General features: G+C 24.1%; 5 protein-coding genes and 2 long non-coding RNA genes across 15 annotated transcripts in view; 3 read left to right on the top strand and 4 right to left on the bottom strand.

The window, feature by feature from the left end:
• The window catches only part of LOC127284064 (protogenin B-like), a 12,488-nt gene extending 9,496 nt beyond the window's left edge, over positions 1–2,992 (top strand). For both annotated transcript variants that reach the window (XM_051309349.1, XM_051309350.1), the window contains exons 15-19: positions 106–239; positions 984–1,346; positions 2,121–2,386; positions 2,488–2,595; positions 2,772–2,992. In XM_051309349.1, coding sequence (XP_051165306.1) covers positions 106–239; positions 984–1,346; positions 2,121–2,386; positions 2,488–2,595; positions 2,772–2,969 — 1,069 coding nt within the window. In that variant the 3' untranslated portion in view covers positions 2,970–2,992. The remainder of the gene's footprint in view (positions 1–105; positions 240–983; positions 1,347–2,120; positions 2,387–2,487; positions 2,596–2,771) is intronic.
• An 8,374-nt stretch (positions 2,993–11,366) lies between these two features.
• Positions 11,367–16,201, bottom strand: LOC127284068 (sterol-4-alpha-carboxylate 3-dehydrogenase, decarboxylating). The gene is made up of 7 exons (XM_051309354.1): positions 15,802–16,201; positions 15,501–15,674; positions 14,161–14,363; positions 13,920–14,073; positions 13,559–13,827; positions 13,139–13,357; positions 11,367–12,915 (listed from the first exon to the last, which is right to left on the bottom strand). Exons 1-7 carry the CDS (start codon positions 15,848–15,850, stop codon positions 12,862–12,864), a joined length of 1,122 nt encoding a protein of 373 aa, XP_051165311.1. The 5' UTR covers positions 15,851–16,201; the 3' UTR covers positions 11,367–12,861.
• A 596-nt stretch (positions 16,202–16,797) lies between these two features.
• LOC127284076 (uncharacterized) lies at positions 16,798–94,667 on the bottom strand. Its single transcript, XR_007843430.1, has 2 exons — positions 94,205–94,667; positions 16,798–17,561 (listed from the first exon to the last, which is right to left on the bottom strand). It is a non-coding gene; the product is annotated as an uncharacterized LOC127284076 (long non-coding RNA).
• LOC127284073 (activin receptor type-2B) lies at positions 18,249–33,869 on the top strand. Its single transcript, XM_051309366.1, has 9 exons — positions 18,249–18,665; positions 20,501–20,691; positions 21,106–21,268; positions 21,398–21,537; positions 21,992–22,371; positions 23,597–23,783; positions 23,965–24,102; positions 24,628–24,759; positions 26,021–33,869. The coding sequence occupies exons 1-9, from the start codon at positions 18,617–18,619 to the stop codon at positions 26,201–26,203; spliced, it is 1,563 nt and encodes a 520-aa protein (XP_051165323.1). The 5' UTR covers positions 18,249–18,616; the 3' UTR covers positions 26,204–33,869.
• Positions 37,980–39,489, top strand: LOC127284075 (uncharacterized). The gene is made up of 2 exons (XR_007843429.1): positions 37,980–38,163; positions 38,873–39,489. It is a non-coding gene; the product is annotated as an uncharacterized LOC127284075 (long non-coding RNA).
• LOC127284070 (uncharacterized) lies at positions 40,240–90,573 on the bottom strand. Of its 6 annotated transcripts, none has more exons than XM_051309359.1 (10): positions 90,373–90,573; positions 78,631–78,673; positions 57,569–57,716; positions 55,419–55,632; positions 54,807–54,899; positions 52,856–53,093; positions 52,423–52,724; positions 49,105–50,327; positions 44,585–46,663; positions 40,240–42,001 (listed from the first exon to the last, which is right to left on the bottom strand). In XM_051309359.1, exons 1-10 carry the CDS (start codon positions 90,376–90,378, stop codon positions 41,830–41,832), a joined length of 4,518 nt encoding a protein of 1,505 aa, XP_051165316.1. In that variant the 5' UTR covers positions 90,379–90,573; the 3' UTR covers positions 40,240–41,829. The 6 variants fall into 6 exon arrangements, with proteins under 6 accessions (XP_051165316.1, XP_051165313.1, XP_051165314.1 ...); XM_051309356.1 differs by lacking the exons at positions 78,631–78,673; positions 90,373–90,573 and adding exons at positions 70,342–70,770; positions 75,662–75,922; XM_051309357.1 differs by lacking the exons at positions 78,631–78,673; positions 90,373–90,573 and adding exons at positions 70,342–70,880; positions 75,662–75,922 and having other exon boundaries at positions 55,419–55,626.
• Positions 94,668–98,462: 3,795 nt separating the features above from the next.
• Positions 98,463–122,777, bottom strand: LOC127284071 (angiotensin-converting enzyme-like). 3 transcript variants are annotated; one of them, XM_051309363.1, is made up of 13 exons: positions 122,435–122,777; positions 110,054–110,245; positions 108,452–108,604; positions 108,291–108,363; positions 104,822–104,962; positions 103,828–104,007; positions 103,484–103,578; positions 103,209–103,360; positions 102,927–103,057; positions 102,079–102,331; positions 101,887–101,976; positions 101,668–101,766; positions 98,463–101,461 (listed from the first exon to the last, which is right to left on the bottom strand). In XM_051309363.1, exons 2-13 carry the CDS (start codon positions 110,234–110,236, stop codon positions 100,918–100,920), a joined length of 2,094 nt encoding a protein of 697 aa, XP_051165320.1. In that variant the 5' UTR covers positions 110,237–110,245; positions 122,435–122,777; the 3' UTR covers positions 98,463–100,917. The 3 variants fall into 3 exon arrangements, with proteins under 3 accessions (XP_051165320.1, XP_051165319.1, XP_051165321.1); XM_051309362.1 differs by having other exon boundaries at positions 103,828–104,010; positions 122,435–122,776; XM_051309364.1 differs by lacking the exons at positions 110,054–110,245; positions 122,435–122,777 and having other exon boundaries at positions 103,828–104,010; positions 108,291–108,377; positions 108,452–108,595.
• Positions 122,778–129,508: the final 6,731 nt, after the last annotated feature.

Here is a 129,508-nt window from a genome sequence, read left to right on the forward strand (position 1 = left end):
CAATTATTAATTATTATTATTATGTTAATTAAATAATTTAATTAATTATTATGATTATAATGAAATGTAAAATTTTATTTTAATTAAAGTACATTTATATTTCAGTAATGACACTACTGCTCTTATTGTGGATCTCAAGCCATATACATTGTACCAATTTAAAATCAGAGTTGTGCTAAACGATCCCGAGCAAACTAGTGAATTTAGTCAAGCGATTGAGTGCTACACAGGCGAAGATAGTAAGTAAATTTAATTATAAATAATTTAATAATAAATTACTATTGTAAAAAAATTTATTGCAAACATAATAGGAATAGAATTTCTCAAACGGATCACCTAAAATTATAAACTAATTTTCAATTTATATTAAATCGCTTTTTTTTACTTCTACTGCGATTATATATACTGCGATCTAAAAATATTAAACAAAAAAAAAAAAAATTTTTTCTTGTTAAAGTTATTAACAATTGAAATAATTATTTATTTTAAATAAAAAGTTTATACTTCAGATACACTTGATCAATTTAAATACAAAAGAATAGGCTTTTATCATCTTTAATTTGGAATTTCAAAATTTATTTAAAACTAAATTTTGTTTTAAAGTTTACGTAGGATATGAACAAATTTTTTGGGGTCCCAAATTTTTTTCAACACTTTATGAATGAACAAAAAACTATTTAAAATAAAAAATTTTTTAAACAAAAATCTCAAGAAAAAAATGGTTTTATTTAAAACAGATAAAAATTTCAATAAGAAAATTTTTTTTTTTTTAGTTTAATATTTTCAAAAACTTAATTTTATCGCAATAGAAAAAAAAAAAGATTTAACATTGAAAATTAATTACTTTTTGAAAATTTTATCTGATCCATTTGAAAAATTCCATCACAATAATAAATTATGATTTTTGTTTTGAACGTTAGAAACATAATTTTATCGAATATTGAGAAATGAGAAAGAACAATTTTTTTTTTCTCTCCTTTCAGTTCCTGGAAAAGTTGAGGACGTACATTGGTTCCTCGGGAATAGTACATTAGTGCGAATCGCATGGAAAGAGCCAAGAAAAATAAATGGTTTAGTGCGAAATTATTATGTTGTTTACACCATGGATTTATCGAAATCAGATACATGGGAAAATTTAACAGTACCTGGCAATAAGACACAAACAAATTTAACGGGCTTACTATCAGGTCGACGTTATTTTGTAATGGTGCAGGCAGCTACAAAAGCCGGCAAAGGCAAATTGTCGGATCCAATTATTATTGTTGCAGGCAGCAGTTCCTCTAAAATTCCTTCATCCTCCGATGGACATAGACCGTCGTCAAAAACAAGATCTGATCAAAATCTCGGTGAGAGACATATTTTATTTCAAATATTATTTATAGAGACAGAAACTTTAGTTTTAATATTTTTCTAAATATTTTATTTATAAAAAATTTGTATTTCAGGGGATACAATCAAAATTGACGCTTAATTTTATTTAATTTCAATAAATTTTAGATTGGCAATTATATTTTTAATGGCAATAAAAATTCAGACTATTTTGAAAATTTTTTTAGATTTGAATGCATGAGAAACGTTATATTAGTTTCTAAAAAAAAAAAATTAAGATTTTTAAAAATAAATAAATTCTCTGGTAATTAATATCAATGAAATTTCTGAAAATTATAGTTTTTTATTGAAAAGGTTTTTATAAATTATTATAATTAATTGGATCTCTATTTTTCTTTCGATATTTATTTTCTTTTTTTTTTTTAAATTTTAAGACCGTAATTTAATATTTTAGCAAGTTAAATACTGAATAACAATATAAAACTAAAAATTTACAATTTCAAACAAATACTATAAAAAAACAGAATGTTTTAAATTATTTGATAATTTTTTTTTGTAAATGCAAAAATATATTTTCCATGATTACTTTTTTCTACTTTTTATTTACTAATTAAGAAGTGCGATGTCTGTTAATTTTATTCCTAAATTTTATAATGCTGACAAACTATTACATTTTTACTGTAAATATTAAATATATTGATAAATTTATCTAATAATATAATAATAATTATACATTAATTTAATAATTTAAAATAATTAATGTTTATAATAATTATTTCTTTTATATTTAGGAGTAATTTTGGGACTTAGTATAAGCATAGTTTGTATTGGACTTTGCTTATTTAGTATGTACTGCAGAAAAAAATGGGAAACCTCAAGGTCCTTAAGAGAAACGCCTCAACCGTTGAAAAATCGCGGTTTGGTAAGAAATGGTAATGGCTGTTGTATTGATCGTTCATCGATTCCTGTTAATCAACATGTGTCACATTTTATGGGAAATGAAATTGAACTCTCTGTTCTTTGTCCCCCGACAACAACTCCTCATTTGGATACAAAGGCAAGAAATTTTAATCCATAAAAAATTGTTTTTTTCTTTTTATTCGCAAATTTTAGTTATATTTTTCTTTAAATTTTCCATTTTTTTTTTTTTAATTATAGGGTTCTCATCCTAATGGAGTGATTGAATTAGGTGCAAAGGAACCTTTACTTCACTCGTGGCATACAAATGGCGATAGTAAAGATCTTCATATAACAGAAAATCCACAGGTATTTATAAAAAAATTAAAATTAAAATAGGATGAATTTTAATTCTATTCTATTTCTCGTATAATTGTTTTTGTTTTTATTTATTTCACGAGTGCGTATATTATAATACAATTTTTTTTTTGCTAATTTAAAAAAAAAACAAGATTAATTTGTGAAATAATTTTCTTTTTTCTCAGTACAAAGCAAAAGGTGGTAGTGCCTCGAGCAAACAGCAAGAACAAGGCTTGAACGATACACAATTATCGATGGTCAATTGTACTTTACGTAGCAGTGCTAACAGTTTAAACAATAATCTAGGAGGATTTGGAAGTGAAGCTTCTTCCGTGAAGATAAGGTCCAATAATTCCTTTCCAATTCTCGAGCCGAATGGATGATGCGAGGATTATGGAAACGAAAATTCATCGAGGTTAGAAAAAATGGCAGTTTCTCATGGTAAGATCAGAAATCTGTGATGCTCTAAATGCAAAAACAAAAACAAAACAAAAAAAAAAAACCTCTTTTGGTACAAGTCTGGCTCTTGCTCTCCAAGATAAATTTATAGCTCTTAGTATAGAAAATAGAAAAAAAACCCGTTTCTATAGTTTCATGTAGAAAAAAATCATTAAGCATTCAAATTTCAGAAAAAAAAAATGAAATTCGGTGCCTAACTCTCTAAAGGGACGGCATTGATCGTGTAAATAATATATTTTATGTTCATAGCCTTTCTTTAATTTTTCAACACAATTTACAGGAAATAATTATTTCTTTCTATTTATAATAATCATTTTTATATAATATTTCCCCCCCCCCATGTTTTAGTTTAGGCGCAATTGTCCCATTTTTTTTCAAATATTTGCTCACAATTTATAATTTCGGATATTTCAGTTATTATTTTTTTTTTTCTAAGTAATATAGCGGAATCAAATTTTAGGAGAGGTCATGTACATAATTTATTCACGAATAATCCCGTTCCGTGTTTACACACAACAAAAATGAAAATAAAAGAAAAACAAATTAAATTAGCTCATTCCTGCTTTAGGAAGAAAGAAAAAAAATACATGTAATGTTCTTAGATGCGTTGTTGAATTCGCAGTAGGTTTAAAAATCTTATAAATATCGATTTTCATCTGTCAGATCAGCAGTCATTCCAATTTTAGACAAAAAAAAAAGAAAATGGATTTTTTTCTCAATTTCCACCAATTGAAGGAAAAATTTGTTTATGATGGACCACGGTTTTGAGATGGATTAACTTTTTTTTGAAAAGTAGAATCAAAAGATAATATTAATTATTGAAATTGTACAAAAAAAAAAAAAAAAAAAAAAAAGGAAAAGAGTACTCGAAACAAAATATCAAATCAAAGAGCAAATAAAAACAAACTTTTTTCTATAAGATATTAAGAAAATTCAGGAGATAAAAGATAAAAATTAATATTGTTAATTAACATTTAATCACTCATCATAATGATATAAAATTTATTAACTTACCATTTAGAAGAAATTCGGGATTTTAAATTTGTTTTTCAATTTTTCAATATTTATCTTATACAATTTTATTTTTTTTTTTTGTAATTTTTATTATTCTTTGTATCTATTTTTTCATTGTTTTTTTATACTTTATATTTTTTTGCACTTTTTATTATTTTTTGTACTTTCTTATTTATTGTATTTTATATTAGCGCTTTAAAGTTTGTCCTTTAAATTTTCTTATACTTACTATTTTTGTGCTTTTTTATTTTTAATTTCTATTTTTATTGTTTAATTACATTGTCAACATTTTTTTTAGTTTAATCAATTTCTTTGTTATTTTAATTTTATTTTTTTTTTTAATTTTTATGTACATTTTTATATTGTTTTTTAAGAAAAATTTTGTTTTATATAATTTTTAGTAAACATTTTTTTTATAGTAATTTTACAATGTTTTTATGACAAGTTTTTTTTAACAAATTTTTATTTCGGTGAAGTTTATAACGTTTAAGATCGACGAAAAAAAAATATTTTTCTTTGTAAATTATTACAATTTTTCATCTCAAAATTTGTGGATAAAAAATTAATTTTTTTTTCAATTATATATTTCACCGATATAAATTTTGAAGATAAAAAAAAATCATCAAGTTTTTTTTATAAATATAAAGTAAATAATAGTTTTTTAAATATTTTTTTTTTAGTTTTTATTAATAATAATAACAATTATTGTTTCAATAATTTTAATCACTGTTTTTTTTAATAATAATTATTATTATTATTCTGTTACCTATTTAATTCCAGTATTTTAATTTTAAATATTCTTCGTTTAGAGAGTGAATTTTTTTTTTAATATTAAAAACTGAAAGAAAATTAATAAAAGTTTTTAAAAAAAAAATTGATTTCAATTACGTTAAAATAAATTTTATTATTTGTTTAATCCATCGAAAGCCGTGGTTTATAAAAAGCATTAATTGGTCTACTAATAGTTGATTATTCATAGTACCTAAGGCAAAATGAAAGAAAAAGAAAAAAATAGAAAAAAATCGGAAAAAATCCAGATAGACATAACAGACTGGTGCATGTTACCATGACAGAGAAAACTCAACTCAGTACCTGATAGACTAAGTTTATATCGTTTAGAGTGAAACGTAGGTATGTCAGTGTTGTTACTGTACCTCCCTTTTAAACTGTTATTTATTACTTGACACATTCAGTAACATACAAATATTATTATTTATTACACACATATATACACAAAATTCAATTATTATTAGCAATAATTTAATGACTGCAAAGCACACAATGAAGACATTATTCAATTTTCATTTTACAGATTATAGATTTTTTTTTCTCTTCTATATACTTTATTATTATTTTTTTTTTCTTTATATTTATATATATATGAAAATAATAATTATTATTTATAGATTTCATTTACAATTTAATTGACAGTTTTGTTCAATTCTCAGATCAATATTTATATGATATTTTGTTTTCATAGATGTTTTATTCTTTTATACATTGACATTTTTTTCTCCATTATGTGTCGATATTATATCAGGAAAATTCGTTATTCTGGTTTTAAAAGTCACGTTTACCAGAAAATTGTTTCATATATATATATATTTGTATATATATGTATTTATGATTTCATCTTGGAATGAATATTTCATTAAATATCGAAAATTTATTTATTTTTTTAATTCTATAATTAATTTTTAATTTTTTGTAATTAATTCAATGTCTGATTTAATTTCATTTATTTTTTTTTTTTTTTAACTAAATTTTCAGTCTATAAAATTTTTATTTCAATTCTAAAATAATCGATGTAAAATTAAATATATTCCAATGAAATTTATTGAAAGAAAAATTCAAAGATAATTTTCAATTTAAGATGAAATCGAAAATCATAATTAGTTTCCGTAATATTTGCAGACCAAAAAAAGAAAACAAAAACAAACTTTGGGGATATTTTTAAATTCATAAAAAATATAAATGAATTTTTGAATATCCTCTTTCTTCTCCTTTTTTTTACACAAAATGTACACAATAAGTCTAAAGTGTGTGTGATTCGTTTTTCGTTATTTTAAAAAAAAAAGAACAAAACAAAGAATTTCTCTTAATTGCCTATTTTCTAATCGAAATTCCTGGATTTTTATAATTTTTAATAAAATTTAATTTTAAATCATTAGTAAAAAATAAAGGGATGTCTGTTTTAAAAATAGCTTTGAGCACTGCATTAAATATTTTATGCACTTTTGGTAGAGCAGGAGAAAATTATGCGATTATTTTTATCATTTTATTATGAGAGTGAAGCTGTTGGTATCTTTATTTTTTATTATTTTTATTAGTACTATTATTATTAATTATTAATTATTAATTATTATTATTTAGAATTTTTAAAAAATGTATTTTGATAAGCAAATCTTTTTTTGCACGTAAAAAAAGAAAAAAAAATATGTTACAATGGTTAGTTAACGCGTTAATTTTACAGTTTATTGCTTAGTGAATTAATTGCAGATTAATTATTGTATATCTCGTTTTAAGGGAATTTTCTTTCAAGTTTTTTAAGGTTTAATAATTATATATTTATAAGATTCTTTCTACCGGTAATGAAATTCCAGTATACCTAATAATCTCATGAAAAAAAAAGTCTGATTTGAAAAACAATGGGTGATAAAAACAACGGTTGACAGAAAAAATGAAAAACATTTTTTTTTTTTTTTCAATAATACTAATTAATTTTTTTTTTTTAAACATATAAACTAATTGATAATATTGAGTTTATGTGCACTGCCGTTATTACATCTTCTTGTGAAAGCCAAACAGAAAAGACTGCATATTCAGACTTCGATTGTTTTTTTTTTTTACTTTTCATATTCTTAATAATACTATTGCAACAGAAGACTAATAGAAAACAAAAGCCTCGAATTTTATAAAAGACTCTCTCTCTTTTTTTTTTTTAAAAAAAAGAGGGATCTCGAAATTTTCGAGATTCAAACCGTGAAACATAAAATAATCGTAATAGATTTGTTAAAATAAATAATAATTAAAAAAAAATAGTTAGTCATTGCTCCTGAAGAAGTGAAACGCGTGCAAAAATTTACGCTTATAGACAACTTTATATAATTATCCATAATTGCATAATTTCAATATTTATATAGACGTTCCATTGTTCAAATCACTAAATCTCAAATTTTTTTTCCCCCCCTTCGTATTTTCCAATTTATTTTTTCTACATTTTTAAAATATTTTTTTCCCAATAGTTTAGGATTTTGTATTTGAGAAGCAAAAAAGAAAATATATTTTTATTTCTATTTTTGTTTCTCGATACCACTTCAGCATTATTATAAACTTTGTGAATTTCCAATGTAATAACACAGATGTGATAAGTTTCTTTTGTAGTTTTTTTTTTTTTTTTTTTTTTTTTTTAGTGAATATTGTTTTAATATTAAATACAAAATTTAGGGTCGCCGTGCTTAGGACTCTTATAATATTAATAATAATGAAGATAAACCATTAAAAAAAGAAAAAAAAAATTCCAAGTACAAAAAAATTCTCAATTGTTGTAAAATTGATCACAAATTTCTATCGATTGTCAAAAAATATTTATACCATAATCAAATTTATAGAATTCACATTTAGAAAAATGTATCGAGTGAGTTTGTATTTTAATTAATAGTTTTAAGAATAAAAAAAAAATTAATTCTAGTTCCTGATTAATTTAAATTTAGAAATAATAAAAAAAAAATTATAAATTGAAATGAGAAAAGACTAAATGAAACAAAGGAAATAAGTAAGATAAGAAAAAAATGTGAATTGAAAATAGAACGTAATAATTTGAAAAAAAGACAAATTTTGTTCCGTTTAGTGAACATTTTATTAATCTCTGAATTTTTTTTTTAATTATTTTGTGAATTTCAGATAAATTTGCAAATAACGAATACATCATACATTCTCTCGAATCAAATTCGATCTGAAATATCATTCCAATTTTTAAATTTATATTTTTATAGATATATATATATTTTTCTATTAGTATTAAAAAAAAAAATTTTAATTCATCAATTTAATATAGTAGGTGAAGAGAATTAATTAAATATTAAGATTCAATAAAGTGTAACTATATAAAAATTTCATATAATTTCTGAAAACAATTTTTAAATGCAAACATAGTTTTAGGATTATAAAAAAATCTTTTTTATCCAACATAAATTAATTTCAAAAATTTATTTACAATGTTTTAAAAAAGGTTAAAAAATTTAATAACTTTATTAATAATATTGAATTTTTTTAATTTTTCAATGTCAATGACAGGAATTTTTTAATTTTATTTATATGTATTTTTTCTTGAAAATTATTTAAAAAAAAAAAAATTCTTTTTAATATTCGAAAAGAATAAAATTGTTGTGATTCAAACATAAAATATTGTTCCTGCTTTAAAAGACTTGTCGACGATCGATAGATTTTTAAAATCAATTCAAAAAAAAAAAAATCTCTGAGAATTTTCTTATTCTCAATATTTCGCCGTTTGCGAAACAAAAAATTGTACAAAAAATACAAAAAAAAAAAAAAACATTTCACAGAGTAAGGGGTTTATTTTCATCAAATTAGGTATTCTTAATTAGTATTCAGATCTGATTTCTCATTTGTTTCTATATTCTTATTTTTCTTAAATTAACACTTTGTAATTTTGAAAAATATTTCAGTAACGGAATTTATTTATTTTAAATAAATAAATATAAAATTAAATACTAATTTCTTTTTTTTGTAGTGTGAAAAAAATTTTTTTTTTTACCTTATGTCAATTACAAAGTGTTAATTTTCAAAAAATTTTATTTCTACTTTATTGAATTCAATTTTAATGTTAATATTCATTAAGTTATTTGTACGTAAAAATTTAGGTTACAAAATGTTATTAATATTATCGATTATGAATATTGTACATTTATTCGATTTAATTTCAATTAATGTATTTAATTTTATTTCAAATTCGAGAAATTTATCAAGGTTTGGCAAACAAAAAAAAAAAAAAAAAGTTGAAAAAAAACAAATGTAATAACACGAAAATTGTAAAAAAAAAGATATTTGAAATTATTGTAAAAAAAAGAATTTGGAAGTTGAATATTTCAAAGTTAAAAATTTTATTTTATTAAAAAGAATAACTTTCGAGTGGAAAAAAAGAGAAAATAATAATTGCTCCTTGATGAATTTGTCAAATTTCCTTTTTATTTTATAAATATAGTATATATATATATATATATATAGAATAAGATACATTATAACAAAATAAGAACTTAGAACCAGAGAATTAAAAATCGAATACAAAGTATTTCCGAAGGAACAAAGTAGAAATAGATAGCAACTTAGAATTAAGAGTTAATTAAACACTGAATATGATTATTAATTTTGTTAAAAAAAAAAAAAATCAGCCTTTGATCACGGCTGATCAGGTTTTTTTTTTTTTTTAATTTCCGTTTCTTCACGAAATTCCATAGACGCCTGTCACAGAAAAAAAATTCCAGAAAGTGAAAATAATAATTTCTGAATTAAAATTACGATTTTCTTTTTCCAAATATAAAAATTCTATTTTTCTTATCTTTTAAATGTAAAAATATTTCTTTTAAATGTTAAAAATGAAAATTTTTTAAAGAATTATTAATTAATTTTCAAATTGAATAAAAATTTTTTCAACCTATAGAAACAATATTTTTCCTTCTAAAATACGGATTTTTATTTATTTATTTTTTTTTTTTTCCTTTCAATTTTTCCATCAAAAATTGTTTTTAAATTCCATTTAAAATATTTCTTTTTTGGTGGAAAAAAAAGAATTCAATTCTCTATATTAGAAGGAAAAATATCGTTTCTTCATAATTTCAACAAAATAAAAAAAGAAAAATTTATTATCATTGAAAATCGTAAAAATTTAGAGATTATTGAAACTTTCCAAAAAAAAAGAAATAAAATCGTGTTTGACACGATAGACCAGTAAAGTATTAATTCTGTTGTACGGCGACTCTAGTCGAATGCAAATACCTCCATAAAAATCATTTTTGATAGTGATTTTTATTACTTAACTTTAACTTAACCGCAGTACCTATACTAGACATTATTATTTAGATTTACACCATTTACCTCACAGGATATGTTTTTCACAGCATTATCCAGAATTTAGATTTATTATTTTTAATTTACGGTATGGAATTCAATATGAAGAAAATAGAAAATGTAAAAGAAAAAAAAAAAAAAAAAAAAAAAGTGTCACGGGGAAATTAGTTTTTAAATAATTGGTATTAATGTCGTTATAACCGTAGAAAATATTATTGACCAGCTGAACGTTTATAATTTATTTTTCATAAAATTCCTTATACATTAATATGTATTGTACACATAGTTGATTAGTTGTATATGTAATATGATTATAATACCATTTCTAAGGTGCAGTTAATTTGTACATATATTATTCACAAAAAAAAAAAAAAAAAAAAAAAATCTGTAAATAGAATAATATATTTATGTTTATATAAATATATGATAATAATTATGAAAGGAATATATATGTATATTTATATAATCATATTTATATTACTTATAAAAAAAAAAAAAAAAAAAAAAAAAATACCTACTGAGAATATTAAAAGTATATATTTTAATATATTACGATACAATTAAATACATGAAATTATAATCTTATTGTTTGAAGTATTAAAAATTAAAGCGATACACGAAATGTTTAATAATATTGTTGATCTTTCTGAAACACAGCATCTTGTTGTAATGAGGATTGAATAAAATTAAGGCTGCATAGTAATTTTGTTTCATTGTGTTTTATTTATCGAACACTTTCATTAATTTTAAAAAGTCAAATATTTTCACAAAAATATAAATAAAAAAAAAAAAATGTATCAGTTTCCAATTATTGTAGAATATTAATCAAAATTTATACCGAAAAATTTAATTCAATATTTATTTATTATTTCAATGGTTAATTTTTAATATATATTTTTTGCTAAATTTTATTTTAAAAATTGTTTTACCTTTATTTTTTTTTCAAATTCAAAATTTCGTAAATTTTTTAAATTTCCAAAAATTTTTCTCCATTTTTGGGCAATTGTATGTCAGAGGATATAAAAGGTCCTATCAAATAAGTGTAAACAAAGAAAAAAAAATTTTTATAACTTTTGTACTCAGGTAACTTTTTTTTTTTTTATTATTTATAAATGAATATCGTACAAGCTCTAGAGTAAATTTTTTTCGACAATCGCTACTGTCGAAAAATAACAATATATGTAAAGATAAAATGTTATTCTATACATAGCCTTTTATTATATGGTTGATTTTTTTTTTATTCATTCTCATTATTATATGAGAAAATATTATACTTTATTTTTTGTTATAAAACAATTCGTATATAAATGCCATCGTATTATAAATTTGCATACGCACAATAGTGCTAAAATTAATTGAACTTTTCAAATACAATTTTAACAATTTTACCTTGTTTAAATATTATAATATTAAAGTTCAATATTATGATAACAATAGATATATAGTTGGTTATCTGAGAAGTTGGTTCTGATTTTCATTAAATTTATCTTGCGATCTTTCGTTTCTATTCATTGTGGAATGTATCATATAATTTAAATAAAAAAAAGCTGGTAAAAATCGTTTTATTACCACTAATTTCAATTTCATTATGCAATTTTCGTTTTTAATAAACGATTTTTTTTTTTGTGTTGAAATGAAAAATATCGAAGACTTTGAATATTAAAGAGTATATAATATATAATATTGTATTTAATTATTGAGACTAATTATACAGGTATATGACTCTTGTATAATTATTAACGAGCCATTAAACTTCATCTTAATAAAAATTTATCCACGACAATCTTTGACTAAAAGTTAATTTAAGAAAAGATAGTAAAAATTAATTATATATTTAATTTTTAAAATATAGAAAAACAATTTTTCTATTTTCTTTTCTTTTGAAATATTTTGTTTATTATTTGTAATTTAATAAATTTTTTTTATTTATTCCGTTTTAAAAATAGAACAATTTTATTTTCTTTTGAAACATTTTGTTTATTTTTACTGTAATTTAATAATTTCTTTAAAAAAAAAAAAAAAAAAAAAATGGAATGAACAGTCAATTTAAAAGTTAGTTCAACTTCATATTTTCTTATTTTCAAGTTAAAACGCAATTTAAAATTTTTAAAAAGTGTGAAAAAAAACTATTCCAGTCACGTAAATCTAAAAATGTTTCTCAATCGTAGAAATTTTTAATTTTTTTTTGAAATTCGAAGTATCAAAAATAAAATTGTACACACTTTTATTAATTTTTAAAAATTATAAATTGCTTTTTTTTCACATAAAAATAAGAAAATAGTTGTACTAAGTTTTGATTTGACTTTTTCTATCTCATTCCTTATCTTCATTAGCAAATTTTAGTCTCGAGACTGTCAGGGAAATATTTTTAATATTGTATAATATCTAAAAAAAAAAACCTTTGGGTTTGACTAGTGCCATTTGTTTTCAAAGGTTCCGGAGCATATATATGTATATTATAAATTAAGTACATTATTTACTATTTTATCACAAACGTTTCTAATAGGCCATAAACGTTAAATATCTTTGTTTTCTGACTGTCCGCGAAGCGAAACGTCGTACCTTCCAGGTATCAAAAGTTTGTGTGTTTTTTTTTTTTTTGTCGTTTGTTATTATGCAAATTTTCAGGCACAACGTGAAAATGCTTTCTTCTGCATCTTTGGACGCCAAAAAAAAGGGGAAATGACTCATGGTTTAACTTTGTTTCATTCCATTTTACAAGACTATGGAGTGAGGAAAAATATTCATTGCAATAAAATCGTCAATTACCTGAAAACAAATAAATATTAATAAATAATAATTTAAATAATTAAATTAAATAATAAATTAATTAATAAATTTTTTGAACTTTGTGTTTAGGAAAAAAATATATGAAAAATAATAAAATAACTTGCTTTAATTTTCACAATTTTAATTTTAGGTAAAATTCGATTTTTATATTGAATTTTTTTTTTTTTTTAAACGATTGGAATAAAAATCAATATCGACTCACTTCCTTGAGAGCATCTTTTGACAATTTGGGATAAAGATATTTGAATCCAGTGTCGGCTGAGAGTTTTCCGGGATTCAAATACAAGTGTTTGTTGTAAAGAAGTTCCTGGTCGATATAAGGTGACAAAGGACTATTTTCAATGCCATCTGCTTTACATATTTCAGCCCAAGGACCCATGTGTTTGTCATTTATTTCCTCAACAACGGAATTCATGTCCGACTGAAATTTTTTTTAGAAATTTTCTTTACGTACGTAAAATTATTATTAATATTATTATATTTGCCGTAAAATTATTTTAATTTAATAGAAAAAAAAGTTATTTTTTCCATATTAAAATAATTTAAATTTTGTTTTTTTTTTAGAAAATTAAATTCTTTATTTTGAGAACATATTTTGAAAAAAAAAAAACAGTTTTCTCACTTTCGCCAAAGTTGACAAGGCAATACCCCAATAATCGTGATTTATATTGAAAATTTCCGATATAATGGCACTAATTGTTCCCTGTGTGGAATTACCATCATCGACAAGATTATAAATTTGACCAATAGCCTCAGTTTTATTAGCAACATGCCAAATGGCACGTGCCACATCTTTCACATGAACAGTATTCATATGAAGATCTGGTCCCCAAAGTAATTTCATCATTTCTCCTAAATGTTTATAAACTGCTCCAATAATTAATCGAGGAGCTAAAGAAAAAATTATTCACTTTATCATATTTTTTTTTTGTTTTATTTTCAAAAAATTAAAAGTTTATTAAAAATTTTTTTTTTTTTTGTACCTAAACTATTTCTATCGCCGGGTCCATAGACAATAGCGGGCCTTAAAAATGTGCATTTTAAATTTGAAATATTTTTTATCTCCGATTCAACTTGCAATTTATATTTTGCCGTAAATGTCCACGGATCTGTGGCATCATCTTCCTTATGTGGAATCTAAAAATAAAAAAAAGATTTTTCAAAATTAATTTCTTTCAAATAAAGTAAATAATTATTTGTAAAAAAAATAAATAAATAATAAACCTTTTCGAATGAATTCACATTCCCAGACGAAATTTCAATAAAACGATCAACACCAATATTTGCAGCTTGTTGAGCACAATTCATACTTAATTTGTAAATTCCTTCTCTATAAATAGGATCTGTTTGTCCACTTTTCGTTTCACCAGCACAATTAAACACATAATCAATGTGAATGTCCGCGGCGAATGCACTTTGGCAAGAAACTGAATTGAATGCATAATTATATATTTTTTAATTCAATTTTACTGATAATTTTATATTATTATTATTATTATTATTTTCTTTTTTATTAAATAAGTGGTCACTAAAATTTTACGAATAAAATTCAAAGCTTTTTGAGGGTTTTTTTAAAAAAAAAAAAAAATTTCCAGATTTTTTTAAATTGATATTTTATCCACATAATTTTAAATTTGTATTAAAATTATTGTTTTTCTGAAAAAATCAAAATTTTTGCCAAAAATTTCGAATACAAAAATTTTGGAAAAGATTTTAAAGATTGGGAATTATTAATAATAATTTTTGGGAAAATGTTATTCAGCAAAATTAAGGAGAAGAATTTTTTAACTTTATCAAAATTGTAATTTGAAAATTTTAGAATTCGAATTTTTTTAAGTTAGAAAATTTGTTTTTCCAAAAATTTTTAGTTTTTCATTTTTTTTTTTTTTTTTCAAGAAACGTTTAAAGTTCCAGCTAAAAATGAGAAATTAAAAGAATAAAAAAAATAAATAAGTTATACTTAAATATTTAATATTAAAGAAAGTGAGACACCAATAAAATTTTAAACCACCGAAATTTAAGTTGTCATCAGACTCAAAAAATTTTATTAAATGTTATTATTTGAGGTCTAAAATTATTCTACATTATTAAATTATTTTGTAATTAATTAATTTACATATAACTATATAATTGATTAAAAAAATAAATTTAAATATTAACTGCGATAAAAATTGATCATAATTCAAATTAGCTTTTATTTCTTTTTCTTTTAGCAAAATTGAATTTTTAAAATCGATATTTTTAAAAATAAAATTCGTTTTTTTTATTAAATTTGATAATTCTTAATTTAAAGAAAATTTATTTTTTACTTACGTAACTTCTATAAAAATGTATAAAAGAAAAAATTTAATAGAAATTTTAAACTATAATTATATCCAAAAAGAAATGTTTTGATTTTTGAAACGTAAAAATAATTTTTTTAGTAAAATTTATCAATTTATACGTTTTTAAAATATTCTAGTTACGATAGTTTTGACATAAAATAATAATTTTTTATAAAACATAATTAAACAAATAAATAGAAAAAAAATTTTGATAAAATAATAAATATGACAATAATTTACCTGGATTAATAAGATTTGAACTTTTAAATTCAACTAGCGGATGTTCGAATAATTTTTTATGTTTTCCATTGAGCCATGCAGTTTGTGGAGGAACTTTATCAACGACCCTCAAGAACGAGACCAATTCATTATCAAGCAAATATTCAACAAGATTACGTCCTATGAACCCGCAACCTAATTATTATAAAATAACAATGTTTTTCTTTAAAATCAATTGTTATTCTATTTAATAATATAAATACTAATTTTTGACACTTTGATAAAAAAAAAAATTTTTTTTTTTTTTTTTTTTTGAGGTTACCTCCCAAAATAATTGCTGCCGGTTTTGCATCACCTTCTCGTAATGCCATTATTATTATTCACATTTAATGTTGTTTTCTTTCTAATTTATTTATAAATTTGAGAATAATTTTAATGTTTGAACAACGTCTAATAATCGCATTCCAACACTGACAGAAAATTTTTTTATATATATCAAAAAAAGTTCTGAGTATATTAATACCGACGAAGCTTTTTATCTACACAGTGATAACTGCGATAAATTTTAACTGCGCGGAGAAAGTCGTTGTTTCACTTATTTAATTTATTACAAAAACGTTTTCTCTTTGAACTCAATTCGTGCAAGAAATTATAATTATGTCATAGATGAATTCGATATTTAGGTGTACCTATATATCATTTTTGATTATTATCAAAAATCTATTATAACCTGAAAGCAATAATTTTTTTTTTCTCTCGAAAATCATTGAATTTTCTCATACTATTTCATTTTTTCTAATTCAACTATAGATTCAATTATTCTTACAAATGAGATTTAGTTTACTTGGTTTTATTTATAGGTAACATATATAATTATTTTATTGATTATTTTTGCGATACTGAGAAAGAAGCAGAAAAAATAAAAAATTCACCTACAATTGCTTCTCTGTAATTATGCTTATTCTTGTATTATTTTTTACTATCGTTAAATTAAATACAAAATAAAAAGAATTATTTAAAATATCTAAAAGCTAAATAATATGAATAAAAAAAAAAAAGTTTGAATTTGTAAAAGAATTGAATTTTCCCTCCAAGAGTGTTTCGATTACTCACCACCAGATGGCTGTAAAATTGTTTTAAAAAATTTAATATTTATTTTAATTTACTTATTTTTTTTTATTGTAACATAGAACTATAAACTATTTTATTTTATAAATTAATTTATTTTTTAATAATTTATATAAATATTTAATATTTGAGGTAAAAAAAAATATGTGTCCTGACGCGGTGAAAGGGACCTTATGATTAAATAAATCGATTTTTATTTTTTTATACCAATCGATAGTTTTTGAGTTGCTTTTTCATTTCCAACAATTAAAATTTGTCTCCTTCAAATACTTATTGTGTTATATAGCTTTAAACATAAGTACTTTTCCGCGTATTCTCGGGCGCCTCGTGGCTACTGCAAAACCACTACCACTGCTCACCACTACGACGCTACCCTCGTATATCGGTGAGCGTGTTTCCTTCGTGCATCTTCGGCTCTACCATTTCTTGTCTCTCCCCACTAGTTCTAAGCTCTGATGTATACATTGCGCTGGGCCCGGAAAATGGATTTATCTCATATTAAAGCCAGTAAAATTGCAATAAACAATTTATTAGATTTTCATTATTTTAATAATGTATAATAATAATAATAATAATTTATATTTTAAATTCAAGACATATAACTTATTTATACAGCAAAAGTAATGTTATTTTTACTGTTGTAAGAAAAGTAAAAATTGAAAATTTCTCTGTTGATAAAATAAATAATAAAAATTAATTTTATTTGATAACAACGATTTTCAGAGAATTAATAAATAATTATTAAAAAAATGTTTAAACATTGTCAAAAAGGGGTTTCGTAAATTTCTTCTCATCTTTAAAGGATAAAGTATTTCGAGTTGGCATTTGGAGGAATAATAGAGGAATATTATTTTTGCAATAATATTGTGAGGAAATTATTTTATTAAAGATTTAAAGTGGAGTAATTTGGGGTAAGTTAGTTCAGCAGCGGCCACTAGCTAGAATTGGCGCCACCTTCTGGGCCACTGACACATAGATTCAATGTCTGTCCCCACTTCTGTCAAAAATCCAACTTTTATAACCACAAAATTACTTTTAAAAATGGAGATGCTTCTTAATCAGCTCGCCCTCATCTAATTAATCCGACAAATCCGAACAAGATATTTCAAGTTATTTACGTATTATTTTGTCAATCAAAATTAATCAATTAACTTTAATATAAACTGAATCCATTTGCCGGGCCCAGGGCAATGTTTACATCAGAGCTTAGAAAGAGTAGGGAGGTACAAGATATGGTAGAGCCGAAGATGCACGAAGGTAGCATGCTCACAGACATATGAGTGTAGCGTTGTAGTGGTGAGCAGTGGTGCTGATTTGCAGTTGTACGTCCCCACTACTCAAATGTCTATTTTCGTGCTACACTTCGAGCGCCTCTCCTGTGAAATTTGCTTTGGAACCGTAAGGTCCCTTTCACCGCGTCAGGACACATATATATAAAATCTGAAATTTGCGCTTTAATGTAACATCCAATTGGCAAATACTTTCGCCAATCAAAATGCAAGAATTTCCCTTTGAGCTAATCACGTTTGACGATTCCATTAGAACCAACCAATCGCACACCAAAAAATCACCATTGTCGTAGGACTTTATTGCACAAAATTTATTTTCGTAAGCAATGAAAATTATTGTGTACGAAAGGTTTATCTATATTATTGTTTTGTGATTCGTGCGTGTCTGGCGTGTATTTTTATAATGATCACACAAGAATGTTCAATTTCCATCTAATTTTCGCTGAAATACAACGGGATAATGTTTCAAAACAATTGAAAAGTGTAATAATAGTGTGACAATTATTGTCATTTAATGATATTTTCATTGATGTGGTGATTTTAGTTATGTGTGTGAAAAGAAAAATGAAGAAGATGAAGTGAATACGTTTTTCGGAGTTCAACGGGCATTAGTGTGTATATAGAAAAAGAGGGAGGAGAATGTGTCGGTGGATGAAACTACAATTTGCTTAATAGCTAATAGACTCAAAATTACTGGTATGATTCTGTGATCCATTCACGATGTCCGCGTATGTGACGATACTGCCATATCTCTTCCTAGGATTATTAGGTAATTGGATTCAGTCTGCTTCTTATCCGTTATTCTCTATACTTTTTTTTTACACACACACACAAACACATTGAACTGTGACAATGTTTCTAAATTTAAGCTTTTCTCATCTCCCCGCTTCATCAAAAATAAATTACTTATTTCTTAGATATTTTTTTTTCTCTCTCTCCCTCCCCCCCTCACCTTCTTAAAGAATAATTTTTGATAACGTACAACTAGAATTTTAAATGTTCAATTTATTAATAATTTATTTACATTTTTTGAAATTCGAGTCATTTTTCGAAAAGTAGAAATGTTTTTATTTTTTTTTTTTTTTTTTGGGAGAAAAAGAAAAGAATTCCGATTTAGACGACAAATCTATTTTTATCACTGTTTTAATTGATATAGATTTTTAAAATAAGTTTTTCTGATGTTTTTATTTATAGATTTGTAACTTTGCACCACTATTTGTAAATGGTATAAATACTTTTATTTAAATTTTGGTAAAGAATTTTTAAAAAGTTTTAAATTTAAAAAATGTAATATGAAATTTAAAAAAAAAATATATATTTTTTTTTTTGAAAGGTAGGTAGTTGATGAAAAAAAAGTCATGTTAGATGTTGTCGAAATTTTTTTCAAATAACAATTGCAACATGCTTAATAATTCGAGATAAAGTGTCTATCTTTGGCATTATCTGTTTTTTTTTTTTTTTTTTCTTATAAAAAGACAAGTGCATTATTGTGATTGAGAAATCAAATTCTGTTATTTAGAAATAACAATCATTCTTATATATATATATATATATGACGATATTTGAGATTTCTTCTGATTTCTGATGTAGATACTTATCACATTCCTTTTATTGTGTATATAATAAATTAACATTAATTTTCAATTTTTGCAAAATTTACCAATTTTTTTTTTTAATTTTCATAGAATTTGAAAAATTTTTGTAATTTATTTATTTAATTAATATTTTATTAAGTGAGGAAAAAAATATTTTTTAAGTTCGATTTCATATATAATGTGTAAAATTAACGAATGTATCAAGGATACTGTTATGATCTTGTTAATTATATGAATGCATTAAACTTTTTCATGGAATTGTTTTGCATCACTAAAAAGATCAAGTTTTCTTCTCTCTCTTTTTTTTTTTTTTATTGCAATTCAGTTTGAATAAATTTTTCAAAATAGATAATATTCTTATGATAATATGAAAATTATTAATTTAAAGAAATTATAAATCATTTTTTGAAAAGTAGAAAATTCTTTACTTTTAATTTTTTTACAAAAAAAAAAATTGGAAATTCTGAACACGTTCACAATACTGAAGTAAGCAAAATTTATGATCAACAATTGGAAATTAATTTTTATTTAAACATGAAAAATTATAAAATTAATTACCAAAAAAAAAATATATTTTTTTATAATTTGTTGATTAATAATAAATAATAATTGCAAAAGAATAAAAGAAAAAGAAATTAAAATTGAATTTTGGAATTTATAAATGAGTCAAAAGTTTTGAACGTTCAAATAAAAGGAAATTTTTTTTTCAATCTAGAAAATTATTAAAAAATTATGATGGCATTGTAAAATAAAATAGTAAATTAAATAACTTCTTTTTAAATATTTAAAACAATATTTTTTAATAAAATTCGTATTTAAAAAAGGTTGCAAAAAAAAAAAAAAATTCGTTCATATGAACGTTCATAACTTTTGGCTCATATTTATAAAATATTATCGAAAAATAGAAATCGAACTTGAACTTGGAATTTTATTTTAAATTTTGTTCATTGATAATCCTTTCTAGAAAAATGTTAATAATATATATATTTTTTTTTATCACCATTGATAGGTATGACTTTAGGACACGACATCAAGGGTACTTCATATTGTGAATTTTATAATGGCACAGCTTGCCCTGAATCACAGCCAGGATGCATCGAAAGAGAAGAGTGCAGTCCAAGCGAACCAGATAAACGAAATCATTGTTACGTTGTCTGGAAATATGATAAAGAGACGAAAAAGTCGACTGCTGTCCTAAAGGTTTGTTCACTATTTAAATTTTACCGTAAATTATATATTCTACATATATGATTCAAATTAATAAAATCAATGAACGAGAAATTTATCAAATAAATTACCAACTAATTATTGATATGCGATTCTAAATTTTTAAAATATAATTTGAATTTATTGCCTTTTTAATATTTGTTTTCCATTTTTTAAAATTGAAATTTTATTAATAAAAAAGAAATTCTCTTTGTATTAATTTATTACCTATTTCTCTATTTTGAAAATTAAAATCCTTTTTTTTTTTTTTTTTTTTTTTTGATTTGAATTAAATGAAAAAATTTTATAATTTAATAAAAATTGTTTAAATGAAAATGGATCAATTTTTTTACATTTTTAGAAACAATGATAGTTTTTTAAAAATATAGAATTTTTTTCTGCTTCTAGGGATGTTTTTTAGATAATAGAGATTGTTACGACAAGCCACAATGCGTGGAAAAAACGTCAGATGTAAAAAAGAAAATGCTTTTCTGCTGCTGCGATGGCAACATGTGCAACCAAAATTTTACTTGGGATCCACAGCCTACAGAGCCTCCTCCCCCAGTGCAAGGTAATAAAAGTTTATTTAAAAAAAAAAATGATTTATTTCATTCTCAATTAAAAATAATTAGAATATAATTTATGTAATAAATTAATGAAGAAAAATAGTAAATAATTTCTAATGTTTCATTGTGTTTAGAATACGAGCCGGTATCGACTTTCGATGAGCAAGTAATAATACTAATGATAGCGGTGTCAATTCCCTCGCTCTTTGTGGTAGCTGGACTGCCTATTATGTACTGGTATTATCGTCGAAGAAAACTCGGATATTTCAATGAGGTAAATATGTTTTTTATATTTATTTATTTGAAAAAAAAAGAAATTCATTATTCAAGCAACATTATAAAAAATACAAAGCAGAAAGTTATTTTATAGTAAAATTGCAAAGTTTTAAAATTGTTTAAGGAGATTATTTTTTTAAATGCATTACAAAAGTTTCAAGAGAAATTTTTTTTTCCCAGCCGAATTTAAATTTTTAAATAATTAACTCTCAAAAAAAACATTTCAAATCATTCTTAACTATTTTCATTTCAAAGCTGAATTTTTAGTCCCCTTCATTTCAAATCAATCGGTTTGAAAAATTTTTTTAATAAAAAGAAAATTTAACTTTTTGAATTTTAATTAATTATTTAATTGTATTTTTTTGTGGAATTTAAATACATATTTATTTTTAATTTAAAAAAAAAAAAAAATTTTGAGGATTGTTTATAATTTACTTTCTTTTTTTTTTAAGGTTCCAACTCTGGAACCATTGCCATTGCCGCAACCATCGCCGAGTTTGGGTTTGCGGCCAATTCAACTTCTTGAAATTAAGGCACGAGGTCGATTTGGAGCGGTGTGGAAGGCTCAGCTCAAAAGTGATGTTGTTGCAGTAAAAGTGTTTCCTGTACAAGACAAACAATCATGGCAAACTGAACAAGAAATTTTTAAACTCGCTCACATGGATCACGAGGATATTCTTCATTTTATTGGCATTGAAAAACGAGGCGACAATTTGCAAACTGAATTTTGGCTCATTACTTCTTATCACGATAAGGGTTCACTTTGCGATTATTTAAAAGCGAATGTCGTCACGTGGCCTGAAATGTGTAGAATTGCTGAATCTATGGCTCGGTAAATTCATTTAATATTTATTTAGTGCAATTAAATTTTTTTTTGTTTTTATAACTGAAGGGTAGAATGACAAAAGGGGTCAAGCGCCAATTCACTGTTTTTACAGGAAGTAAAAAAAACATTATTAAAAATTTTGCAGGTCATTTAAAAAAAAAACTGAGAAAACCGTTTCGATATATTAGTATGTTTTAATAAATAAACAACAATTTGTTGAAATAAACCTACATATTAACGATAATATTAAAAAAAACTGTGGTGCCTTGAGGTTATATCAACTGCGCACATTTTCTTTAAGCATTAATTATAAAAAAAATATACAGTTTAAAGAAAAACTGGAAAATTAGTTTCTTTCTATGGAATCGACGAAATGAATAGAAAAAAAAATTCCTTTAAAAAATTGTTTGTTTTCAAGAAAATTACGAATTAATTGCTTGCTTTGGAATTGAGCAATACTTTCATCTTTAAATTCAATTGTTCACTTAGTATAACCATAAAAATATTTAAAAATTAATAACAAAATGATTTTAAAATTGTTTAAAATTAAAAATACATTATTATTATTATTAATTTTATTAATTAAAATATTATTAAAATAAAATTAAAATAAAATATTAAAATAAAACCTAAAAAAATAATATTTTTTTTTATTTTGATAATATTATTGACTCACCACTTTCTTTTGTGTTTCAATCAGGTTGCAATAAAGTAAATTTGAGGCTATTTTATTAATTTAATTTTTATTAAAAACTGATTTAAATACGCAATAAAAAAGGAAATCCTTCTACAGAAATGTGTAAATGAATTTTCTTGATTTTTTTTATGCAAAAACCTCATTTTCGATAAATTGGCGCTTGACCCCTTTTGTCATTCTACCCTTCAACTTTGAAACGATATTAAACAAAATGATTATCATTTTAATACTAGAATTAAACAATATATATTTTCCTTAGTGCTGCATTTTTTGTTTTACATTTAAAATACAGTGACTAATTTAAAATTATGTGATAAAATCTCAATTTAAAAAACGTTAATATTTTTTTTTTTTAAACTGGGAAAAAATTTTTTAATTTTATTCGTATATTTTAGTGGCCACCCTGATTTTATTAACGTAAACAAAATAGGGAAACAATTGAAAATTTTGTCCATCGAACATACATAGTAGTTAGGTTTTCCAAATTTTTTTGTGATTGAAATATAATTTATAATTTTTTTTTTTTTTTTTTAGTGGTTTGATGCATCTTCACGAGGAGATTCCGGCTAATAAAGCGGACGGATATAAACCCGCTGTTGCTCACAGAGATTTTAAGTCTAAAAACGTTCTTCTCAAGGCTGATATGAGCGCGTGCATAGCAGATTTTGGATTAGCGTTAATATTTCATCCTGGAAAACCGTGCGGAGATACGCATGGACAGGTAAATTATTAAATTATTTTTCTCAAAATAGATATTGTACTTTTTGTCTTTTATTGTTCTATTATTCATATATTTTCTCTGTTTATTTCTGCTTTTTATTTTAAATGGTTAATTGTTAATTGTTCTGGTTTAAATTATTGTAAAAGTTTATTTAAATATTTTATTCATTTTTCAATTTCAGGTTGGCACTCGGAGATACATGGCTCCTGAGGTTTTGGAGGGAGCAATTAATTTTACTAGGGATTCATTTCTTCGAATTGATATGTATGCGTGTGGCTTGGTCCTTTGGGAATTAGCCTCTCGTTGTACAGTACAAGATGTAAGTTAGAAAAACAAATTATTGCTCTTCTTTTATCTTTATTTATTAATCAAGACTTCACAGTGTTTCTCCTATTTTTCTTCTATTTTAAAAAATTTCCCCTTTTTTTCATTTATTTCCTCTATTTTATGTTGAAACTCGAATAATGGGATATTTAATAAAAATCCAAGCCTCGGATTGCACGACTTTTTATAATGAATGCGATTATTTTGACTTATTTTTATAACATATGTGACTTTTTTGTTGTAATTAAGCCTGTTAATTAGATTATTATTTTATTCAAGAGCATTACAATAATTTTTTAATTTTACATATATTTAGAATATAACTCCAAATTATTTTAAAAACATTATTTTAAATAAAAATATTATAAGAATATTTTTATTTAATATTAAAGAAAATTCGCTAAAGAAAATTAAAAGAAATTATTTATTAATTGAAGAAAAATTGATTGTTAAAAAATATTTCGTTAAACGATAAATTCATTTTGGATTTTCAATAAAAAATTTTTTTTTTTTTATTTAGGGACCAATTGGAGAATATAGGTTACCATTTGAGGAGGAAGTTGGACTTCATCCCACTCTTGAAGATATGCAGGAAAGTGTTGTGCATAAAAAAGAAAGGCCTCTTATTTTAGAAACATGGCGAAAACATCCGGTAAGTAATAATATGACAAATTTATTAATTTTATTATTTTACTAAATTATCTAGATTTTTTTAAAAATAGAAATATCAATTCATAACAAGTATTGTGTAGTATAAAATTAACTAAATTAGAAATTTCTATACATATTTCACACACTTTTTTAAATTAACAAAATTAACATTGGAACTAGGTTAGAAAAAAAAATCAATATCTAAATTTAAAATTATTCTAATTCTAATCAATCATCAATTATTGAATCAATTCAAAATTCAGTTTAACCAAATTTGAATTTATTCGAATTTTAATTCGTCCAAATTTCAATTAAATTTAAATTTCCAATGATCAAAATTTCAATCAATTCTAATTTTTATTGATCAATACAAATTTATATTATGTAATTGAAATTTCATAATCAAATGTAAATTCAATCGATCGAAACTTGAAATTCATGAAATTTCAATTTGACCAAATTTTAATTGACTTAAATTTCAAATTATCCAAATTTTTATTGATTTAAATTTAAAATTGTGCGAATTTCCATTTTGTACTAATTTTAATTGATTTATTTTACAAATTATCCAAATTTCAATTAGTTCCAAATTTTAATTGATTTTAGTATTAAAATATCTAAATTTTAATTCATCCAAATTTTTGATTTATTTGTTTAAAATTTTTTTCGAATTACGATTTCTAATCATTTTTAAATGATGTATGTTTCAAATTATATAAATTTTTATTTATTCAAATTTTAAATGACTTAAGTTTAAAATTACTCTAATGTTGATTTATCCAAATTTTAATTGATTTAAGTTTTAAATTTGTTTGAATTTTAATTTATCTAAATTTTAATTGATTTTCAAATTATCTGAGTTTTAATTGGCACTCCGTTTTAATTTATCCAAATTTTAATTGATTTATGTTTCAATTTATTTAAATATTAATTAAATTCTTGTGAAAAAAGTGAAATATAGTAGGAAAATGTATTTTTCTAACTTTAAATTATTAAATTTCTAATATAATCTTTTTGTCTTTCATTTTAAAAATTCAAAACCACCTATAATTTATTGTTAGGGAATATTTTTTTGATGTCAGATAAATTGAAAATTGTATTTTTTTTTTTTTTGTGGTAACCGTGTAAGTTGATTAATTTTCAAATATAGATGAGAAAATAAAAGTCAAATGAATAAATATTATTTGGAGATTATTAAATATTAAATATATATTATTTTGAGAAGTAAAATTTGTGTTTTCATTTTTTTTTTTTTTTCTCAGGGTCTATTATCAATTTGTGACACAATGGAAGAATGTTGGGATCATGATGCTGAGGCGCGTCTTTCTGCGTCATGTGTGATGGAGAGAGTAGCTACATTAAGCAGGTTACTTGTCTTAAATTCATCAACATTAATCAGAGTTGATAACAACGATTCAATCATCACAAAGGAATCCAGTATGTAGTTAATCCCTGTATATTGTAGTTTAGTTGAATTGCACAACCACGCTTTTTGTGGATCATAATTTTCAAAAAAGGAAAAAAAAAAAGAAAAACAATATCAATGGGGAAAAGTCGATATTTTTGGCGATTGAAATTACACTTTTTTCTCAATGATGATGATGATGATGATGATGATAAAAAAAATATGTGATAATGGGTTTTGCTTTTTTTTTTTAAGAGAAAATTTTGAAATGTAATTTTAATATTTGATTTTTGATCCTGAATTATAGATTAAATTTTTTTTTTTTAATTAATTCTCGCCTTATAGATGAATTGTTATAATACTCTAGTGTTCTCGGAGGCCAGAATAGAATTTATCTTCTATGTTTGAATAATTTAAGAATTTAACAGTTTTAGTCTGTTAACTCTTGCCATTTGTAATTTCTTTTTTTTCTTTTCAATAACAATCTATTCAATTTTGTGACGTTTGTCTTTTTTGAGTGCTAACATTAGTTTTTTAGAATTTTTTTTTTTTTTTGTTTTTTACAAAAAAGAAATTATTTTCTTTTGATGGAAAAAATAATTTTGTACATATAGTTATATATACATATATATTTATTTTAATTCTGATAAAACTTTCAAAAATATTTTATATAATCAATTTTGCAAGAAAGTTTTACATCTAATTTTTTTTTACATATTTATTTTAATTTTTTTCATTTTTTTTTTAATGTTAATGATTGTTGATAAATTTATTGAAATGAATTTTTGTATTTTTTATGGAAAAATTGTATAAAAAGAAATTTTTTTAATTTTTCAACGAAATTTGAATTTTTTTTTTTTTTTTTTCAATGAAAAATGATAAAATAAATTAATTATCCGTAGCGAGTACGTAATTAGAATAATATCGATAAGTTTTGAGAGTGAATATATTATATATATAATATTTATAATTTAATCCGTTGGGAAATAATTAAAATCATGTTCCCCATTGATTGTTATAAACACGTATCATTTGGAGAAGGAATTTTTTTCTAATAGAAAAAAGTAATTCTGGCCAAAGAAATTTTCTCGTTTTTTTTTTTTTTTTTTTTTTTTTTTTTTCTTTTGAAAATTTCTGTGTGTAATGAAATCGAAGAACCCTGTTACAAATGTACCTGGTAGATGCAATCGCGTTTAGCCGATTGTATGCCATGAGGAATTTATCAGATGAATGATGTAAGCAAATGGAAATAAAAAAACAAAGAAATTGAAAGAAAAAAATGAAAAAAAAAAATTTTTTTTCTCTTTCTCGCATCAATTTCCTAGCTTACAAAATGATTCTCTTGAGATTCCGCAGGCAAATCATCTAGATTTCGCAGAATTGTTATTCGTAAACACTGCACAACCAGAGACAAATGATAAAGAAATCTATTTACCTAAATTAATATAATATTAATAAATAATACGTAACATACGTTTCAAGTAATCATTACGCGAGGCCCTAGATACGTAATTATTAATTTTTTTTTTTTTTATATATGAAGACAAAAGTAACTCGATTTAACAGAGAGCAATAATGTCTCCAAGCCATGAATATAATGTAAACGCGACTGCCTAACAAATTTTGTAAATGTGAATAATACGTAATCTCTCTAGGACTGTTAAAGCGCCGCCGAATGAAATTCATTTTTATTTTCATAAACACGGCATCAACTTTTATTTTTTTTTTTATAAAAAATTTTGTACAGTAGAACCAAAAAAAAAAAATTGTTTTAATTGAAATTTTTTTCATTTAACAATTTTCTGCAAAAATAAATAAAAAAAAATAAAGAAGATTTTTTTTTTTTTCGTTTAAAACCAAATGTTTTGTTTCACTTTTTAAAATGTTAAGTAAATTACATTTTTTTTTTAGACTGAAAAGTATGATTCAAAGACAAAAACAAAATGCGAATGTCACCCAGTTTCAATGAGTCTTCCGGATTAAAAAATACGTTTTTTTGTTTTTCTTAAAAAAAAAAAAATTTCAATTAGGTAATTCTTCAAGGAATGAAAGAGTAAAAATAGAATATACTATATATGAAATCAAGTGAAAAGAGGGGGGGGAAGTTAAAAATTGTTACTCTTTTTTATTATAATGAAATACAAAAAAATTCGAAACGAAGTTTAATACAAATTTTTAACTATTTAAACTAGAAAATATCATTTTTAATAAAAAGCACATTAAATTAATAATAATTAAAAATATTTAATTGATTATTATTAAATGATTAATTTTTGTGTGATGCTGGGTTTCGACAGTGCCAAATAAAGAAAAAAAAAATAAAAGAGAACAAAAATACAAATTATAAAAACGTCATACGACAAGCGCTTCTCCATTTTCTGTATATTCATTATTAATACATATAAGAAAATAATTCATAATATATATGAAAAATCGAGTGTACCTAATAATCTTTGAAATAACGTCACAAATAATTGAATATAATTTAAATATCGAATTTTGTGTACACAAAATTTTTTTAGGGCCCTGACATATCGGACAGCAGACAAATACCATTATCACGAATGTTTTAATCTTTGACAAGTAGTTTCATCGCTATATCAATATATATTTATAATAAAACTCGAAATCTATCGAATCAACGTTTTTAATTTGATGATTTATAGAAAATAAAAAGGAAAAATTTAAGTTAAAAAAAAAATTTCTATTTAAATTTCGATAATTAGTTTTTTTTTTCTATTAAAATAAAATTTAAAAAAAACCAGCTTTCTTATTGTAAATATACTTGAATTAGGTTATATTTGTTAAAAAAAAATTTAGAATTTATTTTTGAAAATATATATAAAAATAAATTAGGAAAAAATTTTTTTTTTAAATTAATTAGAATATTTGTGATATATCATTTGGAAATAATAAAGTAATGTTGATATTAGGAAAAAGAAAAAGAAATAATTTTTATATAATTGTAATATGTATAAAAAAAGAGAGAGAGAGAAAAAAAAGAAAGTTAAAATTTTTAGCATTGATGGTGTGATTATTATATTGATATCAATGTCTGTACAAAAATATTCAGAAAGCTGTTTAGAAAAATAATTGATCGTTATATTGTTGAAATAAATATATTATAATCAAATTGGCAACGATGATTCGATTTTATATTCGAGTGTGCTGTAAATACATTTCGCTTTAGCAATTTTTGCCGAATATCGCGCGAGTAATAAAGAATGATGATTTTCTGAGATGAGAAGGAAAAAAAAGTGACATTTTTAGAGAGAGAGAGAGAGAGAGAGAGAGAGAGAGAGAAAGAAAGAGAGGGAAAAAAAATAATAAGAGGCGACGTACCCTGAGGACAAAAACAATCTGTCTGCTTTCTGGTACTGTTGTTGTTACTCTAGATATGTAAGTTATTTTTAAATGATTTGTTTGATAGTTATTTTTATGGGGAGTTTCCCAGAAAGAAAGAAAAAAAACTATATACAATTGTATCTATTAAGTTTCAAATTTCAATTGTACCATCGGGACATTTCACTTGAATTTCAAAAATTGTCTCGAAATTTCCTCCTTTCGACTGGCAAAGAAATTATAATTTTTTTTTTTTTTTTTTTTTTTAAATACAAATTAAAATAATTTATAAAAGAAAAAAAAGTGTTAATTGAAAATATTCTATATATAATAAAAAATAAAATTTTGTAACAAAATATAGAAAATTTGAGATTGTATTTAATTTTCAAGTGAAAATGCCCCTCCTGCATTATTATAAGACTTTGATCGGATAATCGATTGTCCGCACCTAGTCGACTAATAAATTGACTGTACATATTAAGATATACCTGATCTAGAAACTGTAAGACTATTGAGACGCAAGAAACTTTGATTATTTATCACCCGAATTATTAGAATTTTTTAGGGTGAAGTCCCTCCGCCCCCTTAATATCTCCTCTCCAGTGATAAACCAACGCAATAATTAAATTATTGTCCGATGGAAATTTCTGTTTATTAATAATAAACATTTTATCATTTTTTTTTTTTTTTTACAAAATGAAAATTTCGTTTCTAGAGAGTGTTATATTTGATCTATTTTTGTAAAATAAAATTTCCATTTCAATGTTTGAAAAAATTATAGAAAAAACATTTTTTTTTTAAGTAACATATAACCTCAAAACTGAAAAATAGAGAGATTGAGTTACAATTATTTGTTTTTGAATTTTGTATATTCAATTTTAAAAAAGTGTCAATTAAAAAAAAAAAATACAAGAAAATTTTTTAGATATATTTATATTTCTTGTGTTTTAAAAGATCGAATGTACTCTTGAAAAAAAAAATGCTTTGGATCTCACTTTGTGCTTTTGAATTAATTTCATCGCGATTAAGATAATAACAAATATATGTGCCATTAAATGAGTTTTTTTTAATGAATTTTTGGAGTAACCTTTCCAAATTAAATGAAACATTTTTTTTCAATTTATTAACCTTTAAACTGATTTAGCGGTCTGACAGACCGCTATTAAAACTTTCATCGCTTATAACTTTTTTTTAAAGCGTTCTAAATTATGTAAAAATAAAAAAATTAAAACGAAACAATATAGAAATTGACTTTTTAATCATAAAAAATAAAAAATATATACAACAATTGACTTTACAAAATTTAAAATCAATAAAATAACATAAAAAAGGAATAGCGGTCTGACAGACCGGTGAAATCAGTTAGTGTGATTTTTCGGCACGTATCAGTTTAAAGGTTAATATAAAGGTCAAAAATAATCACTTTTTAAGTAAAAACAATTGTTTATTTAAAAAATACAACAATAATGAAAAAAATTAACTTTTTTTCTGCACCTCCAAATAAATTGGTTTAAAGATCAAAATTTTCTTTATTTTTTAAGCTTTAATACCGCACAAGAAAAATGAGGTGATTCAAAATAGTTAATTAACAATTTATTAAACAATGTTTTCTTTTTTGTATTTTATTTACTATTGAGCAGAAGCTCATGCGTTGTAGAAAACATATTGTGTGAAAAGTGAGGTTATGTTGTCATTGAACGAAACTTAAACAGGTTAAGGCATGAGCAGAATAGGAACGTAACCGGAATCGTAATCGCAAACGCAACCGGAAGAATGAGTTAGAGAAGGACAGACATATTGTTTGTCCTTCTCTAACACATTTTTCCGGTTGCGTTTACGATTACGATTCCGGTTACCTTTCTATTCTGCTCATGCCTTTATCACATTGAATGGTTTTTAACATGGAGTAGTATAAGGAGACCGAACGACCATGTTGAATCTGCGTTAAAAGTGGACCAAATTTTGGTAACCGTTTAGATGCCGTTTAGTGTCATGAAACTACGTAATGGAACACTAGCGCTACTGATTGTGTTAAACTCAGCTGGACAGTCTGCCATTGTAAAAGTTATAAAAATAAGTATCACTGTAAAAAAAATTTCTGTAAAATCACAGGCTGCGTATGCGAGGAAAAAAACCTATGCCGTATGTGTCACTTTTACATGCTATAGTAACTTGACATTGAGGTTATGTGAATTCACAAGCGATTGTAAAATTACAAAGAGGGGTAAATTTTAAAAACTCTCTATCTGAATGTAATGTGATTAAACTGCCGCGTAAACTCAACTAATTGTAAATCGAGTCACTTTGGTAACAAGCGTTATACAAAATAAATTAATATAAATTATAGTATAGTTATAAGTGTTAACGAAATCATTTATAAAAGATTCCAGTATTCCAATATTAAAGAAATTTAATGATAAATGTATTTTTCTAAGGGCATATGTAAATTTATACACATGAAAAATTGCTTTTTTGAGTAAATTCACAAAAAACCTGATATTTACATTTTCAAAATGTAAATTGTACAAAAAATGTAATTTTACACCCGTCTGTAAAATGAAATACATACTGTATGCGAGGAAAAAAAATCATAGCCCAGCAGAGTGAATTTACAATCGGGTTGAAATTTCACAGTGCTATGTAAAATCGCTCTTCATAATACTGTGAATTTACAGAATCTTGTGTTTCTAACCTCAAAATGATAAATATTGTCATGTTGAGTGCAGTGAAATTACATAATCATGTAAAATAATTTTTACAGAATCGTGTAATTATACTGTTCGAACATTTAAATTCAGAACTATTTTTTACAGTGATTTTTGGATTATGTTCAACGTACTTCTAATTTTTCCCACTGTTTACATATACTTCCCTCGAGAGCGCTTGTGTTTCTTTACGTATTTTCATGACACTAAGCGGTTACCAAAATTTGGTCCACTTTCAATGTACGTCGTTCGGTCTCCTTATACTACACTCCATGGTTTTTAATTACCTACTTTGCAGTAAAAAATCATAAAAAATATTTTTGAAGGATGAAAAATCTCAGGGCGCACTCACACCTTTTGGCTGCCTGCCTGCCTGCAGGAGTTGTCATGGCAACGTGAAGGAGTAACAGAGATATTAAATTCAAATTTGAATTTTCTCTCTCTGTTACTTCTACACGTTGCCATGACAACTCCTGCAGGCAGGCAGGCAGCCAAAAGGTGTGAGTGCGCCCTCATTTTTCACACATGTTTTTTTAATACTACGCTAGTGTAATCAGCTTCTGCTCAATAACGAGAGCGACAACTTCCGAACGTCGCGCGCAACTATAGCAGACGTTTCATAATAAATAAAATACAAAAAAAGAAAACAAACATTGTTTAATAAATTGTGAGTTAACTATTTCGAATCTCCTCATTTTTCTTGTGCTATATTAAAGCTTGAAAAATAAGGAAAATTTTAATCTTTAAACCAATTTATTTGGTGGTGCAGAAAAAAAGTCAATTTTTATTTCATTAATTTTATTGTTGTATTTTTTAAATAAACAATTGTTTTTACTTAAAAAGTGATTATTTTGGACCTTTATATTAATAAATATTATTAAAAAAAATGTTTCATTTAATTTGGAAAGGTTATACTCCGAAAAGTGATTAAAAAAAACTCATGGAATGACACATATACGTTAATTTTTGTTATTAACAAAGAAAAAATTTTTTTTTAAATTTTGAATAAAAAATATTTAAAAAATGAAATTGATTTCAATACGTAAAATACGAAAAAACAATGATTTTTATAAAGAAGTAATTTTTTCACGTTATGATAAAATGTAAATTAAAAATATATTCTGAAAATTTCCTGAAGATAGAATATTAACCCATATAGTGTGCACATTTATTAAATCACGTTTGCAGATTATTTATAGATAATTATTTATATAAGCTTGGACTTCTTCGAAGATTTTTTGGAAAATATACATATATTTAATATCTATAGATTTTATCTAATCGGATGCATACAATTTTTTTTTCTAAAAAAAAATGAATTTCTCCTTTTTAGCGCTATATATATGATTGTATTTTAGTGCAAAAACAAAGTAGAATAAGCGGATATCGTTGCATCTGTATCACGACTCTCAATTTCACAAGAAAGGGACGAATAATCGTAAAATAATGATAAAAATAATAATAATAATAATAATTTAATAATAAATTAAAACAAATTAACATAAGAAATAATTAACTTATGTGAATCACATGTGTATGAGAGAGAGAGATACCTTCACATATATATCTGTGCATTATTCGCCTACATCGTGTAAGCACAATATAATCATTGTATTATTACATTGTAATATTTTTTGCATTAAAGATTTTTTAAAACTATGTTCTTTACATTGTTCTTTTTTGAAAGCTTATAAAATTGTAATTTATTGCTTCCTAATAACATTTTTTTTAGTATTTTTTAAAATAATCGCGTTAATTGAGGTCCCCGATTCTATAAGGGGCACTACGCTTGAGGCAGCCGCCTTGCGACCTGTCAGTTGGTCTACAAATGGAGTAAAATAAAATTAAAAATTAAAATTTTTTAAAAACGCTATCCTGTAGGAAATAAAAATCCGCATCTTTTTTTCCTTTGCGATTTTTTTATAAAACAAATATTAAAATTAATAGAGGCAAAAAAGTAGAAAAATTTTTTACGATAATTTAATGGACTTTTAAAACATAACTCGTCGTAATTTCGCCAAATATTGATGGATTTCTTTGAAATTTTGTGCATTTTATTCAATTTATACTACCCAGATAGCACGGAAACTTGCAGCAAGCTTGCGGCAAGTTAACCGTGCAAGCTTGCCTGAGCTAGCGAAATGTCCCACCCAGGGCAAGCTTGCCGTGAAATCTTGCTGTAAGCTTTCCAGGAAAGCTTGCTGCAATCTTGCCATGAAAGATTGCTACAAGATTGCTGCAAGCATACTAAGAATGATTGCGGCAAGGTTGCCGTGAAAGATTGCTGTAAGCTTGCTACGTAAAGTTGCAGGAGAATTTCAACAAGCTTCTGGAAAGGTTGCTGCAAGCTTGCTGCAATTTTTAAAAAATACATTTTAAATTAAAAAAAATTTATTTGTTTTTTTTAAATTTTGAAAATCCTTGTGACGTTTATTATTATTAATTATGTCCTGTTTATTTTCATTTGGAAACTTAACGAGAAAATTTTCGAAACAAATTTGAGGGGACTGGGAATTGAACCCGGGTTCGACAGACACTAACCAAAGACCCTAACCGAGAACCTACTCGACCAACTATCAGAGAATAAAAAAATCTTGCTCTTAACCCTCGACTGTTTTTATGAGTTGAAAAACGAGGGTTAAGAGCAAGATTTTTTTATTCTCTGATAGTTGGTCGAGTAGGTTCTCGGTTAGGGTCTGTCGAACCCGGGTTCAATTCCCAGTACCCTCAAATTTGTTTCGAAAATTTTCTCTTTAAGTTTCCAAATGAAAATAAACAGGACATAATTAATAATAATAAACGTCACAAGGATTTTCAAATTTAAAAAAAAAACAAATAAATTTTTTTTAATTTAAAATGTATTTTTTAAAAATTGCAGCAAGCTTGCAGCAACCTTTCCAGAAGCTTGTTGAAATTCTCCTGCAACTTTACGTAGCAAGCTTACAGCAATCTTTCACGGCAACCTTGCCGCAATCATTCTTAGTATGCTTGCAGCAATCTTGTAGCAATCTTTCATGGCAAGATTGCAGCAACCTTTCCTGGAAATCTTACAGCAAGCTTTCACGGCAAGTTTGCCCTGGGTGGGACATTTCGCTAGCTCAGACAAGCTTGCACGGTTAACTTGCCGCAAGCTTGCTGCAAATTTCCGTGCTATCTGGATATTAATGACGACAATCATAAACAAATTCAAAAAAATTGTTATTATTTTATATTAAATAACAATGAAGTTTTAATTTTGAAAATATGTGTTTTTCAATCTTCTAATGAAAAAGTTATCGAGGGAATTTTCATTCTGGAAAAACTTCTCGCGACAAAGTTTTTCCTTAAATGCAGAGATGGGTAAGTAACATACTTCATGTATGTTACCTAAGTTTGCTACGTATGTTACATGTGTATACAACTTGTCCAGTTTGCTACACAACGTTTGTTACATTTCATGACGTAGGCACTCGTAATGGTCAGAAGAAAATATAACCTCAATCTAGTTGGTTCCCGCTATGTGTTTAGTCTTTGAATTTTTGTTTGATTCGTTTGATTATTGCTTTGTAAAGACATATAAAAACACTTATTAGCTTAATAAAAATTATTAAACTGAAGTGCAATAAATTATTATTTAAAGAATATTTCATCTCTTTATATTTACCAGTAGATCTATTTATCTGAGTTGCCTAAGACATTATTATAATTTATCTGTTATGATAATGAAGCGAGTCCGAGTTGACATTCGAAAAGTGAGGTTATATTTATAATATGGTTTGCGACAATTTGTTACGTATACTACACATTTTAGGTCATACCTACATTCGAGCATGCAAAAATAATTATTTATTTGTTATAAAAAATATATTTTTTGTATTCTATTTTTGTTAATAAACAAACATATGTCCAATATACTTATTAAGAACTATATTTATATTTGAAATCAGTATTTATACATTTTGAAAAAGGAAAAATAATAAGGGCGAATTGTTTAATAAGAACGCCCCTGAAGAAACTAAGTCGTTAGGTGTCATGGCTGCTGCTGAAGGAAAAGGAAAAATATTTTTTCACTATTTTCCTTATAACTTCTTTATATCTTAGAGAATTAATTCCAAACTTTTGGAAAAACTTCCTTAATATTTAAGGAAAAACTTTGTCGCGAGAAGTTTTTCCAGAATGAAAATTCCCTCGATAACTTTTTCATTAGAAGATTGAAAAACACATATTTTCAAAATTAAAACTTCATTGTTATTTAATATAAAATAATAACAATTTTTTTTGAATTTGTTTGTCTTTTTTTGTTGTTTGTCTTTAAAATGTTATGTTTTAATAGTTCATTAAATTATCGTAAAAAATTTTTCTACTTATTTGCCTCTATTAATTTTAATATTTGTTTTATAAAAAAAATAGCAAAAGAAAAAAAGGTGAGGATTTTTATACTAGGATAGAGTTTTTAAAAAATTTTAAATTTTATTTTGTTCCAATTTTGTAACACGTGACTGGTCGCAAGGCGGCTGCCTCAAGGCACTCTCACACCTTTTTGGCTGCCTGCAGGTTACCATGACAACGCATGAGAGTGAGTACGACAGAAAATTTAAAAATTTGAATATTCAAATTTTCTGTCTCACTCACACTCGTGCGTTGCCATGGTAACCTGCAGGCAGGCAGGCAGCCAAAAAGGTGTGAGAGTGCCTTCAAGCGTAGAGCCCCTTATAGAATTGGGGTCCTCAATTGTTTTATCTCAAACAAATTTTTAAACTTAAAATTATTGTCTCATTTTATAAAATCTGTTTCATTATTAATTTTTTTTCCAATTATTGGTCTTTCAATTAAAAGAAAATAAATAATAATCACTATTTTTTTTAATGCTCATTTTAGAACCAAAAAATGAAGCTTTAGTTTTGATATATTAATCCCGCAAATTCGTTTTGTATACTTTAACCTAAAATTTCTACGATGCTTAAAGTTCATAACGTTTATAATAAATAATTTTTGAAGAAATATCTTTTTGATAACGAAAAATCAGAAATAACAAATTATTTTAGTAGGCTGCTCAAAAGTGAAATGTGCGTTTATAGTTATACTGGGTCCGCAGTGAGTATGAGTCTCGACAAAATGTCATCAAACAGGAAGGACAGCATTTATGCAATTGGGTGCGTATTAAATATTCATATATATTTTTCTTGTTCTAAAAATAAATATATCAATGTATGTTTGGTCTCTAAATTTGACTGTTCAAATGAACGAATATTATATTCGTTTTTTAAAAAAATTCTCAGAAACCAGTTGTCATGAAAAGTTATATGATTGTTAAATAATAAAATAAAGAAAAAATTTGATATTGAAGAATTCTAGTCAATAATTCGATAACAGAGAATAGGCTTCGACGCGTAGAAGCGCGCCGCGCGCTGCAGTGGTAACTGTTTCACCGCTTGCACGTCGCTTTTCAAATTCGCGTAATTTACTCATTTTTTAAAAGTACTAAGATTTTTTTTTTTAATTAAAGTTGAGAAAGTGTAGATTTATGTGGTTTTTGAAATTTTTTCCTAAACATATGAGAAATAGTTTAAATATTCATTTGTTTATTAAATAAACAATTTTATTTGCATAAACAATACAAATTAATTGAAATTTCTATTGCATTTCAAAGAGACATAATTTTTTTATATGCTCACCAAATTTTATTAAATTTCATTAACAAGCAACAGAGTAATTGCAAATTTAGTGGAAAGGTAACAAAATATTCAATTGTTTCAAAATTTTTACGTCCGTTTTCTTGGTTATTTGGATAATGATTTTTACGAGGTCTTAGTTACGATTATTATCGAGTATCGATTACTATAAAATATCGATATGTACTAAATATCTATATCGACTAATACATAACCTACAAGTGTCACGTTTTTATTTAAACCTGTTTAAAATCATTTTATAACAATGTAATCTTATAAATAATAGAAACCCTCTTTATGAGGTAAGTTTTACAAAATATTTTCATCACATTAAGGTATCACATCGGCACTAATCGGAGTCAAGAGTTTGTAGCTCGCATTACTACTTCCCACATTATACTTTCGCCCTTAACTCCCAATACTCTCTGCCCATACTGTACCTACTTCTACAAATACACTCGTACACGTATACCCCACACTAGCAGCGATTGGAAGGAGTAGGAGGTTTGACAACGTCGCTATAAGTCTCGCTTTGACTACTGTGGACTACTGTCTCTCTCTAACTAATGTTACCATCCTGCGATGTTGCCACATCAAAGTGGCGGGTGTGCTATATATTGCAAATGACGTCATGAAATAGAATTTTTAATTTATAATTATAATTACAAATAAACGGCACGGTAAATTATAAATTTCTTTGTATATTTTAGTTTCAAATTTATTCGTGAATTCAACATTAGTTTTTGAAAAAAATTTATAGAAAACTTCTGATGATATTTATGAAAATGTACTTCTCCCCCATACATTAGTCCCGTCTCTCATGCAAAATAAGCAACTTTGATTGCTAATATCTCTGGTTTCGTACGGCGAAAATTCTTCATATTTTGCAAATTTGTCAAGAATGATAATAAGAACATATGGTAAAATTTTCAAGAAAATTTATAGAAAACGGTTTTACCGATGTGATACCTTAAGGAATCACTCTTGCTGACGAAATCTAATTATTTGCAGGTGTTTCTCTTTTTTATACCTTGTGCGCCATAAACCATGTATTTTCCAAAAAAAAAATTTTCCACATTATTATTCCAAAATTGTGAGGTATCGAAACGTTGTCAACCAATTTTATAACATCAATAAAGACCGTAACTAAGGCCTCGTAAAAATCATTATCCAAAATATTCAATTGTTAATAAATAATTAAAAAATTAATTTTTTTAAAAACACATTTCAGGAATGTTTTTAATTCGGCTTTCTGCAATAGATTATGAAAAAAAAATATTTTAAATTTGAAAAGTCAGTTTTAAGTGGCCCAGTTGGGAAATTTTCACCCAGCAACAAGGTTCCAATGGCAGCCAATAATAATTGTTTACGTTGGCTTTTGCAGCCGAAGACGTAAACGTGTGATTTATCAAAATGTTGATATATTGTTAAATAAATAAAATAAAAGGCATAAAAATTGTTAGAAAATCCTACACACTCCTAACCCCATATTTTCTAACTATTTTCAAGTGTTTTATGATAATTATTTCAACTGAATCTATTCAGTATTATACTAGAAAAGTTACGGACAAATTAACATTACAGACCTCTAACAGTCACATAACTTTAATGTGTAAATAACATTCTAAGGGCGCACTCACACCTCTGGCTGCCTGCACAGGCAGCCTCCCACCACGCAGAAAACGTACAAGAGTAAGAGAGACAGAAAATTCAAATTTAAATCTACTGACTCTTTGATTGGCTCTCACTGGCTGCCTGTGCAGGCAGCCAGAGGTGTGAGTGCGCCCTAAAAAAAAAAATTTGCTTATTTGAAATAGTCGTTTAGTTTCAATTGTTGCGAGCAAAATTCAAACAATAAAATAATATTTCCAACGAAACGGAATCGACTGCTTTTGTTTCATAAAAATTACAAAAACATGGATAATTTTTGGGGTTACATTCACTTTTAGTGAAAATATAATAAATGAAAGATGTTAAAATATAATATTGTTATTAAAAATAAGAAAGTGAAAACATAATATTAAGAATATTTGAAACTTTCATGTTTCTTTAAAAAAATAATTCTGTATTAAAAAAATTTAAAAATGATATTTTTACTATAATTTATTGCCTAACGTGTAGCCACTGATGTTCAGCGATTAGGTCTTTTAACTTACACTTATTTAAAAAATTAAATAATTACTTTATATTCAAAATTTATTTTAAGGTAAAATTTCTAAATTTTTTTTTTAACCAGACAAAATTTTAAATTATTTATTTAATTCTAGTTTTTTTTTTTAATTCTGAATTAATGATTTGTTAAGTAAAAAGCGTTTTTGTGAGTATAATTACCTTGGTTAACAGTAATCTAATTAATATAAAAAATAACTCCACTTAAATATAGGTATTGACGTTTTATTTGTGTAAACATATACATTATATTATTTATTATTTACGCATTAATAAATGTCATCCAAGGCAGATGTGTATCCAGCGATATTTTTTTTTACGAGTGATATATATGAATATATATATATATATTTCCCCAATATACGCAGATCAACATTTCAAGCAATTTGTCGAGAGAACAGAAAATTCCTTTAATGATCATAACAATTTTTTTTTTTTGTAATTTTAAAATGTATATTTTCGATAAAGTTATTGTTCGTGAATATTGAAAAAAAGAAATAATTTTTGTTTTTCACTTAAACGTATAAAAATTATTCGACATTGAATAGAACATTTAAAAAAGCGTTGTAAAATAATTTAAAAATATTAATAATTCAAAAAATCAATTTCAAAACATCACAAATTTGCTTCTCAGAATTATGAGTTTACAACAAATAAAAGAAGAAAGAAAAACATTCAAATATAAATTTCCTCTATTTTTTTTCGTTTTTTTTTTTTTTTGTTTTTGTTTTTTAAGAAAAATCCAAGTTAAAATAAAAAGAAACTTGGACAAAAAAATATCTCGTGAAATAGCAAATAAAATCGATGTAAAGCCAATGATACATCAAAATAGAAAATAATCTTCTCCCGAGACCTGTGCGAAATGAATAAAATATAAAAATTGCCTTTTTCATTTTTTTTTTTGTTTTTGTTTTAAAAAACGTTTGATAAATCTTTGTAACAAAAATTCTTTTTCGTCTCGCACATCCGCATTAATCTTAATAAACTTACGAACCTATTTGCTATGATCACAGTTACATTTATAGTGTTATGATATATCTGTTATTTTACTCGACGTCACTTCTTTTTATCTTTTTCTTCTTCTTCTTCATTATTATTATTATTATAATCGCAATCATTTAAACCAGCGTCGCTACAATTATACTGTATAGAATTTTATGTACATCTCTGGGATATTATAAATAATGTATGTTCAAACTTATTAAATACATTTCTGGTTCGAGAGCCTATGACTAGCAGTATCTCTATATAATTCTTACGACATTAATTATTAATAATCAATAATAATACTACTGCAGTTTTCAATATTATATAAACGAAGCGTTCAATCTCTTTCGAAAATTTTTTTAACATTAAAAAGGTAACTAAGTTGACTGTCTTATTTGTTTAATGGAAAAAAAAAACAAAAAAAAAACAATACTCGATTCTCTCTCATACACTATACATGCATACTTTTTCTCTTTGCTTGTGGTTTTTTTTCTCCTCTCGCACTTTCTTTTGTTTTAAATTTTACATATTTTTTCAATTTAAAAAAATGTTAAAATTGAAAAATTAACAAATAAAATTGAGTGTCTCATTTAAAAAGCGTGAAACATTTCAAGAATCCAAACTCAAGGGAGTTTATAAATATATATAAGAGAAAACTCGATTAATTTTGGATTCTATAAAATGCGTGATTAAATTTCCTTTTTAATTTGAGAAAATTTGCTCTTTTGTATTATATTAAATAATTTTTTTTTTTTTGTTTAGTAATCGAATTTGTGTTGATTAATCGTCGAAAGGCGATGTCAAGCTAAGGGTTAGGTTTGTATTGCGTGAACACACGCTCTTGGTACTAAACCCTTTCTTTCGCCCCTTGCGCACAACAACCATTTGTTGTCAACTTCCAAAATGACTTTCAATTTCTCGCCTTCGCTGAATGCAAGATGTCCATCATCCGATGAATATCTGTGAGTTAACGTTCGCACCAATCTGAAAAAATTATTATTTCATTTAAATATATATATATATACTTATTATAAAATTTTATAATAATCTAAAATAATTTGCAAATTTATAGAAAAAAAATTTCCATTTTTTCCAAAAAGAAAAATCGCAATAAACTATCAATTTTTTTTTATTTGCAGAATAATATAGCCTACATAAATCTTTTATAATTTTAGCTAATTTGAGGCTTTTAAATAGCCTTAAATTAAATTTTGAAAAATCTACCCTTAACTCCAAGAACCTCGTCCTTTAAATATTTAAATTACTTTTTTAAAATTTTTCCTTTCCTTTTTAAAATTTTTTTCTATATCATTTCTTTACAATTTAAGCTCAACTGAAACTTTCAAATATTCTCAAATTGAATTTCAAAAACTGTCCTTAACTCTAAAAACCTTAACCTCAAAAATCAGCCTCATTACATTTAAGTTTATAAATGTAAACATGTTTTACAATTTCATCCGCCATATTGGCTCCACCATTTTGAATTTTTAACAAGTTTTACATCAAAATCGTGATCTGTGACCTGATTTTTAAAAGTTGATGTAAGATTCGTGATCATCGACCCCAAAAATCCCCGAGTAACAAGTTTCAAGCAAATCTGATAATTTTTAAAAAATTTTGGTCGCCATATTGGATCCGCCATTTTGAATTTTTAAAATCTGACTTTATATTCGTAATCAGCGACCCCAAAAACCCCCGAGTAGCAAGTTTCAAGCGAATCTGATCAAATTTTAATAAAAATGTCCGCCATATTGGATCCGCCATCTTGAATTTTGAAAATTTTTAAAATCTGACTTCAGATTCGTAATCAGCGACCCCAAAAACATAAGAGTGACATTTTAAAAAAAAGTAGACCTCAATCCGATTATTAGAACGGAAGATATAGCAGTTTAAAATTTTTTGTTATTATTGCAAATCTCGTAAACTAACAAATATTTTAAGCTGAAATTTACGTTAAAGATTAGTCTTACTATATATAACAAAATTCCAAAGTTTCATTGCAATCGGTTAACCTACTCAGAAAAAGTCAAAATCTCACCTGGAATCGCACATATATATATATATATATGTTGTGCTCAAAGTCCAGAGTGCGGGCAAACTGCGGAATGCCCAGACACTCCGCAGTTTGCCCAAGCCATTTTGGGTAAAGCTGAATATATCGAGCTTTGCCCAAGCGTTGGCGGGCAAACTGCGGAGTGCCCAAACCGCTTTGGGCAATGTACCAAATAAGAAAATATAAATTTAAATAAAAACAAAGTATTTCTAAAATTCCAAAAATAATACCTTACATCTTTTATTAAAAACTTGTCAACTGCTTGTACAGACTAACTACAAAACTGTCGTTAATTCAAAAGAATGTCGAATATTAATTACATGCCATTCTTCTATTCAAAACATTTAGACAAATGGCAGATCTTTTACATTTGATAAATTGTACATAAGAATGAAACAGATTTTACATTCAAAGAAATAAATTTAAAAATACCAATAATTTTTAGTTTCCATTCGAAAATTGTTCTTTATTAGTATTAATGTTCAAAATAAACTGAAAATTTAAATTTTTTAAAACTTATATTATATTCATAATAATAATTAAAATAAAATAATAATAATAATAATTAATACAACTTGAAATAAAACAAAATTTACTTCGTTTCGGAAATTTTCTTATTTGGGACATGAAATGTAAAGGATCTGCATTTTGATAGAAAATTTACCGTTTTACTGAAAAAAAAATTTACTTCCTTAACGGCATGTGGGAAAAACCCACGTGACCTAGTATGGGAAAATGTGTTTTGCAATATTCCAACTTTCTCTAAAATGAAAAATAATTTTAGGCTAAAATTTTGAGGGTTGATAGATTTGGGTACAATGCACCGCGCTGTTCTCCTGAAAAAACTTAATTTTGCATTAAATTATTTAAAACCTAATTTTAAAAAGTGACATTTTTAAACGAAAATGACAAAAAGATGGCGGCGCATACACAGACGTTGCTTGAGTGTGTCAGTTCTCCAGTAAACAGCGCCAATTCGAGCGAGTGGCCGCTGAATGAACTATGATTAAATACATTATTTTACTATTTATTACTTTATTTTTATTATTTTTACGTAAATGAGGAGAACAGCCCTATGCTTTGCACCCTCCTTTATCAAGTCTTGAATATTTTAACCCGAAATCATTATTTATTTCAGAGAAAGTTGGAATCCTCAAAAAAACGTCTATTTCCCACATGGCCTTAAGACAATATTCAAAAAGAAGACTTATATTTTTCAATTTTTAAATTAATAATAAATAAGAATATTCAAAATTTTAATTATTATTGTACATTGACAAAACACTTATTTTGTTCCATTTTTTTTTTATGTTTTTCATTTCATTTTGTGTAGAAATAGCAAAAGTCGAAAAGTTTATTTAATTTTTTTTAATAACTTTGTTATTATAATTAAAAAACAAATCAATCATAGAAAATTTTTAAGCTCACAGTTTTTTGCACAAACTGCGTCAATTATTAAAATTACTGAAATTAATAAAGAATATTATTATTATAGTGGAGAAAAATCGACTTACTTTGGCGTTTGTTTAGCCGGAGTATTTCTAGTGATAACAGCAGACGTTGGTCTCGGTAATGATGTGGACGCAGCTCGTCTATGAGGCGAAATCATTGCCTTATCCTTGGTCATTCCATAAGTTTTATAAGGTAGAGAACTCGGCCTCGTTAAATGTGTTTTTCCAATATTCACCATTTCTTGATCGACGCGACTCGTTCTTTTCGTCACGTCCTTAGCTCCCCGTGAATCGGGCTTCTTCGGTAATGTCTTTGGCACCTGTGTTGGCGTCTTCTTCAATGCCGGTATCCCCGTGACGGGTGATTTTGTATTTTTTCCTTGTGCATTTGTTAAATTCAATGTTCTTATCGGCGACGTTAAGAGGCGGGGAATTTTTGATTTTCCAATATTACACGTTGGTGTCCTATTGGGTGATGATGGTGGTGGTACAATTTGTTCCTTACTCTCATCTTTACCCAATACCATTTCCCATTTTTCTTGTAATTTACGAAATTTCACATCGGCAGGAATTACCTCGTCCTCATCATCAATGACACGCGTCTCTGGACTTCGCAATCGTGATATTGATTTAGCGGAAGCTCTATTTAATGGTGAATGCTCCAAACTATCGGTGTACTCCTCTGAGTCCTCTGATCCTATCCTATCAAAATGAAATTTCGAACTCAATGGTAAATGACTCCATCGTTTTTTTGCTGCTTTTTCAATTTCTGCTTTTTGATCACGACATTTATCATCGAATCCATAATTAATACACGAGCGTGGTCTCGCTTTTCTTGGACTCTCTGGATTTGTTTCATTGCGAAATACACTTTTTCTACTGCCAAAACTATTGTGTAACTGACGATATTGATAGAGTAAATCAAGTTGAAATGGACAGAAGGCCAATGGTTGTAGAATATCAAGTAATGCGTCAATCACTTCCCTCGATTGACCACAGGAAAGTGCTCGCACAAAGAGACTATTGTTATTATAATGTTTTCTGAGAATTGATTCTCTTGTGCATAAATAAGCAAACCACGCGTCCAATGCACGAAGATTTAATAATCCAAAAACAAAAGCATTAAATTTGAGCATTCCCTCAGTTATTAAATCTTCGCTATTAATTTTTTGCACAAGTTCATTTAATGTTTTTGTAAGAGGTCCTTGCTGTGATGATGCCTCAACAACTTGCCATACACTATTTGCCATTGGTCCAAATGTTGAATTCAATTGTGGTTTAAGATCATCGGACATAATTGCATAAAGTGGTGGGCAAAGATTTTGTAATGAAATTTGTGAACATTCATTACTGTCATTGTAACCCTGTCGACTGCGTACTGGCTCTGCGTGCCAATATTTTAATAGTACATCAACAGCTTTTTTCACTGGCCACATTAATTGTTTCTTTTCATTCAAATCAAAACATCTTGCATCAGTCTCATCTTTTGTTTCATCAATCATTGTTTCTTTCACATCGAGATTATTGTCCGTTAAATAATTTCTTTCACCAGTTGCAAAACTTACAGTTTTTTTCTGCGATTCACCCATATCAATTGTTTTCAAAATATCCTTATTCATTCGCAATGCTAAAAATTTACGAACATACGATCGTAATTTCACATCTGTATCACTATTTTCATCGCCATCACTACTTTGCGATGAGAATCCACTGCGTTTTAAAAATTCTTCCAATTGTTTAACATCCTCCTCACTACTGTCCATTGATGATCGATCATCAATACGATCGACCATTTCCTTAAGTCTCTCAATTTGAAATCTCTCCTCAATCTCGTCTACATCCTTATCTGAATCGTCTATTCTATCATTTCGCAAAAGATGAAGATCATTATTTATATAATAGGGCTCGGGCATTGACATCCGTTTATTTGTTTCTAAACATTTGTCCTCAACCTCCTCGACATCACCCATTTCAAACATACTACATCTTTTTGTTACTTTATTCTTTCGTAAAATACTTCTTGGCAATGGTGGTCGCGGTGGAACTTTACCGGTATAATCACTTGAATCCTTTTCACCCTGCGGCAATGATTTCGATCTCTTTGGAAGGGTTGGACCCGCCACTCCCTTTTGAATTCCATATCTGAAAAAAAAGAAAACAAAATCTGAAAATAAAGCTACAGATACGAAAAAAAAATCCCTTATGAAAATATAGTGATAGGCCTCGGATCGACTTTAAGGCGCAAAAAAAGTTCCTTTAGTCGATTTACATTTCAAAAAAAGTCGATTTTTTTTATTTTAATTAAGGCCATGTGGGAAATATCCACGTGACCTCCATGCAAAACCAAGTTTTCTCTAAAATGGTAAAGAATTTTTGGTTGAAATTTGTAAAATATGATAGAGAATCACATGGCCTTAAATTTAATTAGTTAGGGTCAGTTGGGGTAAATGGGGACAAAATCACTATTTTTCACAAATTACGTAAGTTTCTTCCTTTAAGGCCATGTCCCCATTTACCCCAACTGACCCTAAATAAGTATTTTACTTAAAATAATAATTAATGTTATTAGATATTAAATCCATTTGATTAATTTCTTAATAAGAATAATTCTATAGAAATATTATCAAGAAAATTTATTTCCAATATTTCAGAAATGAAAGACTTATATTTTAAAAAATTTTAATTAAATAAGACAAATTTATTTAACAAAAATTCTGACAACAATGTTCAATTTTAGAGTTTTTATTTGTAACTTTTTAAAAAAATTGAATTCTTAAATGAAAGTATTAAAATTATTAAAAATAATTAAACTTTTTAAAGTAATTGAATTTTCAAAGAATTACAATTCAGATTTTCGAATTTAATTGAACTTCAAGTAATTTTTAATTAAATTTTTTTTTTTTGTGATTTCTATTGATGAAGAACTTACATATTAGAAATTACAGACAAAAATTGAATTTAAAAAATTTTTAATTAAAAAATGCTTTCAAATAATTGAATTTTTGCAGAATATTATAAAAATCATTTAAAATCATTAAATTCTTAAGAGGAATTACAGTTGACACTTTTATGAAATAATTAAGTTTTCGAAGGTTTTAAATTAAAATTTTTGAAAATAATTGAATTCAAGTGATTTTGAATATTGAAATTTTTTGGTGATTTCTGTTGCTGAAGTATTTATTAAAAATTAAAGACAAAAATTGAATTTAAAAATTTTTTAATTGAAAATTAAAAAATTGCTTTCAAATAATTGAATTTTTGAAGAATATTGTAAAAATCATTAAAAATAATTGCATCTCGGAAGAGTTATAATTGAAATTATTAAATTTCAAAAACTTGTTGGTATGAAAAATTTTAAGAATAATTAAATTTTAAAATGTTTTGAATTGAAATTTTATTAAATTTTTTTAAAAAAATTTTTAAATTGTTGAATTTGATAAAAATTTTAATTGGAAAATACTTTAAGATAATTTAATTTGTAAAATTAGTAAAAATAATTAATTTACAGAAAATTTTTAAGTTAAAAATTTAGTAAATAATTGAAATAAAAAAGATTTGCATTGTATACATAAAAAAAGACGTATTTTGTTAAAAATTTTGTACAAAAAAATGAACGGTTTTTCAAGGCGTAACTAAATTTACGCGTCGTTTTTCCGATTTTCAAGGTCCAGTGAAATTTTAACCTTTCCAAATTTATACCAATTTTTTCTGGCATTATTCAGAGTTTAAAATTATTCCAAATTATGGAAATTTAAAAAAAAATTTTTTTCAATTTTAGAATAAATCTACAATTTAATAAATCTAGAATTTAAATCTACACGATTGATTGTTCAGAACTACAAAAAAGTATTCAAAAAATTATCGATGAAAAATAATAGAAATTGGGAAAGAAGTTGAATTTTAAATTTAATGTATTAACAGTAAAATTTAAAAACCAATAAAAATTTAAGTTATTTATAGAGGTGTCAATTTTTTTTTTTTTTTTTTTTTTGGAAAATATGTTTGAGACCTAAAACCATATTTTATGATAAAAAATTAAAAAAATAATTTTTTTTACCATTTTACAATTTTTTAAAAAACATTTAACTGGTTAATTTAACCCTTAATTGAAAAATGCTTTCCGATAATTGGATTTTCGAAGAATATTTTAAAAATCATTAAAAATAATTTTTTAAAATTTTAAATTAAAAATTTTGGTAATTTTATTTCGTAATTTTTTTTTTTTACTTTTAAACAATTATTTAATTTCATGGAATTTTTAACTAAAAAATAGTTTAAGATAATCGAATTTGTGAGAAATTTCATAAAAATTATTGAAAATAATGAATTTAGAGAAGAATTTTAGTTAAAAAGTTGTTAAATAATTGAAATTAAAAAAAAAAAAAAAAAAGATCTGATGAAGATCTGAATTGTATTACTAAAATATCGTATTTTGTTCTAAAAAAAATTGTCAAAAGTATAAAAACCAGTCGGAAAAAGTCGTATAATTTAAGACCTGCTCTTTTGATCATCGACGATTTTATAAATTCCTTTAAATATTATTATCATTGTCATCATAAATGAAGAAATAGAATTAATCTCACCTGTTTGTAATTTCCTGACTTGTTTCTGAGCTCGCACTATCGTATCGATAGAGATAAAGTGGATTAGCAGCGCTATTGAATGTCTGTTGATTTGTTGACGAATCCGTGAGTAGAGTCGACGATCCTCTATATCCTGATGATGGTTGAGTTGCTGTACTACTTGTTGACGATGCATTATTCACAATTTCACTAATGACACGTCGTCTCGACTTCATTGGCGGTGATAGGCAAAAAAGTGGTTTTCTCACCTCCTCACCAAGTTTGATATGTTGTGGAACTTCCGGTACATCGTGTAAAATTCTCTTATAATCATTGGGCAAAAGAAAAGTAAGTGATTCCCAATCTTTAACATGTGAAAATCCCCTTTGTTTCAATGCATCAATATCATTACACGAGAATGGTCTATTTGATTTAGTCGATTTCTTCCATGTTTTTTCCTTATTGAAATTTTGTGGTTTCAATGCGATATTCTCAAATTTTTCATTCGAACTGTTGAGAAATGAAAGATCCGGAAGTGTATAATTTGGATAGACAACGTAGACGGATTTTTTGTCAACGTGCATTTCTTGAATTGTATTTGTGGCTTTCACCTCGGGAATTGGATAGACAAGTGATGTTTGAACAGCATTATCCTCAACTTCAGTGATTGCTTGAATTCCCATTGTCCTTGAATATCGTTTCTCTTGTGTTGTAGCGTCACACCATGCATTTTTTGGACGTCTTTCAACTTCCGAATGACTGTCGAGTGCTGATGTTGATTTTGTTGTACTATCTGTTAAATCTCCATTTGAAATATTTGACAATTCTTTGCGAATTGAATTCTGATGCTTTGGAATGTCACTTAAATTATTATCTGTTTGCGTCTCGGAACCGCTGTAATGCTCTGTTTTAACCCAATTAATGGTGAAATCATTTTCCGTCAATTCTTGACGATCGGAATTATTAATATTTTGTCGATGAATTTGTGTATTTGTACCACTGTCACTGTTACTCGTTGGCCAACCATTTTCACTGACAGAATCCGATTGATCGAGAGTTAAACTCATTCCCTCGGCGCTCATGCTCTTTTGTTTCATAAATAATTTCACTAAGCTCATATTGTGTAGCTTTTTTGATGATGAAACATTGCCAACACTATCTGAACTCTCCTCGGTCACTGAACGACTCATTACGGATCCGGAACTTTGTAGAGCGCCTGTGTGGTTGCTCGTTGCTGAGTCCACCTGGAATTGGGAGAAATAAATTTTTAAAAAATTATTTTAACAAAAATATTTTCAAATAAAATGGAAAATTGTTATTTTTTTTTTTTTTTAAGGACACCTAATTATGCAGACAGTTTGATGGTAGAGATTGAGAAATAACATCACAGTAAAATATGTTTTTCTACTTGAAAAAAATAAAGAAACACGTAATTTCCAACATTTTCATAACAATTTTTTGTATAATTTTTTATGAATATTTTAAAATTTTAGTAAAAACTATAGTTTTTCTCAATTTTTTTTTTCTTAAAAATCTCATAACTTTGATAATTTTCAAGCTATTTAGTTGGTTCTAAGTTTATTTTTTAAAAAATTTTTTTCTAGAAAATATGAAAATCAACAAAAATGTTGAATAACGATAATAATTGAATTTTTGTAAAAAACTAAATATTTTTTTTTCTTAAAAAGACCAACATTTTTTCTCTACAAATTTTCAGGATTTTCTATTTACCTACTACTTATGATAAAAAATGTCATTTGGTATTTTTTTTTTTTTTTTTTTTTTTTGTAAGAAGGAGAAAATTATTTCCTTTTTTTTTAAAAAAAAAACCTCATAATTTTTTTTTTGCAATTTTTAATATTTCTATTTGTTTATGAAGCAAAATTTTTCCAATTTTTAACACTTTTTTCTAAATTATAGCAAAAAAAAAAAAAATTTCTTTCAATAATATTAATCAATTGTTTCAATTCAAATAATTTTTATCAACTTGTTCTAAAATTAAAATATTTAAAACACATTTTAGGTAAAAATTTATCTTATTTCCCATAGATAAATTATCATATTTTTAAAAATGGGACTGAATTTTTTTTTTAACCATTTAAATTTAAAATTTTGACAAAATTCTGAATTCATAAATAATTTGCATATATCAGACTCGAAATATTTTTTTAAAATAAAGTAACTTTCATATTTTTTGATATATTATCTAAATTAAATTTCTTGATAAAATTATATGCAATTATTCTTATTTAAAAATTATTAAAAATTATTAATGTGCCTGAAGTTCTGAACGTTGAAATGAACGAAATAATTTGTTTGTCCATAAATTTTATAAATAATTACTACAGTAATGAAAAATAAAAAACTACATTCAATATTTTTTAACAATTTTTTTTTTTTTGTTCATTTGAACGTTCAGAACTTTTGGCTCATATTAGAAATTGTGTTAAATGATTTTTCGATTAAGTATAAATTTTGTATAGTATGAAAAATTGGTTATAAATGAAAATTCTATCAAATAATAATTCAAATAAATGAAAATTCATCTAAAATAAAATTCTATGCAATTAAATTCTACCTAATAAAAATTTATTAAAATGGCTATTATCTTAAAGGAAAAATTCGAGAAAATAAAAATTCGAACAAATAAAACTACTGTGAAATGTATTTTCAGTTTTATAAAAATTCTCTAAAATAGAAAATCAGTTTAATGTAAATTCTCAAAACTAATAATTCGAATAAATAAAATAAAAATTCTTTAGCTAAAAATTTTGTTAAATAAAAAATTCGTATAAAAAGAAAATCTGTCAAAATTTTGAAAATTCATCTAAAAAAAGTAATTATATTTCTAATCAAAAACTTTAAAATAAAAAATTTAATTAATTATTTTCTATGGGAAATTTGAGAGGCTGATAGTAAAAATGATTTAAAATAACATTGGGAGCAAAAGTGGGATAAGTGACTTGGGAGAAAAAACGGGTTAAAATGATTCGTGTAATTTATTGATAAATTCATTATATTATCAATTAAAAAATATTAATTATAATAAAATATGCATTTTTTCCTATTGTTAATATTTTTTAATCGTTAATATAATGAATTTATCAATAAATTACACGAATCATTTTAACCCGTTTTTGCTCCCAAGTCACTTATCCCACTTTTGCTCCCAATGTTATTTTAAACCATTTTTACTATCAGCCCCTCATTTATGAGGCTCGAAAATGATGTCTAATAAAATTTTATTAAATAAAACTTCTAACAATTAATTTTTAAAACTTATTCACGCATTCCAATTTGAGATTCATTAAGTCAGGGACATAATGAAATTTAACTTACGGAAAAATTAAGAGGTACATTGATTTGTTGAAGTTCATGGGTCCTGGATAAATCCGGTAGACTCTGGCTCCGTTTAGCGTTGCTCAGAAGAATGTTACCAGCGCCTTGTAAGAAATTTGGAATAGTATTATTATTTCCAGATGGATGTCGTGTCATGGCTTTATTGATGGACGAATGTTTCAGATTACTCCAGGTTGTATAAATTTTTGAATCGGAACATGCCATAGATAAATTTAAGATATTTTTTAAATCCAACGTTTTATCATTATAAGTCACTGGTGCTTCGTACACTTTTTGCTTGTCTGAAAATAGAAGCATGAAAGCTATTTGCGGTGTTTTTTTTCTCCTTTTTTTTGGTGGCAAAAGCAGAGGTGCAGATACATAAATATTTTTTTGTATTAATTGCAAAAAAAAAAAAAAAGAATTAACTTACCATGACCATCAAAATCTTGAGAACCATCCGAGTACATGGTGATACTGCCCTCGAATGCAATTGTATAGTTGTTCTTGTTATTTGTCTGACACGTGAGTAACATATCCTCGCAATCCAATGAATCGACACTATAACTTCCACCCGGTGGTAGGACTGGAGTTTCTTTCACCGGGGAAAACAACAACGAGGACTTGCAGATCGATATTGTGTCTGTTGTCGAGCATGCTGATTCTTCTCCCTTTTTTTTTTTTTTTGGAAAAATTTGAATTTTTTTTTAATCTATTTTTTAAAAAAAAATTCTTTATTTACATAATTTTTAAAAAGAATTTTAATAAAAGGATTAGAAAAAATTTTGAAATCATTTTTAAATGTTTTTTATTTACTTCAAAAAATCTCCAAATATTAAAAATAATTTTATTATTTTGAAACAAAAATTATTTGATAAATCTGTATTTTATAAACAAATAAAAATTTATAAAATAAAATATATAATTATACATATAATGATTAAAAAAATATATATAATAATAATAATTATTATATATTATAAGTATAAAATAAATTTATAATATTTACAAATAAATAAATCAGAGATGTAATAAAATTTTTAATAATAGATGTTTTTTTGATAAAATTTGTGATGCATTCTTTTTGAAAAGTAAATTGAAAAGTAAAATTTTAAAAACATTAAATTTTAGTTCGCGCTTAATTTAATAGTAATCATAAATGATTTGAAAAAAAGTAGTAAGGAAAATATTTCTGAATATAAAAGAAGAAAAATAAATATAAAATATGCAAATTTTAACAGTGATTGAAATTATTTTGAATAAACATTCAAAAAAATATTTCGATATTCTCTTCGTTTCTATTATTGTATCATTTATATACTATAAAATGATTTATTTATTACTTTTATTATGATTAATATTAATATTATTTTTATTATTATTATTATTATTAATTTATAACAACCAAATAATCTTAATATTATTTTAATTTTTTACACCTCAAGTATAATTTTAGTTAATTTATTAAAAGTTACAAAAATAGTAATCGAATTAATTAAAAACATGCAAATTTTGCGTAAGCTGATGCCATGCATTACATATCAAAACTATCAAACTCATTAATTTTTTTAAGATCGTTCAATTATGATAGTTTCTAACAAAATTTATTGTTAGCAGAGTAACCGTAAAATTTTTTAAATATATTACAAGGTTTTTTAATGGATTTTTTTTTACGGTTTGGAAAAAAAATTTCCCTAAAATATTCTTACAACAAATTTTTAGAATTAAGAAAAAAATTATTTTATTGAAAAAAAAAACCATTTTAAATAAAAAAATATATAAATTTCAAAAAAAATTTGCTTTAACAAATTCAACAAATTATTTAAAAAGAAAAATTTATTTACACTATTAATTTACTAATAATTAAATTAAATGTAATTGAATCTACAACATAATCTAGATATGAAAATAATTGCATATTTGAAATAATCGAATTTTAAAAATAATTCTTGAATTTAAAGAATAAATTGTTAAAAAAAAATTTTTTTTTTTATAATTCTTTTTAAAATATTTTGAATTAAAAAAAAATTTAATCAAGAATCTTGTTTATTTCATCACTAGCTTTTAATTTAAAAAAAAAAAAAACCGGAAATTTTTTCAATTGTCAGCATTAAATTTTGTCAAGAAATTCTCTTAGGTGAACAACCTTATGCAAAATAATTTCATATAGCTTCGCGAAATTGGAGATTGACATCTGAGAAAAATTCATGCAAGTGAGAGAGAGAGAATTTTTCCGCAAATTCATCATCGGATAAAATGTTGGTTATTTATATTTGGATAATATTATTATTTTATTTTTAATTTATGAGAATTAATTATTATCATTAACAAAAGCAAATAAAGCTTTTATTTTTGACAATTTTTGAGAGCAGTCGATTTCATACCTGGCTGGTATGAGGACTAATTGAGGAACCAATGTCAAGTTTTTCCATCACGGAGCCAGAAATACTGGCGTACCGTTCCCTTTGGTAGTTAAACTGTTTTAAAAATATTAAGATGCTGTCAATCAAAAATAATAATTGACAATTTTTTTTTTTTTGTTTGTTTCGTTTTGTGACAAAAAAAGAGTCTGATTGTTTTGAATTTTTTTTTTTCATGCAAATAAAACTTCAAAACTACATAACAAAAATACACATTCTATAAAATATGTCCAGAAAATTTTTATCATTTTTTCTCTCTCATATAATATGTATATATATACAATTATTTCGTGCGAAACAATTTTTCCGGGAAAAATAAAAAAAATTTTGATAATTTCTACTGGGTGGTAAAAATTAATTTTTCATTTTCATTAAATAAATAAAATTTTTATTAGAATTTTACTTGAAATTCGTCAAAAAAAAAAATGTAATTTTAATTTATTTTTAGAGGGAAAGGAAGTTTATGTATGCAAATGATTGAAAATGGTAATTGTTTCTAAATTGTGTAAAAGTTCTCTAATGGAAAATAAAAAAAAAAAAAAAAAAAAAATTATGAAAGGTAGAGGAAAATTCTACCTCTGAATGTTGAACTGGATCTGTGCACATAACTGGGAGAGCAGTGAGGAGAGTGTGAATATCAGCGGTACGAAAGCTCTCCATGTCGACTTCTGCCAAATTGGCATCCAAGTTTCGTGCAAGGTCGTCATAATAACCCAAATCATCGCGAGTGTAGGATGCAGAGAGCGAGGAAAGAACACTATGATGAACATGTAGTCCTCCATCTCTGTAACTTAGAAAAGACGATTCACTGATTATTGAAACTAAAAACTGATTTTTTTTTTTCGTTGAATTTAATATAGAAAATTAAATTGTATTTCATAGTTTTTTTTTCTTTTTTTTTTTAATTTGAAACAAGATATCGAGTTCACAGTTAAAAGACAAAAGTATATATATATATTTTTTTAAATAAAATACAAATACAATTAAATTTCCTAAAAAAAAGTATTTTTTCTACAATTTAAAAAAAATAGATTTTTTTTAATTTCTATTTTAAAGAACTGGAGACGGAAATTTGAGCATAGAAGAATAAATTTCAAAAATTTTCTGTAAAAGATTAAAATTATAAAATATTAATTAATAAAAATTATTGCAATTATGTGCCTGAATTTATACGTTTAAAATAAACGAAATCATTTTTTTTTTATTTATAAACTTTTTTTTAAAAAAATTATTACAGCAAGTGAAAAATAAAAAAAGTACATTAAATATTCATTAATAATTATTAATATTTTTTTTTATACAAAAACCAATATAATACAAAAATTTGAACTTAAAAAAGTAGTAAACAAATTTTTTGTTCATTTGAACGTTCAGAACTTGTAGAATATTTATAAAAGCATTAAAAAGTATAATTTAGGTTCCTAAGAAGTATAATTCAATGTAAGTATAATATTCGTCTAATACTCGAGTATTTTCATAAATATTTTATTTATAAAAATTTTTTTTTAAATAAATAGAATTTATCATTTGGTTAAATTTCAAATAAAAATTATAATAATACCAATTTTTCTCAATAAAAAATTTAAAAAACATCACCTTTAACGTTTCTTCACAAAATTTTGTTTTAAATATATCTAAAAAGAAATTATTAATTTAATAATTGTTTAATTTACTGTTTTACTTTACTTTAACATCATAATTTTTATTAATTTATAGATTGAAAAAAATATTTCATTTATTTGAACGTTCAGTACTTTTGGCTCATGTTTTTTTTTAATTGTTTACCTGAATTAAAGATTTAATTATTTTTAATTATAAAAAATTGTATTTCTTATAGGTTATAAAACTTGAGTTTTAGAGAATATTTAATTAAAAATTTTTTTTAATAACTTAATTATCGAAGAATTTAATTAAATTTATTGAAAATAACTAAATTTGCGCTTAATTTTAATAAAAAAAAAATTTTTTTTTAATATTTAAATTTTAGAAAATTAAAATTTATTTTTGTTCTAAAATTACAGACAATTTTATTAGAAAATTTTATGAGCCAAAAGTTTTGAATGTTCGAATGAACGAAATTTTTTTTTTGAAATTCCTTTAAGTACGAATTTTATTACAAAATATTGTTTTAAATATTTAAAAAGAAGTTATTTATTTTAATAATTGTTTAATTTACTGTTTTATTTTACATTGACATCATAATTTTTAATCATTTATAGATTGAAAAAAATATTTCGTTCAAAACTTTTGGCTCATAAAATTTTTATATTTTTGTAGAGAATTTTTTGGTTATTTTTGTTTTTAATAATTTGCATAGACTTTCCATAAAAATGTTATGAATAAATGAATAAATAAAAATTTTTAATGCAGATTTTTAAAATAATTGATTTTTTTGTTGCTTCAAATGATTTTCTGAACTCTGTATTCTTTTTCTTAAATAGATTTTTAATGAAAATTTGAAAATTTTAGAATATTTTTTTGGTTTTAATAATTCATCATTTTCAATTTATTAGCTTAAGTAAAAATTTGTCGGATGTAGGAAAAAAAAGAGAAAATAAAACAAAGAAGGAAAATTAAATTTTAAAAAACAGGATTAAAGAACAAATTGTTTTTAAAATAAAATTTAAATAATTTATTCAAAATTTTAAACAATTATCACTGAGGAATTTTGAATTTAAAGAAGAAAATTTTTAATGAATGAATAAAAAAAAAATGTTGTTACTCACCTGTCTATGAACCATTGATACTCGGAATTGTCTTGCACGAATTCAGAACCAATAAGATCCTGTGCAATTGGATCTGTGGCTGGGTTGGAATTACAATCGGAGCCTGGTGTCTGCGGATCCTCCATTGTCGTGGTTCCCTTGCCAGCACCTGAAAATTAAATTTTTTTTATAATTCAGTAACTAAAGAAATTCATTCACCAAAACTCGTAAGGTAAATATTTATTTTATTTATTTTATTTATTTATTATTTGTTATTATTTACATTTTTTTTATTTATTATTATTTTTTTTCTTAAAAATTAATATTGGAAAATATTTTTTATGAACAAAAAATATTTCATACCTATAAGAAATTTGTATTTTGTAAAACAATGCAATTTTATTATATAAATATTACAAAAAAAAAAAAAATTTTATTTATTTTCAAACAGTAAATATCTGATAAATCAGAAAAATATTTTTTAATAATTTTTCTTTATAACTAGAATCTCGTATGGAAATATTTATTTAAATTTTGTATTACAAAATCTTATAGTGTTAAGAAAGAATTTTATTCTAATCTGAATAATTGTTTCCATGCAAATTAAAATCAATTAATAATAAACATTGTTAAAAATAGACATGTCACTTAATTTTTCGCCATTTAATCTTATTTTTAAACTATAAATTAATAATAAACAATTTCTTGTAAATGAAAAGTAAACCACTATTTATTAATTGAAAAAAAAAATAAATACATTCTTATTACGAGAAAAATATCAAATTTACTTTTGTTTAACTTCGTAAAACTGGTTTTATGAAAAGTAAAAAAAAAATTAATATTTCTAAAACTTCCGAGTTAGAATAACTAATTCAGCAAAGACTCTTTTTTGTCAACAAATAAGTTAGCAAGTTTATGTGGAATTACTTTCTCCCATGAAAATATATCTGGTTTCTCTTAAACTTTCATTATTACTTTGAAAAATAATTGGAAAAAAAGTCATTTTCTTAATATTAAATCACATTTTCTTTTCACAAATATCAATACATTAAGATACTTTTAACGACCTGGTTTAATTAACTATAATAATAGATTTAAAATTCCAAGAATTCCATTCGATCGTCATATGTCTCATTGTAAAAAAAAAAACAATGAGTTTTAAAGAATTAGTAAATAAAATGAATATATCAATGACAGTTTAATTTAAAAGACAAAAAAATAAATGAAAACATTCTCAAATTATAACAATATAATAATAAATAATAAAATTGAGATGACACATGAGAAAAAAATAAGACGATAAATATATTATAAATGTACCTATATGTCGACAGAGAAAACTAACCTTACATGGTGAAGGAATCATTGATTTGCTGCGCGTTTTGATAATCCTGTTGGCGAATAAACGACATTTGTTTATAATCGAGGACCGAGACACTCCGAAATTACGCGATATCTATTCAGAATGTATAAAGACACACCCTGCTAGATGATCTAACGAAATTTTTCTTCTGTCAACCCAAGTGTGTTCTTTCTCTTCACCTCTCACCTACACATTTTACCTTCCTACACCTATTTGCAACACTATAGTTGCGCCAAGAATATATATAATATATACATGCATTTACTGCACTATAGTGTCGTTTGACAGTCACATGAATCAGTATCACATGATACTGAAAAAAACCATAATAAAAAAAAAAAAAAATAAGAGTGGGATTGAAGTTCGTAAACATTACCATTGTTACCAACCTATAATTGTCGCCCAATTGATTTGAGACAAATACTTTAAAAGAAAAATCAAATTTTTTTCAAACTAAATAAAAAAAATTTTCCTTTTCAAAAAAATATTTTTTTTTCTGTTTTGGAATCTAGTTTTTGTAAAATTATTGCTTTTTTTATTTTCAAAAATTATTAAATTGCCCGCGTCGATATTAGTAGATTGGCAACCTTGGATTGATACACTATGGCGGACCATCAGTGGAAAATGTTGGAGAAAGAAGAATTTTCGTTTTTTTTTTTTTTTTTTTTTTTTTTATAACTAAACGATGGGTAATTATTGACTGTTTTTTTATTATTTATAAAAAAAATACTTTTTTTAATCGAAAACCTATAAAGACAAGAAAGATTTTCAATTGTTTCGTGTTTCATATAGTTTTATATACATTCCGTGTTAGACAAAATCAACCGCACAAACATTTTGCGGTTTTTTTTATACTATTTATATCGGATTGTTTACAAATTATAAAAAACAATAATACATTAAAGACATATTTTTCATTGTTTGAAAATAGGATTTATTGAAATAACTTTCCATATGTGGTCTACTTTTGCGGTATGAGAAAATTTTAAGGTTATGTTTTACTTTTTTTATTTTTATCAAAAATTATAATTTAAATTAATAATTATTTTTATTTTGCTTGCTATAAAATATTGAAATATTTTTAAATAATTATTTTTTATTAAAAAAAAAAAAAATGTTTTCTATATTATTATAACATCTTGCATTTATTCTTTGTATTCTTTACGCACACAGAGGATGTAAAATTATTTTATCATAAATATAGATAATTTTATTTTTACTTTATATATTCTACATAGATTAAATCATGAGGAAATTTAAATAGATTATAAATAATTTATTTAAAGAAAGACTTTTTTTCGTTTCCCAGCTAATTGTGTATAAAAAAATAACAAAAATGACTTTGAAATCAAATTCGATTTGAAGAATTCCAGATAATTTCTCAATTCCTTAATTGGCGAATAGTCGCGACTACCTCTAAAGCTTATTCTATAAAGAAACTGAAAATATTTCCATTTATGTCGTTTTGTAAATGAAAGTATATACTCATGCAATGTCTAATTTTAGTAAAATCAATCTCATTATGAAATCACTGATTTTCTCGTGAGACAAGATTATAATCAGGAAATGTAAACTCTTGTGAAATGTATATATAATTATATGAAATAGTTGTATTAAATTTCCTTTTATTGATTGAAATCGAATTGAAAAAACGAAACGGCTTTTTTTTCATAGTTGGATTCAAGTGCAGTTATAAAAGTTAATTCTATAAATATAAAGAACATCTGCCTTGAAGAACAACAATATTATGCAGATAATGAAAAATAAAAGGGATGTTTTTGTTTGAACACTCAACTCACATGTTTACGTTTACAATTTTCAATTTTGTGGTCTTTATAAAGACAAATTTTTTTTTTTTTAGGGTTCCGTACTCGGTTCGGAACCCTATATATTAATATCGGTTTTTTTGAAATGGAGACCTCAAATTTGGTACACTTATGTATTTTTACGTGGAAATTACAGGAAAAATATAGCGAACTTGATTGGGATTGATTTAAATACCGTTAACTTACCAAATAAATTTCTATAAATTTCCATAAATTACCAAAATAAAATTTTTAATTGTCGTTCGCGCTATATATATTTTTGTAAATTACCAAAATTAAAATTTTTAATTGCGATTTATGCTTTGGGTCATTCAATTTTATTTCACCCATAGTTGTTGCGGCCTATTTTTAGAAAAATTTGGTATTTTGTATTAATGACTTTTAATATCCGTACAATTCATTTTTGACAATTATTTTATGAAAATTTTTTTAATTTACGTTGAAATTTAGTTTTTAAGTTGAGTTGAACGGATAAAATAGGTTAGTTTGACAGCTTTGGAAATTTTATAAAAAGAACAAAAATAATTCAGTCAGTAAATTTTTTTTCATTGATATTTGTTGAAAATAGTCTAATTTATCAATGTTAATTGATAATTGTGTAAAAAAGGCCAAAATACTACGTGAAAATTAATATTCAAACTTAACTGTAAAATGTCAAAATTTGTCACATTTTATTTATATTTTCCCAGAAAGTTTATAAATATTATAAAATTTATTACTATCTAACAATAAGTACTTTCCATGTACTCTCACATGATATGTTGGCTTTTTATTTTTATAATATAGAAATATGAGAAATTTTACCTTCAATGTTGAACTTTTCAGGATTTTATCTGATTTTATCTGATATCTTCGCAAGCGATTAATGAAAAAATCCCATTTTGGTTTTAAAATTTAAGTTAAATCATCTTTTTTTTCATCCTATCAAAATTTGGTGATGGAGAACAAGCTACTTTTTATTTTTATTCACTTTAAAAGATCCACCTTAAAATACGAATTTAAAGGTTAAAAAACAAGTAATTTTATAAAACTGAAGTTGGTTTTCTCAATATAGATTTATTTGTATGAATTTTATTTATAAAAATACTTGTTTTTTAACCTTCAAATGCGTATTTTACGGTGAATTTTTTAAAGTGAATAATAATAAAAAGTAGCTCGTTCTCCATCACCAAATTTTGATAAGATGAATAAAGAAGATTTAACTTAAATTTTAAAACCAAAATGGGATTTTTTCATTAATCGCTTCCGAAGATATAAGTGTTCAAAATCAGATAAAATCCTGAAAAGTTCAACATTCAAGGTAAAATTTCTCATATTTCTATATTATAAAAATAAAAAGCCAACATATCATGTGAAAGTACATGAAAAGTACTTATTGTTAGGTAGTAATAAATTTTACAATATTTATAAACTTTCTTTGAAAATATAAATAAAATGTGACAAATTTTGATATTTTACAGGTAAGTTTGAATATTAATTTTCACGTAGTATTTTGGCCTTTTTTACACAATTATCAATTAACATTGATAAATTAGACTATTTTCAACAAATATCAATGAAAAAAAATTTACTGACTGAATTATTTTTGTTCTTTTTATAAAATTTCCAAAGCTGTCAAACTAACCTATTTTCCGTTCAACTCAACTTAAAAACTAAATTTCAACGTAAATTAAAAAAAATTTCATAAAATAATTGTCAAAAATGAATTGTACGGATATTAAAAGTCATTAATACAAAATACCAAATTTTTCTAAAAATAGGCCGCAACGACTATAGGTGAAATAAAATGGATAGACCCTTTACATATTTTTATGAATTTTAGACAAAATTTCTATAAATTACCGTATAAAATTCCATAAATTTCCATAAATTACCGAAATAAAATTTTTAATTGTCGTTCCCGCTATATATATTTTTGCAAATTACCGCGGAAATTTCCGTAAATTAACAAAATTAAAATTTTTAATTGTGATTTATGCTTTACATATTTTTATGAATTTTAGACAAAATTTCTATAAATTACCGCATAAATTTCCATAAATTATCTCGAAAATTTACGTAAATTACCGAAATACAAAATTTTAATTGTCGTTCGCGCTATATATATTTTTGTAAATTACCTCAAAAATTTCCATAAACATTTTAAATCAAATTTCAACTATATTATAGAATTCAAAAAGCAAAGAATTTTTTTTTTAATTTGTTTAAAAAAATTATAAAAAATTTTTCCGGCCCACCATGGATATTTATTTCTTGATACTTTATCTTCAAAAATATGTATTGATATTTATCATTTCGGTAAAAAAATATTTTTAAAGTTTCAGACACCAAATCGTGTGCTACACTGAAAAAAAAATTTATTTGATTCAAATACCGGTGTATTTGGTTATTATCAAATAAATATTTGATTCAAATAAGAAATATTTGATTCAAGTAAATATTTATTTGATAATAACCAAATACACCGGTATTTGAATCAAATAAATTTTTTTTTCAGTGTACGCGGAGAATCACCCATAAAGGAATTTAAATTTATATATTTTGACATATTTTTACGTGTAGATTACAAAAAAAAAAAATATAGCTAGCATAATTGAAGTTGATTATCATATAGCGTTGTCAAGGAAAAACCATGAATTTTTACGAAAAATGCCTAAAAATAACTATGTACCCCCCCCCCTCCTAGCAGCCACATCTTTTGACATAGAGAGCTCAAATTTGGTACACTTATGTATTTTTACTTGAAAATTACAGGGAAAAATATAGCGAACTTGATTTGAATCGATTTACATATAGCGTTGTCAAGGAAAAATCAAAAATGTTGAAAAAAATGGTTTTATCAGTATTCAACCCAGACAGTTCATATTTGCGGTGTATATTGTTGCGTGAAAATTACAGGGAAAAAGATGTGAGCACGATTGGTGTTAATGATTAATTTTTATCAAATTTTTAAAGAAAAATGATAATTTTAGGGGGAAAAAAATGGATTTTTCGACCAAAAACTAAGAAAATTTTATCTAAATTAATTCAAATTTATATATTTTGACGTGTAAATTACAAAAAAAAATATAGCGAGGACGATTAGAGTTGTAATGGTCCTGGTGCTCTCAGGAAAGAACTGATAATAATAGAAAAAATCATTAATTTTCTCACAAAAACGAAGAAAATTTTATCTAAAGGGCTTAAAATTTATTCATTTTTACGCATTTTTGTGTGTATATTATGTAGAAATAATTTAAAAAAACATGATAAGAAGTTGTTTTAATTATAAGTTTTTTTCGAAAAAGAAAAGTTTTTTGCGAAAAAAGTGGATACTTTTCCCATAAGTTTTTTTATTCGTTTCTCTATTCTATTTATTTTTTTCTAATTTTTTTTCTTCCTCCTATTCTTCCTTTTTTAATTCGATATTCTTTTTACATTTTTTTTTTTAAAGAAAATGTTTATTTTAATTGAAAATAAAATCGGATAAGTGCGAGTCACACTTGCATTGAAATCGAAGGTTCCGTATACTCGAAGCAATAACTTATTTGGTATAAAAACAAATGTTTAAAAAATATGTGTTGTATGAATAATATAATAATATAAGTGATACAACACATATTTTTTAAACATTTGTTTTTATACCAAATAAGTTCACTTCGAGTAAGGAATCCTCGATTTCAGTGCGAGTGTAACTCGTACTATTGTCCGATTTTTTTATATAATCAGAAAAAAAAATGTTTGTTAACCTTTTAGTGTAAATCTTTTTTGTTTTTTATTTTTAGACTACGTAGAACCTGTTAGAAAATCACTTGGAGACACTCCAACAGGTAGCTTTGATCCAAAAACCTTTTGTTGAACTTTTCTCTCCCATTTTTTTTTCTATTTTATTATTTTTGCTTTTAAATGTTATAAATTATTTTTTTCCTTATTTATAAAAAGTCCAATGTTTTTACAATTTTACTTTATATTTGACGTTTATGATCAACGAGAAAAAATAATAAATATTTTTCACGCGAAAAAAAATTTTTTTGATTATATTTTCGAGCAAAAATTTTGCTGCCAAAAATTAAAATCGTAAAATATTTTTTTTTTCTATATCGTTAATCATAAACGTTGTGAACTTCATTATAATGTTTATATTTGTATAAATTTTGTATTTGAATTTATAAATCAGTGGAAGAAATATTACTTTTTTTTGGGGGGGGGGGGGGAAATAAGTTACATTATTATAAATTCTATACAATGAACTTTTTCAGAGTGCCATTCCTCATTTCCGCGAAGAATGAGGAAAGAAATAAAAAATATTATATAATTGAGGAGGATGAGAGATAACTTCGGTCATCGAGGACGTGCAAATTATCCAGCAATTGGAGAATTTCTTTACATTTTATATACGCCTATGAAATTTCATCTGAGAAATTGTCTAGGACTACGTATTTAATATATATATAGAAGAACCAGTTATGTGCACCGGTTCTGGTTTTATGGATTACGAGGTCTCTTTGCTAAAAAGACATTATGAGGATTCTTTTCAATATAGTATACAAGTTGGAGGAAATGAATTCATCAAAACAAAGGTAATTGAAAATTATTGTATACTCATTTTGTGATTTTACTATTTATTACTATTACGTATTTTTAATTCAATGAAATTGTTTTCTTTGGATAAATTTTCAAAAAATAAAAAATGATTTACCATTTTTATTTTGATTTCAATGATTGTATGAAATATATTTTTTTTAAAATATCATTTGGATTCTAAAAAAATGCAGGGTGATGAAAAAAAGAAAATCTTAATTTTTGAGCATATTAGAATTTGCATTTTTTTTTTTTTAATATACAATTTCGTTTTCCAAACGAGAAATTCGAAAAAATCATTTATAGTGTTACAAAAAATTGTTGGTTTCTAATTTTTAGAATAGAAATTTAAATATATTTTTCTGACACAAAGAAATATAGATCATTCTCTAAATTTTGTTGTGAATGAATAATAAATAAATTTTAACATAAATAATTTTCAATAATTTTTTTTAATAAAAAAGTCCCAAAATTTATGGTTTTTTTCGTTTATTGGGTAAAATATGCAAAATTGAAAAAAAAAATGCATAAGATATAAAAAATATATTTTAATAAGATCTATAACTTTTGTCTGAATTTTTTTTTCAATTTTGCATATTTTACCCAATAAACGAAAAAAACCATAAATTTTGGGACTTTTTTTTATGGTTTTCACCATAAAAATCAAATTTTCGGGTATATTATTCACTATGATTTTCGTAATCAGCGCATCAAAATACATACATAAAAGTACGTGGTGTCACAAAAAATTTGAATTATTTTTAAAAAATTCAAAATTCAAAAATTTTTGAAAAATTACGAAAATATTGTAAAAATTGTTTGCCCATTATCGGGCTAGGCTTAAAAGTTTCATAAAAAGAAGTAGTTTTTTCGGAAAATTTTGAAAACAATCGATTAGTATACGTCAAATGAGAGAAATTACTTTTTATCATTAAAACTCAAAAATTTGATAATAAGGTTTAAAAAAAATTTTCGATTTTTTTCTTTGAAAAATTGAGTTCAAAACACACATTTTTAAAAAAAAAACTTTAAAAATTAATGCATTTTTAAGGAAGTTATGAGCATTCAAAAATTAAAAATCATGAAAATTCTCCAATTTTCAAAATTCCATAACTCGAAAACGGTTTTCTAAAAAAATTTGAAAAGATTCGTGGAAGCTAGTCTCAATTATAGTACTATAAAAGAAATAATCTCAAAAAAAAATCGGAAATGCAATTGCAAATGGACTTTCACTTTGGCGTGGAATACATCATAAATATATTTTTAAATAAAAATTTTTATCATTTTCCGTCTTTAAAAAAAAAAAGAAAAAAAAATTGTTTTCTGATCTTCATCATAAACGTTGTAAACTTCAGCATCGTCAAAATCAAATAATAATAATAATAATAATAATAATAATAATAATACATATTGTTTTAAATTTACCAATTTATGTCCAAATTATTTTTTAAATTAAATTATTTTTATTGCTCGATTAAAAATATATAACTTTAATATCGCGGTTTTGATATCGCGAAGCGCAAAATTGGGTACAAAGTTTTTTTTCTAATTAAAAATATTGTTCAGAAACTGTTTTTTTTTTTTAAATAAATCTTTCCTTATTTTAGGAAATTCAATGAAAGTAGAGAATTGAAGTTAAAATTTAGACAAATAGATAAAAATAATTGTAAAAAACGATCCATAATAAACAAAAAATCTCTAAATCAATGTAATTAAATTCAGAACATAATTGAATATGAAAACAATTGAATTAAACAAAATAAAAATTAACGTTTACCTAAAATTGTATTTTTACCAATAGATAATTAATTTCTAAAGAATAATTTATAACTTTTCTAAACAATATTAAAATTTTATTATTGAATTTTTTAAATTGAGCTCCCGCCGGCAATAACTCGATCTGCGCTTGAAGAGAGAATTTCAGTCAAGCCGTCGAAAAATGAGAAAATATAAAATTCGAAAATTTAAATTTTGAAACGTACTACCATGTAGAGTATAAAAATGCCCAACTTTTTTGTCTGTGAAAGTTTTTTGTAGGACTTGTATTTTTAATAATAATGGACAAAAACTAAATTTTTTTCCATTCTCAATTTCATTGAAATTTAAAACTTAAATCGTCCTATCTTGCACAAATCTTCATGAAATCAATTAAAAATTGACATACTTACATAAAAATGAGGAAAAAATTGAGGTTTTGCACAAAGATTTTTTATAATATTCTTTACCTTCTATTAAAATCTTACGAAGGTGTTTTGCTTCGTTTTGGAGATATTAATTTTCAAAATTTTTTATTTAAAAAGGTTAATTAAAAGACTTGAAGTTAACTGACCAATTTCAAATCGCTACATTTTAATATATTTTTATAAAAAATGGAGCAGTTTGAATTTGGTTAGTTAACTTCAAGTCTTTTAATTAACCTTTTTAAATAAAAAATTTTGAAAATTAATATCTCCAAAACGAAGCAAAACACCTTCGTAAGATTTTAATAGAAGGTAAAGAATATTATAAAAAATCTTTGTGCAAAACCTCAATTTTTTCGGAGCACCGACAAAAAAGTTATAAGTAAATAAAAATCTTGAGAATATTTAAATAAAATTTTTTTTAAAATCGTATATCATCCAAAAATAATAAATTTTTGCAATAATTCTTTCGTTCCTATGTGCGAAATAAAGTGATTTATGGTTTTGGTGAGTTCCAACATCTAATTTTTAATAGTTTTTTAATAATAGCGTTTTTAAAAAAATTGAAAAATTTAAGGTTACAAAATCACATTGTGAACCTCCTACTTTTGATATTTAATATTTTTAAAGGGAATAAAATTTTTACCATAATATTATGGTTAATGAACTCAGGGAATCATCGAGTTTCACATATATTAAAACTAGATTTTTTTAAAATTTGGTCGCAACTACTATTAGACGAAAGTCAGTGGACTGACCCTAAATGAAATATTTTATTTTACAATGTTTATTTATATTTTACAATAAAATAATTTTTCTGAATAAATTATTTTATAATGTAAATATTTCATTAGTGTTAATATCAAATTTTATAAAAAATTTTTTTTTTTGTAAATAAATAGAGATACTGTCAAAGTGAAAATTGTTGTGTTTTAAGTCAGATTAAATTTACATATTTATATATACAAATATATACATATATATATATCGGATTATAATATCAGAAATGATTGCAAGAATGTGAAATCCGTTGGGATATATAGAATTTCTTGCATTTGAGAATGAATGAATTGACGAGATTTTTATATAGTACTGAGATGTTTAGAATGAATATTATTCATATCAGACCCTTATGATTACCATTCAAGATATAATGCTTTATAAATAAATGCAAGATGCTTTGTTATATACATATATATGTTATGCAGACAATGGCGCAACCACACAATGTTCTTGATGTCTAATAGTTAAATGTGTCACGCGCGTGGCGCCTACAGCCGATTCTATACTTTATTTACATTCCAGATGACTTTTGCTAACACAACATGTTCACTTCAATTTTTTTCCAGTCGTCGTTAACGACGAGTGTGGGCCAGAAATAGCAAAACTCTCTTCGTATATAGAGAAGGGACTGAACAACGACCGCATTTATTTCAATGAGAGAGTTTACTTAAAGCGAAATCTTTAGTATTTAGTAAAATAAAATTTTTTAATTTTTAAGAAGATATTTCTGAAAAGACTTTTTGATAGAACATAAATTTGGCGAAACTAATTCGAAATTTGTTTGTTTTTAAATTAAATTAATTTCCAAATTTTCCGGTCAAAATATATCTTAAGAGTATGTGGGAACCACCCACATGACCTAGTATGGAAAAATGTGTTTTGGTAGTATACATTTCACTCTAAAATGAGAAAAGATTTTTGTCTGCAATTTTGAGGGATGATAGATTTGGGTACAAGGAATCTCGCTGTTCTCCGAAAAATACATAATTTTGCGTTAAATTATTAAAAAATGAAGTTTAAAAATTGGCATTTTTAAACGAAAATGAAAACAAAGATGGCGGCGCATACACAGACGTTGCTTGAGTGTGTCAGTTCTCCAGTAAACAGCGCCAATTCGAGCAAGTGGCCGCTGAAGGAACTACGATTAAATACATTATTTTACTATTTATTACTTTATTTTTATTAATTTTACGTTAAATTATGGTAAATGAGTAGAACAGCGAGATTCCTTGTACAAAACAAAATCATTTCTCAAAAATTTTAACCCAAAATCATTTTTTATTTCAGAGTAAGTTTCAAACCACAAAAAAACTTCCTTTGCCCACATACCCTTAATTGGCATTGTTGAAATATTTTTTTTAAAAATAAAAAATTGTAATTTTCTTGCAAAAATAAATTCATTTCTCAATGGATATAAAAATATTTGTAAAATATTCTTTATGAAATATATTCAAACAAGAATTTTCTAATGAAATATTTTATTTATTTAATTATTTAAAAAATATACTATATCTTATAATAAGAAAAGGAAAATAATTATTTTTCTCATTAATAATTTTTGCATTTTATTTTATGCAATTTGATTTATTTTTATGTAATACATATGAGAATATGTATAAGATATATATAAATCAGAAGTTCGTTCAAAACCAAAAGGTGTGAACTATGAATAAATATATAATTAATAATTTTTGCAAATTATTTTGTAAAATTATTTTTATTGTATATAATAATATTTTTGAAATATTTCACACAATGCCAAAGTTACGCCAACTCTGGCGCCAATACTGGGTGCCAGTATTGCGCCATTAGTAAATTTTTGATTGGGTAGTCAAGCAACCGATTATTTGAATTAGAAAACTGAATTATTTATTAAAAAAAAAAAAAAAAAAAAAAAAATGAATTGTGCGGATATGAAAAATAATTATTAGGAATTATAAGATTTTTCTAAAAATAGACCTCAACTTTAGAATGTAATGGAAATAAATTTTTTTTCTCATATTTTTAAAATGATATATATCATTTAGAAGAAATCCCATATGACATATTTAAGTGACATTTATTGTTCGAAATTGATCTTACGTTTTAGAAAACAGCATTTGCATTTGTCATTGGACTTCCGGCATTGTCGTCGATCTCGACGCTTTCGTTTATTGCAACATGGCTGATGTGGCGGTCGTGTTTGAGTTTGTAAAGGGGGACTAACTCGCCCCACAGAGAACTCTGCTATCTTCATGATGACGCAAAGTAGAAGCACTAGCATCATTTGAAAATCCTTCACTATTAAAAGCCCTTTTTTTTCCTTCACTAAAGCATAGTTGTACTCTTCAAACTAATGCTTTATTTCACTTTTTTGTTGTCACTCGTCTTTGGAAAGTTTTATTATTTTTACTCTTTTCACATTAAAGTTTGAAAACACTTCGATATTTTTTTAGATTTAAAAAAAAAAATATAAACTTCAATACACTGTGATAAATGTTTGAAAAAATGGATGATCCAGTCTCCTCATGACTATAAAGTATTCTACATTATATTTCATAAATGTGATCGCACACTGCGACGATGTGACGTCACTCAATTAAACTCATAAACGCACTTGAACAAAGACCCTAATTACATATCTGCGGAATTAAGAATTGTTGCATAGAAAGGGGTTTCGAGTTTCTGTCTACTTTTTGTATGAGTCAGAAAAAAATTTTACTTTTCTCAGCTTTTTTTCGAAATTCACAGTTATTTCTGCTCAGGTTGCAACTATATTTTATTTCAAAACAAAATATAGATTTTATTTGTCCGATGGTAAAAAAAAACGATTGTTTTCAAATATAATGTAGTTTTTAAAATAATGAGTGTAAAATATTCTGTTGTTGGAAACAGATCCTTATGGAATTCGTTGTCATTAAGGCCAGGTCCAAGTGAGGCAGCGCCATCTACATTAAAACTAAAATTTTGGAAAATTTTCAACAGCCTTTTCTTGAAAACAAGAAGGTAAAATGCTTTTTCCTTTATGGATAATTGATTATTGGCAATATATACACCAGCTAAAACTTTTTTTGAGTTAAAATAATAAATAAAATTTCATGTCAATAAATTAAATATGAGCACTTTTTTCACAAAAACTGTAACAGTACTTTCTCAGAAATTACAATCAAAAATGCAATTTCCATTTGGAAAATTAATAAACGCTAAAAAATACACCACCTAAGATTTACCAATCACGAAAATAACGAAAAAAAAGTATTTTATCATAACACATTTTACTCATTATGACAGCCGTTTGGCAGGTTATATATGTTACCAGACGTTTCACGGTTTTGCTAAAAGGAGGAGATTGGCGCTGTTGCTAACCACCTGAAATACATAATCTACCAAAGGGCTGTCACAATCAGTAAAGCAGTATCAATATGTTAAATATTTAATAAAATTTTTTTTTGTTATTTTCGTGATTGGTAAATCTTAGGTCGTGTATTTTTTAGCGTTTATTAATTTTCCAAATGGAAATTGCATTTTTTAATGGAATTTCTGAGAAAGTACTGTTACAGTTTTTGTGAAAAAAGTGCTCATATTTAATTTATTGACATGAAATTTTATTTATTATTTTAAACTCAAAAAAAGTTTTAGCTGGTGTATATATTGCCAATAATCAATTATCCATAAAGGAAAAAGCATTTTACCGCTTCTTGTTTTCAAGAAAAGGCTGTTGAAAATTTTCCAAAATTTTAGTATCAATGTAGATGGCGCTGCCTCACTTGGACCTGGCCTTAAATTTGAATTTTAAATATTTCGTTAAATGCGTCTAAATTTTCTATTTGAATATAGGATCACAAAAATGTTTCCTTTCCTGAATATTAATGTTTGCAAATTAAAAATAAAAATTATTTTTTTGTACGTTTTTGTTGCGGAGACAATAAACTTGTCTTTTTTTTCTATAGAGAGAAAGTGAATTCTTAAAAAAAAAAATTCGATTTTTTACCAGAAAGAGATATTTGTTTTCAGAAATGTTTTTTTTTCGAATTCCATATATTTCGAAGCATATTTCTATCTTGCTTCGAATTCTTTTATTTTCATACAATACAAATTCTATATATGACTCAAACGATGTAAACAGTGCTTCGACCTATATTAGTTATCGAAAAAAAAAATTCCCAGAATCACGCAAAGATTAAATCTATATACATTACGCATAGAAATTTATTGTTTTCTCGATTATTTATAGAACAGTTCAGTAAATATTCCATGTTAGAAAATTTGAAATAAAAACTAAATATCAACTAAATTCAGTAATTATAAAAAAAGTAAATTTTAAAATGTTATTAAATTCCGTCATTGAGGTTAGAAATATAAAGTAAATAAAATTGTCAATTAAGGGTACTTGTAACATAACCTCAAAATAATTCATTTTAAAAACTCTACAACTGCAGGCCACGGATTACACGACTTTTTCGATTTTTACACCGACTTTTTTTTCAAAAATACGACTTTTTTCGACTTATTTTAATAAAATGTGACATTTTCGACTTTTAAAAAATTTTTTTTTTACAAAATTTTAAAACAAAATACGTTTTTTTTAAAAATACAATGCAAATCTTCTTCATAGATCTTCTTTATTTCAATTATTTAACAAATTGTTAACTAAAATTTTTCACTAAATTAATTATTTTTAATGATTTTAATGAAATTCTTCACAAATTCAATGATCTTAAACTACTTTTGAATAAAAAATTTTTATGAAATTTAATAATTGTTTATAATTTTAAAAAAATTAGCAAATAAAATTACCAAAAATTCAAAATCACTTGAAATTAAACTATTTGCAAAAATTTTAATTATTTTTAATAATTTTTTATAATATTCTTTGAAAATTAAATTATCTGAAAGCATTTTGCAATTAAAAAAAATTTTCAAGTTCAATTTTTGTGTGTAATTTCTATAATAAATTCTTCAGTTATTTTCAAAAATTTTAATAGAAATTCAATTATTTTCAAAATTTTTAATTCAAAATCAATTAAAATTCAATTATTTTCCAAAATTAATTGAAATTTAATTATTTTCAAAAATTTCAAATTTAAAAGCTTCTAAAATTCAATTATTTTCCAATATTTCGATTGAAATTACATTATTTTGAAAATTTTTAATTTAAAATCAACTAAAATTCATTTATTTTCAAAAATTTCAATTTAAAATCAACTAAAATTCAATTATTTTCAAAAATTTCAATTGAAATTTAATTATTTTCAAAAATTTAAATTTAAAAGCTTCTAAAATTTAATCATTTCTAAAAATGTCCATTTAAATTTTTTTTGAAATTTAATAATTTGAATTATTATTCTCGTGAAATCAAAATTATTTTTAATGATTTTTATAATATTCTTCGAAAATTCAACTATCTAAAACCATTTTTTACTTAAAAAGTTTTCAAATTATTGTATTTTTGTCTCCAGTTTCTAATAAATTGTTTAGTAACAGAAATCATGAAAAATTTTAATTTAAAAATCACTTCATGTTCAATTAATTTCTAAAATCTAAATTGTAAATCTTCGAATATTCAATTACTTTTTGAAAATGTTATTTATAAAATTATTTGATAAATTATTTTTAGTTAACTGTAAAATTTAATTATTGTCTGAAAATTAACCAAATCTTTTGAAATTCAATCATTTCTAATAATTTCAACTTTAACTCTTCCAAAATTATTATTATTTAAAAAAAATTTTTAATAAAAAATCTATAAAACTTGATTAAGTTTTTGGCTGAAATTATTTTGATCATCAAAACTAAAAAAACTATGACAAAATTTGTAATTCGAATAAATTGCTTAAATCAGATTTCAAAAAATTATAAAAATGTAACTTCAAGAATTTTTTTGGTAATTTGTTCTACTTAAATAAAATTTTGAAAATATTTGTCTTACAATTAGTTCAATTGTGAAATATTGTAAATAAATTTTCTTGATAATATTTTTATAGAATTATTCTCATTACAGAAATTATAAAATGCATTTAATTAACATTAGTTATTTAAAGTAAAATATTCATTAACGAATTCAATTTTGTTAAAATAAAAAAAATCGACTTTTTCGAATTGTTTTTGGAATATAAATCGACTGAAACGAATTTTTTTGTGCCTTAAAGTCGATCCGAGGCCTGAAACTAAATCTTTCAAAATTTGATAAAATTATTTTTATTTATTAAGTTTTATTTGTTGTTAAAAAACAACTTTTTAGTTTTGAGGTTATGTTATGTTAATTTTTTTTTGCACAAAAATATATTCAACAACATTATTTGCCCATTTATTAGAATTTTATTATTAAATTATTAAAATTAGGACAAAAAAGAGCATTAATTATAAAAAAAAAATAATAATATAGGTACATTTAATAATTTTAATACTTAATTTTTTTGAATATGTAATTTCATTATTTTTATTAATAATAATTTAATTTATTATTAATAGTAATTTTATATTATTAATAAATAAATAATTTATTAGTCATATATAAGATTAATCATGATAAGGTGAAGAATAGAAAAAAAAGTGAAGTAAGTTAGAATCGACAAAAATAAACAATTAACATTTATATAATTATAAAAACAAAGCAATTATTAGTGTCATTGCAATTATAGACATTTATAGGTGACATTAAATGTGTGTTGGGACATTTTCAAATAAATATTATTATCATTTTTGCAGTGGATTTGAAAAAATATTTTTTTTTTTGTTGTTTTAGAAACTTACAAAAGAAGAATCATCGACCGGAAATTGTATTTTGATAAATTCAAATATTTACATTAATTATTATACATTAAATTTACAAAAATAAAAAGAAAAAATCACATAATAAACGATAATGAGTTTTAGTGCAAAGGGCAAACTCAACGTTACTGGCTCTGTGTCTTTAATATGTTCTCTTGTAATAATAGCAGTTACGTCAATCGAACGCATCCAAGCGTTAAAATTGCACCAAACTGATGAACCAATTGTGAGTAGCAGTTAATCGAGAACAGAGAGAAAGAGAGAGAGAGAGAGAGAGGCAAAACTTCATTCGTTATGTTATATTCTCTTATAATTGAAAATCCAGAGAGCTATATATTCAAAATTTATCGTTTCTCAATTCCGTATACTCATCAACAGGTCTCTAATTCACAATTTCCTAAATAGAAAATCTTTCTCATTAAGCAGCAGAAACTCTCTTTGAATTAAAATTCTCGTTTTGCATTTTTTTTTATTCATTCGTAATTGAATCCTCAATAAAAAAATTTCCAAAGAAAAATTAAAAGTAAAAATTATTTAGTATTTTGTAAATCATTCGGCAAAAACTACATTTTTAAATTTTATAAAATTGTAAAATATGTAGTTTTTGCAATGATCGAATAAATTTTTTTTTTTTTTTTTTAATGTTAAATACTTTTAAACTGAAACTTTGCGGTTTTTCACATATTGTTTTGATCAAATCCATTCACTATGTAGAAAATTGATCACTTCACGGTTAATTGGTTTTTTTTTTTGTTGTGGAGAGAAACTGAGGGATTTTTTTTTTTTTTTTTTTAAATCACCACCGATGATGCGAATATTATTAATCGATAATTATTTTCTATTTGTTTATAATACGAGCGCGAGTTGAAGATTTTGATATAGCCTAAAAGAAAGGAAGGCGTAAGTCAAACTGCCATGATCTCGGTAAAGTCTGCGCGGGAGACTTTGCACACGTCCCAACACGACGCGGAGTTTAATCTCTATTAATAAATGCCCACATCCCTCAGAAGCCAGAATAGAGCCAGAAAACTTTTAAACTCAACTCACTCTCTCATTGAAATCTATGCGTGCTTATACTGTTGTATATGTTGAGTTTTGATCCAGTGGGATGAGAGAAAACAGTCCCTTCTCTGTATATATATATATATATATATATACATTTATATATTGCAATTTGCATCCAAAGCGTTTTGAGGAATTTCACAAAATATTCCCCTTTCAAAGTTCTTGGCATTCATATATGAAACTTCAGAAACTTCTTAATTAGTTTCTGTATTTTTTTTTATAATTATTATTAACCCCTTGACAGTCGATGACCCATATATGTCCAAAAAAAGTCGTGCCACCTTTGTGATTTTGGACGCATATATGTCCACATTGGAAAAAAAATACTAAACATAATTCGATTTGAGTTTCAATGAATTTCGGGGTCGCTGAATCCGATTTTGAGGTGAGATTTAAAAAATTCAAAATGGCGGACCCAATATGGTAGAAAATTTTTAAATTGATTCGATTCGTTCAAAATTCGGTACTTTGGGTCGCTGAATCCAAATCTGACCTCAAATTTGGATTCAGCGACCCCGAAAACCCCTGAGTACTGAATTTTGAACGAATCGAATCAATTTTAAAATTTTCTACCATATTGGGTTGCCATATCTGCCGTCCCAACAAGAGTAGCAGTAACTACATTTTGGTTAAGTCACTTATTGGTGGCAGTGGCAGTGGCAAGTAGGTGACTCATCCTAAATGCAGATACGGTTATTCTTGTTGGGGCGGCAGATATTGGGTCCGCCATTTTGAATTTTTAAAATCTGATATCAAATTTGGATTCAGCGACCCAAAAATTCCCCCGAGTACCAAATTTTCAACGAATCGAATCAACTTTACATTTTTTCCGCCATATTTGGTCCGCCATTTTGAATTTTTTAAATCTGACCTTAAATTTGGATTCAGCGACCCCAAAAACTTTTAATACGATGATATGATATTGTTTTGGAAATTTTTTTTTTTACCCTTTTGGGCCCACAAACGATTTTTCTACTAGACTGCGAATAATAATAATTATTATTATTAATTATTATAATTATTTTTTTCTTTTGAATTAGATATTCAACATTTATTTCTTATTAATTATAAAATAAATTTATGTGACGCGCTATAAAGAAAGGAACCTAAGATGCAAAAAATGATAGGTTATTATTATATTTTGAAATTTTTCAATAAAAATAAACAAAAAGAATCAATTCTCAATAAACATTATTATCATCATTACATATATATAAAAAATATTTAATAAAAAATTATTTTAATTTTACATAAATAAAATAACAAACTTTTAGTGAAACTATTGTTAACATAACCTCTATAATTCGTTTACTTCTAAGATCCCTTTCTTAAGAGAGCATTACATATAAAATTATGTATATGGACGATTCCACGTGAAATTTACCTATATGACATTTTAAATTCGGTAAATATATATGTGACACGCTCTGAAAAAAGGGACCTTAGAAGCAAAAAATTATAGGTTATGTTTTGAATTTTTGAAGTGAAAATACACAAAGAAAATCAATTTTCAATATAAATTATTGATATTTAAGTCTTCATTACATTCAAAATATTTAACAAAAACTGATTTTAAGTTTACAAAAGTAAAAAGAAACTTTTAATAATGATAAAACTACAATAAACATAACCTATAATTTGTTTGCTTCTATGTTCCCTTTGTTCAGAGAGCGTCACATATTTTTTTTTCGATCTTTATAGAAAAAAAAAGTTTACATTTTCATTTTTTTCACAAATTTTTGAGTTATGAATTTATAAAAATCTGATTTTTTCGAGTTTTTAAAAAATACACCTAATTTTAATGACATTTAACTCTAAAATGTATTGAATTTATAGGAATTATGCCCAACATACAAAAAAGTTTCACTTTTTCATCGACTTTCAAAATATGTTAACGAAAAAAAAATAATTTTGAAATTTTTTTTTTTAGAAAAAATTACGATTTTTTATAAACAAATTAAATTTTTTTAAATTTGGGCGCGATTTTTTTTTTTATTTTTACACACTTAAAAATAATAAGATAATTTTGTAACAAGTTTTGGAGTGGGTCTGATAATCCTTTTGTTTATATAATTTGTTTAAAAAAAAAAATTTTGTTTTGTTTTTTTTTTTTGATTTTTCAAAATAAAATGTATTTTAATTTGCTTTTCTATGACTTTACTAAAAGATGCTTGCGCGTGCCCAAAACACTTTTTATTTTGAAAAATAAAAAAAAAACGAAAAAAAGTAAAAAATTTTTTTTTAAACAAATTATATAAACAGAAGGGTCATCAGGGTCCACTCCAAAACTTATTACAAAATTTTCTTATTATTTTCATGTGTGTAAAAAAAAAATCGCCCCTAAATTTAAAAAAAATTTAATTTGTTTATAAAAAATCGTACTTTTTTCTCTAAAAAAAAATTTCAAAATTATTTTTTTTCGTTAACATTATTTTGAAAGTTGATGAAAAACTGAAACTTTTTTGTAGCTTGTAAATTTCACATGGAATCGCCCATATATAGTATAATTTTATTATAAAAATAATTATTTTTATTATAAATATTTTCAAGTCTTACCGGTGCGATCTCCGTTGGTACGGATTATTTCTGCTGCCAGTACCTAAAACAAATTTTCATTAAAAATTTTTTATTAAAAAAAGAGATACATATTTCAAAAAAGTAGAAACAATTTTTCTTAAAAATTTCTTTAAAAATCGTTAAATATAAAAACATATTTTTAGTATCATATTTTTTGAGGAAAAAAAAATTCAATTTTTTTGAATTTGAATATGAAAATTAAAATTAAAATTAAATTAAACAAATTTTCTGAAAACTTTAAATATTCCATTAGTAGACATTTTTAAATTTCAAATATATAAATATTTAAAGAGGTGTTTTTAAAAAATTTTTTGTTTTCATAAATTAAAAAAAAAATTAACTCATAAGAAACGAAAATTTAAAGTTAGAATCAATTTTCATTGATATAAAAAATTCGATGTTAACTAAATGTAATAAAATTGTATTAAATAATAAAATAAATTATTATAATTATTATATTATTAATTTAATATATTTTTTATTATTCTTATTATTATAAATAAATATTTAATTGAGTGAATTAATTAAATATATAAAAAATTTCTTGAAGCAATTATAATTAAACAGAATTAGAAAAAAAATTCTTTTATTATTGTATTGAATGACTAAACATTAAAAAATATTATTGAAAAATATATTTCATTATAGTATATAGAGATAATTATTTGACTTTTAAAAACATAAAAAAAGACAGATGGTAAAAAGAAATTATATATCTAAAAATAAAATTATGGTTTCCTATGAAAAGTGAGATAAATATAAGATTATTTTTTTTTTGGTTCTATACATATGGGAAAGTATAACAAAGAGATGCGCGTGAGAAGGCTAATTTTTTTTTTTTGGGAAACTTTATATGAAGGTTTAGAAAAAATATTGTTGTCAGAAGAAGAGAAGTCTGTGTTGAATCATTTACTATAGGTTTTCAGACAATAAAACCAAGCAGGAGTGCATCTATTTGAGGGTCAAAATACAGAGGGAGTGATGCGTTTAAAATAACAACTCACATATATGTAAAAAGATCTCTCGCTGGATCGAGGGAAAAGAAAGAACCCTTTAACACAACTATATACATATATTTTGTTTTAGTTGAACTTACGTGTTGTATCTACTTAGAAAAGCCCAACCATTCAAAATAAATAAAATTCCATTGGAATTGAAGTAAAAGAAAAACAAAGTTACATTAAGCCCCTCTATTTTTGGGTGTTTTTTTTCATTTTTCTTTATGGAAAATAATTTTTTTTTTTTGAATTTTCGGTCTGGAGTTCTTTTTTGAATTTTCCATATGCAAAAACGCGATTGCAAAATTGAAAATAGGAAAGTAATATAATGACACTTGCGACTTTGTGCTCCCCTGCATATTTCTGCCATCTGACGGGAACTGGACGTAATAACCCTGTAATTATATTATTTTCCTATTTCCAATTTTGTAATCGCGTTTTTGCATGAAACAGAAAAATCTTTTGGATTTAGAAAAATTTATATTATAAAAATTCTTGGTACTTTGGCCTATTTTATAAAAAGTGTCAATGTTTCGAGAAAAAGTGTTTTAAAATCAATGTTTATCGTTTTCACGTTCAGTGCCGTTTTTATAGAACGATAATTAAAAAACTCTCCTTTTTGCCAAAAAATTTCAAAAACCGTTAAACACTCTTAAAAACCATTTTTCAGTTTTGAGGTTATGTTATGATGGTAATTCTAATATTAATTATATTTATTAAATATATTATATATTGATGTTGCAAAAATTAAATTCAATTTAACTTAAGGAGGTTCAATCCATTAACATAACCACAGAACAAAAAAATTATTTTTAACAACAAATAAAACTATAAATAAAAAAATTAATTTTATCAAATTTTGAAAGATTCAGTTGTACAATTTTCAAAATAAATTATTTTGCGCAAAAATTTGTTGTTAATTAATAACTATTTCACTTTTTATATTGTAGGTATATATATATATATGTGTCCTGACGCGGTGAAAGGGACCTTACGGTTCCAAAGCAAATTTTACAGGAGAGGCGCTCGAAGTGTAGCACGAAAATAGACATTTGAGTAGTGGGGACGTACAACTGCAAATCAGCACCACTGCTCACCACTACAACGCTACACTCATATGTCTGTGAGCATGCTACCTTCGTGCATCTTCGGCTCTACCATATCTTGTACCTCCCTACTCTTTCTAAGCTCTGATGTAAACATTGCCCTGGGCCCGGCAAATGGATTCAGTTTATATTAAAGTTAATTGATTAATTTTGATTGACAAAATAATACGTAAATAACTTGAAATATCTTGTTCGGATTTGTCGGATTAATTAGATGAGGGCGAGCTTATTAAGAAGCATCTCCATTTTTAAAAGTAATTTTGTGGTTATAAAAGTTGGATTTTTGACAGAAGTGGGGACAGACATTGAATCTATGTGTGAGTGGCCCAGAAGGTGGCGCCAATTCTAGCTAGTGGCCGCTGCTGAACTAACCTACCCCAAATTACTCCACTTTAAATCTTTAATAAAATAAATAAAATAAAAATAAAACCCTTCCTCTATTATTCCTCCAAATGCCAACTCGAAATACTTTATCCTTTAAAGATGAGAAGAAATTTACGAAACCCCTTTTTGACAATGTTTAAACATTTTTTTAATAATTATTTATTAATTCTCTGAAAATCGTTGTTATCAAATAAAATTAATTTTTATTATTTATTTTATCAACAGAGAAATTTTCAATTTTTACTTTTCTTACAACAGTAAAAATAACATTACTTTTGATGTATAAATAAGTTATATGTCTTGAATTTAAAATATAAATTATTATTATTATTATACATTATTAAAATAATGAAAATCTAATAAATTGTTTATTGCAATTTTACTGGCTTTAATATGAGATAAATCCATTTTCCGGGCCCAGCGCAATGTATACATCAGAGCTTAGAACTAGTGGGGAGAGACAAGAAATGGTAGAGCCGAAGATGCACGAAGGAAACACGCTCACCGATATACGAGGGTAGCGTCGTAGTGGTGAGCAGTGGTAGTGGTTTTGCAGTAGCCACGAGGCGCCCGAGAATACGCGGAAAAGTACTTATGTTTAAAGCTATATAACACAATAAGTATTTGAAGGAGACAAATTTTAATTGTTGGAAATGAAAAAGCAACTCAAAAACTATCGATTGGTATAAAAAAATAAAAATCGATTTATTTAATCATAAGGTCCCTTTCACCGCGTCAGGACACATATTTTTTTTGTTTAAAGTTAGTGAACAATTGTAATTTTTATGGAATTCTTACAAACAATAGCTCATTTTGCTCATTGAAAAATTTTCTACAATTCTGTTTGTTGAATTTTATTAAAAATATTTAGTTCAAAATAAAGAAATAAAAAATTTTATTTTTTATATTTTTTAAATACACCCATTATTTAACAAAAACACAAAATCAGAATTGTAGAGAATTTTTTAAAGAGAAAAATGAGCGATTGTTTATAAAAATTGGATAAAAATAAGAATTGTTCACTATAACTTTAAAAAAAAAATAGAAAATGTTCATTATAATTGAGGGGCTGATAGTAAAAATGGTTTAAAATAACATTGGGAGCAAAAGTGGGATAAGTGACTTGGGAGCAAAAACGGGTTAAAATGATTCGTGTAATTTATTGATAAATTCATTATATTATCGATTAAAAAATATTAATTATAATAAAATAAGCATTTTTTCCTACACGGAGAAAAATAAATAGTAATAATTGTAACATTTTCGATCAAAAATTACTACTTTCAAATAGTAATTTTGGACCTGCTCAAGAAATAGTAACTTTTGTTTCTTTTTAAAGAAATTTTACTTTTTTCAAAAAAGAATAATTCATCTCAAGGAATATAATTTTTATTAAAAGCTGAGTAATATTTAAAATGTCCCAAGCAATAAATGCTAGGATCGAAGCAACTTTTATTATGAATCGGAACAATTATTACTATTTCCTAAAGAAATAGTAATAAGTTTTACTCGAAAAAGTAGTAATCGGTACTACTACAATGACGCGCCTCACATGTACGGGTGAAAGGAATTCTGTCGCGTGTGCAGCTGCGCGCCTGCGCGTTTGTTCACGACGTGATGAGAAGATGAAGCGAGTATAGAGAGCTATATATTTTCTCGTTTTATTTTAATAAATAAAAATAAAGCAGTGCGTTTAAAAAAAATTTTTTTAATTAATTAACACTCTTTATGCGTATTATATTCATTATTTCACAAGTTTCACTCTTTAAACATATTCACACTTACAATTAACAACTGAACATATCGGAAAATCTTACATCTACACGGATTAGAACCCTACCTACGAAACTTATATCTAAACGCAATAACCCTAAATCGCACGCTTTTTCACTAAGCCTCTCGGCCGTCGCAACCGCTGCACTCAAAAACGTAATTTACCCACATACCCCTCTTTAATAAAATGAATCATAAATTGTATTTATTTAGATAAGATATTAAATTAACATATAAAAATTTATAATAATAATAAAATAAATAAAATAAAATATTTCTACAAAATAAATAAGAATTATTTAAGCAAATGTTATAAAAATTTTATATATAAAACAGTTGGAATTGCACATTGTAGTATATAAAACTTTGAAGTATTAGCAAATAATAATTAATACTAATATACATAAAATCTTAAGAAGTTTATTTCTTTATGTTTTTTTTATTTATTTTATTATTATAGGTATAATAATTATTATATTATTTATTTTTATTATTTAATTAGATAGTAATTAATTAAAAGTTAATTAAGTAATCAATTGATATTCATTATATACGCAGGAATTGCATACTTTGGAAATTGATATAAATAAATAAAATGTAGGAATTAAAAATTAATTTAAAATGCTAAAATTATTTATTGTCAAACATTTTTTTATTAAGATGAAATTTACATTTTTTATACTTATATATAAGTTCTTTCTAAGTTTCTAACAAAGACTGTCTTTGCTTTCTAACCCGAAAATGCCGGATCACTTTAACAACGTCAGGCTACGATCGCTGCGCATGACCGTAGTGACGTAATCACACACCCACAGGCGTATAGTAGTAGTGGTACGGATTACTACTTTTTCGAGTAAAAAGTTTGTTCTGCAATAGTAAAACTTGTTTCTTGCAGAAGCAATTTTTATATTCCGCAGTAGTGCTTATTAGGATTTCTACGAGTAATATTTAAAAAATGTTGAATGTAAAAATTAATACAAAATTTAATAAAATTTACAATGGCGTTATAAAATTTAAAAATCGCAAAGCAATTTCCATTACATCTGTAGTAATTTTTAAAGTGACTACTGTAATAATTACTATTAGTAATTTTTACTACCATAAATAGTAATATTTACTTCATGAAAAGTACATTTTACAATTAATAGTAATTTTTACTAGAAAAATATAATTATTACTATTCCATAGGAATTATTACTAGAAACTCAGCTCCATTTTTCTCCGTGTATTGTTAATATTTTTTAATCGATAATATAATGAATTTATCAATAAATTAAACGAATCATTTTAACCCGTTTTTGCTCCCAAGTCACTTATCCCACTTTTGCTCCCAATGTTATTTTAAACCATTTTTACTATCAGCCCCTCAATTATTATCAACAAATTTTAACTAAAAATAATTTTTTTCAAAAATTGTATACAATATTGGATATGTCGAATTTGGATGTAATAAATTTTAAATAAATTTTTAGTTCAGTTAAAAACTACTTTTTAGTTTGAAGTTATGTTAATGGTTTGAACCTCTTTAAGGCCAGATACAAGTGAGGCAGCGCCATCTACATTGATACTAAAATTTTGGAAAATTTTCAACAGCCTTTTCTTGAAAACAAGAAGGTAAAATGCTTTTTCCTTTATGGATAATTGGTTATTGTCAAGATATACACCAGCTAAAACTTTTTTTGAGTTAAAATAATAAAAAAAATTTCATGTCAATAAATTAAATATGAGCACTTTTTTCACAAAAACTGTAAGAGTACTTTCTCAGAAATTACAATCAAAAATGCAATTTCCATTTGGAAAATTAATAAACGCTAAAAAATACACGACCTAAGATTTACCAATCACGAAAATAACAAAAAAAAATTTTATTAAATATTTATTATATTGATACTGCCTTACTGATTGTGACAGCCCTTTGGTAGATTATGTATTTCAGATGGTTAGCAACAGCGCCAATCTCCTCCTTTCGGCAAAACTGCGAAACGTCTGGTGACATATATAACCTGTCAAACGGCTGTCATAATGAGTAAAATATGTTATGTTAAAATACTTTTTTTTTGTTATTTTCGTGATTGGTAAATCTTAGGTCGTGCATTTTTTAGCGTTTATTAATTTTCCAAATGGAAATTGAATTTTTGATTGTAATTTCTGAGAAAGTAGTGTTACAGTTTTTGTGAAAAAAGTGCTCATATTTAATTTATTGACATGAAATTTTTTTTATTATTTTAACTCAAAAAAAGTTTTAGCTGGTGTATATCTTGACAATAACCAATTATCCATAAAGGAAAAAGCATTTTACCTTCTTGTTTTCAAGAAAAGGCTGTTGAAAATTTTCCAAAATTTTAGTTTCAATGTAGATGGCGCTGCCTCACTTGGACCTGGCCTTAATGTCCCCTTTGAAATTACAAAAATTGTGTGCTTCTCCGTTTTTCTTTTACATATGGGGCATTCCACGGGAGATTTTCATTCAAAATTTTTTTTTCCCCGAAACATTTTTTTTCGAAATCTATATGAAAAATAAGGATATACGTATTTTTTTTTATTTTTTTATTTGATAAAAATGAAGGAAGTTATGATTTTTTTTAAATTTAACGTCAACGATGAAAGTGTGTTTTTGGGACATTTTTTAATCTATTGTACTAATAAATTAAAAATTATGCTATATATATGAAAATTGTTCATTTTTTCTTAAATTTTCCAAATATTTGCTCAAAAATAACGTACCTATAAGAGAAGCAACAAAAAAGTTGAAATTAAACTCAAAAAGTGAGTTTTCTCAAAAGAGACTCTTTCGATTTTTAATTTTTTTTTTTACATTACAATCTCTGGGGACTGAAGAATTTTTTCCCCTATCTGCGAAAGTGGTACTTTTAGTTTTTAAGTTACTATTTATAATTTTCTTAGTACGGCTCACAGAATTTAAGCATAATTTCCATTATTATTCATTTGTTTTTTTTAATTTTTATAAAAATATACTAAAAATCGTTGCGTCGAGCTTAAAAATTGTAAATAGTAACTTGAAAAATAAAAGTACCACTTTCGCAGTTAGGGGAAAAAATTCTTCAGTCACTAGAGATTGTAATGCAAAAAAAAAAATTAAAAATCGAAAGTCTTTTTTGAGAAAACTCACTTTTTAAGTTTAATTTCAAATTTTTTATTGCTTCTCTTATAGGTACGTTATTTTTGAGCAGATATTTGAAAAATTTAAGAAAAAATGAACAAATTTCATATATATAGCATAATTTTTAATTTATTAGTACAATAGATTAAAAAATGTCCCAAAAACACACTTTTTTTTGACAATTTTAAACTTTATTTAATATTGTTGTTAACTAGGAAAAATATAATTTTTTAATTCTCTCTTTTCTGTTTCTATATAGAAAGCGACTATTTTTGGATCCATTTATGATCGGGTACCGTGCACTTGCGATTAAAAGGTTTTTTTTTTCTCTTTCAAATCTTTTTGCTTTAAACCCGCAGCTCTAAAGCGTGACTAAGCACGTTGGTATTTTTGGTTATATAGTGCTTTCCACCCGTTTTCAGTTCCATAGTTTCCGTTTAATAAAATTCTACACATTTTTCTAAATAAAATCTATTTTTGTACTCAAAGAGAATTCTTACGTCATTGGGGCAGTTTTTTTTCTTATAGTCATCAGCGTGCGATAAAGAAAAAGTTTAATTAAAAAACCTATTTTCATTCTAAAGAATAAAAACGAAACTGTTTAATATTTATTTCAAATATTTTTAACAATTTCAATAATAAAAATAATATTTTCAAAATGTAACACTGAAAAAAGGGTTTGGTATTAATCAAACGTTTGGTTAGTATTTAAGCAACAAAAATTTTTTTGTTGAATCAACAAAATTTTAATTGTCTCAATCAAAATTTGTTTAACACAACCAAAATTAGAAAAAAAAGGATTTTTGTTTGTCCTAACTAAAGTTTGATTGGGACAACCAAAATTTTGTTGATTCAACAAAAAAATTTTGATTGCTTAAATACCAACCAAACGTTTGGTTAATACCAAACCCTTTTTTCAGTGAAGTTAATTTTAATAATTTCCTTTATAATTTTTTATAGAGATTATATAGTTTTAGTCATTTAATATATTAAAATTTTTTCTTCGTTCATAAAACCTTGTTTTATTTTTTTTTGTTTTGTTTGATAATAATTTTTTGATTAAAAAAATTAAAATATATTTCTTATTATTTGTGTTTTAATTTTTCAGTAAATTAAAACAATGAGTAATAAACAAATTTTTTTTTCTTACAATATTTATCATTTATGTTCAAGAAAAAATAGAATGAAATGAATATATATTTTAAAAATTGAGAAATTAAGGAATTTTTTATTATTCATAAATTAGACTGGCATCTTGTCATTCAGAGCATTTAATATTGGCAGTTGGCCAGTATTTGAAGCAAAACTGTTTCACGAAAGCATTTTAATGTGTCAGTTGAAAATTGCACTAAATTCTAGAATCTATTCTCATTATATTCACATAGTACAAAATTTTCAAACACATAGCTCCACTTGATTTTCATTAAATAAAATGGGTTACCTATCTCCATTGATTACATCTCTAACATTTCAGGTTTAATGGAAAATTTATTGACTATAACTTTAATAGAAAAAAAAAAAAAAAATGAATTTATATATCGCATGAAAATATTAATAAAAAATTATGCATTATATGACAAAAAAAAAATTGCTCTCTAAATAGGTATAGAATAAGTAAAAAAAATATTATGTAAATTTTTAAATATTAGTGAATCCAAAAACTTTTTTTCAAATGATTATTTATTACTAGCAAAATTAAACGCGTGCCAAATTGAGTATTTAATTGTTTGTTATAAAGAAATTAAAGATTAATATTATCAATAATAATTTAATTTATTAGAATATTATTACATATTAAATAATAATAATGAAAATTATATGTTTTCAGGCCTCGGATTGTATGACTTTTTCCAACTTTTTTCAAAAATACGACTTTTATCGACTTATTTTAATAAAATGTGACATTTTTTTTTACATTTGAAAAAAAATGTAAATAAAATACATTTTTTATTATAAAATGTATAGATCTTCTTCAGATCTTCTTCAATTCAATTATATTGAACAAATTTCGAACTAAAATGATTCTTCACTAAATTAATTATTTTTAATAATTTTAATGAAATACATCACAAACTCAATTATATTAAAATTATTTTTTCAATTAAAATTTTTATGAAATTTAACAATTGTTTATAATTTCAAAAAAAATATATCACAATAAAATTGAATTATTTTTTAAAAATTTCAATTCAAAATAAACTAAAATTCAATTATTACCCGAAATTTTAATTCAAAATCAATTAAAAATCCAATAATTATCAAAAATTTTCAATTTAAAATTTAATTATTTACCAAGTTTTCAATTTAAAATGAAATAAAATTCAATTATTTTCTAAAATTCCTATTCAAAATTAATTTATCCAAATTTTCAATCAAAAATGAACTTAAAATTAAATTATTATCCAAAATTTCAATTAAAATTCAATTATTTCCCAAAAATTTTCAATTTAAAATCAAATAAAATTTCATTATTCTCAAAAATTTTAATTCAAAATTAATTGAATTTTCAATAATTTGAATTTAAAAGCATGTAAAATGTAATTATTTCTAAAATTTTCCATCGAAATTTTTTTTTTTTTAATTTAATAATTTCATTTGTAACTCTAAGGAAATTCAATTATTTTTAACTATTTTAATAATATTCTTTGAAAATTAAACTATCTGAAACCATTTTTCAATTAAAAATGATTTTCAAATTATTGTATTTTGTCCGCATTTTCTAATAAATTTTTAGTGAAATCATCTAAAATTTTAATTACAAAACATACTTAAAGTTTCAATTAATTTCAAAAATCTCAATTTTAAATCTTTGAAAATTCAATTAAATTTAAAAAATGTTTTCCAAAAATTGTTTGATAAATTATTATTTTAGTTCTGTAAAATTTAATAATTGTTTGAAAATTAACAATATATCTTTTGAAATTTAATTATTTCTAAAAATTTCAACTTTAACCCTTCGAAAAGGATTATTATTAAAAAAAATAATTTTTTATTTAAAAATCTGTAAAATATTTTTATTAAAATAAAAAAACAAATCCACTTTTTTTTGGGAATATAAATCGACTGAAACGACTTTTTTGTGTCTTTAAGTTGATTCGAGGCCTGTGTTTTTATAATTAATATTTAATAGGTATTCGTTGGCTCCTGGTACCTTAAAAATTAATTTTTAAAAATAAATTTTTTTCAAATTACTATCTTGTACGAAATTTCCTGGCGCATCTTTTTTCTCATCATAAATTTTTTGTTTTTGTATACAATTTTTGAATCAATATACAAGTTTAAAAAAAATTTCGTTGATAAACTTTGTGTACTTCAGCTTTGTGAATTGAATTTTCGAATTTGGAATTTTAAAGAAACTTATTCCGAAATTTGGAAACACAATTATACAACTTTGGCAAAAATGAGAAAAAGAATTGTCAAAATTTGAATTACTATTCAAAAAAACACGTGAAATCAGAAAAGACCAACTTCAAGTTAGGACAGAAGGACAGACCAAGCATTTTATTATTATAATATATATTATTATCATTATTAATAATAATACTTAAAAACAAGTGAAGAATAATAATTGTTTTTTTAACTATAATTTCTAGTATTGTAATAATCAATTATAAAATTTATTTATTAATAATACGTACTATTTTCTCAGTTATAATATATATTTATAAAGTAAATTAATAAAAAATTAAAATTTTTATTTTTGCAAAGTAGAAGTGAATTAAATTTCAGAAATATTTTCGTTATATAAAAATTAATCAAAAAAAAGTGAAAAATTAAAACTGATTTTTTTTTTTTTTTTAATTCTCCGTAAATAATAAATATTTTTCATAAAACATGTACCAATTATTGTAACAAAATAATTTTATCTTCTATTTTGCATGAAAAATTAAAAGAGCCGAGTGAAAAAAAAATAAAATTAAAAAGTGGATTATTTTTTTTTTTTTATAATTTTTGCACTCCATATATGAAAAATAAATAAATATTTTACCCAGAAGACGACATTTTATTTAAAAGACTCGCGCAGTAATATTCTGCCATTCTTGGTTATTCAAAAAAAAAAAAAATATATATATATACGTATGTACACATATATTGATTTTTAATTTCAATTTCCTGTCACGTTATAATATTTTCTGTAGATAAAATTTTGTTTAATTTGCAAAAAAAATAAAAATTTTCCCTTATGGTTGACATTGTATGTCCTTCTCAAGTCACTTTTTTCCTTTTTTTTTCCTTTCTATTCACTATATATATATATATATATATATATATATACATATATACAGTCACCCCGAGAGGGAAGTTAGTCGATATTAGAAAGATTCAACTATATACTCACGTTCATGGCAAGGAATCAGCTTTTCAATCCTTGAATAAATGAAAATAAATGTCTTTTAACATTGTCACTTGTAATTTACACTTTTAATTGGAAATTTTTTTTTATTTTCCAACACAAACCCGAAACGATAAAACAAGGGAACAACATCGTCACCGAAAAAAAATTGGATTTTAGAAGAGCGATTCTGAGTCAGTCACAAGGTGCCCCTCCCAGAAATGCAACAACCCTCATTTCTTCTTTAGCGCGCATGCTTCAACCACAACATTTTCTCGATATTCCAAAAGGGATGATCGACTCGCAAAATACTTTTGGGATTTCCCCTCGATTCATAAAAAAAAAAAAAAAAAAATGTCTCGATTTTGGTCCTGTGAGTCCCCTGTTTAAAATTTATAATTATTTGTATTTATTTTTGAGACTCACGAATTTCCCATAAAAATCAAATGGTATGAATTTTCATTTAAAAAAAAAATTTTATCATACAATTATTTTTTTTAGACGAATTTTCAATTTTTCGAATTAACATTCGAGAGAATTTCTTTTAAAACAAATTTTTACTTAACAATTTTTTTTTTTTGGTACTGAATTTTTATTTTACATAATTTTTTTTTTAACCAACATTTTATTAAAAAGAATTTTAAGAGATTGTAATTTTTAAATGTAGAATTTTCATTCTAGTTTTAAAAATAACCAATCGGAAATTATTAAGAAAATTGTGATTGGTTAATTTTAAAATTCGCGCTCAAATCTTTCTATATCGATTGTTTGTCGGACATTTGCAATTTCGGACAAATGGAAATTCGGCGATTTAAGAATTCTATGAAATAACAATTTGTGTAAATAAAAAATTCAAACAAATGTAAATTTGGTGAATTGAAAAATTCGAATCACTTAACATTTTTTTTTTTTTTTAATGAAAATTTTGCTAAATTTATATTTGTTTAAATAAGAATTTTTCAAATGAAAAGTTTGGTAAAAAAAAATTATGTACAATAAAAATTCCGTCAAATAAAAATTACCTCACAATTTTTTTGTTAAGCAAAAACTCGTTTAAAAAGAAAATTTTGTCAAATGTAGTTAATTCAAAAAAATGAAAAATCATCTAAGAAATAATTGTATGTAATAAAATTATTTAAAATGAAAATTCTAACTAATGATTTTTATGGGAAATTCATGCGATTCAATTATGTAAAAAGAAATATATTTTTCACTCAAAAAATAATAAATAATTTTTATTGTCTATATAAATGTTTTTCTTTTTAGACATTTTTGATCAAAAAACGGTACAAACAATTTTTTAGATTAAAAATAATAATAATAATTTGTATAGAAAAATATTTTTTATTAATTGTGTAAAATTCACTGAATTTTTTTTTTTGCAAACAATTTCCAAAATGAAAGAAAATATTATAATAATTGTTATTTAATAATAATTAATTTTTTTTTTTATTAATAATATGTTTCGAAAATCGTGAGAATTGTTAATTTAGTTCTCAAAAAATTGTCTATTTATAAATATTATATTATATACATATAAATTTATATTTTGGAAACTTTTTTTATTCAATAAATTCTGTGCAGTTTAGTTTTTTTTTTTAAAAAAAATTCAAATAATTTTTGTTAATAATTTTGAATGTCATTAATTTTCAAAGATTTTTCTCAAAATTTATAATATCGAGATAAGAAAAATTTTATTTTCTTTTTTTTTATTAAAAAATTTCAATTATTTTATAAAAAATAATTTAAAAAAAAAAGAAAATAGAGAAAAAGGAGATTGAAAATTATTTCTAAAGAAAGTATCCCATTTTTTAAAAAGAAAATTTAGATCATCTCTTTAATTTCTTTTTCTTGTATCCCTATTTACAAATTAATTAAATTTATTTTTATTATTATATTAATAATTTTTTACGATAATAATAATAATAATAATAATAATTATTATTATTATTATTATTATTCAGTACTTATTAAGTACTTTGTACGAAAGGGTTACTGTTTAAAGTAAATGAGAGAAAGGAAATAAAAATTAAAAAAGAAAAAAAAAGAAAGACAAAAAAGGGCCAATAAAACATTTTTGATGGAAATTTTCTTTCTAATGATTTAGAACACAATTTTTTTAAAATGTAAGAATTTTTTTTTTTATTTTTAATTATCAAAATAAATTAAATTTATCAATTTACAAAAATTTCCTTTAAGTTTGTTTTCAGACAAACTAATTTACATTTTTTTGGTTTTGTTTTTTTTTTCAACTTCACGATGCTGAAGTCCACAAAGTTTATGATCAACAATTAGAAAACAAATTATTTTTTTTTGATGAAAAATTATAAAATTTCTTTAACTAAAAAATTTTTGTTTGATCTTATATAAAAAAGTGCAAGATTGTATTTTAATATTGTATAATAAAAAAATTAAACGATTGTATAAAGATCAATGTTGAAATAAAATTTCATTTATCATAATTTGTGTAAAACATTTTTCATTTGAAATCAAAAAATTATTTATTTATATATTTATTACATTTTACATATTAGGTTAAAAAAAAAAAAAATTTCGAAAAGTAATTTTTGAAAAGGAAAAAAAAATTTTTCCGACAAAAATTTAAAAATAAAATACAAATAAAACAAAAATTCACTTGTAAATTTTTTTTTCCAAATAAAATAAATTTTTTATTTTGAACATTTGATTTGCACAATGGAATTTTTACACTATTTTTTTTTGGAATTTTTTTTGACAATTATATTTTTTTAAATTCTACATATATATATATATATATATATATATATTGTTTACACAAGCCGATGATATAATTTAATTATTAAGTGTGTAATTTATCAAATTTTTTTTCACTTCTAATTTTTGTTTTTTGTGTTTACAGTGTTTTCTGAGAAATAAAGGAAAGAGAATAGGACTATCCGCGAGTAAAACTCATGTTTCAAGAAACTGACCAAAACTAAACGCAGGCATGTATGATTTTTCCACGAGATAATCCAGGGCGCATGCTTCGATTATTATATTCCTATATGTGTCCTGACGCGGTGAAAGGGACCTTATGATTAAATAAATCGATTTTTATTTTTTTATACCAATCGATAGTTTTTGAGTTGCTTTTTCATTTCCAACAATTAAAATTTGTCTCCTTCAAATACTTATTGTGTTATATAGCTTTAAACATAAGTACTTTTCCGCGTATTCTCGGGCGCCTCGTGGCTACTGCAAAACCACTACCACTGCTCACCACTACGACGCTACCCTCGTATATCGGTGAGCGTGTTTCCTTCGTGCATCTTCGGCTCTACCATTTCTTGTCTCTCCCCACTAGTTCTAAGCTCTGATGTATACATTGCGCTGGGCCCGGAAAATGGATTTATCTCATATTAAAGCCAGTAAAATTGCAATAAACAATTTATTAGATTTTCATTATTTTAATAATGTATAATAATAATAATAATTTATATTTTAAATTCAAGACATATAACTTATTTATACATCAAAAGTAATGTTATTTTTACTGTTGTAAGAAAAGTAAAAATTGAAAATTTCTCTGTTGATAAAATAAATAATAAAAATTAATTTTATTTGATAACAACGATTTTCAGAGAATTAATAAATAATTATTAAAAAAATGTTTAAACATTGTCAAAAAGGGGTTTCGTAAATTTCTTCTCATCTTTAAAGGATAAAGTATTTCGAGTTGGCATTTGGAGGAATAATAGAGGAAGGGTTTTATTTTTATTTTATTTATTTTATTAAAGATTTAAAGTGGAGTAATTTGGGGTAGGTTAGTTCAGCAGCGGCCACTAGCTAGAATTGGCGCCACCTTCTGGGCCACTCACACATAGATTCAATGTCTGTCCCCACTTCTGTCAAAAATCCAACTTTTATAACCACAAAATTACTTTTAAAAATGGAGATGCTTCTTAATAAGCTCGCCCTCATCTAATTAATCCGACAAATCCGAACAAGATATTTCAAGTTATTTACGTATTATTTTGTCAATCAAAATTAATCAATTAACTTTAATATAAACTGAATCCATTTGCCGGGCCCAGGGCAATGTTTACATCAGAGCTTAGAAAGAGTAGGGAGGTACAAGATATGGTAGAGCCGAAGATGCACGAAGGTAGCATGCTCACAGACATATGAGTGTAGCGTTGTAGTGGTGAGCAGTGGTGCTGATTTGCAGTTGTACGTCCCCACTACTCAAATGTCTATTTTCGTGCTACACTTCGAGCGCCTCTCCTGTAAAATTTGCTTTGGAACCGTAAGGTCCCTTTCACCGCGTCAGGACACATATATTCTATCTTGAATTTTGCGGCGAGAGTGAGAAAAAAAAGGAAATCTTTTCGCATATAGTAGAATTTTTGGTTAAGGGATTATTATATATAAGAGAAAAACGAAAATTTAAATATTTAGAGGGAAAGATTAGAAGAAGAAAGACAGTATATGGCGTTTTTAAAAGCTAAGAATTTTTAAGAGAGAGGGGAATATACATAGTTAGTTGAGGAACCATCTGGTGTATTGATTTTTCGGAAGAGCTTCTCAATGTCTTGACTCTTTAAGGGTTGTTCGCTTTCGCCTTCGCGCACACGAATGCAAGCCAAAAAGGTCATTTGACTTGGAACGAAGAAATTTCGCAATCACTCTGAACACGCGAATATCTCCCTCGAATGTTCAGCTTTAAAATCCTTGGCTATATAAGACGAAACGATAGTTTGGAAAATATTTTCTTGAGTGGAGTTGAACTGGAGTTTATACGCAAGGATTTTCACTATATGACTCATTTTTTGTTTTTTTTTTTTTCCTTTATCTCTTGAAGTGGAAATTTGCCGAAGAAAAAAATTTGTTTTTTGCCAATTGGACAATTTTTAAAAAATTTTCAATTCTTTAAAATTTCTTTTTAAAATTATCTTAGTTTTCATTTTGGAGAAAAAAATTTCCATTTTTAATTTTTAAATTCAATTAATATTCTATTTCGTAATTTACGAGCAAATGCCCTTTCAATGATATAAAAAAAAATTATATAGACATTTTTTTTATCATTGAAAGGTGTATCTTAAAATTTATTTATTCTTTTACATTTACAAAATAGGTAAAAAAATTCATTTCGTTTTCTAAATTTTTTTTTTTTTTTTTTTTTCTCCCTCAAATATTTAATCCAGGTTTTGGAAATTTCTTAAATTCTCTGAATATTTCATTCAAATTTCTTTGACTTTTTATTTTCTTTCATTTTACTCACAAAAAAAGTTTTGTATTTTTTTTCTGTTTCACGATTTTTTTTTAAAAGGCAATGCCTACTTTAGAAGGTCAAAAAATGTGTAAATTTCAGGAATTTTTTTTCTCAAACACGTTAAAATATAAATAATAATAATTTTTATTTGAATTAAATAAATTGAATGGTGAATTTTGAACAGGGCTCAACTCGAAAAAGCATAAGTGTCATTTTCGCATAACAATTGATAGTGAAAATGACTCTTAGCCTTTTTCGAGTTGAGCCCTGTTCGAAATTCACCATTCAATTGTATTTCGAGCAATAATTTCTTTATTTGAAACAAATAAACTATTTAATTTGCACAAATAAAAATTATTTGATTCAAGTAAATATTTAATTGATAATAATCAAGTAACCGAATATTTAAATCAAATAAATTTTTTTTTCATTGCACAAATTCTTATCAAAAACAAAAAAAAATTTTTTTTCTTCCATCGTCTTCTGTATGAATTAAAAGATTTCGATAGAAAGTGAAAATTAAAATTTTTAACATGACTTTAAAAAACAAAATTTAATTTTTACCCCAACTGACCCTAATTAATATTTTATTATATAAAATCGTAAACACCAAGAATTTTTATTCTTTATTATAATATATTATTGCAAATTATTATTTTAAAAAATCAAAAAATAAATATAAAAATATTTTTAAAATCAAAGTTTTGAGAAAAAAAAGTATACGTAATTTTTTGTAGGTTTATAAAAATTTTCGGGTAAAAATTAAAAATTTTTTTTTTTTTCAAAAGTTTTTTTAATCACATATATAATATATATTTGCACCAAAATGAATTTTTGAAAAACATTTTTAAGAAAATAAAAGTTGTTTTTTTGATTTTTAACAAGTGTGTTGTCAAGAAGATTTGTTAAAATTTTTTATTTTAAAAAATATTAATTTTTTTATAAACAAATTTATTTATTTTTAGTTTGATCGTTTAAAAATTTTGTTTGATTTGAAAACAATAAGAAAATTTTGCAAAATGTTTTGGAATTGGTCTCAGGAAATTTTTTGTTTAAATAATTTTACCCATACAGAAAAGCAAAATAAAATACATTTTAATTTTGAGATATTTTCGGATTAAAATTTTTTTTCGTTTTACTTATTTTTGGAAAATTTTTTTTGCAGAAAATATATTTATCTATTTATTTATTTACGATAGTAAATATGAGACAAAATATTTGTCAATTTTATAAAAATTTCTTCAATTCCCTTGAAAAAGAAAAAAATGACAGTATCAAAATACCTTAAACTTGTGTTTTCCTCTTTCATTAAGATAGGGTTTCTCTCTCTCTCTCTCTCTCTCTCTCTCTCTCTCTCTCTCTCTCTCTCTCTCTCTCTCTCTCTCTCTCTCTCTCCTATCGATTTCCTGTCCATTTGTCCGAATAGCTCAAAGAATTAAATTACTTCTCGTGTAGTAGTTCAGAAAAACGAGGCTTGCTCAATAATAATTACTATTAAAAGTTTTTTTTTTTTTTCATAATCCAGTTGAAAAGTTATTTCTGACACGTAAAATAAGCGATAAAAAAATATTCTCTCTTTTATATTTTTCATTAATTCTTTGTAAAATTATTCAAAAATATTTTTAAAAAATAAATATAGTAATAATAAAACTAAAATATTCAAATTATTGATTACAGTATTAAAAGAAAAAAAATTTAGTTTTGAAAATATATTTTAATTTAGTTTTTTTTTTTTAGTTGAACTTGAGAATTATTCAAACACACAAAAATTCTTTCATAAATATTTAATTCAACAATAGGTAGACACTAGAAAATTTATTGTAAATCTATATTTGAAATTGAATTTTTTTTTTATTTTATCTCAACATTTTTAGTCGTAAAAGAATTGGAAATCCAATTAAAATTCAAATTTATTATTAAAAATTAAGAGGAGGGTGTACACTCAAATTTTCAACTAATTAAAAAATTATTTTCAAAATTCAACAAAATTATTTTTAAACTAATCTTTTGCAAGGATTTGAGAATCTTAGAAATTAAAAAAAAATAATTATAGTTTCGATTTCTAATAATTAATTTGTGCGTGTTATTATTATTATTATTACTTTTTACATACTTGTCAATTTTTAAAGCCTTTTCTCGTTGGGATCTCGTTTAAAAAAATCAGCAAATGAAAAATAATAAAAATTGCGACAGAAATTTTAGATCTTTAAAAATTTTGAGTTTTATTTAAAAAATTATTAATGAATTAATTGTCTTTTAATTTCCCATTAATGAATAATGTGAGAGGGTTGTCGTTCTTTTTTTTCAAAAATTTCAAAAACTTTTATTTATTTAAAATAATTTTACGATCACAATCAAAATAAAAAAGAAAGTGAGAATATTTCAAAAAGCGTTTAATTAAATTACATGAATTATTAAATAATTTCATTATTTATTGAGAAATTTGTTTAATAAGTAAAAAATTGCAATTGGAATTTTTTTTTTTTTTCAAATTATTTTTAGTTTCATTGTGATCGTGGAATTATTTATCTACAAATTTTGTTATATTTGACAAAAAAAAAAATTTCTCTTGTAATATTAATTGCTGTTAATGAAACTAATATATATAGTAATTTTCAAGGGGAAAAAAACTTTTTTTGTTTCTCTTTACTATATCAATAAGCAAAGATATAAAAATTGTGTAGGTAATGTAAGTTATTTAAATTACGATGACTTTATCGATATTGATGAAAAAATTGATGATTTTTATCTGTGACATTTAAACTTTTTTTTTTAATACAATAATTGAAATAAGTAATAAAAATCCAGTTTTTTTTTTTTTTTTTTGGTACCACTATAACAATAAATATATTGTTCTCACTTGAGGTACAGAATAAATAGTTTTATAAAAAATAGAAATCTTACAAAGATACGAGAACGCACAATCAAACTCGAAAAATATCCCATACACAGAATTCGCACTGTCAATTGTACATAGAAAAAAATATTTATATACGAAGACATTAAAATCTACTCACAAATACAACCTGAATCTGTTCTATTAGCTAAATTAACTATATATATTTACAAAATTGACGGCGCAAAAACCGCATCTCAAAAATTTTTCACTTACACATGTTTTTTTTTCTTTTTTTTTTTGCAAATTGTAGAATTTTACATAAAAATGATTATCAAAAACTATTTACCTTCTAATATATAAGCGATCTCAAAAAGTCTCTATAAATTTATATAAAAAATAGCTTTGTCATTTTTCTTTCATAATGGTTCGTAGTATTTTTTTTTTTTTTTTTTTTTTGAGGGGGGGCATTTGAGCATCTTAGAAATTAAATTGACAAAGCTATATAATAATTAATTTTTGGAATTATTATATAAAAACAAAAATTATAGTTTCGATTTCTAATAATTAATTTGTGCGTGTTATTATTATTATTACTTTTTACATATTTGTCAACTTCTAAAGTCTTCTCTCGTTTGGGAAATAAATTAAACTGATTTTGTATTGTCGTGTTTTTTTTTTTTTTTTGTTTTTTAAGTAAAGAAACTTTGTTGTCATTCAGACAATACTGCTTTCGTTATTGGGCACTTGTTTAATAAATAATGTGAGGGGTTGTCTTTTTTTTTCTAGATTTCGAAAAATTTTATTTTATTTAAAATAATTTTACGATCACAATCAAAATAAAAGTGAATCTGAATATTTCAAGAAGCGTTTAATTAAATTAGATTAATTATTTAATAATTTCATTATTTATTGAAACATTTGTTTAATAAGTAAAAAATTTCATTATTTATTGAGAAATTTGTTTAATAAGTAAAAAATTGCAATTTGGAATTTTTTTTTTTATTAGACATCAAATATAATTACTTATTAATTGATTTAATATTCATTTATTTTATTAATCTATTCTTTAATTTAATTGCTCATTTTTTTTTTAAATTTAATTATTAATTTGATTGATAATTAAATTTCAATTATTATGAAATATCAAAAGTAATGAACGTCTTTTTTCCGGTAATTTTTTTGTTTCATTGTGATCGTGGAATTATTTATCTACAAATTATTGTATAATTAAAATTAATTAAAGAATGAAAATCGAAATTAAATTAATTTTAATTCGAGGAAATTGAAGACTAATATTTTTAAACAAAAATAAGGGAATGTATATTGAACTCCTCACAAAAATGGACAAAGTGTTTAAAAAGTTTAATATTGCTTTTCAATTGTCCAAATAATTTTTTTCTTTTTTTTCTTTTTTTTTGGTGTATTGTAGTGAAAGCTTAAAACTTTATAGACAGGAAATGTCTTTAAAAAACGCTTTTCTTAAAAAATATATTTGGCTCTATTTCTCCAGAACTTAAGTTCCTTCAAAATTCTCGTTTCTATAAAATTTAAAAAAAAAAAAAAAAAAAACTGATAAAATACATCTTTACTGTTTGAACTCTACTTTTCAATTTTTCTTTCTAATTCATTTTTTTTCGTTTAAATATTATTATTATTAATGTATTATATTATTATAATAATAATTTAGTGGATTATTTATTTTTTATGAATTATATTTCATTTTTAAAAATGGAAGCAAAATGTTTTTCTTTGGCTATTAAAGAAACAAATTGTTTTCTTTATAGGAAAGTATAAAATAAAAAGAATATTAAAAAACATTTTTTTTTTTTTTAATTAAATGTTTCATATGAATTTTCTAATTTAATTAAAAATACGATAAAAATTTGTTATATAGAAGAATGTGAATTATAACTAAAAATATGCAATTATTTTAAAGAATAATTTTCCCTTTTTTATCAGATAAAAAAGAATTCATTTTCCTTTATGTTTTTTAATTTTTAAACCACAGAGAAATATAAAAAAAAAAATTCCACAAAAATAAATTTAAAAAAAATCATATTTTCAAAAAATTTACGAGTTTAACGATTTTCATTATTATCTCTATTATTATTATTATTATTATTATTAATTATTATCACTACCGATATTTTACTGCGTTTTATGTAACTTTCAATATTGATTATATCAATATATTATTTTAAAATTTTTTTTCTTTTTTCTTATATTATATAGAGTAAATATTTAAATATTTAAAATCAAATTTTTGATTAAAAATTGTTTTCTTTTCATTTCAGTATTAATAATATATAATTAAATAATATAAATGTACAAACAAAACAAAACGAAATACAAAAATTAAAATTATTAAATTACAATAACTTAATTGAAAACGAAAAAAAAAACGAAAAAGAGGAGCTAAAATAAAGATGTATTTTTTTGGAAGTTATTTTTGTTTTGAATGAATTTTTTTTTTTTTTTTACGTTAAACGTATCTTCGATTCTTTGGCGTTTTGGTGCATCTTCTTCTGCCAAAAATGGCAATAACACAAACTAATATCGTCGCCACAAGAACGGCACCCACTGCATAAACGGCTTTATTCGTTGGCTTTGGTTTGTTTTCATCTTTCTTTTCTGTTTCGAGAATTTCTAAATTATAAATTTTCGCTTTTGTAGCCTCTGTGGGTGAAATTTCAGATACTGTGGAAATTTTCAAAGAAGAAGCTTTCTTTCCTTTTTTTGTAATTGGTTTTTTAGTTGTCGTTGTTGTTGTTGTTGTTGTTGTAGTTGTCGTCGTCGTCGTTGTAGGAACAAGAGCTTTTTCACGATAAATTGCTTCTTGTTTTTCAAATTCACTTTGTTTATTCACAGGTATTGGAAAATTTGTATTATTCTGCTCCTTTAGATAATTGTCAAAAAATGAAAAATAAGACGTCAACGAATATGTTGAGACTTCGTCAATTTCATTTTCAGTTAATTTTATTAGTGAATCCAACCAATTTTCTCGACTAGAATTTACGGCAATTTTTCTGTAATTAAAATTGAAATTGAAAGAAAATACCGTTTGATAAAATAGAAAGTAAATTTTTATTTTTAAAAAAATATATTTTTATTGAAAAATTAATTTAAAAAAAATTATACTTCTTTAATTATCATTTTCTGATGCCCCAACGATTTTTATAATTGTTTAAAATAAATTTCAAAATTAAAGGATATTTTAATAAACGAAACTTACGCAAAAAGATGATTAGAAGTAATTGGAGTAAATTTTAATTCCAGTCCTGAATGGAATTGGTTGTACAATTGAAAAGCAAGAAGAGTACCAACAAATTTTCTGTAAATAATACATAAAATCCTTTTTTTATTTTCAAATTCTATTCTTAACAACAAATTATTTTATTTTTCATTTTAATTATAATTTTTTTTTTCTTTTTCACTTATAAAAGTCACTTACGAAAGATAAGGTTTATTGCTCGTGATAAATTCATCATTTAGAAACGATGGAATTTCCTTCAAGTCCGTTGTTACACTCTCGTATTCTAATCTGGTAAAAAAAATATATATATATAAAAGATTATTTCGAAAAGAAAAAAATTATAAATTTTTTTCTTTCATTTGAAAATAAAAAAATTCCAATATAAAATACCTGTGTTTCCACCATAATGAAACGATTTCCTTCGAGTCGGTGATATTTTTTTCCAAAATATTTAATCTCCAATAATCTACCGAGATGTAATATGCCAATCGTGGTAAAATATCTAACATTGATATTATTCTAATGTCTTCAGCTAAATTTTCATTTGTTTCCCATATTTCTTTATCCACCAATCCAGTTGTTTGCAACCAAATTGGACTCATTGACATTAGACCAAAATATTCAACGAAACTTTCTTCTAAAACTATAAATAAAATTATAAATTTGATTAATAATTTCCTACTTTAATTTCTTTCTTTATCTAATTGAGAAATAAAATTTATTAATAATTGAATTTTTTTACTAAGATCAGTCTATTGTATTTCATCTAAAATTTTTTGCGGCTTATTTTTTTTTAGAAAACTTTTATAATAATGATTTTTGATAATTATTTAATAAAATAAAAAATAAATATAAAATTTAAAATTTAAAGATGTGTTGCACACAAAAAAACAACAGTTAATTTAACAGCTGTAAAAATTTAATAAAAAAACACAGAAATAATATAGATGTCAATTTTTTCATTGATTTTTTTTTTTTTTTATTAAATTTTTACAACTGTTAAATTAACTGTTTTTGCGTGCAACTCATATTTAAAATTTAAAGTCCAAGGTAAATAAATATATAAAAATTTTTATTAAATGTCAAAAATAAATTGTACTGATATTTTTATATTTTCATTAATATTTTTTAATATTATATTTTTCTAAAATATAGTCCGCAAAATTAATTTAGATGAAATATAATGAATCGATTTTATAATGAAAATTATTTGAAAAAAATTAAATTTACACACATACCAGAAAATCGATTGGAAATTTCAAAAATTGGATTTGACGTTCTCGATGCTAATTGATTGAATAAAATTCTGCCGACATTTTTATGGGCAGTTATGTAATTCGATAGAGACGCTTCGTAACAAGTAAAAACTCTGTAAAAAAAATTGAAAAATGCATATTCCATTAAAATTTTGATATATTATATATTTAATTATTATTATTATTATCCCTGGTCGAATAAAATAAAACAGTAAAAAAATAATAGATAATTCAAAAATATTTTCAATATCAAAAATTTATCACCTCATTCTTCCTTCTCGGCAAAAGTTTATAATTCTTGTTGGGCATGTTTTGTTAAATTCACTGTTTTCCCAAAAACTTGCTTCTGGTGAAGTTTTTAACATTGACACACCCAATTGTGAAGCGACTTTATACAAATTTTCTCCTAATAAATTCTGAAATATTATTAAATTTTTTTTTTGGATATTAAAAAAATAATTAAATTTGTTAATTTAATAAAATATTTAATAATTTAAAAATGATTTATTTTAAATTTATTGCTTTAAAATAAAATTCACCTTTTGCCACATGTTTTCCTTTATTTTGAAAATACGATCGGTATGTGGAATGATGTCGGTCATGAGATTTGTCCAATCATTGCCTTGTAAAGAACCTTTTTAACAAATTTTTTTTATGAATATTTATTATTTAGATTTTTTTCTTTGTCAAAAATTTAAAAAAAAAGAATTTCTAACAAATTTTTGAATTGTCAAAAAAAAAAATGAAAAATAACTTGAGTACGTGGGTAAATAAAAAAATAGGTACCGAAATATTTATTGAATTAAAAAATATTATTTCACATATTATAAAATTGAAAGAAAAAAAATTATTAAAAAAAAACTATTTTCAAATGAACTCTTACCTAATAAATGTGCAGGGACGACTTTATTTAATGAAATTTTATATTTTGCAGATAAACGATCGGCAACTAAAGTTACGAGGGACTTGTGTAGACTGGAAATTTCATCCCAATAGGATTTTAAATCATCATAACCATCTGGATATGCGGATAACATCTCCCAGTAAGTTTTGGCATTTTGTTCTTCTGAAATTACAATTTTTATTAATTCAAATCATAAAATTCTGTTAAAAAAAATACGAAGAGTTGAGAGTTATACAAATTTTTCTACTATTTTCTACTTTAAATTTAAAAAAATACGACTTATTTCGAATTGTAGAGTGTAAAAATACAACAAAACGATTTTTTTTTTAAATTTAAGTAACATTTTTCTATTTAAAATTAGAATGAAGTAGAAAAAATTATTTCTCGTTTTGAATAATTTTTAAAAATTTAATTTTTTGAGTTAGATTTTTTGAAAAAATTTATATGAGTTCAAATTTTGAGAATTATTCTAATTTAAAAATTCTTTTGATTATTTTACTCTCAACAATAATTGATGTAAGAAAATTTTTTGTAAACCCTTTTAAAAACTAAAAATTTTTAAAATAATTTTAATTGTTTGATTAAATAATTTAATATAATTATATAATTACTTTATTCGATATAATTAAATATAATTTTAATTATTTAATTTAATTATTTGAATAGATATAAAAGTTTATTTTATAATCTAAATAATTTTTACACAAATTTTCAAGCTCAAATTTTTAGTAAACAGATATTTGAAAAGAAAAATTTGCAATTTTCTTCATCTTAAAAATTTTTCAAGTCTGATGTTTAGAAATTATTTTAAAATCAGGTAAACATTTTTTTTGTGCGATAAAATAAAAACAATTGTCAATGTTAAAAGTTATGAATAATATATATATATATATATATATATATATACATACATTAAATGTGCATGCAAATATTTAAAATAAACAATTATTGCTAAAGAAAATTATTTACAGACCATTAATTTGAGCTGCTTCGTTGACAAGAGGCAGAATTTTCGAAAAATTTGTTTGCAAAGGTGCCAAATGATTGTGCCAACTAGACCAGACATCTAATTTTTCTTTTGCTTCACCGCTGCGTGACAATAAATTCTCCGCAACTAAAATATCAATAAGAATTTTTTTTTCTTTTCGATAACAAACTTTATGAATAAATATAAAAAGTTTCTCTTGGCAATATTATAATTATTAAATTTTTTTTTATATAGGGACGTTCTTTGTCAACCGGACCACCCCATCTCTCCATAATTGGTTTAATTTAAAAAAATTTTATCATATTGGAAAAATTAGCTTGGAATATCTACTTTTTAATCCCGTTGGGCGCTTTTTGAAATTCAAAATGGCGACTTAAATATGGCGCCTAAACGACATAAAAAACACAAAAAATCCACTAATATGATCTATATTATTGTTTAAAGCTTCACATATGACGATAAAAATAACCACAACATAGTTTACTTACAAACTGATAACGTATCTCCATTCAAAATTCAAAAATTCAAAATGGCGGATTAAATATGGCGGATAAAATTAAAAATTGAGCTAGACTCGTGAAAATTACTACTTGGGGGTTTTCGAGGTCGCTGATTACGAATCCGGTGTTAGTTTTCAAAAATTCAAAATGGCGGATCCAATATGGCGGACAAAAATTGAAAAAATGGAGCTAATTTCGTAAAAATGTCTACATAGGGGGTTTTTTGGTCGCTGATTACAAATCCAATGTCAGTTTAAAAAAATTTTTAAATGGTTGATGACAAATCTCTATTTAAAATTCAAAATGGCGGATAGAATTAAAAAATTAAGCTAGTTTTGTGATTATTAATTAAATAATCCTCACGTAATTTCCATAAAAAGTTATCTGGCGTTGTATTTGATAAGTTCAAATGGCACCTTTTTACGTTCAATATAAAAAAGTTAGATCAATTTTTTATATTTTGGTCCACCATTTTATATTCACCATTTTGATTTTTTAAAAAGTAACGATGAATTCGTAAAGATTGTCCTGAAAAACCCTTAGGTAGACATTTTAACGAGTTTAGCTCAATTTCTTGGATTTTTGGTCAGCCATTTAGAATTTTTAAAAAGTAACCGCAGATTCGTAATCAGTGGCCCCGAAAACCCCCCAGTAAACAATTTTACGGGTTTAACTTAATTATTTAAATTTTGGGCTACTATTTTAAGTCTGCCATTTTGAATTTTTAAAATCTAATAACGGATTTGTAATCAGCGACCCCAAAAACCCCCGAGTAACAAGTTTCAGGCGAATCTAAACGATTTTTTAATTTTTGTCCATCATATTGGATCCGCCATTTTGAATTTTTGGAAACGAATACCGGATTCGTAATCAGCGACCCTAAAAACCCCCGTGTAACAAGTTTCAATCGAATCTACACGATTTTTCAATTTTTTGTCCGCCATATTGGATCCGCCATTTTGAATTTTTGAAAACTAACACCGGATTCGTCATCAGCGACCCCAAAAACCCCCGTGTAACAAGTTTCAATCGAATCTACACGATTTTTCAATTTTTCCGCCATATTGAATCTGCCATTTTGAATTTTTGAAAACTAACAACGGATTCGTAATCAGCGACCCCAAAAACCCCCGAGTAACAAGTTTCAGTCGAATCTAAACAATTTTTCAATTTTTGTCCGCCATATTGGATCCGCCATTTTGAATTTTTGAAAACTAACACCGGATTCGTAATCAGCGACCTCGAAAACCTCCAAGTAGTAATTTTCACGAGTCTAGCTCAATTTTTAATTTTATCCGCCATATTTAATCCGCCATTTTGAATTTTTGAATTTTGAATGGAGATACGTTATCAGTTTGTAAGTAAACTATGTTGTGGTTATTTTTATCGTCATATGTGAAGCTTTAAACAATAATATAGATCATATTAGTGGATTTTTTGTGTTTTTTATGTCGTTTAGGCGCCATATTTAAGTCGCCATTTTGAATTTCAAAAAGCGCCCAACGGGATTAAAAAGTAGACATTCCAAGCTAATTTTTCCAATATGATAAAATTTTTTTAAATTAAACCAATTATGGAGAGATGGGGTGGTCCGGTTGACAAAGAACGTCCCATAATATATATGTGTCCTGACGCGGTGAAAGGGACCTTACGGTTCCAAAGCAAATTTCACAGGAGAGGCGCTCGAAGTGTAGCACGAAAATAGACATTTGAGTAGTGGGGACGTACAACTGCAAATCAGCACCACTGCTCACCACTACAACGCTACACTCATATGTCTGTGAGCATGCTACCTTCGTGCATCTTCGGCTCTACCATATCTTGTACCTCCCTACTCTTTCTAAGCTCTGATGTAAACATTGCCCTGGGCCCGGCAAATGGATTCATTTTCTATTAAAGTTAATCGATTAATTTTGATTGACAAAATAATACGTAAATAACTTGAAATATCTTGTTCGGATTTGTAGGATTAATTAGATGAGGGCGAGCTGATTAAGAAGCATCTCCATTTTTAAAAGTAATTTTGTGGTTATAAAAGTTGGATTTTTGACAGTGGCCCAGAAGGTGGCGCCAATTCTAGCTAGTGGCCGCTGCTGAACTAACTTACCCCAAATTACTCCACTTTAAATCTTTAATAAAATAATTTCCTCACAATATTATTGCAAAAATAATATTCCTCTATTATTCCTCCAAATGCCAACTCGAAATACTTTATCCTTTAAAGATGAGAAGAAATTTACGAAACCCCTTTTTGACAATGTTTAAACATTTTTTTAATAATTATTTATTAATTCTCTGAAAATCGTTGTTATCAAATAAAATTAATTTTTATTATTTATTTTATCAACAGAGAAATTTTCAATTTTTACTTTTCTTACAGTAAAAATAACATTACTTTTGCTGTATAAATAAGTTATATGTCTTGAATTTATAATATAAATTATTATTATTATTATACATTATTAAAATAATGAAAATCTAATAAATTGTTTATTGCAATTTTACTGGCTTTAATATGAGATAAATCCATTTTCCGGGCCCAGCGCAATGTATACATCAGAGCTTAGAACTAGTGGGGAGAGACAAGAAATGGTAGAGCCGAAGATGCACGAAGGAAACACGCTCACCGATATACGAGGGTAGCGTCGTAGTGGTGAGCAGTGGTAGTGGTTTTGCAGTAGCCACGAGGCGCCCGAGAATACGCGGAAAAGTACTTATGTTTAAAGCTATATAACACAATAAGTATTTGAAGGAGACAAATTTTAATTGTTGGAAATGAAAAAGCAACTCAAAAACTATCGATTGGTATAAAAAAATAAAAATCGATTTATTTAATCATAAGGTCCCTTTCACCGCGTCAGGACACATATATTTTCTAAATTTTGAAAATTTCTTAATACTAAATTTTTTTGAATTGAATTCTCTTTTTATTAATTGTAAAATTTAATAAATACCTTCTCGTGATAATTTGCCTGAATTCGCTAATTTGTGTCTCATTAATTCTGCAATTCCAGCAAAATGATTGAGCTGAAAAGAAAGTCCTTTATTTTAATTATCATTAAATTGCTAAAAAAAAAAAAAAAATTACAAATTAATGTATATACTCAATACTCACATTTCTCCAATTTTCTTGGTTTATTAAGGCATCGCCTGGTTTCTGTAGTAATTTTATTTGCTCATCAAAATTATGTTTTTTTTCATGAAATAATTCTGTCGTTACATTTCTCTCGTGTTCTTTTACGTAATTATTTTCAAATTGAGCATCTTCCTACAATTTTTTTTTATTTAATTATTTTAATTACATATATACACAATATACAATATTATGGTATATTTCGGTAGCTAGATTCGCTATAATTTTCAATTCATCGAAACTTTATTTTTCTGAATTTTTTTTCTTGCACGAATTGTTATTTTATAAAATTATTAAAACGCCGAATTTCTATTTGTACGAAATTTGCAAATAGCTAAACAAATAATCGACAGAAATATTTTGATGATTTTAAAATAATTTAAATTTAAATAATTGAATTTCAGAAGAATTTAAATTGAAATAAATTTTTGCAAATTTAAATTGCTGTAGTTTTTTTTTTTTTAATATCAGACAACAATTAAAATTTTGAAAGTTTATATATTGAATTTTGGAAGAGTTATAATTGAAATTTTTAGAAATAATTAAATTTCAGAAAGTTTTATATTGGAAATTTTAGAAGTAATTAAATTTTCGATGGTTTTATATTAAAAGTTTTAGAAATAATTAAATTTCAATAAATTTCTAATTGAAATTTTTGAAAATTTTAATTGCTTTTTAATTTTTGTGAATAATTAAATTTTTGCAGTATTTTTAATTTAAAAATATTTTAAATAATTGATTTTTTTTAAAGAACTTGATGGAAATTATTGGTTAAAATTATAATTAATTATTAAATTATTAAGTTTAATTTTTTGGAAATAATAGAATTTCATGTGATTTTGAATTGAAATTTTTGATAATTTTATTTGGTGAATTTTTTTTTTTTTTTAGAAATTTCAAACAATATTATTAAATTTTTTAAAAATATTGAAAATAATGAATTGAATAATATAATCAGATAATTAAATTTTTGAAGATTTTTATTTAAATTATTAAAAATAATTAATTTAGCGTAGAATTTTAATTAATAATTTCTCAAGTAATTATAAATTTGAGAAAGAATTGTTTTGTATACTAAAAAAAAAATTGTATTTTATTTCAAAATTTAGTTAAAAATTTTTAAAAAATCGAAAAATTTGCATCCTATTAAAATTAGTAGAAAAAAAGTCGAATTTTTGAAAAAAAAAAAAATTGTAAAAAATCGTACATTCCGAGAAAAATTTTTTTTTTAATGTAAAATTTTTTTTAAAAAAACAGTAAATGTATATTGTAAATAATTGACGAATCACTTACAACAACCTATGTCAATGATTTTGAAAATTCGAAAAAAAATGTTTTTGCAAATTTTTATTTATTTTAACTATTTATTGTTCTTTTTAATTTTTTTTTTTTTTTTTTTGACGTGGTAATTTAAAAAAAAAAAATTTTTTTTTTGACTTGTCAGCTGATGATGGTAGCGAATCTAGTTACCGAAACGTTGTCTTAAATAAAAGTGGTTTTACTTTTATCTACTTATCTTCGAAAATCGAAAAAATAATTTTACACCAAAAATAAATTCATTTTAAAAATATTGAAAAAATTTACCCAAATGTGAAGTGTGTGATTTGTAGGATTTTTAAGAAATTCCCATGTAGAATTGGCAATTAGAAGACAAGCATCTTCATATTCTAAAGTACTCCAATCAATTGTTGATTGCAAATCGTTTTTTTCCATAAATGAGACGTGAAAAAGAAATCCAAAGATTACGAGAGTCCATTTTGACACCATACCTAAAATCTGTAACACAACATAATTTGTTTATTAGATTATTAGACAAAATAAATTTTTTTTTTTTTTTTTTTTTTTTGCAGTGAATACGATTTTTTTTTGTCAATTTTCATTTGTATATCTTTTTTATTTAATTTTTTTTTTTATAATTAACTTAAAGTAACGAGTTTATTGAGAGAAAAAAAATTCTTCTGGTTTGATCAATAAATATATTCGAATTATCATTTAATTAAGAACAATTGTTTGCAATTGAACGAAATTAAAAGAACTTTCTCACCGGCTTTACACTTGCAGATATATTAACAATATATATGTATATATCGTCTTGGCTGCTTTTAAGTCAATCAAGAATCATTGTCGAATCTAAAATGGTTAAATTATTGTTCATTGGGTTAATGTCAGGTTGAAAAAAATGGGAAACAAGGTCATTGATACATATTATAAATTTATTTACAAACATTTAAATAACAATTGTTTTTCTAAATAACAGGCCTCGGATCGACTTAAAGGCACAAAAAAAGTCGTTTTAATCGATTTATATTCCAAAAAAAGTCGAAAAAGTCGATTATTTTTTTTATTTTAACAAAAATATTTTACAGATTTTTAAATAAAATATTTTTTTAAATAATAATACTTTTGGTTTAGAAATAATTGAATTTCAAAAGATTTTGTTAATTTTCAGACAATAATTAAATTTTACAGAATTAAAAATGATTTATCAAATAATTTCAGATAACATATTTTAAATGTAATTGAATTTTCAAAGATTTACAATTGAGATTTTTGAAATTATTTTTGAACTACAAGTGATTTTTAATTTAAAATTTTTCATGATTTCTGTTACTAAAAAATTTATTAGAAATTGCGGTTAAAAATAATTGAATTTCCTTAGAGTTATAATTGAAATTATTAAATTGCAAAAAATTTTCGATGGAAAATTTTAGAAATAATTAAATTTTAGAAGCTTTTAAATTCAAATTTTTAAAAAAATAATTGAATTTTAATTGAAATTTTGGATAATAATTCAATTTTAGTTGTTTTTGATTGAAAATTTTGACTTGAAATTTTTGAGAATAATTTAATTTTAATTGATTTTGAATTGTAATTTTGGAAAATAATTGAATTTTAATTTAAATTTTAGAAATAATTTAATTTTAGTTGATTTTTGATTGAAAATTTTGATAATAATTAATTTTGAATTGAAATTTTGGATAATAATTAAATTTTAGTTGATTTTTGATTAAAAATTTTGATAATAATTAATTTGACTTAAAATTTTTGAGAATAATTTTATTTTAGTTGATTTTGAATTGAAAATTTTGAAAATAATTAAATTATCTTTGATTTTTAATTGAAATTTTAGAAAATAATTGAATTTAAATTTAAATTTTAATAATAATTAATATTGAATAAAAATTTTTGAAAGTATAATTGAATTTTCTTTGACTTTGAATTGAAATTTTGGAAAATAATTAAATTTTAATTAAAATTTTGGATAATAATTTAATTTTAGTTGATTTTTGATTGAAAATTTTGATAATAATTAATTTTGAATTGAAATTTTGGATAATAATTAAATTTTAGTTGATTTTTGATTAAAAATTTTGATAATAATTAATTTGACTTAAAATTTTTGAGAATAATTTAATTTTAGTTGATTTTGAATTGAAAATTTTGAAAATAATTAAATTATCTTTGATTTTTAATTGAAATTTTAGAAAATAATTGAATTTAAATTTAAATTTTGATAATAATTAATTTTGAATAAAAATTTTTGAAAGTATAATTGAATTTTCTTTGACTTTGAATTGAAATTTTGGAAAATAATTAAATTTTAATTAAAATTTTGGATAATAATTAAATTTTAGTTGATTTTTGATTGAAAATTTTGATAATAATTAATTTGACTTGAAATTTTTGAGAATAATTTAATTTTAATTGATTTTGAATTGAAATTTTTGAAAATAATTGAATTTTATTTGATTTTGAATTTATTTATGATTTTGAATTAAAAATTTTTGGTAATTTTATTTGATATTTTTTTTAAATTATAAACAATTGTTAAGTATTATAAAAATTTTAATTGAAAAATAATTTTGAAATAATTGAATTTGTGATTAATTTCATTAAAATTATTAATAATAATTAATTTAGTGAAGAATTTTAGTTAAAAATTTGTTAAATAATTGAAATAAAGAAGATATGAAAAAGATCTGCATTTTATACTAATAAAATATATTTTATTTAAAATTTTTCTTTAAAAATGTAAAAGAAAAGTCGAAATAGTCGCATTTTATTAAAACAAGTCGAAAAAAGTCGTATAATCCAAGGCTTGAAATGACTGATTTTAAATTGGTTTTCCTGAAATAAGCCATTTTTTTAATTTTTTGAAATTAATTTTCATACCCAAGGATATAATATTTAATTATTATTATTAAACTGATTTTTTAAATAAAATATTTATTATTTAATATTGACAATTTATTTATGAAAAACAAGCATTTTTAATTAAAAGAAAAAAGAAGATTGATTATAATAGACAAGACAATAATTGGATATTTTACCCTATAATTTAAAAAAATATTTCTAGGTATTTATATACCATATATATTTTTTTGAAATAATTGAAAGAAAATCTCTTTCATTAGATACAAAAAATCAATCAAGTTTTTTTTATCTCTATAAAAAACATGTACAATTAATTAAAAGAAACAAAAAAAAAAACTCATTGATTTCTTTGAATTATCTGACAATGGTAATTGGTTAGATAAAAAAATATTACTTTTTTCATAACATTGTGAATAATTAGTAAGATTGTCTAATTTTAATTAATCATACATTATTCTGATAGGAATGGACAAAATATTACAGAAAAAAAAAGAACTGATAAATTTTTATCCAAATCATATTATATGTTTTACAATTCTCTTATTTCCCATCATTGACAAAGTAATTTAATATTAAGTATTATCTCTTATGTAATATTTAGTGACCTTTTTGTGTCTGATATGATCTTCAAAAAATAAATGACTAATTATATTAAAATTGTTGCGGAAAAATTATTAACAAAAGCAAGCATAATGAAAAAAAAATACATAACAATAAGTTTTCTATTTTTTTTTTTTTGGAAAATAATAGTTTCGTTTATATTGAAACAGCAAGTTATGAAACATTATAAATGCTATGAGCGTTTAAATTAGTCCGTTATTTCCATCCACGTTCTCGTGAAACGTGTAACCTTTAACCTATATAATAATAAAAATTACATCTCAGAAAATTTTTTTTTCTCATATACATACATTAATATATTCTCAAGAGTTTTTGATTATGAAATTTTGTAAAATGAAAGAAATATCTTATTGTTAATTATTAATAGAATCCGTAGAAAAAATAAAACTGAGCATTATTAATTGATATTCATTTATTTTGTTCAATGTTAAATATTGAATATTGTTTAGAAAATCAAAGTTTAAGTAGATTTGATTTTTATTATTAAAAATGAGATTTTGAAAATTAATAATCATAAATATGATTCATATAAATAATAATTACGAAAGAACTGAATTAAAAACGAATTGAATATTGACGCAATAATTTATTTATAGACATATATCTTCTATTATATTAAGTTAACAAATTTCCAAAAGCGACACCAATACCGTGACCTAGCCACCGACCTTGGAAAATCTATTTTCACTTATTTTCAAATAAATCAAAATCCTTTGCCATATTCTTTTAGAAAATCTTACAAACTTTTTTTTGTAACATGTTTTTTCAATTTTAATCCGAAAAAAGGGTTATTTTGCAATTTTTTTTACGAATTTTTGGATATATACCTATAAAATTACTCTGTTTTTAAAAAGTTATTCAAAAACAATTTTTTTCAATTTTTCACCAATTTTTTATGTTTTTTTTTTTATTATTTATTGTTAATTTTCAAATTTTTGGTTGAATAAAAACAAAAAATTAATTCTATATTTTTTACTTATTTTTAGTACCTAATTCTTATTTACAATTATGTACAGTTATAATATGTATTAACTTATTCCTCGCATCCATTCTGCAATTTTTGTAAGTTGTTTTATTTCTTATTAATTTTTAAATTAAAATTTTATAATTTAGTTTTCTATAAATGAAATTCATGTCTGCCATATAAAATCCGACATTTAGAATTTTTGAAAACTAAGGAGTTTTAAAATTTAATTTTGTTAATAGATCTATCTTATAGTCTAAACATATAAAACGTGTTATATATAACATTTAGAAGTATTCTGAAGCGATTAGCTATGAAAAATTTTTATAAACTGAACAAAATTTTGAAAACCGTTTTTTTAAATGTAATATAATTTTTGTTTATTAAGAGTAGAACGGGAAAAAGGCCAAGGGGAAAAAAGCCATTTTGGTTTAACATTAAAACTATAATATAATATAATATATATTATTTTTATTTAAAAATACGACAATTTTGACTAACATATTTGTTTTTTTTTCCGTAGAATTTCATGAGCCAAAGGTTTTGAACGTTCATATGAACGAAATTTGTTTTTCTACTTCTTTAAATACGAATTTTATTACAAAATATTGTTTAAAATATCTAAAAAGAAGTTATTAATTTAATAATTGTTTAATTTACTGTTTTATTTTACATAGTCATCACGGTTTTCCTAAAAGTATCAAATTGAGACCAAAAATTGCATCAAATCTTTGCAATGTTTTGATGCACATAAGTTATATCAAAAAGAGATCGTTTTGTGTATCATTTTTAGAAATGATACACGAAACAGTCTCATATTTTTTGATGCAAAAAATTTAATCAATTTATATCAATCATGGCCGAATTGAATCGACTCAAAATTAAACGAATTTTTTTCAGATATTTTGGTAATAGTACAATTGCGTAGACCATTTCACTATTTAATTTAAAAATGAAAATAACAGAAAATCAAAGACAATGTGCAATTCGATAATTAAAAAGTGACAGCTTATAAACATAACCTAAAATGCATGAGAAAAAATTTGTCGATAAAATCAATATAGCCGAGCTTTTTAGAAGGTAGATGACAGCACTCATCTATTTTCTTTCTTTAAATTTTTTCTGAATCGTTTTTATAAAAAGCAACACTGCCATCTACCTTCTAAAAAGCTCGGCTATATTGATTTTATCGACAAATTTTTTCTCATGCATTTTAGGTTATGTTTATAAGCTGTCACTTTTTAATTATCGAATTGCACATTGTCTTTGATTTTCTGTTATTTTAATTTTCAAATTAAATAGTGAAATGGTATCTGAAAAAAATTCGTTTAATTTTGAGTCTATTCAATTCGGCCATGATTGATATAAATTGATTAAATTTTTTGCATCAAAAAATGAGACCGTTTCGTGTATCATTTCTAAAAATGATACACAAAACGATCTCTTTTTGATATAACTTATGTGCATCAAAACGTTGCAAAGATTTGATGCAATTTTTGGTCTCAATTTGATACTTTTAGGAAAACTGTGTTGAATATTTTAACCCGAAATCATTATTTATTTCAGAGAAAGTTGGAAACCACAAAAAAACGTCTTTTGCCCACATGGCCTTAAATATCTAAAAAGAAGTTATTAATTTAATATTTGTTTAATTTACTGTTTAATTTTACATTGACATTATAATTTCTAATAGTTTATAGATTGAAAGAAATATTTTATTCATTTGAACGTTCAAAACTTTTGGCTCATAATAAATATTTTATTTAATAACAGTCAAGCAAACGATTATTTGAAACAAAATTTTTTTTCCTTGTACTTACATATAAAATTTAAAAGTATTTTTAACATAATTTACATTAAATATTGTTAATAATAATTTTTTCTATTGCGTCTTTAATTAAATTTTTTTAGGAAACGATTTTTTATGGAAGACGAATTTGAAAAAAAACAAGTTCCTGCATTAGTAATTCAGGTCAAAGGCTTTATGTTATGCACGAAAGCTTTGATGATGAGTAAAACATAGGAAAAATTGGACGTGGTCAACTAGAAAAAATATATATTTTAATAAAAAAAAATATATATATATATATTCTTTTAATTTAAAGTTAAATCTAAAATAAAAATTAATATTTACATTTTTTTTTGCATATTAAAAAAAATTTTTGTACATTATTATTATCGTTTTGCATTCTCATAAAGAAATTTTGACAAATGTCGTTATCTTTTGTTTAATTAGCGTTACATAATAATCAAGTAATCAAATTAAACACGAGGTTGCGGAGAACGTTGATTTCTGAATTTTCTTATAGGCCACTGAACTTGGCATATTATGTTGCTCTTTAAACTTTAATAGGACGTTTAATATATTTCTAAAACGTTATTTTGATTTTTTTAAAAAAAATTTCTTTTTTTTTAATAAATAGTTTATTTTTTCTTAGTCTTTCCCTGAAATATTACACAGGAAAAACTGGAGCATTTCATATTTTTAATTAAAATTGTAATTAATTTGTAAATAATTAAAAAAAAATAATTTTATACATTTTTTGTATTTTGTTTTTAATGAAATGTAATGTTTTTTTTCTATACCTATATATAATTAAATTGTATTCGTAATTTAAATTATTTCTTTAGTTTTTGATTTAAAATTAATTCAAATATTTTTCACTGAAATGCGGTTTTTTGCATTTTCAAAATACTTTAATTTTAACAAAAAAAAAAAAAGTAAATAAAAATTATATAACTTTTTAGTTCAAAAAGAACTACTTAGACAAAATTAAACAACGTTTCTGTTTATAGTGTTTATAGGTAAACCAAAAGTTTAAAACACTTTTCAAAGTATATGGTATAAGTATAAAAAAAACATTCGCGAAAGGTTGAAAACCTTTTTGAAAGATAAGAAAAATTTATGTTCTGTTGCAGTTTTATCTTAATGTTCTAATTTCAGAAATTTGACGTTACAATTTAATATCGCTTTTTCTACATATATATTTTTGTAAAATATTTTTAGCATTTCTTTAAAATAAATATTGAAAAATTAAACTAAAAAACTTTTTTTCAGGATTGAATTTTTTTTTATAGTAACGTTTATTATTTAATTATTATTAATATTTTTTTTTGCGCACATTTAAATTATTTTATTATGAAATTTTTATTTTTTATGTTTTAAATTAAAATAAATTGTCAAAATTAAAACGTTATTTCATTTTTTTTTTGCTAAATATTTCAGATAAATAAATTATTTTCTGTACCTATATTTTTTTAAGTTGTAACGTCGGTGAAGTTCACAACGTTTATGATCAACGATTTAGAACAGAAAATATTTTTCTATGCAAATTATTTATTTATTTATCCAACTAGTTTTTTTGCAAAGTTTTTTGATCAATAATAATTTTTTGGAAAAAAATTTGTAGGCATATTAATTTAGAAATTTACAATAATTAATTAATTATATTATTAATTATTATTAATTTAATTATTAATTAAATTGTCAATAAGCAAGATATTAAATTATAATTGAGCAATATAGATGTAAGTACGAACTGTCCTCTTTTTCTCAGGGCTTATCTCCAAGAAATATTTGTAATCCAATCGTGAAATTTGATTTCCTGTCAATTTTATATATATATATATATATCTTCCTACATAAGAAAAAGATATCGCCGCCGCTGTTTCAAGAATACTTGACCTAGGAGGGGGGGGGAGTCCCCCCTCCTAAATTTTGAGGTTATGTTCGTTTCAAGGCTCTGAATATAGCCGCAAGTCCCCCCTCCTCCTCCAAAATGGCCTAAATTTTAAGGTTATGTTCGTTTCAAGACTCTGAATATAGCCGCAAGTCCCTTCCCCTCCCCCGCCTGAAATGACCTAAATTTTGAGGTTATGTTCGTTTCAAAGCTCTGAATATAGCCGCAAGTCCCCCCTCCCTCCTCTCATTTCCCCTCCTCCGCCAAAAATGACCTAAATTTTGAGGTTATGTTTGTTTTAAAAAAAACATTTCTTAATGTCGATTTTAATTTATTTAATTATTTATTTATTATTAATTTATTAATTAAAATTTAATAATTTTAATTTTAATAATATTTATTCAGATTTCAATGAATTTGTAATAATATTTCTTTGAAATAGGTGGTTCATTTGGAAAAATAAGATCAATGGAAAATTAAAAAAAAATGACTAAAACAGGGGGGCGTAGCCCCTCTAGTATATATATATATATATATATATTGAATACGTTAACGTTTACGTAATACGTTTGAATATATTACGTTTAGAGACAAATCAACATTTACAAAGAAATTTTTCATTTTTGAGGTTATGTTAGGACCTCCATTCTCTTACCCAGATAGCACGTAAGCTTGCATCAACCTTGCGGAAAGCTTGCCGCGCAACATTGCCAACCTTGCATGGCAAGTTTGCCGCAAGCTTCAAATGTCCCACCTAACCCAAGCTTGCATGGTAAGCTTGCCGAAAGATTGCAGTGTAAGGTTACTGCAAGATTGCTCAGTAAGCTTGCCGCAAGGTTGGTGCAAGGTTGCCAAATAACCTTGCCAAACAGTACAGAAGGTTGTATCAAACTTGCCATGCAAGTTTGCTCGGCAACCTTATGGCAAGCTTGACGCAAGTTTGCGGAATATAACAAAAAAATTTTGGGGGGGGGAGGAAATTTATTTTTGTACATACAGTGAGCACCAGTTCTTGGGAGGTCAAAAAAATTTATTGCGCAGCCGTATGTGCATATGATTGCATGTGCGCATAGTACTCATTTTCAATGCAAACTTCTCTACTGATTGGGCAAGGTTATTTGTCAACCTTGCACCAAACTTGCGACAAGCTTACCGTACAAGCTTACTGAGCAATCTTGCGATAATCTTACTGTCCAATATTGCAGTAACCTTACACTGCAATCTTTCGGTAAGCTTATCATTCAATCTTGCGATAATCTTACTTTGTAATCTTGTAGTAACCTTACAATGCAATCTTTCGGCAAGCTTACCATGCAAGCTTGGGTTAGATGGGACATTTAAAGCTTGCTGAAAGCTTACGTGCTGTCTGGGTAATGAATAAAAATTTTATCTTAAAATATTTGAATTAGATAAAATAAAAAATTTTAATTAGATAAATAATTTTTAAAATTCACAACATGTTAAGATATATTCACAAATATTTATGAAAAAATATTTTGTAGTCGTCCACAACATAATGAAATAGTTAAAAAAAAAAAATTTTTTTTTCCCTAAATTTTGAATTTAAATGACATTTTGAATTTTAAAAAATAAAGTTTTTAAATAGGTATAATTACCCCGGTTGACGGATATAATTTTATAATTGGTGATAAAACTTATTTTTATAGTTTAAGGTTATGTCAAAGCATTATTGAACTGCCTTCAATAAAATAGATTTTTGATAATTTTTTATTCATTTAAGAAGTATAGGTATTTGAAAAAAAAATAATTGTGTTTTAATTTTTCCATTTTCTTTTTATATGATTTGGCTAAGAAATTTGCAATAAAAAATTATCGCGAGAAATGAACTAGTTTTAAATTCTCTAAAGAGAGAAATGTATTCATAAAAGAAATTATTATGCGGGAGAAAAGAATAGAAATGACCTAAAATAGTTTCATTTTGGAGTTAAGCGAAGCTATAGACAACCGGTTTTACTTCCTTCTTTTTTTTTTTTTGAAAACAATTCTTAAGATTCCTTTTGATGTCTAACCACATTGATTTAGCGTGTGTGTCTAAAGAAGGAATTTATTATTGTCAATGAAATTACGTAGAAGTAGTCTCAATTTACGTCATTTGGATAATTGCATTAAAAGTCTATAACGAACTTTTTTTTTTTTGCACATTCAACGTTTATATAGTTTCTTTTATTCAATTTATAAACATATAAATTGAATAAAAGAAACTTTCCAGAAACACAATTATTTTAAAAATTAATTTTAGATATTTTGCTATAAATTTTATTTTATTTTTGCGGGGAAAATTCCGTTAAAGTAAATTTGCGTACGACATTTGTAACATATATAATATTATATTTTTCAAACATTATAAATTCACAAACTTTGATATAGTTTTAAAATAATTAAAACAAGTTATGTTTAGATTATAAAGAGCATTTTTAATTTATCTTCACCACTGTGACGTCATCAATGTGTCATATGCCCTTAAGAATAATCATTCAATTGTATTTTCATTTATCAGAATTATATATTGATAATGCAAAATAATTAAAAATTCACAAAATTACCATAATTGATGTAAAATAATTTTTTTTTAATTATTCATTTTAATATATATATATATATATATATATATATATATATATATATGATTTATTTATTTTACATATTAATTAATTGAATTTTATTTTATTTTATACTAAAAACAAAACTCTAAATATAATTCGTTTTGAAAAAGAATTTATTTTTATTTACAAAAATAAAAATATTTTAAAAAAATTATTATGGTTTATTTTCTTTTTTTTTGTAATGGACTTCAGGATATTAATAATTATGAATTCTTGTTTTTAAAAAATGGAGAAATTTGCAATTATATAAAAATAAAAATATTAAAAACTCACACTTTGAATTGCAAATTTAATGAATGAAAAATCCATTGTTTTTGAGCATTCAAAGATTTATAATTTAAAAAAAAAAAAAAAATTTTCTAAAAATTGTGAAACATTTTTTTAATGTATAACAAAATTTTTTTAAATAAATAAAAATATACAGAAAAATCGAATTTTTCAAATTAAAAAATGTTTAAAATAATTTTTTTTATAAAAAAATTTTTAAAAAGTATTAAAAAAAATTAAATCGATGTTATAATATGAATGATTTTTAAAATTTAAACCATTGAAAATTTATTACAGTAAATTGATTGATGTCACATGCATTTAATATTATATGTAAATGAAAGCAAAATGAAAAAAAAGAAATTATTTGTTTGAATAAATATTTTCTTGTTTTAAAATAGATTTTTATATATTAATCGCAATGACGATTTGATGCATTTGTCTATAAATTTGTTTACAATATGCAAAAATAACCGCGACGATTGTAAACAAAACCCTTTAACCAATTTGCTAATTTAAATTATATAAATTGTCATTTATATAATTTAAGGACATGTGAATGTTATAGATCACGTAAATAATCTTCCGCGTATTTATAGAAGGAATTATTTATTTTTAATTTGTTTACAAAATTTTAGTTTGCAATTATAATTCATATCATATATACATATATTTTGAGAAAAATACGAGAAAAATCTTGGAAGAATATTTTAGTTATATCACGTGACTTATTTGTCACATGTCCTTAAATTGGCGTGGAACAGAAAAATTATAAAGTTAAGAATATACATTTTCTTTTTTTCTACAATAAATAGTAAAATCAACAAGCAATTAACAAAATTAATTTAAAAATCATTAGATTTATAATTTATTTTTTTATTTCTCAAGAATGAAAAAATAATTAAGTTTTTTTTTATGATTCTAATAATAACATCGATGCGATAATTTCTTAATTTTTGATATCGTCACTGTAAGAAAAGAATGTGAAATATTGCACCTTGATGCAAAAATTAGAGAGTATTTTTTTTTTTCACTTGTTAATCACCTAAGTCAGTGAAAAATTCCATTATTTCTCTCAGTGAAATTTCATTGATAATTAGAATAATTTTAAAAATAAAATAATAATTACAAATTAAGAAAATTAAAAAAAAAAAAGATTATATAAAATTTTATTTATCGTGAAATAATAAATATGATAAAAAATTTAGATCTAAAAGAAAATAAAATTGAATTCTTTTCAACTTATTGTCGAGTAAAAAAATAGATCAGTTTACTGAGAAATATAAAAATCGAATTTCATTGAAATATACAGTGAAATTTCCAGTGATTCAAATTTACACATAGTATTTTATAGTGAATTTTGTCCCCGTTTTTCTGTATTTTTTATTGCAAACACAAAATTCATAATTATTTAATAAGTGCTTACTGAAAAAAAAAAAAATTTAATGACATTCTAAGAAAATCAAATTTGAATTGAATGTATAATATGTGAAAAATGAAAAAAAGGCGCGCTTTTTAATACCGGTTCTTTTTATATCGTTGTTTATCTTATAAAAAAAAGAAAATAATATTTCTTCTATGTGCAATGACTATTTTGCATGCGTACATAGTCACATGACCTTAAGATCTATGCCATTTATGCGGTTTCATTTACCTTGATTTATTAGCGACTCTTGCTGTACAGAATGTCCACTTGTACATAAAGTTTTAATACACGTAAAAAAAGTATCTCACTTTTTTGAACACTTTACACACCTAGTCTTTGTCGAATGAATGAACTTTGTGTGATGAAATACTGTTCAAAGTCTATAATTGTCAAATGAAAGTAACACACCGGTAAACTGATTACGCGGATATTCATCAAACACTACGAGCGGGCAACGACTGTCGCCTTATCTTTAAACGAAAAAGCAGCGTGGTTTCCTTGTGTGTATAAACTATGTATACGCGCAAAGTTCAATCGATCTGATTTTCGTCACATCACACCACTTTATTTTATTTCTATATATATGTATATATATAGTAACAGTATGACTACCAGTGACCGAGTGACGTGACATTCATTGAATTCAGCTCCATCTGTAGAATTTCACGTGAATTTATGTTTCCCGACAAAACACTGGTGATTGGTAAATGTGTTTGGTAAACTGATAATGAGAGTAGATATTGATTTTATCGACGATTTGACAATACCGTTCACTGATAACGGTAATAAATAGAATGTAATGTAGTTTCTCGTTTACTAATTTTTTGGAAAAAAGTTATCTAAATAGCATTTTGTATTTTTATAATCGAATCATATATATATATATATATATATATATATATATATATATATATATATATATGTTTATTCAAAGATCAAATTTGTTATTATGTGCAATTCGATAATTAAAAAGTGACAGCTTATAAACATAACCTAAAATGCATGAGAAAAAATTTGTCGATAAAATCAATATAGCCGAGCTTTTTAGAAGATAGATGGCAGCACTCATCTTTTTTCTTTCTTTAAATTTTTTCTGAATCGTTTTTATAAAAAGCAAAACTCTTACTTGCTAAACGGAAATATTGGTCAAAAAGATGTATTATGTTATCAAAAAAAATAATATTGTAATCAATAATATTGGTTTAAATCAGAAATTAATTATTTTCAACAATATTTTTAATAAAATAATTAATTATTTATTGCAATATTTTTAATGAAAAATTAATTTTTTTACAAATATTTTTGATCAAATAATAAATATTTTTCATTAATGTTTCAGTTAAAAATTAATTTTTTTCACCAATATTTTTGATTTAAAAAAATATTTATTATTTGATCAAAAATATTTGTGAAAAAATTAATTTTTCATTAAAAATAATGCAAAAAATAATGAATTATTTTATTAAAAATATTGTTGAAAATAATTAATTTCTGATTTAAACCAATATTATTGATTACAATATTACTTTTTTTGATAACATAATACATCTTTTTGACCAATATTTCCGTTTAGCAAGTGAGAGTTTCACTTTTTATAAAAACGATTCAGAAAAAATTTAAAGAAAGAAAATAGATTAGTGCTGCCATCTACCTTCTAAAAAGCTCGGCTATATTGATTTTATCGACAAATTTTTTCTCATGTATTTTAGGTTATGTTTATAAGCTGTCACTTTTTAATTATCGAATTGCACATTGTCTTTGATTTTCTGTTATTTTCATTTTCAAATTAAATAGTGAAATGGTCTCCGCAATTGTACTATTTCCAAAATGTCTGAAAAAAATTCGTTTAATTTTGAGTCGATTCAATTCGGCCATGATTGATATAAATTGATTAAATTTTTTGCTTCCTGTACAGAAACTGGTCAAAACTTGTACAAGTTCAGTTGCTGATCCTGTACAGGAAATTGTACAAGATCTTATACAGGGATTTTCAGTATAGGGTTCAACTTTCTCTTGACATCAAGAGCTTTATTTTTATTTTCGAAGACTTATATTTTTTTATACCTTTTATTAACTAAAAACTAAATCAGTTGTAATAATTTTTTACTTTCCAAATTGGAATTAACAAAGTATCATAGGTTTCCAGGGATACCACTAATTTCAAAAAGCGTATATGCGCTAAAAATTCAAGGAAATTTAATCGTTAATTTAATGAAATTTCACTAATTAACCACTATGTACGCAAATTAAAATAACTAGTATATTTATCGCTTTTCAAATTTTAAAGAGTAGTATAATAAAATATTTTTATTAATTTATTTATATATTATTATTTTATATATTTTATTTTTACAATATAATATATTTTTATAAAATATTAAATTTTTTGTGTATGCTACTTCTACACCAACTGCTTCATGATTTTTCACTTCTACTTCTTTTTCTTCAGCTTCAACACCAATTTTATTATCCCACTCTTTAAAATTTGAAAAGCGATAAATATACTAGTTATTTTAATTTGCGTACATAGTGGTTAATTAGTGAAATTTCATTAAATTAACGATTAAATTTCCTTGAATTTTTAGCGCTTATACGCTTATTGGTACACTTATTCCTGGAAACCTATGATACTTTGTTAATTCCAATTTGGAAAGTAAAAAATTATTACAACTGATTTATTTTTTAGTTAATAAAAGGTATAAAAAGAAAATTAATTTAAGGCCTTATACTTTTTTTAATATATTTATTTATTTAACATATACATGGGCATTGTAAAAAAGTTGTGGTTATTTTTATTATTAATCAATTAATATTCGTGAATAAATAATTTTGTCTTACCTTTAAAATGAGGATTTAGTTTATTTATTCTCATTTCCTTTCATTTATTATTGCACTTATTATTATTAAATAATTTTCTTGTTTTGTCTCTTTATTAATCACTATTTACATTAACTGCTATTAATTAATTTATAGAAAAAATTAATTATTCTATTCAGTTCTATACCGACAATAGAAATTAAATTTTGGAAATTTGTGATTTTGCATTCGACATTTTTTAAAAATTTTTGTCAGTTCAAATCTTGAAAATTTCTCTAAACTCTAAACTTTCTTCATATTGCTTATTGTACTCGAAAATTTTTCAACCACTGTTTTAACTGAAAAATTTTTTTTAACCATTTGCCAAAAATTTATGTACTTTCATAAATCAGACTTGAAAATGTTTTTAAAAAGAGAATTTAAAATTTATTTTAAAAATAATCTTGATTTTTTAAAGAATTTAAAAAAAAATTATTTACAAAATATCTAATAACAAATATGAGGCATTTTACGTGTAATGTCCTGAGTTAAAAAATTGATTTCGCGAAAAAAAATGAAACTTGGGGAAATTGTTGTCCTATACCTGATAGTAAAATATCCCCAAAAAAATTTTTGACATATTATTTGAATTTTTTTTCTGTCTATAAATGCAATAAAAAAAAATTTGGCAGGTATGTTTTTTGAAGGTTTTTTCATGCTCTTTCCAATGGTGAATTTCATTTTTAAAAATTTTTGAATTTTGACCTTGATTTTCTATAATTAAACATAAATTTGCTATTTTCACTAAAATCGATGCGTTTTTTTTTAAATAAATAAATAATATATAATATAAAAAAATAATATATAATATAATATATATGTATTCTAAATAAATAAATAAAATAAATAAATAATATATAATATAAAAATTATAACTAATGATTTCTATGGGAAATTCATATATATACATCCCAAAAAATTATTATAGTAAACGTTACTTAAAATTTTAATCAATAAATATTTACTTGAACCAAATAATTTTTGAATTAAATAAATTGTATATGTACAAATAATTTATGTATTCGAAACAAATACCATTTATTTGGGATAAATGATATTTATATTTAATATAAATAAATATTTGTTTGATAATATTCAAGTAATCCATTATTTGAATTAAATAAATTTTTTTTTGTCCTACCTGCACGGAAAGTGTGTTATTTCGTGCACTTGAGGCGGTCGCAAAGTAAGTGATTCCCGCCCAGAGATGGGGTGAGCGGGCGCAAAGTACATTCGCGCCCGCTGACGTCATAGATGCGGGCGCAAAGTACATTCGCGCCCGCTGACGTCATAGAAGCGGGCGCAAAATACATTCGCGCCCGCACCATTAAAAAATGTATTGTTTTCATTTTTTGTGACATAATAAACATACGTAATATACGTACACAGAAAAAACCTGAATTCAAATTGAGTATAGATTCTATACTCAATTTGATTCGCAACAAAAATGAAACTGGTTGTTTCATTTCGAGTTCTAAGGTAAAAGTATCAAAATGAAACAGGCAAGTTTCATTTTGAGAAAAAGAAAAATGGAAAAATATTGTGAAATAACGAATAATTTTACACAAAAACATGAAATATAATAATTACAAAGAAGTAAATAACACGCTAGACTTAATATATTTGATTAAAAATTGCTTGTAATCGCGTAATAAAATAATAAAGGAAATATGTTTTTAGGTTAGAAAAATGAAAACATGTGTTTTGACAACAGGAACGGTACTGCCAACTTAAATAATAGCGGTAAATTTAAAAACTTATGAAATTAATTATTATCTACGTAAATAATAATAAATAATTTTTATTTAAAAACTTCTAAATATTCGTACTGGTCAAAATAATCTTTCTGGTGTTGTTGAAATATTAGAAACAATAATTGAAATACAAAATTACTCTGCTTATGATGCCAACTTAGAAATCTGAAATTCCAGCCAATATCATTTTGAATAACATGAAGTTTGTCCCATACTCATTTCGATACCCAAAAGAAAATGAGTTGCAACAAAAATGAGTCCAAGTTTTTTCTGTGTAAACAACTACATGTAATTTACCTTAAGTATATTATCTTCCCAACCCTGATGGAACATTAAAACAAGCGGACTTGCATGCACTCAATAATACACTTTCCATGCAGACAGGACAAAAAATGTTGTTCGCAGCACGGGCGCAAAAGGTGATAGTGTCTCAGTCGAGATTATGAAGAAACCTCGGCGACCCTACGCACCCTCGGCTTCGCCTCGGGCGCTTCGGGTCCCCTTGGTTTCTCTAATCTCGCCTTCGCCACAATCACCTATTTTGCGCCCTTGATACGAAAATAACTATTTCAAATAAAAAAAAATGAATAGGTTTCAAAGCAAAATTATTATTTTACGCTTATTAAACATTTATTGATATACTGTAAAATGCTAGAATGATATTTTAAATATAATTCTAACTCTATATCACAAGTAAATTTAATACTTTATACAATATCATTAAAAATTATATCTATACCTAAAAATAAAGATCCATTCTATTTCAAACCGTTCCATCTTCAAGAGACGATCGCTAGCAGAGAGTTTTTTAACTTAATTTTTTTTATATAAAAAAGGAATAATTTATATAATGTTACACGCTCTTTTGAAAGAGAATATAATGATCTTTCGATTGGTTTCAATTTTTTTTTTTGTAATTTCTCACAATTTCATAAAGAAATTCTGTTTTGAGATATTAAACAATTGATATCTCAAAATTATTATTATTATTATTATTATTATTATTAATAATAATAATTAATATTATTAATTTTCAAATTATTCTTTAAATTTATTTTGTTTAAAATTAAATATGATTATTATCGGAAGAAACTTTTAGGTTATTATTATTTGTTTCAAAACAATGAAATTCGTCTCTGATGATGAAGGCTGTATTCAACTTTATGCTTAGTGTCAAATTTTTCAAAAACACAGATTTTGAATTTATATGTTAACCAAAAATCCTCAAAGATGTCCATAATATCAAGAATTTAATATTTCAAAACAGAATTTTTTTTATGAAATTGTGAGAAATTACAAAAAATGTTAAGACCAATCGAAAGATCATTAAATTCTCTTTTTGAAATAGTGTGCAACATTATATAAATTATTCCTTTTTTTATATAAAAAAAAAATTAAATTAAAAAACGTTCTGCTGGCGATCATCTTTTGAAGATGAAACGATTGGAGATAGAATGCCTCATAATAAAATTTTTTAATACACAATTGTAAAGTCATGTACAGTAATACTGTAATTGTTGACCTAAAGGCCATTTTTATATTATTTATAACTAATTATTATTATTATCATTAACGGTAACTTAAGTACTGGGCTTCACACTATTTTCTATATGTATATATACATAAATTAAAATATTTTTATTTTACTTTTAACAAAGATTTCAAAGTTTTAATATATAAACGTTGACAATATTGTATATATTATATAGTCATTTATTTGTTTCTGGAAAAAAAAATCGCGTAGGCTTCGTTAAAAAATTTACAATAATCACTTTTTAAATGTGTTTTGCGGCACATTTTTCATTATTGCAGAGTATTATTTTAGAAGCCAGTCTTCTTATTTAAAGCAATGTTTTTACATTATTTATTTACGTAAAAATTAAATCTATAAATTTTAAAACTAATTAAACAAAATGTATATTATGGCTCCTTTCATTTAAATTGTCATATTCAGCTTCCAGAAAAGTTGAGTTGGAAAATTTTTGATTTTAAGGTTGAAACTAATTTTTTTATACATAGTTTAACATATGTTAAATTAACAAAATAAATAGTGGTCACAAAATTAAAGTCATATATTTCTTATGGCAGACGGTTTTTTTTTTGGCAGAAATCGTCATATCTTATAAAAAGTGTTTTTCTGTCAATTTTTGATAAAATAATAATACTAAATATAATTTGATTTGACTGGTGTGATAAGTATACTAAGGTTTTTGGGGTCGCTGAATCCGAATTTGAAATCAAATTTAAAATATTCAAAATGGCGGACCTAAAATGGCGACCATGAAAATTTAAAAGTTGATTCGATTCGCTTGAACCTCGTCACTTAGGAGTTTTTTGGGTCGCTAATTACGAATATGACGTCAGATTTTCAAAATTTAAAATGGTGGATCCAATATGGCGGATTATTTAGCCATATATATATACAAATTTGCATTACACTTATGACCATTACACTGTTGACATTTTGCTCGTTTTTTGCTTATAAAATGAAAACGGTTATACTTATATATCGACGGGGTTGTTCTCATTCGAAAGAGAATCCAAAAATACATTAAAAATTCCATACTGATATAAAATTCAAAATATTTTCTAACCATTTTCAAGGCGTTACACTGTTGACAGAAATTCAATTACGAAAGTGTTTCGGCTTTTTCTGCCTCCATGACAAAAACGAGCAGATTTATATTTAAGG

The sequence above is a fragment of the Leptopilina boulardi genome, unplaced genomic scaffold (assembly GCF_019393585.1).
Source record: "Leptopilina boulardi isolate dan_hultmark-lab unplaced genomic scaffold, ZJU_Lbou_2.1 LbouV2_318, whole genome shotgun sequence".
NCBI lineage: Eukaryota > Metazoa > Arthropoda > Insecta > Hymenoptera > Figitidae > Leptopilina > Leptopilina boulardi.

Coding starts and splice junctions, on each gene's coding strand:
- LOC127284068 (XM_051309354.1), bottom strand. CDS start 15,850: ATGGCATTACGAGAAGGTGATGCAAAACCGGCAGCAATTATTTTGGGA. Junction 14,364..15,500: donor TTCAAATCTTATTAATCCAG/GTAAATTATTGT, acceptor CATTCAATTCAG/TTTCTTGCCAAAGTGCATTC. Junction 13,358..13,558: donor CCTTGTCAACTTTGGCGAAA/GTGAGAAAACTG, acceptor AAAAAATTTCAG/TCGGACATGAATTCCGTTGT.
- LOC127284073 (XM_051309366.1), top strand. CDS start 18,617: ATGTCCGCGTATGTGACGATACTGCCATATCTCTTCCTAGGATTATTA. Junction 18,666..20,500: donor TCTCTTCCTAGGATTATTAG/GTAATTGGATTC, acceptor CACCATTGATAG/GTATGACTTTAGGACACGAC. Junction 24,760..26,020: donor AAACATGGCGAAAACATCCG/GTAAGTAATAAT, acceptor TTTTTTTCTCAG/GGTCTATTATCAATTTGTGA.
- LOC127284070 (XM_051309356.1), bottom strand. CDS start 70,525: ATGATGCTAGTGCTTCTACTTTGCGTCATCATGAAGATAGCAGAGTTC. Junction 52,725..52,855: donor TCAAGATTTTGATGGTCATG/GTAAGTTAATTC, acceptor TTCTATTTTCAG/ACAAGCAAAAAGTGTACGAA. Junction 42,002..44,584: donor CCGGCTAAACAAACGCCAAA/GTAAGTCGATTT, acceptor TAATTTTTTCAG/ATTGGTGCGAACGTTAACTC.
- LOC127284071 (XM_051309362.1), bottom strand. CDS start 110,236: ATGGTGTCAAAATGGACTCTCGTAATCTTTGGATTTCTTTTTCACGTC. Junction 103,579..103,827: donor CGTCCCTGCACATTTATTAG/GTAAGAGTTCAT, acceptor TTTGTTAAAAAG/GTTCTTTACAAGGCAATGAT. Junction 101,977..102,078: donor TCATTATGGTGGAAACACAG/GTATTTTATATT, acceptor TTTTTTTACCAG/ATTAGAATACGAGAGTGTAA.